The 142570-nt window shown below is 47.3% G+C and overlaps 5 protein-coding genes across 15 annotated transcripts; 2 read left to right on the top strand and 3 right to left on the bottom strand.

The window, feature by feature from the left end:
• Positions 1–79187: 79187 nt before the first annotated feature.
• LOC117741116 (histone demethylase UTY-like) lies at positions 79188–102145 on the bottom strand. 4 transcript variants are annotated; one of them, XM_034547891.1, is made up of 31 exons: positions 101128–102145; positions 100924–100987; positions 97459–97567; positions 97163–97212; positions 96718–96776; positions 95982–96102; positions 95619–95673; positions 94531–94565; positions 93817–93910; positions 93607–93733; positions 93070–93168; positions 92673–92892; positions 91073–91210; positions 88919–89044; positions 88705–88776; positions 88493–88600; positions 87761–88150; positions 86550–87385; positions 85414–85543; positions 85170–85275; positions 84856–85061; positions 84684–84739; positions 84494–84568; positions 84256–84404; positions 84052–84166; positions 83779–83966; positions 83322–83463; positions 83088–83214; positions 82462–82632; positions 79721–79873; positions 79188–79283 (listed from the first exon to the last, which is right to left on the bottom strand). In XM_034547891.1, exons 1-31 carry the CDS (start codon positions 101304–101306, stop codon positions 79242–79244), a joined length of 4542 nt encoding a protein of 1513 aa, XP_034403782.1. In that variant the 5' UTR covers positions 101307–102145; the 3' UTR covers positions 79188–79241. The 4 variants fall into 4 exon arrangements, with proteins under 4 accessions (XP_034403782.1, XP_034403810.1, XP_034403792.1 ...); XM_034547901.1 differs by lacking the exons at positions 79188–79283; positions 79721–79873 and adding an exon at positions 81709–81931 and having other exon boundaries at positions 101119–102145; XM_034547910.1 differs by lacking the exons at positions 79188–79283; positions 79721–79873 and adding an exon at positions 81709–81931.
• Positions 102146–102217: 72 nt separating this feature from the next.
• LOC117741176 (FUN14 domain-containing protein 1) lies at positions 102218–105321 on the top strand. 2 transcript variants are annotated; one of them, XM_034548030.1, is made up of 5 exons: positions 102218–102267; positions 102585–102750; positions 102896–102971; positions 103419–103547; positions 104030–105321. In XM_034548030.1, exons 1-5 carry the CDS (start codon positions 102243–102245, stop codon positions 104105–104107), a joined length of 474 nt encoding a protein of 157 aa, XP_034403921.1. In that variant the 5' UTR covers positions 102218–102242; the 3' UTR covers positions 104108–105321. The 2 variants fall into 2 exon arrangements, with proteins under 2 accessions (XP_034403921.1, XP_034403915.1); XM_034548024.1 differs by having other exon boundaries at positions 103419–103553.
• Positions 105322–105783: 462 nt separating this feature from the next.
• cenpl (centromere protein L) lies at positions 105784–108257 on the bottom strand. 3 transcript variants are annotated; one of them, XM_034547990.1, is made up of 5 exons: positions 108172–108257; positions 107368–107539; positions 107015–107269; positions 106351–106926; positions 105784–106268 (listed from the first exon to the last, which is right to left on the bottom strand). In XM_034547990.1, the coding sequence occupies exons 1-5, from the start codon at positions 108240–108242 to the stop codon at positions 106194–106196; spliced, it is 1149 nt and encodes a 382-aa protein (XP_034403881.1). In that variant the 5' UTR covers positions 108243–108257; the 3' UTR covers positions 105784–106193. The 3 variants fall into 3 exon arrangements, with proteins under 3 accessions (XP_034403881.1, XP_034403891.1, XP_034403901.1); XM_034548000.1 differs by having other exon boundaries at positions 107015–107266; positions 108172–108248; XM_034548010.1 differs by having other exon boundaries at positions 107015–107263; positions 108172–108248.
• Positions 108258–110273: 2016 nt separating this feature from the next.
• LOC117741133 (peripheral plasma membrane protein CASK-like) lies at positions 110274–142033 on the top strand. 5 transcript variants are annotated; one of them, XM_034547929.1, is made up of 27 exons: positions 110274–111708; positions 119057–119169; positions 122395–122500; positions 123323–123400; positions 123528–123600; positions 127965–128067; positions 128294–128469; positions 129254–129394; positions 129642–129725; positions 129961–130060; positions 132847–132968; positions 133177–133254; positions 133780–133860; positions 135100–135288; positions 135607–135685; positions 135852–135937; positions 136135–136203; positions 136282–136350; positions 136760–136795; positions 137275–137313; positions 137814–138010; positions 138093–138208; positions 139213–139293; positions 139724–139804; positions 139918–140120; positions 140218–140301; positions 141200–142033. In XM_034547929.1, exons 1-27 carry the CDS (start codon positions 111644–111646, stop codon positions 141374–141376), a joined length of 2826 nt encoding a protein of 941 aa, XP_034403820.1. In that variant the 5' UTR covers positions 110274–111643; the 3' UTR covers positions 141377–142033. The 5 variants fall into 5 exon arrangements, with proteins under 5 accessions (XP_034403820.1, XP_034403846.1, XP_034403838.1 ...); XM_034547938.1 differs by having other exon boundaries at positions 110275–111708; positions 129272–129394; XM_034547955.1 differs by lacking the exon at positions 137275–137313 and having other exon boundaries at positions 129272–129394.
• On the bottom strand, positions 124204–126929 carry LOC117741162 (probable G-protein coupled receptor 34). Its single transcript, XM_034547976.1, has 3 exons — positions 126710–126929; positions 126497–126615; positions 124204–125996 (listed from the first exon to the last, which is right to left on the bottom strand). Exon 3 carries the CDS (start codon positions 125950–125952, stop codon positions 124651–124653), a length of 1302 nt encoding a protein of 433 aa, XP_034403867.1. The 5' UTR covers positions 125953–125996; positions 126497–126615; positions 126710–126929; the 3' UTR covers positions 124204–124650.
• Positions 142034–142570: the final 537 nt, after the last annotated feature.

The following is a 142570-nucleotide window of genomic DNA, read 5'->3' as shown; positions in this document are numbered from 1 at the left end:
TCACGCGTTTCCCTGAAGCGATAGTACCACCATTGTACGGCGGAGTCTGTTATTAACACCTCCAGCTCGCGCTGATCCGTCTCTTTGCCCCTCGTGCGATGACTGGACAATGGGATATTGTCGTCTTAACGAAAGGCGTTCCTGCGGCGTCGCCGGGGCAGACAAAACAGAGCTAGGTTGGTAGGGAAACAGTAGTCATTACACATGTGTGTCTGTGGTGTTTACACACCTCGGGGCTGTCGAGTGACAGGCTTTCAGGTATTAAAGTCAGACGTGCACGTTCACGCACGCACACCCAGAATGATGCAGTCAGCAGATATGGCATCAGCTGCACTGTCTGTGCATGTGTGTGTGTGTGTGTGTGTGTGTTTTTTGTTGTTCACCTTACTCAGCATGGCTCCGGGCCCTCTTCACCCGAGACACAACACTCCGAGAGAGTGCACACACACACACACACACACACACACAAACACACACACACACACACATTGGACAGGCAGCTTACATGATGTGATGGATGGTGTGCAGACTGACGTTGCTCCAGGCAGCTGAATACAGCAGTAACCACTATTCCTATAGGAGCATACAGCAGGTCTATGGTTATAGTAACCTCATCATACTTGATCTCCCGAGGCAAATGACATAGAACATTATAGTGTTATTCTGGAATGTATTATGTGAGAGCTGCAGCTTTCTTCCTCAGGAAAAAAAAAAAAAAAACGCACAAAATTGCCATTTGGCTCTCGCTGCGCTATTCAATATCAAACGCAGCCACTTTGATATGACTGCGTCGTGATTGACGACGATGCTGCTGGTAAATGAGTCAAAACACTCCGATAAAATAAATAAATAAAATCCAACGTAAGAACACGTTGGATGCAAGAAAAGGACAGCCGACCGCGTGGGGCGCAAATAACCGGAGGGGTTTCTTTCTACGAGGGGAAATGGAAACGGGAAACGATGTTCACATGGCACGTCCTCGCTCATGTTACCTGTCCGGCGTGACGTGTGCACGTGCACCGGTGCGTGCAGGTCTGCATATGTGGATGCATCTAATCCGTTCATCTGCGCTGCGGCCTCTTTCAGGCTCTTAGGCTCCTCTGTCTGTTAGTTTAAGATCCCTTATCTATATGAGAAACCTATACACTCACACACACACACACACACACACACATGGATGGTTTGCTCTTCCATGAATGCGCACACAGCTTTGACTTAAGGTAGGGCGGATACAAGCATGTTAGGTGATAGGCTTCAGGAGGAACGGAGCATAAAGAGAGGGAAGTTAGGACTAAAAGAGGAGGCGGAGCCTCCGTCGGGGCATTGGATAGGCTCAAATGTTCCCTGATGGGGATGGAGATACGGGTTTATACTCGTATGTCTAGACTCACACATCCGAGGTTTGATGGGAAAGTTCTCACTCTGCTAAAGCAGAGATTTCGTCATAGGGCCTCAAGTCATGAGTGTCTCTATACATGGGCTCCTCTTACATTACGCTGTCTCTCTCTCTCTCTCTTTTCAAGGCTTATTTCTGGGCCATTAAGTTGTTCACTTGACCGTTCAACGTGATGAGAGAATAAGCAACTGGTTTCTGCTCTCGACGACATTTCGGCCTTTTGAGATGACCCCCAAGCCATCAGGACATCAGGCAGTCTTCTTCTTCCAGGCTCCTCAGAGGGCTTTACAATCTGCCCTCAAATTTGTAATTTGTGATATTGGGCTATACAAAATAAACTGAATTGAATTGAAATTGTCCCAAAACAGACTTCGGGGATCAGGAATGACAACTGTGGAAGGTCGTAGAGGTCCAAAATGGTGGAGGAGGCCAAGAATATTCTAGTTTTTTTTCAATCAAGGACTTCAATCATCAAGCATTTTTTTTATTCCTCTCTTTTAGGATACTACTGAACATGTGAAACCGCAACAGACACACACACACTCACTCACACACACACACACACAATCTTAACTCTCATCTCACAGCTGCTTGACTGCTTCCTGGATGCAAAAGCTGCAGAACAAAGTGGACCTGCGGTGGTTGCGCTGTGGGAAGAAGATGAGACATGTGGTCGGTGTGTGTGGTGTCGAGGTTTAGAAAGCAGAAGAATACAATTGCATTTGTATTGTCTGTAGAGTGTCTCAGAGACGCTTTAAAAAATGGTTAAAATAGAGAGAAATATGAAGAAGAAAAAACGTACATAATGAAAGTTGAAGTGGAAAAAAAGGTTTTCTTTCCATAGAAAAAAGTAAACCATGAATGAATTGGAACGTGGGAGGAGAGGTATGCGGAAACGTCAGGAGAATTTACTGTCATAATGCTGCCTTTAAGGACATATAACTGCATACCCTAAGCCATGAGATCAGTTAGATGATTGTGTCCTTCTTTGCTCGGAAGTCGGATCTTCCGAGGGGCACTTAAATGCAGCGCACAACCCGACATTTACTACAAATACGCAGCGATTTATTCACGCTGGATGCCCTGAGGTGGGGGTAACGCGGTGCTAAAAGTTGTAGGTTTCCACCGTGCCTATATAAGGACACACGGCGCTCCTGTAAAAGCCGTGCTTGGCAGGTTAATTGCATGTTATGTTGAAGTTTAAAGTGCTTCTTTCGCGGTCGCTTTCTCAGAAATGGAATTCGGCCTGTCCTTTAAGATATTTTTACAAGTTCAAACAATAATACTGGTTTTGTGCTTTAGAATAGCTGTACGGTTCTAATTAGGTCTAATCCAGACTCCGGAAGCAGGTTCTGGTTTGGGCTTTTAGGCAGCGGACCCCCATTTTTTTTTTTAAGAGTCATACTGCCTCGTGCCTGAGTACAAGGTACACGGTGAACCATTGTTTTTTCAGCTTTAACACATCGCAGTGTATCGTATGATTTATGGTCGCGCGGCCTTCAGCGTCGACACACAAACACATGCACACACACTATAAATATATATTCAACCCGTTCGTCGCCTATTCAAATGATCCTGACTCATGTGGAAATGAGGAAAGTCAACATTGCTCTGTAGGTGTATTATATACAAGGCTACATTCCACCTATGCTGTATAATAATAGGATATTTAATTGATCACTGAAGGGAACTCCTCTGTGTGCACTGGAGGAGCAAATGTGCTCCAGCTTTCCTTCTTTTCTTTTTTTTTTTTTTTTTGTAGCTGCCAGATTTGGAAAAGCTTTCGCATGGTTCCAACCTCAGTCCGCTTGAGCCCGCAGAACTGGGGCCAGCTTTGGCGCGCAGTCGAGCCCGTGGACGGGATGCGTCATTCATCACCACTCTGGCATGAGTCGCCCCAATTTAGTCAACTGTTGGACCGGGACGTTTTTTAGATACCAGGACGATGGCTGACTGCGGCGCATTGTCCGTGGTTTCATAAAGTAAAACAATAAATGGGCACAGTGCGGCCTTTTAGATGCCAGGTAACACGCACGGTGCATGAGAAAGTGGGAGTAACACGTGTCATCACTGTGAACGCATGACGCGGCGCTTTCGACGCGGAAAGGATCCAAATCTGAGAGGATTGAAAAAGCGTTTTTCGACTTTTTAAATACCGGTTGGATTTAACAATCCCGACCCGCGGTCCAACGACCATCTTTTTCGACCATGTCACATGGTCTTCAGCCGAGGGTGGAGAGCAGTTTTTGCCATGGAAAGAGCACAAAGCTCGGACGTTGAGTCCAGACGGTCGTCGCTACGACAACGGAGCAAATTCCATCGTGTGTGTGACGGATAAAAGCTCCAGAAAAAGCAAGGAAGAGGGCCCCTGAGTTGGGATCGTTTTTGTGCAGCACGTCTCGCAGTGAAGCACGGCCGCCAGGCTCGCCGATCATTCGTCATAACCATAGAAAACCATAACACAAAACGTCGCTTCGCATGCGTTGACCCTTCGGCGACCTCGTCGTGTAACAGGTGACAAATGCCCCCTCGCAGTCGTGACCGGACGCCCGCCAGTTGTTAGCTTTGGATTCCGTGCTCATTTTGACAAGTCGCTGTGTGCAATGAGCCGCCAAATGCGGCGCCACGTGCGCTGCCAAAAGTCCTGCAGCCGTCACACCCATGCATGTGAAAACAATGCACAATAGAGCCTGTGTGTGTGTGTGTGTGTTTGTGTGTGTGTGTGTGTGTGTGTGTGTGTCGTGCCACGCCCTCTCTCCGCTCAAGATCCACAAAGAGACAGGTACTTAATGGGACTATTGTTTCCCCCCTGAGACGCACACACACACACACACACACACACACACATACAGACATATATGCACACCTTAAAGGATATGTATGTCCCAGAGGTATTTCCTCTATCTAAGCTGTGAGGTGACGAGCTGTCAGAGGCCGTTGATTTAAGCGATGATTATATGGGCAGGTAAGAGGGGGAGGGGGGGGGATTAAAGGAGGGATGCACACGTTTTGCTTCTGCTCTGCAGTCTTGTGTGGTCCAACGCACACCGACGAGAAAAAGGCCCAGCGTCACAATGAGGCTATTGTCTCTCGTGGACAAGCCCGAGACGATGAAACGAGAGGAGAGAAGTGGAGGCGAGGAGGAGAGAAAATGACTCATGCAAAAGGTGGAATAAAAGGGAGCAGGTATGAGGACAGCAGGAGAGCTTAGACGTGCAGAAAGAGGAGGGCTTTTGAGAGGGAGGATGGTTTATTTACCAGCCGCTTCTTAAACGCTTTGTATAGATGGTTCTCGACTGAGTGTACATTTGGCTCGGAGTCAGATAGCACATAATGACGTTCTGTAAATGAGGATTGCGAGTTTGTTTGGTTACCAGACGTGTCCCAACTGCTGTAGGAAATTGTAAATGATTGCAGCGGTTTCACGTGCCAACTTCTGAGTCCTGAGGCGAACATGAAGGGAGAGCCTGCGGTCTTCCGTTCCATCACCCTCATTGTAACCGCTGGCCCCCGAAAAGCCAAAGCATCTGGGGAGATGTTCCCAACAAAAAGACGGGGGCCGCCGCACGCGTCTCCCACTTCAGCGCCGCGCCGCATCGCCACCGCGCCTATAATCAAGCCAAAGAGCGGCCACTCCTTTTAATATAAAAGGGGAAGAAAAAAAAAAAAAGAAGGTTTACGTTGCTTGGCGTCAGCGCAGAACCCACCCCAACAAAGAAGAGTCAATACCCATGAAGTGAGATGGGAGCGCTGTGTAATTAGGACACTTCAAATGCCGAGATGTTCTCCTTTCATATGTCATTCAATGAAGGATTAATAACTCTTAATGACCGGTTCTGGTTGCACCGCTCCCCGGGGGCCTCAAAGACAAACAACGCGATCGCCTTTTAAAATAGGAAGAGATGATGTTGTATTCGCTGATGTGATTACAATTGATAAAAGGAGGGTAATCCCCCGCCAAAGAAATACCTAATTACAAAGCGTTCATCTTTCAGCAGGGATTCATAGAAGGAGGTTGTGTTTCTGTGGCCGCATTCTCACAAATATCGCGGCCTCAGGAATTGCTACCAGACACCATCAACTTTAAGCGTGAGCTTTTTGTTAGAGCTTAAAAGCCTCTATAACACAGACAAATATCGGATGGGTTTGAAAATGCGAAGGGAGGACTTTGACACACAATGACGAAAGAAATACAAAAATTAAACGTATGTTTTTTTTTTTTTTGGGGTATTTTGCAGATAGTTTGAGGCAAATGGAATGTGTGACGATCAAAGCTTTAAGTGTTGGAAGAATATATAAATATCTGGAGTTCAGATCACAAGGGACTGATCACAACATCAGAGACCAGACATGCAGAGCGGTGACATGGTCACACCTGGGAGCGAAACACACACACACACACACACACACACACACAGACCCAGACACAAACACAGACGCAGACATAAATACACACACACACGCACACGCACACGCACACACACACACACACACACACACACACACACACACACATCCATAAACATAGACAGATATTCACAGACAACTATAGCACCGGGCCCCTCCAGGCATTCACTGTTTTTTTTTTTTTTTTCTTCTGCCATATGGTCGCTCCAGAATGTGCTACCTGGGAAATGAAGTAAGCTCGGCATGATGCGGCCACGACTGTCTAGTCACGTTCGCTCATCATGACGGTCAACGACCAGACGGACAGACTGACGGACAGGCGGACAGACAGACAGACAGTGACAGACAGACAGACAGACTGACAGACAGACAGTGACAGAGTGACAGAGTGACAGACTGACAGACAGACAGACAGAGTGACAGACTGTAAGGCAGGCGGACAGACAGACAGTGACAGAGTGACAGACTGACAGACAGACAGAGTGACAGACTGACAGACAGACAGACAGACAGACAGTGACAGACTGACAGACAGGCGGACAGACAGACAGACAGAGACAGAGAGTGACAGAGTGACAGTCTGACAGACAGACAGGCGGACAGACAGACGGAAAGACACACAGACAGACAGACTGACAGACAGACGGACAGACTGACAGACTGACAGAGTGACAGGCAGACAGACAGACAGACAGACAGACAGACAGACAGACAGACAGACTGACAGACTGACAGACAGACTGACAGACAGACAGATTGACAGACAGGCGGACAGACAGACAGACAGAGTGACAGACAGACAGACTGACAGACAGGCGGACAGACAGACAGACAGACAGACTGACAGACTGACAGACTGACAGACAGGCGGACAGACAGACAGACTGACAGACAGACAGACTGACAGACTGACAGAGTGACAGACAGACAGACCCGTTTAGACATGCACCACTCAGGGGCATGAGTCAAGCTTAAGTAAATTTAAAGCGAAGAGAAGGGAATGAGTTAAAGATTTTGGATGGAATTGGGGGGCTGGGGGTCTTTGTGGAATCCAGTGGGACCCCCCAGACTGACCTGACCTCTTTCATACTGTTTCCAATCGGTCGGAAGAAGAATTCAGCTGTGTGACAAGAACCACTCGGTTGAGCCATTTAGGGACTGATTACACGGTTTGTGGCGCAACTCTGCAAAGTGTTAGTTTTCTATTTTGAACAAGCTAAATGTTGGACCCGGTGCGTGTAATAGAAGACATTCTGGGAGTGTGTGTGTGTATGTGGGTGTGGGTGTGGGGGCGGGATGGAGACAACCTCCCGCTCGAATCAATGCAAACTTTCCTGGCCCATTCCCCGTTGCTTTTAGGGCCCGACCGCGCTCACACCGCACGCACGCGGCGCGCCAGGGTTCACTTGGAATGGGATCCACCGGCTCGCCGACGAGTTGGACTGATTTGATGCGAGAAGCAGAAACATGCATGACTAAATATCCGGGATGGAAAGCATACCAGAACATTGAGCAGCGAAAAAGAAAGTGACTCGCGCAAAAGAAATGTAAGGTTTGCTTACGTCAACATATCGCACCTGATAGATGTGACGTCATGCAGCATAAGAAAAGATATTAAATGAAAAACATGATGTGCAAACACAATTGGATGACAATAAACAAAACAAAAAAACAGCTAAACGCCATTATTACCAAGACAGTAATAACTCCCACTGGCAGCACCCGACCTCGCTACCCACATTGAAGAGAGAAAGTCATTTGAAAAACAAATAAATGCAGAAGTACACAATAAAATGACTTTGTTACAGGAAGGAGAGTAAATGCACCCCAGCAATTTGTGTACATTTGACCCTGCAGAATAGTACATGGAAGTCAAAGGGGCATTTGTATTTTTAGAGTTGTGTTATGTACGCGTGTTTTCCTCTTTCCCACGTGTCATGAGCCAAGTGGAATACGTCGGATGTAACCACCTTGAGCCTGACTGAGAGCTTTGAGAAACAAAGATGTACAGAGACGAAGCCGTCTGAAGTTATTCTGCTGACCTGGAGTGACGCTTTACAGTGACGCTTCACCTCTTACTCAGGCCACCTTTGACCTCCTCCGCCACGCTCACACACACAAGAAATCTATACATACACTGAAGGCCATAGCAACCGTTGCTGTTTGGCCTCCTCTTGGTCCACACAGAGCCCACCACCACCACACCCAGCCATCCTTTTACTATAAGCATGACTGGAGATACAATGGCTGTGACAGTCCGGAGCAAAGCATCTTTATCGTTCACATATTTGTTTATTTATTCACTACTTGCACTTTCTCTAAGCACACGTGTGCATACCAAGCATATGTGTGTGTGTGTGTGTGTGTGTGTGTGTGTGTGTGTGTGTGTGTGTGTCAGTGCAAGCAGGCCCCGAACCCTGATGAAATCGCGGTAATCCTTCGGGGGACGATAAAGCCCTGTTGGTGGCAGTCCGGGAGGCCCCCAGGTCGCTCGCCGTCACCGGCCCAGCCGGAGCGGCGAGCGACCTGGAGCTGTAAGCTGCTTTCCTCTGTGTCAGCCGCCACATGCCTGCACCAAGACACAGCCAGCACTGATGCTTGTGGGACAGTAGAGCGCATGTACACATGCAGGAGAGAAAAACAAAATGTTCACGCAATGGAAGGCAATGCGTGGATGCAAGCAGAGAGACACCTGGAACGGCCTCCTAATCTTGTGTTCCTTTAATAACACACACACTGCAGGATCCCTCCATGCTGAGACCGACTCAGCACTGTGGGTTTTCATGCTCAGAATAAGCTTCTCAACCCTAATGAACCTCCTTAAAAACAAGACCCTCCTCTTGGCTCAAGAACGTGCACGGAGGGCACTTTCCCATGGGGCGACGCTGACACCGGCAGGCAAAAAGGAAGAACTGCGTGCGGAAATCTCTTAAGGTGGACTGGTGGTGATGCTTGAAGAAAAAACGAATGCAGTGTGGCTGGCGCTGAAGGGATACCTCGCTTAACCTTGACATTTGTAAATATGGATTTGATTACGGGGCTCTGTGTTTCATCTTCAATCAGTGCACTACTAAAAGAAGCGATGCTGTTTGCCATTTCACCAAGAGGCACACACACACACACACAGAGAGAGAGAGAGAGAGAGAGAGAGAGAGAGAGAGAGAGACAGCCACAGGGATGCCAGCCAAGCCGTATGTGATGGATGCTGTTTGAGATATGCGCCCTCGGCCAAAGTAAAGTGTAAAGCGTGTGCATCAGCACACAGCACAACCCCCATAGTCACCCGTACACACACACACACACACACACACACCACCCCCACAGGGTGAGGTGTGAGAAGCTGCTCAGTGGTTGGTCAATCAGGTGACACACTGTTTTGTGTTTAGGCCAGAAAAATGGACGCTTTTTTTTTTTTCATTGCGAACATGCAGAATCTGAATAAAATGTGCTTGTGTTTTAGCAATTGGCGGTTGCACTGAGAACCCCAAAGAGAGAACATAAACGCGCCTTAAGAAGAGGGATAATGTGCAGAGAAAGAGTTCCCCAAATGTGTCCTTTTCTTGCCGGCCTGTTGCTGCAGAGACAGCCATATATGGCAAAGTGGACAAGGCGAAACATGACAGGAACCAAAACAGAGGATGCATGTTTAGCTTCAGCGTTGCACTTGCTCCCAAGCTAGTTTTTTTTCTAATGGGACCAAAGACCTTCAAGACCAAGCAGACTAATTGCCTGAAGGACTTGTGGGTGAGAGACAAGGTAAAGAGCGTGCGAGAGAGAGAGAATTAGATAAAGGAGAGAAGATTGGCGACACAATAGCCAGATGGGAGAGAGGTGAGATAACAGGACCAGCAAGGGCCGCCGCTTTGACAGGACGGGGGACCTGCAGGGAAGTTTGGGACTCACACACTCACAGATTATCCAATGTCGAAGCACATACAGTCCAAATACCGCAACTTTTTTTAAATTTATTTTTTTATACGTACAAGTTTTGTTCGTAATATCTGTTTCTCGTCATGTCGGATTTTTTCTTCTTCTTCTTTTTCTTTAACCACATCCCCCAGATGTTAGCAGGCCGTGTCGAGAATTAGGGCCGTCACTGAAGCCCGCGAAGGTCCTTGCAAGTCTAGCAACACGGGTCTGTGTCTGCATGTCTGTTGTCCTTTACTGCATATTTTCTAAGTCTTTATACGCGCTTAGTGGATAATTGCATGGCAGTGAATTGTTGTCTTTCGTCTCTCCCTGCTCTCTTTTAAGTGGGATCAAACCAAAACAACTTAATTCAGCGACTCCTCTCGTCCACGCCAGCAACAAAGCGTTGCCTCGGTCTCTCTTTTTCATATTTGACACAGATTAGTGTGCTCTGGCAACGGAGAGGCCGCCGTCTTTTTCCCTTCGGGGAGACGTGAGCTTAATGAAAACAGATCGCACGAGTGGAAATACGGAGCGGCCGCCAAAGACTTTCAGATGTCAGGCGAAAAAAAAGAAGAAGAAGAAAAGAAAAAAAAACTTGTGCAACAAACACTGATTGCAGTGAAATTGTGATTGCAGGGGCTGACTGGGGAAAAGGGTTGTTGTTGCGTTCCTCGTATGAGATGTCGCCGACGACGACGAGTCGTCGCGAAAGGTCGAAAGCGGGGCAGATTTAGACGTAAGAAAAAAAAGTGGGGAAATCTTGCTCCCGTTATTCCGAGCTGTCGACGCCCGGTGGAGGCCAGCTGATGGGCGTCGATTCGGTCGTCACTCCTCCGGAAGAGAGAACTTAACTTCCCTCTTATCGGCGTCTTTTCAGCGTCTTTGCTGACGTCACGACAAATTTGGCTCGTCGAGTGTCTTCTGGACTGAAGGGCCGAGGCCGCGGCCAAGTTACTGCTAAGATAAACAAGACCGAGGGACGGAGTAGACCAGAACTAGAAGCCCCGAGCTTGTTTGCTGTTTAGCTTTGGATGTCTGCCAGCACTTTGGAACCCAGCAGTTTGCTGACTGCCATTATTTGACAAAGCGGCCTTTGGGAGACGAGAGCGAGGTCTAAAAAAATAAAAAATAAAAAAACGACCGCGAACGCCGAACAGGGAGCGTGACTTTTTCACACTTTGTCAGTCGGCCGTCTCACGATTCGATGCTTCATGTCAGTTTCCATCTAATCGTCATGGCGGGTGATCCTTTGTGACGAAGCGGTTGGCCGCAGCACGACTTTCAAAATAAAAGCCCGGCCTGCTGGAGTTGAGAGCACCTTTCGGTGTCTTTATGGCCGCTGCCGGTGCAGGAAGTGGTGTGACCTTTACGCAGCGGGACATGTTTCAGTTTCCAAAAGTTAATGTTTGCTTTGGTTTAATAATTATTTGCTATAACCATTATCTCTTTCTAACCTGAACCCCATACTATTATGTGTAAGTCTTGTGGTACGAAAGGATTTAAAAATGGTATTGAACATATTCCAGGGATTTATGCAGTTGCTGTGTGAATTATGACTCACGGTGGACACCAAAACCGTACTTGAATCCTTTTTCTTCTCCCCCCCCCCCCCCACCCCCTCCCTGTTTCCCTTTCCTTCCCATGGGTTTTAAGTTGTCTCAATCGAACTCAGCCAAAGTCAGATTTAGCTGTACACGTGGACACGGCGCTCCCGTGTTGCCTTCCTCTCCTGCTCATCACAGATGGGGGGATTTGTTTGCCACGGGGGTAAACAACCAGCGCCTGGGTGGCTCCTGGACTCCGTTTTCCCCTTCCCTCCAACATCCTCGCGGTCTTCTGAGGACGACTGGATGAGGCCGCATGTTTCTCTTAACTTATTTCAAGACGCCGGGCCAAAAATGACCATGGCGGGTTGTTATCCGCAACAACAGCCTGGAGTAATTTAGGGAGGGAAGGATGTTCCCAGTTGGTGCAAGAATCCCAAAAACAAGAATCCCAAGAAACCTCAGAGGTTGAAGGCCTGGCTCCCCTTCCTCATGGTAACCATTTATCCTCCATCACATAAAACCGCACACAATTGAAAATATTTACAAAGGCCCACACTTGCTGTACACTCTCTACACTGCGAGGCCATCGCATGGACTCATCAGGGTGTTTTAATGGGACCGGAGCATAACAGTTTATGTTGGCCCGGACTCTTCTTCACCCACTCACTTCCTCCTCGCGTCGCGTTGTGTTTCTCATTCTCTCGGAGTTCTTTGCCCTCACGTTGTGTCCCAGTCTCAACTTTACACTTTTGAGACTCAACATGCAGTCTGTCCTCGAACCCTTTTTGCCCAATGGGCTTCGATGTCTCTTCTCGACCACCCAAGTCCGTCTCTGTCCCGTCAACAAGACCAGCTGGAAGGAAGTCCCCTCTAAAGTGACTCTTAACAATGTCTCTCTCGGATGTAGAGCCCAGGAAGCAACCTCTTCCCTTGAAAAGCCCTCTCAAAGTTCTGCAGCGGAAGAGACAAGAAGGAAGTGAAAGGAAAGAAGTAGTATGGCCGATGACACGAAAACAAGAAAAGTAATTAAAAAAAGGGCCGAAGATAGAGTCTCCACGTGCTGAGTGTGTTCTCTCGTCGTGTCCCCCCCCCGTGTCCATTATGGCGATAAGGCCTCTCCATTGAAGTGCTGCCAGAACCACAGATAAAGAGCCACAGAGAAACTCTCTGTGAACATGCCGCTCCTGCAGAACCCCCGTCCACCGGGCCGGTGCCAGGCTCCCATCAACATCCCCCCCCCCCCTCCCCCGCCGCAGCCCCTCCGAGAAAAAAAAAAAAAAAACCTCCTCGTCCCCTCCAATCCAACGTTACTCGGATACTCTCGTCCCCTCTCTCCCGTCGCTCGTACGAGAATCCTTCCTCATCAAATTAATGCGCCCGAAATAACGAGGGATGCGTGTCAATTCTCGCAGCTGATTTTGTCTGCAAAACCAAAAACAACAAACATACGGGTGTCTTTTAAATGAACTCGTCTCCCCTCTTCTCCGGTGCAACTCACTGTGACACCCTCGTCGGCGCGCCAATTAGCACTGTGTCGCCGTCCACAGGCGAGATCTGAGGTGACCACGCATGGCTAAACCCTCACAAACACTTTACACATCGAGAGGTCTCGCACGCCCACGCTCATACGTGCCGATACTACGCCACTATGCACACACACACACACACACACGGTGACGAATGCATTCACTCAGGCAATGAACATTAGCCGCACAATCACACACTCTCTCTCTCTCTCGTTCTCTCTCTCTCTCTCGATAAGTCAGATGCGTGTGTGTGAGAGAGACAGGAGGTGCTTTGAAGTCCTGCTTTGAGGGCGCAGCAGGGAGGCTGGCGTGCCAGGCCGGTCCTCCTTGTCATGCCCAGTTTTCCTCAAAGGACCCCTCGAGAACCACCAGCATGCCCTCTGGTGCCAACAATAAGCCCCATTAAAGCACTTTAAGGAGGCACGTGGAACGGGACTGGCTGTCACATACGCAGCAGGAGAAGCCCGGTGCTCCTCTCCCCACTGGCACTGAAAGGCAATGGATGATGATGGGCAACGCTCTGCTGCACAGGAACTGATGCATTATCCTGTCCGTCACGTGGAGACGTCCTCACCAGAAAAAGAAGAAGAAAAAAAGAAAAGAAAAAAGACAGCTGGTTAATTACTTAAAAGGGAAATTAAAGTTTCTGTTTGAGTTTCGGGTTCTTCCGCCTCTTTCACTTTTGTTCCACTGATCCATCGGACACGAGATCAGAAAACACTCACACAGCATCTTGACTTTGGTATTTAGATACCATAATTTAAATTTAAATGAAGATAGTTTGGAACTTTTAGACACAACTAATGAAAAGGAATATGCAGGAAGGATTCAGGAAGGAGAGAGCAAAGGAAATCAAGAATCGCAACTAAACATAAGAAACAACAACATCCAGATGCATTTTTGTATTATTCATTAGATGTATTTGTAATGTATTTATATATTCATGATATAAAGGGGCCCTGGTCAAGTTGGCAACATACATCAAAAAAACACATAAAAACACAGATAACCGACTCAAAAAAAATAGAACGTCTCACATAAAAGAAAAGAAGAAACCGGAAAACATATGTCCACAAGTAAACAAAATCAGTAAAGCGTCCATAAATGCCACGGGAATGCATGCTCTGGGCCACCTCCTCATTTTTGTTTCAATATGTCACGTGATGCACATCGAGCCAGGAACGCAGCGCGGCGTCTGCAGGCCGAGCCCCCTCGTTGTCCTCCTCTCTTACTTAGAATTGTGAAAAACAAGCAGAAGAACTGTCGGAATATAAACAGAGAGGCTTCTTTCTCTCATCTAAGTATTTGGAGGAGTTTCATTCCAACCTCCTCCGATCCCTTTCTATACACAGAGTTACTGCTGGCAGCTGGAGACCTTCACAAGCGTCGCGATGCACACCTCGTGGGTCACGAAGGTGTCGACGGTCAGGTGGCGAAACGTTCTACCTGAGCGGGATGAGAATAACAAGACAGACTTCATAGAACCAGAGCCAACACAACGAGTTGGCTCTGGTTCTATTTGTGTGTTCTCCTGCGGACCGACGGTGACAGGAGCAGATTCATGAAAAGGGGGTTTGGGGGGGGGGGGATGTGCTGGTGGAAGAAATGAGAATCCAAATGCTCTGTGTTTGTCAACAAAGTGTCCCCTCCAGCTGTGACGGTGAGCCCGGTTGTGTTTTTTTCCACAGTGGTGCGCCGCAGCGGCTCAAGGATCCAGTAGGTGGTTTGTGAGGCGACTTGAAGTTGGACAAGGAGGAGGAAAACATGTGAAATATGCAGCCCAGTATCTTAGAAGTTGTGATGTGGGTAAGGTTGTACGTAGGCACTGACTCCAGATCTTGATCCATTTATTTTATTTCCATGTAACCTCTTTATCCAGTATAATACCATTTAAATTACGAATCTCTAATGTAAGGGGGCCAATACGGTTGAGTAAAAGTTTCACCACACAAAAACCCAGATAAAAGACCTAAAACAACAATAAAAAGTGTTTTGTTAAAATAAAAAAAATCAAATAATTCACGGTGGCGACAATAACATTCAGTGCTCAAATGACCCTTAATCCTGTCTTTAAATTAATGCGTGACTATAAAATAATCATCAAAAAAAATAAAAAATGTCTCTGGAGCTCACAGTGCTTTAAAAAAATTAATTAATTTAAATAATAATAATAATAATAATGCATTTAATTTATATAGCGCTTTTCATAGTACTCAAAGACACTTGAAAAATAAGCGTTGTGGGTCCCCGGCGATGCCGCACCTCGTTTTTATTTAATCAGTGCTCTTTCTGTCTGATTTCACATCGACGGTCAGCGGTTCTGGGAAAACCCAAGACGGCGAAACAATTCCACCACTTCATCACGAAAGTGTTGAGAGTAACGGACAGATGATGTTAAGAGTGTCTCTGGGTGGGTTTCTTTTTTCTTTTCTTTTTTTCTTCAATAAAGTCGTGTTGTTTAAGACGAGGGGAGACGACCACATGGAGAACGTTTGACTCTTCAAACAGGGGTTTGTCATTTTTGTGGTCTGCGGGCACTCACTTCTATTTCTTCCTTGTTTCAGCTCTTCCTGTAAACTGTAAGGGGCCAGACTTTCTGTCTTGAGGGTGAGGCTGCAGACGAAGATACTGGCAAACTTTGATCAATTTATATCCCAAACAACAACAAAAAAAAAACACAGGAATGGAATCGCTCGGATGGAAAAAAAAAAAAAAAACTCAAAAAGTCTTCCAGTTAATCAAATTAGACAAATGCAAATCACCTCCCTTCTTATTTAGATGAACTAAGTACAGTAAAGCCACCGTGATTGCAGGAAATTTCTTCTCTTTTATTCTTTTTTTTTTTTGGTGAAGGGAGTCATATTTTTCCACGACTGCCGAGCGTCTCCTCTCCAAAAAAGGTGGATTGCGGTGAGACCTGCGCTCCAAAAGCAGAAATATCCTTGTAAATTATATATGATACCCGTGCACTCTGCGACCGGGAAAGGAGCCTGTCGTAATATGTCCTTGGAAGACGCCTGGGTCAAATAATTTTAGTCTCGGCACATGTTTTAACCTGGATGTGGCTCAGGAATGATGGAATTTGCTGTATTCAGACGAGTCAGAATGGAGTCGGGTGGTCAGGCTTTAAATTGGGACGTCGCTTGGCTGTTAATTATGCAACGAAGAACGCGTTGCAGCATGAGGACATGAATAAATCAAGTGAGTAAGGCGGGGAAGCAAAGGTCAGAGTCCACTTGAAGCGAACCATTTCGTACGACGTCGGGTTCAAATGTTTTACGACGCTTTCAAAACGGCCGCGCTCAAAAAGACATCAAAAAAACGCCGACTGCGGCGCACAGTCTTCTCCTCAAGGGCCCCTCCTCATTTGTACACACCAATAGTGCAGGAAGTGGTTGTGTGAAGGGCAAGTTGAGTTTCGAAAAAAAAGATAGTCGCAGCCTCCTGAATTGGTTCCAGTCTGAAGCGTACTGACACACCTCGAGCTACAACAGGGAGCCGGCGCGGTGACATGTGGCGAACACATAAGGAGGTTGAACACCAGACGGATTATTTCGCTCGTGGTCCGCACCTTTCGCTGATTATCTCCGATTTCTGTCAGACGTCTGACTAATTTCCCCATCCATCAGCAGCTCCCCCTCGCTGAGCCCGTGTACATGCGAGGCCACCGATAAGGGTGAGATGGCGTCCGTCAGGTGGGAGCGCACAACCTTTTTTTTTTCCGAAGCCGGTTTTTTGTGGCGATGGAAACGGGGAAAAACGAACGCTGGGGAAGAGAAAAAGAAGGGAGTCTGGGGCGGTTGGACCTAGTCTGGTGCATATGGCAGCTATCTGGCTTAATTGCCAGGGATTTCCATTGCTTCTCCGCAGTTTAATCATCTCTCGCCGATTTTTTTTACATTTTTTTTTGTGGGCCATCTGGAAATGATATGCTCTCAATTAACTCTCCTCTTCCCCGTTGAAGGTTTTAAGACTTTGCTCCACTTTGAAGTCTCTTCCAGGCCTACAAGCGGGCCGAGGCCTCGCTTCAGCTCCACCTAGGATGCTGAAACTCCATCGCGAGGCGTGGGAGCTGCCGCCACTGCGCCGCACATCACTTATCTGCTGCTCTAATTCCCCCCCCCCCCCCAGTCTCACTTTGGTTTCTTTCGGGAACCTGGTCCTCGTTACCCCCTGAAAGTGGAAAATGGTATAAACGACTGAATAACTGCTGGATGAAATTTGGAGAGGGGCATTTTTCATCCGCCACAGGCTGGTAGTGACGGGCCTCTAAAAAAAAAAATTAAAAAAAGACAACAAGGCCCTGTTTCTGTTTCTGCTTCTGCTCTGGGAGTTGCTCCTTTTTGTGTGTGTGTGTGTGTGTGTGTGTGTGTGTGTGTGTGTGTGTGTGTGTGTGTGTGACCTGCAACAGCTTGGGAGCCCCTGCATGGCGGATAACGCTTTAAAAAAACACGTGTAACTCTGCCACATGTGAACGTCTTTGAGGAAGGCCAAAGGGATGCAGCTTTACTCTTTATAAACGAGGTCATCTGGACAAAGCCAGTGTTCCGTGAGTGTAAACAAAGGTGAAAAATGAGCTTTTCTCCGATCTGCCACCCCTCGAATAACAAATGAGAGCGAACAGCAAAACGCTCATAAAAATTAATTAACTTCACTATGGATGGAAAAACTGACTGATGTTTCACTTCGTTGCGTCTCAGTCTGCGGATCCTCGCCAAGGCTATAATTTGCATCCTCGCAGTGCTGTTTATTTAGCAGCAGATGTTTTATTGAAATTTGGGGCGATGCAAAGCTTAACGCTTCATATCAATCGTCCCAACGGCCCACTTTCCCTTATAAATAAATGAGGGGAACGCGTACGATGGCTTTTGTTTTTTTTCGCCATGCCGGTGCGCCCTCGTGTACACGTTTTGGAACACATGTGCGGGATTGGTTGGGAACAGGGAAGAGCAGACTTCTGGGTATGAAGTCACATGGCGAGTAGCTAGCGAGGCGCTGGCACAGGGCCAGCTTTCCACCTTGCGATGAGAGCCATGTATCTGGTTCAACACGTGTCAGAGAATACCAGCGCTGCTGCATCATCCCAGCGGCCGGACGGCCACCTCCGCTGTGCGTGATCCTCTGCCTTTTCTACGAAATGATTACTCCGTCGCCGTTCTCTCTGCCTTCATTCCCCTTTGCATCTCCCGGGCTCCGCCTCCTCGCCACACATTGTCTGGCGGCCTCCATATGTGCGGCCCGAAAAGCAGGTCGGGGGGGGGGGGGGGGGGGGGGGGGGGGGGGGGGGGATCTGGGGAGGCTTTGTTTGTGCACAGAGGTGAGCATGTCACAACAGGATTGAATACTTCCCGTGGTCCTTGACACTCCATAGAGCCCTCTGTTTCCCTCAGCTCTCTGTTTAGATAAGGGGCCTCCCGCCCTCCTTTCCAGGGGCCCCCAAGCACTTACAGCTGAGATGCAGGCGGCAGTGATTATTTGGACGGCGAGCCGTGCACATGCAAAGCCCCCCCCCCCCCCCCCCCAAATCCACAATTCCCCCCGACTTTCATTCTTGCAAACTCACCAGCTCAGCAGTGTGAATCCCCAGTGCTCCCATTGCAACCTCGGGGCCCTTTTCTTGCTGGTTTAGATGCAACAAGCAGCGTATTGTTTGTTTACTGCAGGCATAAAGCATTAATGAAGCTTGTCAACTTGCTGAAGTCTAGCGGGATTACCTGAGTGTGAAAGAAACACTCAATTCTCACCCTTTCATGTTATTTGTAGGATTTACAACCGTTGAAATCACTGGGGGGGGGGGGTATCGTCGCTAACATGTGGCGCTCGGTAACTGGGACCAATAAAATCAATGTTATTAAGTCCAAACAACACTCGACTGTTTGGAAGAAAACGTCTCACAAAAGGAACGTGTTAAAAACATGTCATCTGGGCATGGATTTTATGCATGCGCAACATATTTCAACTGATCCAAAGCTTCTGTTGTCGGATCTGTGAAGACGACTTTTAAAAAGATGTGTGTCTGTAGACCCTCGCACCCACAAAGAACAAGGAGATGCATAGAAATATCGAGAAATAACCAAAGTCTGTATTTGATCAAGTAGGGCATCATATTAATGTGGTGTTTAATATACATGGCTTTTATGAGCTCATCGGATCAATTTGAAATATGGGGGGGGAGGGGGGACATACATCACAGGATTGTAGCCAGGACTCCAGATCAAGAGGAAATCCTTATAATACTCTTAATAAGGTAACAATCCTAATATTATTAAGAGCATGCTCATATCACCGTGTCGGCTGCGATCCTGTCTGAAACTTCTGTGAGAACGTGAGCCTGCTTTGAGCCACAATCTGAAAACCTAAAGGATCTGGATTTGGTGAGCTCATTAACTAGAGCAGGGGATAAAATCCCATTTAGTGTGTCTTGATTATCCATCCTTGTTAAATCGTTTTATGTGTGCACTGAAAACAGGTCAAGAGTGTGACTTTGAAAAGTCCAGAATGAAATAGTTACCATTTGGGGGCACTTATTACATTTCTTGCAGAGAGAGTTGCATGAGAAGAACGATCCCACTCACACGTATGTAGGCCTACATTAAACATGTATGTGCAGCCAGGAAGTTAGCGTAGCTTAGCATAAAGACTAGCAGCAGGGGAGAAAGCTAGCCTGACTACAAAGTGTTGATTAATAACCTTTTGATGCGCTGATAGATTTTCAAGCCGGCAGTTTTTTTTCACCTGCGTTTAGGCCTTATGCTAAGCTAAGCTAACCGGCCCTTGGCTTCCAGCTTCATATTTAATACACGCGCACGTAAGTGGTATCAATCTTCTTATCCAACTCAAAAAATAAAGACGGCACCTTGCAGACAGTATCAAGAGTGCATTAGTTGAAGTTGCTGCTGGAGTCGCCATTGTTTTCGTCGTTAATGGTGTTCCCGCAGGACCTTCTTCTGTTTCTGTTTAGTAAAACCGTGTTTATATAAAGACGATGACATACGTATATTCCAACAATGGGGTTACATTCTGAGATTTATGCATTTGGGCACTTTCCCATTAGACTGAATATTTGTTGTGGGGAAATAGAGGATCCAGCCCCACACCACAAATAGTAAACAGTTGTTGAGGAAGAAAGGGTCTCACAGCCGTCACGCATGTATTGAGTGTTCAGTTCTTTCACTCAGATGGAGAAGCCACTTTGATGAAAACCGTAGCATAATGAGGAATGGCTCGTACGGCCATGACTCACTTTGTTTGTCCTACTTTTTTAGCTGCCTGAACCCCAGGCACCTCCATAATGTATCTAACAGACTGTTACAGCGGATGGACTCTCTTGATCATCAGAGGGGTGATTTATTTTATGGGCGTTGCCATTACAGAGAGGTCAGAGATCAGGGGCAGCAACGCAAACCCGGAGGATCAAATCAACTTTCAAGACAATTTCCATGCAATTAAATACATAAACTACTTTGTGCACCCCTCGCTGCATATCCTGACTTGCAACTGGGTGTCATTAAACCGACACGGCAGAACAGAATATGTCCACCTGTGGAAAGCCAACACACGTTCCACAGATTCCTGCCCTGGCTCGGAAGGAGATGAAAAAAAAGAGAAAGAAAAAGAAGAAAAAAAAACATCATTTGTGGATAATTGCAACCACATTTTCAAGACGCACTCCAGTTCTTGGATGACCAATGAGATGTCTGATCAGACGGAGAAAGAGCGATGGGTGAAACAAAGGTGAAGCACCATTCCATCACGAATAAGAAGCTTCTGCTCGAATGTGTTTGAGGTCGATGTTATAGCTGTCTGTGGAACAATGGCCCATGTCTTATCTCTGTCTCTCTGTCTGTCATATGTTAGGGAGATGAAGGGATGCACCCTTCACAGCCTGTAGAAGTGAGATTACTCTACAAGCCATCTGGCTTCAATGAAACGGTCCAACATGTCGGGAGTCCGATGGGTTTGAAACGTGTTTACCGACTACCGAAAGGGCCAGTCAGCAAAAAAAAATGTCCGCTTCTTGATGTCTCGTTTTTATTCTTTTTTGCTGCATGCATTGCCAACAAAATACGGGACCTCTGTGATTTTTCGAAAGCAGGAATACTTTCTGCAAGTTGGATCGGATTTGTGTCGTTTTTTTTTTTTTTTTGTACACGTAAAGCAGAGGAGATTCGAAAAAAAAAGACCAGAAATGCTTCTTGGCTGCTAAAGTTTCCGGTTCAAAGACGTCTGCCAATCCTTCATTGTTTTTAAGTTTCTAATCAGCGGTGGATGAGATAACTCACGTGCACAAAGACCCGTTTTTTTGCATCCGTTTACAAAACAGACACGTGAGCACACAAACGGAATCCAGGTGCCTTTGGTGTCGTCAACAGAGGTCCTTGAGCAAAACCGACTGCATGCGGATGCAATTCCCGGATACCTAGAGAGGGAAGTCTCCACAGGGCTAATGGAGTAGAAGTCAAAATTAAAACATCCCCCCCCCCCCCCCCCCCCCCGTCCTAATTAGCAGTCCAAAGTCTCTCGTATCTGCCGGTTGACAGCGGATAGTAAACAGAGACGCTCTTTGACGCGTCATCTTGGGTGTGTGGTGTGATACAAATTTGGCCCCTATCGGTGCTTCAAAGAGCGTTTCCATTCATCCCATCTCTCAGTGAAGCGTAAATGGGGTTATATTCAGAGGATCAGACACATCGTTTGGACAAAGGGAGGAGAATAACAACCAATAAAAGGGCTGCGGCCCGTTGTTGTGTCTAGTTGCTGATGAGCTGCACTCACATTGCCCCCTGAACTCCAGAGGACCTCGTTTTGACGCCTGCTCGCCGCGGGCCCGTCACCTGTCTGCGACCTTGAGACCTTTTTTTTTTTCTTCCTCGCGAACGTCCGTTTAGCCGTCAAAGCCCAGTCAATTTCTGCCAATTCACTTAATCTTTACCGGGAGCTCACCCGTGATCCCAAAGTATCCCATTGAAAATACAGGGCGGCTCCGCAGTGTGTTTTCTCGCTTTGTCCCATTTACAAGAAGCCCGAGACAGACGTCCGTCCGTCGGCTCCCGGAACTCAACGCTCAACCCCCGCCTCCCCTTGGCATTGGCTGCCCTGTCCTCGCCTCGGTTTGCATCCTATCCACTCTTTCCTCTCATCTGCACGTTTCTACCTTTCTTAAAAAGGTAACGGTTTTGCCATCCTGGCCCAAATATGGGTCTCCGGGCGGAGCTCGCCACCTTCCTCCTCTCCTTCTGCTTTCCTTCCATCCAGGGAACTCTTTGTGTGTCATTAAAAACGTTGTAACTATTTTCCGCGCTGTAATAAGAAATGAAGCTTTGGACCCGAGTAAATACAGTAAATTGGGACAAATAGTGAGACACATAGAGGGCTTTTTTTTTTCCTCCCAAGATGATGCATTACCAGTGGGTGCCTCCTTCTCATTTGATGTTTGGCTGGAGATAGAGGTACCTGCCATGAATGAATGGCTGCACAGAGCGGTCCTTGTTCCTGTAAGTCTGTGCATCAGCCCCCGCCTCCCCTCCTTTAAACTCATATTCCTGTCAGGGGGCCTCCCATGTGTGCTGCGCAATGTGTGCTTTGTCAAGGAGGAAGGAGACACCGAGAGAAAAGGAGATAGATCTTTAGGGAAGGTGCAAGCTCTCTCTTTTTACTGTCCTGCCTCCCTCAATGCTGAGTTTGCACATTTCCCCCTCCTCCGGACTGTGATGGAAAGTTCTGGGGGAGGATGAAATGGAAGAATAAGCTCAACAAATTTGACACATAAGTCCGGGCGCTAATTGGAAGGAATGCAGTCAAGGCAGAGCGGCGGGCATTGTTTTTGACACTGATTTAAAGCAAAGAGCGGCTACTGTTGCTTCAGCAATTAAGATAACGGAAAGGCTGACGAGTGGGTGAAGTGATTAATCCAAACTACTAGATAATGTTACTCTCGTGTTTAAAGTCCAATGTGTAGAATTGCCCGCTTTGCCTCTGCGTTTAAATGGTGACTCGAGAGGATTGTCTGTTGGATGGGTGGAAGGGCTTCTCTGCCAACCACCGCTCTCCACGTCCAGAAATTCTGCATTCCTGCGTCTCTGCAACCCCGCTGATCTTCCAGCTTCCAGCGCTCAGGCAAAAAAAAAAAAGGGGGAACGAAAAAATGGAGCTCTTTCTATTGATTTTTCTTCGGTTGGGAAAAAGCTCCCTTCCCGGCATCCTTCTCGTGTCAAGACGTTGGCTCTCAGGTTTACGCCGAGGTGCCCAGCTGAGTTGCCCGGCCAAGAGGTACGGGTCAATTTGTCTGTCAGTCAGGATAATAATAACGGCAGAGCGCTGTATATGGAGCGATTCAAGGCTGTGCTGTACATCAGCGCAGCTTTCTGGAAATGCCGAGACGTTTTCAGATGATTTCAGGAAGCTCTCGACTTACTTAAATATGTGACACAAACTTGGGAGAGGTTTCAAAACGAGGGCTTTTTTTTTGGATCGAAGAAAAAGTTTCTGCTCGAGTGGCAGTTCTTCAATTAGTTTCACGAGGTTTATAGTAAAACTATCAGTGTAGAGAATAATAATAACAGGATAAAACACGGCGGAGCAGTCTGAGGACGGGAAAGAGCCCTGATTATTGATCTTTGTCTAACCTCTGACCTCAAATGAAAGGCTCTAGTCAGCGCTCAATTCTCCAAAGGATCACATTTGATATCAGCATCAAGGTTCACAGACTGCAGTCAAACGGAGAACTCTCACTTTATTTGGGCAGTCCAATGCGAAGAGGTGGATTTGTTCACGCAAGAAAATACTTCTGTCCCTTAATATCCTCGTTGCAGTCGACATCTTAAATCCATCCGCGGGTTACTAAATCTTAAAGCAGCCACAACTAAATATTACTTTGCTAGACGCCATGTGAAGCTAACATGCAAGATTAAGCCTGTTAGGATTCATCTTATAAAAAAAAAATATATATATATATAAATATTGGGGCCTCCAGGGTCCTGGTCATCATTTTCTCAGTTGATTTTACCACAGCCCACATTTTTTTTAAACTAATGGTTTTATATTGCAGAGAATGAGATCTAATGGATCTGTGGCCGACACTGAACCTGGTTCCCCTCCCAGCTGTGCTGGAAAAGAAGCAGACGGGCCCATATGACTCCAGTTATCTCGGACTCTCGGTTCGTGAAAGGAGAACTTTTGTTTCACATTCTTAAACATGATGGGTTCATTTCAACCAGAGCTCAAAGAAAAATACACAGAAGGAAGTGTGTTTCGGACTTAATGCCCTGCGCTCTCTCGCAAAGAAGACGCTGGCCAGATTCTCGGGTTTGCGGGCATCTCTGTGTGTGCGTGCGTGTGCGTGCATGTGTGTGTGTGTGTGTGTGTGTGTGTGTCTGCACGTGACTGAATGTTGGAATAACACCAAAAAGACGATTGCTTTTTAGACTCGCGATTGAAGCTCCGGTCAGCAGGAAGCTTTTTATTCTTTATATACATTTATTTCTTTGAACATAACTTTTCAAGGGCATCGCCAACAAGGAGGCCCTGGATTTCAACTCTTTCTTACTGATCCGGAGTCAGGTTTGGAGCCAGAAATTGCAATTTAGAGAAGAAAATCGGTTGACTGGAAAAAAAACGTGTTGCAAGAAGTTTGACTGAACACTCCCTGTAACCACAACATTAACCATTTACAGCACAAAAACAGATGAGTAACGGGAGAATGCACCGTGATGTTTCTCTGCTTGTTTTCAGATGAAGCGTGACGCTGTTTTTTAAAAGTTCAAATTAAGTTGCCCAACTGGACATCATCTGCGGTCGCTAGGACACTGAGGGAGTTTCTCAAGCACTTCCACCTCCGGAAAGTGTGAAACAATGGCTGGAAGAGTGGCACTGCCCTCTGCTATTGACCAGGGAGGATGAATCACGCCGCGCTGCTCGACATTAGTCAGCCCTCATTGCTTCCCCTTTTGTTTCCGGCGTCATTAAACCAGCTTCATAAGAAAAAAAAAGGTTTTAAAAAAAAAAAAAGCCCTTTTCCTGTTCCTCGCTGCGGCCCCCGTCGTCCTCCCTTGGAAACTGAGGGTGGTGTGCAGGTGCGACGCGCTCCGGACTGGCGTCACTGGTGGCGTGGTTTGACAGGCACTTCAGGGAAAAAAGGGAGTATTTCCCTCTTGCTCCAGAGATGATTCTGCGTTAGAAACAAAGTCACTGGGGAAGTTGACACATTGGCCATCCTACGGAGAATTTCCCCATCTCTCTGTTTGGGTCTGTTTCTTGGATATGAATCTGAGAGCAAAAAATGTGGAAAGAGGAATAAGATCACGTTTTAGTCTATTTAAGGCGCTCTCTAAATGAGCTGTTCAAATGTCTTACACTCAGGGTTTTTTTTTTTTGCTCATAAACTCTCTCTGAGCACTGTATATTAAGACTAATGGTAGCTGCAGCTCTTAATTACTTCAAGAAATAGTGGAGTATCCTCTATAAAGCTCCCTCCCTCCTCTTTATCTCTCCCTCTGAGTGGTGGTGTGACTCCATTAGCATTCTGACTTTCCCTGGGAAATGCTCTCATAAACAGCTGGGGGCCACAGCGGGGACCCGTCACACAACATGTGTGTGTGTGTGTGTGTGTGTGTGTACCATGACGAAGTAAAGGCTACGCGCGCACAATTACCCAAGTCACTTTTTATTGAAGCGGGAACTAGTGATGCCCACATTAACGTTGTTAGTGTTTTTCACTGCGAGGCACCCGAGGGTGCACAGCGGGGAGGCCCGCACCGCTAAGCGGGACATGTGACGCAGTTAAGGCGCTGTGGGGCTTGAGTCACAACACTAAAGAACGACTTAAAAAGCGATATGACATTTCCCTCGCTAAGTAACGGGCGCCTCTGGTTAACAGCCGTCATTGTTCTGGTCCACGGCGGGGCGGGATCGGTGGGATTATTTGTGCATTGAAGGGCGTAATTTGTCGGACTGAGGGTTGAGACTTTTCATCCTCGTTGTCGCCGCCATCGGATTTAAACCTCGGCGTGTTTCTGCAGAATATCGTGCAAACCGTTCTTCGAAACAACTGACGCCACTGTGACCGCCTTGCAGATACTTGCGACACAATATTTGGGGGTTAAGTGGAAGCCAAAAGGCATCGAAGCGGGCAGGAGTGGTGACAGCTTGGCCCGGTGCCAGTTATGTACCTGTTATGTAACGGGCTGCTTCCTGTTAGGCCGTGTGGCTCGAGGTCCCCCCAGGTGATAAAGATACGGACGGCGAGCAGGTGGCGAGAACTTTTAAATCGCACGCAAGTACCGAGCGGACCGAAAATTTGCCCATCTGACGTGCGAAGCCTCGGTGGCCTTCCCCCCCCCCTGTGTATCTATCTCGGCAACATATTTACCTTGAAATGGCTTGACCTCTAGTTGATCACCATGAGCGGCGGCAGCGAGTGGCTTTCTTTGATCGGCAAACGGAGCCTCTCGAACAAATATGCGCTACCTTGGTTTTGGAAAAACACTGTTTGTTTCGATGCTTTTTGCTCTCAAGACACGTTTTATTTCATTAATAAAACAAACATAAATGTATCCCTGCACTGCGCAGTGGGATGTTTATTCAGCTTTTCAGCACTCGACGAGACCCGAGCCTGTTGAGGCCTTAACGCAACACTGGTTCAGTTAATCAGGGGCCAGCGGCTCCCACTGACAGTTACACTCAGTTTGGGTTTATTACTTCACACATACCAGGAGGAGGGAAGTGACCTCTGGCAGTATGCTGGGTACCATAGCTCTTGAATACTGTATTGATTTCTGCCCACATTGTCACTTAGCCAGGCAATATTCAGTCTTGGCCTCTTCATTTGAAATATGTGTCCAACCATTCGACAATAAGACATAAAAAGTGGAGCTATCTTTAAAAAAGTAGTTTTTAAAGTATTTGTTTAGTGTAGTGGGGAATCATGAAAACCTGAATGGCTGTGATAGATGTGTTTTGCAGTGCGAGATGCAGCCTCATTCTTTCTCATGCTTCAAATTATGTGAGGTATTTGGAAAAAAGAACTAAATATGTGTCCCCGGTGGATCCAGAGCGCGCAGAGGGTATAAACCCCTCGCTTCGGAAAAACATATGTCATTACGAACGGAGAGGAAGCACCACAGTTATGACGGAGAGGGAGAGTAACCGGACCGGGCTCTCCGCTCTCGTCCCACAATGAATGTCTTTGCGCGAGTAGCGTCGGCGACCGTCCTCTCCCTCCGTCCCCTCTCTCCGTCCCCTCTCTCCATCCTCGGCCCACACCGAGTCTGCATGCTTAGATAATTACCGTGTAAATCATGCCAATCAATTACCCGGGTAAAAGGAGGTAAGGAAAACAGTCAGAGAGAGTTTGATGAGGCCTCTTGGTGGAAAGCAAGTCTGGTGGCACACTAAGAAAAGAATATGCTCTATCCCGACACATGCATGGCTCACAGCAAAGCCCCACGTGCAGCCATGGGACACCATCACTCATCCGCCGCTCCGGGGTGCCAAAGAGGCGCACGAGAGCGTTAAAGTGCCTCATATTGATGGCGTTACGAACGGGGGGGTGGACCTCGCAGACACGGGGGTTAAGCGTTTCAGCGGGTTCGCGCACAGTGCGAGACGTAATTTTGTGTTTGTCAGTGTCCTCAAGAGCGCTCGGATTCGGTCGCGTGACGTCAGCGCGCTTGTTTCGTAAATCCTCGCCCCCCCCCCCCCCCCCCCTGCTGGAAGCCCAGGCGCCCACGTGGAAGCCCAGGCGTGTGTGAGTGTGAACGCAGTTATGTAACCGTACCACACACCGATGACGAATGGGCAGGAGAAGGGCTGGGAATCTAGTGAGAATCCCCAGTGGCGGGGCCCGTCCTCGTAAATCATTGTGTGTGTCTGTGTGTGACAGAGTCAGCGAGAGAGGGGGGGGGGGGGGGAAATGAAAACAGGGCTGAGAGATGGAGCAGCTGCGTGGGCCAATGAGTACAACAAGACATGTAAATCCCAGATTGAGATAGAAGAAGAGTGAACCCGGCCGAGGACGGATGTCTGCGCGGCCATCAGCGGCGAAGAGGCCGACTCGGAGACAGGACTTTCCACCGTCCTCTTTTCCAGGAATACCCCTCCTCTGCTCCAGAGCTCTTTGCCCGCCCGTACATTATGCAAGCACACAATCTCGTAGATGCTTCGCTGGAGCTAACAGATAGTTGGCCCGCGTTCAGGTTGTTGCGCACACTCAGCACATCTCCTCCCCGCTGTCCAAGCCACATCTTTACTCTTGGCAAAAGAGAGGCCTTTCCAAGAAGGAGAACGATTACCTGAGTTATTGTCAGTCTCTCCTGTTCGCACAGGATGACCTTTGCAGCCTTCAACAGTCAATGAATTAGTTGTTAAAACCAAAAAGCGCGGAGGACTTTGTGCCGCAACACGACAGGCCTTTGCTGTCATGAAAGCAGCGTCACAATCGGCTCCCTTCACGATCGCTCCGCCTCAGATCTTTAAATCAAACCGTTCGCCGAATGACTTTTGCGGGGAAAAAGCCACAGAGAGCGCCGGCGAAACCCTCGACACCCAGCCCCAAAAATGTGAGGCGCGCGAGAGCAAGCAATTTCCTTTCTCAACACACCACACACAGAGATCATCATTATGGCTGGAGCACACTGGAGTCCAGGCAGAGCCGGCGCATGTGGAAGGAGAAGGAGGGGAAAGAGACGTCCAGGTAAAGCTGGACAGAATATGGACAAAATAACAGGAAGCAGAAGTATACTACGCTTTGCGACTGATGGTAATTCATAATACCGTATTGTTGTTTGTCCAGGTGCGTAGCAGCGGTCTACGAGGCTTCAGGGGGGGTGGTGCGGCGTAGGAGGGGTTGATGGGGGGGGGGGGGGTCTTGTTTCTAAGATAACACCAAAACACAATTAACCCCCCGTGACACACGAGAAGCACTTCCTGAGCCACAGCTATACCAGCAGTTTCCCTGCCAGCCAGGGCGAGCAGTAAGGGTTTCTATTGTAAAAAGGTGTGTTGACTTTGGCCCGCGCTCACCTTTTTGCCATTACCTCGCCCTCCACCCCTTCCGACCCCCCATTGCACACATGCAGTCCGCCTCAGAGGCTTTGCCGTTGAAATCCAACCCTTACTGCAAATTACCTTTGTCACTGAAAAAAGTAATCTCCTCGCCCCTCCCATCTCCTTTGGCAAAGGAGCCAAATGTTATTTCAAATGTTGAATCTCATTGGCAATTTTTGGTGAGCGCCCCCTTCCCACCCACCCACCCACCCCCCACTTTCCTTCCTTCCCCACGCACATTCCTGGCAAAGTGCTGTAAAATAAACGGCGGGCCACTAGACTTCAACGAGCCGAGATGGAGCGGACGAGAGAGAAAACAAGCACACGCCAAAGCGAAGAAAATGGGCAACCGGTAGAACGCGGGGCTCTGCTGTTTGTTGTCACAGATGGCCGCGCTCTTAGCGGGCCTCAGTCGATGTTCATTGTGGGGGAGCCGAGTGCGAAAAGAGTAAAAGAATCAATTGTGAAATGCGAGAGGGCGGAGTGAGAGATCTGGATTTATTGTGTTTGCGTTGACCATAGAAGCTCGACGTGATGTGGGGTCTGGGCCTGAAGAGAGCTTTGTGTTGGCGTGAATTTCAGCCATTGGATTTACAACGTCCATACCTGAGATGGCTGAGGGTGGAAATCAAATCAGCCTTCGTCGTCATCGCCAACGAACTCAGCAGCTAAGCTGCAGCATTCCAATGTATCTAAAGCTGCTCCAGCCAATATGCTCTTACGTTAGCTAGGGATCCAACAACGTGGGGTATGCGCGATGGGAAACGTGCCACTCGGGAGTTACAAAACCAGGTGAAGCCGAGGCAGAGCTCCCATGAACCTGCATTCTTTCTAACAGCTGGCATCGGGCAACTTTTGCGGTCTTAGGACTTCCTTGTTCACGATTATAGGGATAGCATACGATATTTAGGTGGATATCTAAAAATTAGGGCGCATTTTGTTTACATAGGTATGAGACCAGCCTGCAACAAGTCTGTGAGAAATTGACCCTTCTTCTCTTACCGGGGTAGTTCAAGGTCTCGATCGCAATTTTTTTGTTGGTCTTCTATACTGCATTCATTTAGTAAAGTAGATAAAGGCAGATATTGTTGCGTCAGCGGAGGCGGAAACAGAGCTATTGGAATGCTGTAGGCCGCGCAGGTGTTTATCCCACAGCTGCGTCACACACTCACAAACTGTTGCTTGTTCCTCTCTGGTGGCGTTTGAACCTCCGCGTTACGACCGGCACACATCAAGGCATCGCTGCGGGTTTATAGTGAAGAAAGTGACGAACCGCGGCCATCCATGGACCATTATTAAATGCGGTTTGAACCTCGTCTTTTACTCAGGACCACAGTTTAAACATCGTATTCCGCGGACTACGCTACACTAAACCATCTATTTGTGGTTGTCTCTGCTGTACAATCTGTGCTCAAAGATTTGCTCTGCGGAAGTCATAAATACATGCAAGAGTGTGCAATAAGTGGACGTTACCGTGCGCATGTGCCTCCGTCCGTATTTATGCAAGTGTTTTGCAAGAGGCAACGGAGGAGAGGGGGGGGAGGTAACAGCTGGCCACAGCTTCACACCCTCCGACTCACGCTCCCGTGGATGCTTCGCCGCCACATCCCGGCGGAAACAGCTGGTGTTTCACCGCTCACATGCGCCCCCCTTCAGCACGCGGCCAACTGGAAGGAGGCAAGGAGTGTGGGATGGGGGGGGGGAGGAGGTAGCGGGCCAAGTTTAAGTGAGTCAGATTGAATATCTGTCAAAAGCAATTTTATGTGAAACAAAAAATTCAAAAAACCCACATTTTGGTGGCGTGCTTTCCAGAAAAACAAAAAAAGACATAGAAACTCAATTATGAACCAGATGAAAACAAGGGCGATGGCTGAGGAGAGGGGCGCAAAGAACAAGAGAGAAAGGTTTAACAATAGCAGCGATTGTTTGGGGGCGGCGGTGGGGTCAGAAAAACAGTGGTGGACGGAGCCAACCTTCAAACGGGAAAACTGACGAGAGATTCTCTATGTGGGCGCAAAGGTAGAGCGGCGGAGGAGGAGAAACGGAGCGAGTCCTCCCGGCTGAAGCTCCTCTCAGCTCTGTGGTTTCAATTTCCCCTTCTTTACCGTAACCCCAAACCCGGGCCGCTCGTACCAAAACACTCTATCTCGGGGCTCGGATCGCACTTTGACGTCAGAAGGGTAAGTGCGCCAAAAATCTCTCTCGTCCAATTGCCAAATTGCCCACACACTCGGGGCGTCCCCCTGTGTGTGTGTGTGTGTGTGTGTGTGTGTGTGTGTGTGTGTCTTCCGGGCTGGAGATCTCACCGACGTAGGCCCGTGCGACTGCTACTTCCAAATCAAACATTCAGTAGACGGGACCGTGTTTTGTTACGGGCAGCAGAGAAACACGGAAGATTGAATAATTCCTTTTTTGTTTTTATTAGGGCTTAATGGGGCTTCTCAGAAATCCCTTGTTAGTCAGTGTGACGGTAAGAGGTGCGGTTCCTTCGTCACTTCGTCCTCAAATTAACCGTGGAATATGCAACACAATCGCAACGCTCCTTTTCAAACAATGTTTTGCCCAATTTATTTTGAAGAACGTGAATCATTTTAACTGCATAAATCATCGGCATCGTTTTCATTGCCTGCTGCTAGCACTGTGCTCATAAACACTCTAAACACACGGATTAGTAGTACTTGTATTTATATATATATGTATTTGATTGCAGGACATGTTTTTAGCAACGTCTATTATTAACCAACCTCGATTTTCACAATTGTGCTAATCTACAAGAGAGAGTACAGCATAATTAAATGTTTTTTTCTGAATATATCAGGATTTTTAGGTGAACCACAATATATATATGTGGGCTTTTTTTCCGGTTTCAAAAAGGTGTTAACATGCACGGTTGGTTGTCTTGTTCCTTCAAGAGAATAATTTCACCGATGAAACGCTGCGGGTTCAAGTCCGGCACCCCCCCCCCCACCCCCCGACACATAATCTAATGTCCTGGAACAGCAAAAGCCAATAAAGGTTGTACAAGTAACACCTGCACAGAAAAGGAAACACCGTGAGCACAAAACAACAACAACAAGTGTCGCCCGGCCAACCCGGCCCTCTCATCTCGGCTTCATTCGGCCTCCTTGTAGAGCGTGTCGGCCTCTCCTCTGTAATCATGCCTTCTCCCTCCCAACAGACAGCTGTGTAACCAGGTGAGTTGCGGGGCTTTCATCCTAATGACAACCCCTGGCCGACTGCTGTCAACGGGGCTAAAGGGGCTTAAGGCCAACTGCAGAGGAGGATTAGGAACAGGACTGGGAACAGCAATTGGTTTTTCCAATGCGTCGCTCGGGCTTTCGTTACGTAACAAAAAAAAAAGAGATCTTCTCTTTTGGAAAGCAGGCGGGCGCTGGTGGGATCATTTTTTTTTGGGGGACATTGAACCAGGTGCGCGCTACGAAAAAAACACACAACATGGACGGTGACTGACATTGAAAAACACACATACTTGAATGTCAATACGCGGTCGGAAATCCAGCCACATGTCCGCCGATCAGCACCCCCCCCCCGCGCGTCCACACTGAGCGCCTTCACACACGGATCCCTTACAAAGACAGAGCTAATAAACATGTGTGTGTTCGACGGAGCTTACAGGTGTAGTGCGATGCAGGAAATGGCTGACAGTAAATGTCCCCCCCCCCCCCCCCCCCCCCCCCCCCAGCAGCGTACCACACAAAGCTGAAACACACGCTGCAATGATTCTCCAAAGAGTAATCTGTTGGAATTAGACCCGTACAGGTGTTACGCATGTGTGGCGGAATGAGCATTCGTTTCTGCGCAGTGATGCGTTTGAGTACTTTTTTGTGATCAATCCGATAACACCGCAACCACAACTGAGCTCTACTCAAGCCAGATGGGAAATTATTTTTTGGGGACTTTTTACATTTGCGTTTTCCTGGAAAAAATAAAACATTGTGTGTAACATCAACATTGCGTTCGTCCTACAGCGCCTTCGTTCCTGTGGAATCGGCGTTCAAAAACAGACGCATCTTCTGCACGAACCCCCCCCCCCCAAAAAAAAAAAACTTCTGCGGTAAACTTTACAGCACAACGCATGCGACGCAAAGACAATATTGACATTACCGAGTGGGTGGGATTCATCATCGCACGCACTATCATGTTAGAATGAGCGGCATTAATGCGCAATACACACGTGATTTCGTGACATCGGTTCGGTTGTCAATGGCTTTGAGCGACAACCCCACGGAAACACCGTGATGAGTAACACGGTACCCCCTGACAGAGTCCGGGGAGCAGACGCTGTCGGTTACAGCTTGCATATCTTGACATTGACATTGTCCATGTGTCAGTTTAGCCCTCTCCTACACACACCTCCCTCTTCTCCTCTGTCTATTTCTTGGAAGAGACACTGGGGAGTGGTGGACAGAGCATAGGCCTCTCTTTCTCGGTTAACCTGCCCCCCCGCCCTCTTCCCACACCACCACCATCCAACCTCTCCCTCCCTTTCTGTCACTCCTTCTCTCTCTCCGTGCATTTCAACCATTTCTGGTGTGCAATTCCATTTCGGGAGAGGTTTTTTTTCCCAGAATACCTTTCGCCAGCCTTGAGCGAACCAGCCAGGACGATCTTTTGACCCACAGTTCTCACAGCTTGCACCTCAAACCCAGATACTTTGTAAACGTAATGCATCACTCCCATTACCCAAAATGCACCTTGTCAGTCTTGTGACCACGTTCCATTCTGGTCATTTGAGGCCACCGTGCATATTACATATGCCGCATCCATATATTTCAACATATTTGCCAAGAAAATGCCTCCAATTCACTCCAACTGCTGGATATTTCTGGTGGGTGACCCCGGTCTACTCCGCAAGCCATCAGCCACGTCCACCTGCCAATGGATCATGTGGAGAGAAGTCCAAAGCAGGGAAAAAGTGCCATATTTTAAAATCTGCTCTGGTGAGCGGTCACAAATATGAAATCAGAAACAGCAAAAGGTGGCCAAGTGGTTTAATGTTCCAGGACTTTAAAAGCATCACATTAATGGTGTCTGCGTCAGCCAAACACTCACTTTCTGAAATCAGTGTTTAGTTTAATAGAGGATCTTCATGGATATTTTCAAATATGTGCGCTGTAGTCTCGATGTACGTTGCTTAACTCTGGCGTTTTGGCATAAACAGCAGGGGCCCCCGCTCTCGAAGGAGCTGTGATAGCAAATGCTCAGTGAAGTCAGTAATGTGAGAGCGACTGCAGGCTGCAGACGCCATGGCGGTGGGGATGCAACCACACTGCCCCCTGGAGGCAGAGAGGAGAACTTGGGGACAAAAAGAATATGTATGAACGTTGAAAGATTGTTCTTTTTATAAAGTCGACTTTCTGTCCTGATACGTACACATGAAGACAGGTTGTCCTCAGATTTTATCTGAGGAAGCTCTGTTCTTTTCATGTCAAAATAAGGCTGTTGCAATTCATACATCAATTAAGCAGCGACACATGGATTCTTTCAAACCTGCTGACTTCACTTTTATTGAGATCCTTGCGCTCGTGGATGTTCACCACATCCTCTTGTCGAGCTGAGAAAACCCAACAAAGCATCAAGCTTTGATGGGTTTTCTCAAGATATTGGAGGCTCGGCAGTTCTTTTTTTCTTTCTCAGGCCTCACTATGAATGTCGTTTGTCATTGCACTTCTGCTGGATCCCGTTTGATAATTAACTTATTCCCCCCCCCCCCCCCCTCGACTGCACTGCTGAATTCTATTATTTCACTCGGTTAAGTATTTTTGGGGTCCCCGACCACGGCCGTGACATCTCTGTAAAAAACAGTTCAGACGTCTGATGCAGTCGCTGTTTCAGGGCATAAATAACCCTTTTCCTTGCACAATTACATCTCTGTAAAGGATGTGGCAAAGCAACCACCAGACTGGGGTTTATGATGCATACATTTACTAATTAACTGACTTTGTCGCCTGCTCCGCATCACACCATTCGGCCACGTGTGGATATCGGCTCAGTGGCGCGTCGAGACGAGTGAATTCAGATGCTTGCTCCGGCTGTACATTAAGGACGCATTTTACCTCCACAGCAGTGCATTAAATGTCCTTGTTGAGCTAGTTTGACTGGAGCTTGATCTTCCGTGCTCAAGGAGAAAATAACCTTTTGTTTAAATAACCTTTGGACATATACATGCTCGCTGCTCACCTTGGTTTCCAGCTTTTTGTGCTATGCTAACGTGGGGCTAGCTGTAGCTTCACAACCACCGTGCAGACGTGACAGTGGCAGTCTATTTGTGCAAGAAAGCGAACCGGCATGCTTCCAAATATTCACTTCTACAGAAAAAAGTTAAATTGAGAGTTCCTGGCATCCGCGTCAAACACGCGCAACCAACAGCAACTCCAAAAGCAAAGCCATCATTTTCAGTTGCAGCACATATAACAAACTTCTGTGCAGTCGCTGCCATAAATGATGAAATAAATGAAGTATTTTTTTGACTAGCTGCAGCGTGACACTGTTCACCAGTTAGCACCACCGCAATAACAACCATTTACTACCACGAGAGCGCAAAACATCTTTTATACTCCTAATAAATGCTCATACGTGGCTGCCTAGTTCCGAGCAGCAGTCTGGATTGTTTCGTTCGACACTTAGACAGGCAAAATTAAAAACATGTATGCGTAACAAAAATGTAATAGCTGGCCATTAGCTGTAAATGTGACGGATGTTACGACGCTGCAATAAAGGTTTTATTGCAAATTGATTAAGTGCTCCATTGTTCGCGCAGCCTGTGGCCACTTTCGGCCCCCTTTGATGGACGCACAGGCACATTTTGTTTAAAGGCTGTGACTGATGGGAGGACGTGACCTGAGTGGTGGGTGGTGGCATCAGAGAACCACACAGGCAAAGGAGGCAGTGACCTCGTTACGCCACATGTATCTGGGCAATGAATATCAGGCTTAGAGATTGTTTTCCAGGAGAGTCAGAGCTCTAAGTGACAACATCTTTTAGTGTACCATCCGTTTCTAATTTGTCACGCTCGCTCTCTCGGTAGTCGATCTATCATTCCAAAATCTCCCTCGCTGCTTCTCTGCACGTCTTCCTTATGGGGTGAGTGGGTAGGATGTGACTGTTAGAGTCATAACAAGCCGGTGGAAACGAGTCAGACACGGGAGCCGGCAGAGGAGCCCTGCTGCTTCGCCCACCTTCTGATGAGTTTACAATGTGACAAAACCACTCGTCCTTGATTTACTGAAAAGGGGGGGTGGGGGTGGGGGGGGACGTGCCAACATGCACGACAAAAAACAGATGACAAATAACAACAACGATCTGGCAGGAGGCCGGGAAGGAGAACCGAGTTGTGGCGAGTTAGTGAGTGCATCAACGATCCCCATGCGACGAAACGCATTATCTCCTTGATTCAACTTGTTTTACACGTGTCATAAAAACCTATCCAATTAAAGTCTACGTAGGGAGGTCGGGTGTGTGTGTGTGTGTGTGCGGTCGAACACACACAGGACTTTCACAAAGGAGACTGGTGTTCGTGTCCCGTGAGAATTAACCTAACAAACGTATTCCAAGCCAAACCGGGTTTTTCTTCTTTTTTTTTTGCTAAACCTAGCCAAGTCGTTATGTTGCATTTTATATTTCGTTTTGTTCAAATTTACAACGTTCACCACATGTTCAGATACTGCGAACCGTAGGAAAAATACGCTTCCCCTTCGAAACGTAATTGAGAACGCAGTTTAGTTGTATGGGAATGCAATTTTGTAGGAGACAGGGGTCGCTCCCACACACTGAGGAGCACCAACAGGTCCAGGAAGCCTAATAGCACTTCAAGCCTCCTTCCTCTGGGAAAACCCACGAGCCCACTGATGAGCTCAGCAGGCACCGGGAGCCTCCACATCCACCATCCACATCTCTTTTTTTTTTTTTAAATCGAGATATCTATGACGCCGTCGGTCAGCTTGCTCGAGATTGTCAACTTGTCTTTTTAAACTCTATAAACTACGGACTTAACGCTTAAAGGTTTGACCCGATGGTGGTGCGACGTCACGCTTTGAGGCGTCACCAAATCTTTTTGCCGCTCACCCCTGTGGCCGTATCCAAAAAAGGTCACGACAATCCATCCAATGTTTCCTTTTCGTTCTGCGGCCCGACGATTATTTTCCTTTTCATAAATAAAGCTGTGAGGGCAGACAAAAGGAGAGGCAGACAAAGAAAGCTCGACAAATAAAGAGGTAGACAAGAGCTTGTCTACCTCTTTATTTGTGGAGCTTTCTGGTGGAGTGCAGGCGTGCAGCGGTGTGTGGCAAGAAAATGTTGCCGGATATTAAACAAGAAGAAGAAACGTGTCCTAAAGCCACTCTTCCCACCTCAGCCAAACATAATAATAAAACATTTAGTGATACTAAATCACACATAGGAACTTTCTATGCACGTATATCGCCCCCCAAAAAAAATGTCCGTGAGCTCAGCTGGGTGGAAATCTACTTTGAGTGTATTTAATGCGATGAAAACCTTGAATAAATACAGTGAAATGTGTGCACAGTGCAACAGGAGCCTCTCCGATGAGAGTCTCCTCACACTCGGCCCACTGCAGGGGTCCTGTGGTCAAGCCAATAGCAGGAATGCAGACTGTATCCCAAGGGCAGTGGGTTAAGAGTCTGCTTCTTTTCTTTTTTTACCCTCCACCCCAAAACGAGGGCGAGGGCCTCGAGGGCCTTGGAATGTTAAAACAAAAAGGGCTCTCCCCCCCCCTTGCCCCTCGGTTCACCAAGAGCTCTCCCTGGCTCTATCCAACAAACCGGCTACGGTAAACCCGATCATAACACCCAGGTGATGGAGACGGAGCCCCGGCTAAGCTTGACCCACTTTCCATCGCTGGTTATTTAGACCCTGTTCTCCGTGTTAATAAAACCTCTAGGTGTGTGTGCTAAATCCAGGTCTGTCACCTGGATTTAGATTTAGTGTTGAATGAAATAACACTTTCGAGGCTGTGGCCAGATTGGCGGCTCCCCCCCCCCCCCCCCCCCTTTTTTTCACCGTCGAACTTAACAGATGGTAGGATGTCTGTTGTTATGGTTGCATTTATCCAGACTTTATGAACTCAGTGACCGGTCTTCGGAGTGACAGGAGACATATTGTCAAGTCATCAAAGACACGGACCTCGGCTCCAGCAGCGCGCTGTGCCGACTGATGAAGATTGATGCCCTGTGCGCACCGTGACATGGGCTAAAACGGGCCGGCGATCCGGCCAACTTGCTTTACATCAAGGCTCGGTCCAATAGTGTGTGTCCGTGTGTCTGTCTTTCTCGGTCTCTCACACAGTTGGATGCAGACTCGGACGGCTGGAACTTCCCCCCCACACCCCCAAAGCCAAACTGCCTTTGTGGCTTCTCCATTATACACGCTCACCCACAGGCTTCTGACCTACTGACCGCGAGCCCCCCCCCCCCCACCTCGTCGGGCGCCCCGCCATCCGCCCTCGGGACAGAATGCGGTGGTGACCTTGACAACCAGTCACCCGGATCTTTCCCAGAGCTCCTCTGGGATTCTTGATTCCTCTTGGACTCTCTCTCTCTCTCCTGTTCCATCACACTCCCTATCTGTCTCATCTCCAGCCCGGAGGCCTCTCTCCAGTCCGGAGTACGTGGAAATACACCGGGCGGTGTACTTTTTCCACGTGCACGTGATGTTTAATGCAAGTGGGACCGTGAATCAATCTCCCCGGCATGACCTTGTCTCCCACTCTGGCACAGAACTCTCATATTGCCGAGGCTCATTACAGGCTAAAGTAGAAGGAGCAGATCAAGGGAGCTCCCCGTGCAGGTTAATTTCCTCGACTAACCAAATCTCCTACATCAAATGGATCATCTTTCACTCCACCTAAGCTGCGGAGCTCTGAAGTCTGCGACTGAAACTCGGAGGACCTCCAACTTTCACTTTGAAGTCGAAGAAATCAAAGTAAAATGTCATTTGAGCAACAGCACCTTAAAAAAAAAAAAAGGAGCCATTTATAAGGAAGATAAGCTCATCAAATGGGCTGCAATTTCCTTATGAAAAGATAGACTCCTCTATAATCTTGAAAGCGCAAAAAAAATCAGAATGACCCCCCTTTGTCCCGTTTGAAATTTGCAGCAGTTCTCCAAGCGGGTTTTGCTGAGTCACAGCGCAGTGCCCTTATTTCCTGCAAGCACTTTCAGCTATTGTGATGGACTTCCTCCCCCCCCCCCCCGCGTAGATTCGATGTCCTCCCCTGTAAAGTTTCACTTCCCAAGCTGCTGACACACGCCCATGGCCCCCTTCCACAGCTGGTCACGGTAATGCCGGGAATAATCGAGGTCAGCGCGGCCTCCACCTGACGCCCCGCCATCTGCAAAGCCTTTCACGGGCCCTCGCCGTCACGCCTGGGCGTCCCAGGACAACAACCTTCCTGCATCCCGAGCACAGGAAGGGGTTAGTCATTCACGTGTGGGATGCGGGAGGGAGTCAGGGTGTGTTTCAGGCGAGTATAACATATTACTTCCTCGGACATTTGAGCAAGGTAACATTCTGTTCTCACACGTCGTTTTTAAGTTTTCCTTCCTGGTTGTCCAGAACTGAGTAATGATAAGGCTGATTAATTGACAATAGGACAGGAATATAAAAGAATAGAATACATTTAGAAGCAGAATTAATAGAAAAGAGGTGAAGACGCGCAGGGCAAAAGAGGTAAAGTGGGCCAAATTGAACCCGAACATGGCATTCAGCTATTCCCACTGTGGGTGTTGCACGGCTCTCTGATCTGCAGTCTGGCTCTCAGAAGCAGAAGCAGGCAGAAACCCAGAGTCTCCAAAAAAAAGAGGTCAACCTTCTGCTTGGATAAAAGCTCCCTGCAGCTGATCAATGCTCTTGGAGTGGATGGCTGCAGTCTGGAGATCAAAAGGCTTCCGCTTCAAAAAAAAAAGAAGAAAAAAGTCTGAAATGTGTAACATCTGAGATGTTCCCCCTTCTTTTGAAAACCATAACATAACTTTCAGACTGAAGACTTTTGGCTGGTGTTTTTTAAGAGCTTGGAAGCGATTCCAAAGACACGTGAAGAAGAGTTTTGAAGAGAGGTCCAAGCTGTCGAGTGAAGCCAGAGAATGCCCACAATTTAAAAGTAGATCTGTAGTGCAAATGATTAGTATAAACATGGCCCCCGAGAGGGGGTTTTCATTCGGTAAACCCGAGAGATAAAATAATCATCACGCCGATCCAGGAGTCTGAATCCCAGAGAAGCACAACTTGTTCCCATGTTTCTGTTCATCGCCCACGGGCTACTGTTGGTGCCTCGAACCCACAACTCCTCTAACACTTATGCTACCGGCTGGCCTGTGTGCAGAGAGTCGGAGACGGCCAAAAAGCTGGGCTATTTTCACACCTTCCAAAAAGCAAAGATCTTATGAAGCTGTTTTTCCTTCATTATTAAATAAAGTGGAGATTCTCTGCGTGACGTAAACAACAGGAGGATTTGGTGGTTTTTCGATTTCCCGGCAAATAATCAGAAGAAGGCACAAATTGCGGTTGGCACGGACGCACTTTAAGACTTTTTACAACCCATAACCAAGCAAGACATCAACATGATGATAGCTTACTAAGGCTCTTTATATCCACAGGCCAAGTGCTTAACGGTCTCACGGGACATGTGGTTTTCCACCACCGATGTTCCTCACTCCTGTGTGGCTCTGAAAATGAACAACACCACGCTATGCAAATCTAGATACAGGAACCGGGGCTTTGTCGAAAGGGAGAAATAGCTTCCATGTGTGGCTTATCGGTCGCCGCAGCCCAACAATGGAGCCAATGAAAATTCCCGTAGATTGACTGCCTTCATGACAATGGCCCAAGCTTCAACCCTGGAGATCTGGCACCCCACCAACCGCTCAACGCACCACTTCATCACTCCTCGAGCAGCGTCTAAAGATAATCCTTCGCCGGCAAACATTTGGTTTCTACACTCGGCTCCGGAGAGAGCTCAAAACAGCCGAGGTGCTGAAAGTCCCCCCACCTCACAGGCGTGTACTTCTTGGCAGGGCCCGGCGAGCAGCCCTCAGCTCTTAACATGGGCCTACTGGAACTGTGCGCCCAGTGCGGTAAATGACGTCAGAGAAAGTGGCACCGCCGGGAAACTGACGAAGAGTCACCTGTTACTCAACATTTCTCCACTGAATAATGCACTAATTGCTTGTCACGGTACCAAGTGTCTAATCATATTAAAAGCTGTGAGAGAGACGGCGTTATAGAGCTGCGCCCTCAGCGTTTCTCACATCCCACGGACGTTTTTCGCTTCTGGCACAGCTCTTTTTTTTATATTCAGCAAATTCTTAGCCGGCTGCCAGGTAGCGAAAGGGATCATCGTCCGCGCACACAGGTCGCCTTTTCGATTCACTCAAAGAGCCCTCTCAAGTGGCACCGAATGCAAAACAGGGGAATTACCGCACTTTAAAAGTTTGGAGGGGTGGACTTTGAGGGGTCTCCTGTGTGTTGGAACTCAAAACCTAAAACTGTGACGGGAAATACGGTTATAGCTCCACCATGACAATCAATGGCGCTGTAATTATCCCTGGTGCAGCCCAGGAGTCTAGTAGCCGGGGGAATGATGACGATATAGGATACAGACGTGCACCAGCACACGCAAGCTTCCTGAAAATAAGCTACACACACACACACACACACACACACACTGGAAACTTTCCCCTCCCTCATCAAGGACATCCTCTTCTCAACAGGTCAAGGATCTCGGTTTGATCCACTCTGTTGACACAGAAGAAGAAGAAGAAGAAGAAGAAGAAGAAGAAGCGAGAGATGGAGACGGAACCAGAGAGAAAGTTTGCTTCCCCCCGTTGAAGGCGATGAGAGCAGCTGCTGTCGGGAGCTTCCTTTTTGGCTGCGTGGAAGCACACGCCCCACACACGCACATCTTTAGTTCATTGCTCAGTGACAAGGCCCGAGTTCTCCTGGGTGGGGTGGTGATGCAGGGTAATTATGGTGACACCTCCCCTGACACCCCGCGGCTCACCTAACAATCTGGATCTCCCCTCCCCTTCCTGCTTCCTTCCCCCTTTGCCCATACCACCACCCTGCACTCCGGCACGGTTACCCCAGAGGTGCCCCATCCGTCAACCGGATTCCTGACCCATTTGTCTGTATAGCCGTGGGTGGGTGGGGGGGCGCTGCACAGGGAGGGGGCAACCTGGGTGTGTGGACAGTGGAGTCACGCGGAGAGAAAGAGGTGGAGGGCTGTTGTATTTTGGCATCGGGTACCGAGGCACTGTCTCTTTTTTCTCCTTCCTGTGGTTTTATGGCCTACTTACCGGTAGCAGGCTTTTCATTTGTCTATGAGAGGGGGTTCTCTGGCAGATCTGTTGCAGAAGTTTTCATAGGGGCTCCAGGAGGAAAGGGATCTCCAGCACGGCTCCTGAGCTGGACCGGATGGCCCGGGGGGGGCGAGGGCACGCAGGTTCTGGGGCGATCCAACACCACTGGGTGGCCCATTTAAAGGGGCGAGTGTTACGCGGACCTGGCTGTGTGCAGAACACATTAGCCGGATCGTTCCAGGGCAAACATTAGCAGGAAAACAAAACGTTGTTTCTCTCTCTCGTGCCACTTATCTGTGTACGATTTCCAACTGCAGCTGGAATCTGTTCTCACTGAAGAAGCTCAGAAGAAGAAAAAAAAACACTGTACCACTCTAGCGCACAGCAGGGAGAAGAGGGAGCCCATTTAGCGGCTGGAGAGCCCGATAACAATCCACACACACACACACACACACACACACACTCCCATAAAACCGTTGTCTGAGGAGCTCATAAAGTTGCACAGCACACCTGAAACTAATTAGCCAATTAGAGACGAGTAACGAGTGGCCGCTCCGCCGCTGGAACCACACACGTAGCGCAGCGTCACAGAAGGAGCAAAAAAATCAATAAATCAATAAAAGAAGAAGTCCGTTCCAAACGTATCGCTTCATTAAGTTTGGTTGGATTCACTTTGTCAATTCACTGGACTCCTCGAGACACGGACACATGGACAGCGTTAAGAGCGCCGTTGAATTGAATATGACGCCACGCAAATTTAATTCTCAGTAATGGCATCCATTAGGGAGCCGTGTGCATAGAAACCAGCTGCAAAGTGACTCTCAGTCATCAGGGTGGAGGATGGGTTTTTATTACTGAGCAGGGGCCACCCAGGCTCCAAACTTCAAGTTTGTGGTATTTTGGATAAAACATATGATCTTCAGTGCATTGTATTATAATGTATATGTTGACTTGCTTCCAAAGCGGTTTATGGCAGAAGCTCTATCAAAACCGATGTTCTCCGTTTGCAAATCATAACACCGACTGATGGATGACGAGTGTTGAGAGAAAAGGGGGAAACAAAATCAAGGAATTGTTCTGGAGTTGACGTTCGTTCTTGGGGTTTGCGCGTTCCGTTAATTATTTGTGAAATGAACTCAACATTTTTAAATTATAGGGGAAAGCAAGCAAGAACGATGCCTTTTATGTTTGGGATTTTTTTTTGTAGATAGAATATGCATAAGTTCAAAGCTGTGGGGAGGTTGTGTGGGAAAAACTGCCCTTTCGGAGCCTCGGGGCGAAAAGCAAAGCGTGACACATTAAACACTGTGTTCTGGATCACCTGAGAGAAAATGTGTGTGTGTGTGTGTTAGAGAAAGTCAGGGGAAGAGGGCAAAAGGCCGATCACGCTGGGATTGTTGTCAAAACATCACTGGGTCTCCATGTGTCTCGAAGGCTTTACGCGTGGGAGGGAGAGGGAGGACCGTAGGTGGCATATCTGTGCTTGTAGCTCAGTGTGTGGGTGGGCAACGCTGAAGGGCAACCTGCTATTCTTTCTTTCTTTGTTCTCTTCTCTTTGTATCAGTACAGTGTAAGTAAATGGATAAACTGCGAGACTAACGAAGGAAATGGGGAGCAGGTGAGCAGAGGGGGGGGGGGCAAGGTCAGGTGATGGGAATGGCAGGGAGTCAGGTGACCGGGACGGGCGGAAAAGTGGAGGTGGGGAATGTGGCTGAAAGTCGGGGGCAAAAATCCAACCATGAGATTTGGCAAAAAACATTGAAGGAGACCTGCAGTGATTTGGTATTGCCGACACAAAGATCCTACGTTTCCCATAATGCATCTTGGAGGAGCTTGAAGCTCTCCAACCTGGTAAAAGTCTCCGTCTTCCGACCCCCAGTTTTTTCACATATACTCTCTGTTTCTTACGTTTTTCAAGGTGTCTCGATGTGCCATCGATGCAGAGACGTGTCCTGAATAGAGGATTCAAGGACGTTATGTGTCATTGAAAAAGGACATTTTATCGTTTGCTTTTCCCATTTGACAGGTGTTTGTTTGGGAGCTTGCCTGCAGACATTTAAATATTTTTTTTCTCGAGCCTCTGTGCATCTCTACCGGACCGCTTCAGCATTCCCGCTGGTACACGCTATATAAACACTTCGACTTCAGTGGGTAATTTTCCTGTCAAAGAGAGATTATGTGTCTGATCCACATTTCCCTCCGGTCTTCCCGAGAATGGATTCGAAAACCGAAATCAGATCACTTTTGTTTTTCTCTGCAGTGCAAATATTTTTTGGGAGTGGGCAAGATTGGGTTTCACTCCTTCTTCTCCTTCTTTTTTTTTTTTTTTCTTAACCGCCCATCGCTCCAAATTGTCGTATTGGGAGAAAAAAAAATAAAAAATCCTGCACGTGGAGCCAGGAAAGTGTTCCCCTCCTGTTTTCATGGCGCGCTGAGAGGCTAATTGGCTTTGCAGACGGCGACCCACGCTGCTAACGGGGCCTCCGCGCTCATCCAGCCGGTGGCAGCTTCCTTCTCGGTAGCTACAGGAAAAATGTGCGCGGGTCAAAATAACATAAAGCCTCGGCTGTGTGTGAGTAGCCCGCTGCGAGGAGCCTCCACTGTGAGTCTCTTGTATCCTAAAGATCTGCCTCACGTTTCCACCTGATGAGAGCAGGGTTCAGAGCGATGATTCGCCACACACCTGTACGTCTTCGCCCGTGTCACTTCTGCCCGTCTTTGGCCGTCTGCGCTGATAGCGTGTTTTTAAAAGTCTCGGACAGGTTTTTGGAGCCGAATCATTTCCAGACCTCCTACGCGCGACTGAATCACCCCTCAAGAGAGACCTTCACCGTCAGGGGGAAGGAGAAAGATTCTATTTGTCTCCGACGCCAGACTCCCACTAAGTGTACTGACACGGTGGGTTTCTGCAGTAATCCGCTCGTGGGAGGAAAATATTGGGCCAAATAATATTTTAGCGTCACATTTAAATATTTTCACGGGCAACCACTTGATATGATGAAACACCCCGACACAGAGTGATGGTAGTGGGTGGGGGATGGGGGTGGGGGGGGGGGGGGGGGGTTTGACTCTTTCCAACAAATCAAGAGAGTGGGAAACAAAGATGGCCTCTCTAGACGAGCTGTGACCCGAGGTGGGAGTGTGTGCGTGTGTGTGTGTGTGTGTGTGTGTGTGTGTTGCAAGGCCTTCTATACAGCAAACCGTTACACGCAAGTCATTTATAATAAATCCAGTGCATTTCCTGAACTCCGCCTCATTTAATACAGTTTTCAGGCCTCTGATTATTGACAGCTGCTCCGTCAATAAACATTAATGCCGACACGGTAAAGTCCATATTTTGACAATATTTTGCCCGTAATCTTTTCGCAAGGATTCTCTTTCCCTTCACAGTGAGAACTGGATCCGGATCCTTTCTCCAGCGAACATAACAATGTTCCAGCGAAGAATGTAAACTTATTCCGCGCTTGGCAGAAACCATGTCGCCATGTCGGCTTCAGAACTTTCCTCAAACTCTGGCTGCAATTACACGGACCCGATTCTTCTAATCAATCCCATCATTCACTGTGTTTACACACCCACTAATCATTCAGAGAATGGCAATAAACCAAATTTGATATGGGTCATGCACGTAGCAATATTCCATTTTGAATTATTCTTCTTCTTTTTTCCGATTATCACGTTATAATTATATTATGATCCTATTCTCTGGAATAGAAAGTGTGCACCTCGGGAGTATTCCTCCGCTAGTTCCACAAGCATACACCTGCGGGCCCAAACCGCCCAAAACCCCATACTCGAACCCGAACCCCAAACCAGAGCTGCCCACCACAGTCGGGTCCAGTTCACCTGAGTCCTCGGGGGTCAAGATTCCCCTGCTCCCGTCCCGGCGGCGTGTCCCCGATTGCACTTAGAGGAGACGTTTTTTTTTTCTCGTGGAATCATCAGCAAAACCAGTTTCAAGCAAACACGTTGCGCCATCTTGGCCCAGGTTCAATGAGCTGTCAGCAATTTTGGACAGAACATGGCGTTGCGTTCAAATGCAAATCAGCTGTTGTGTCTATGTGTGTGTGTGTGTGTGAGATCGATGGCGAGAGAGGAAAGCATGTTTATGAGCTGTCGTTCTGACGCTCGACCCTCTGACCCCGGGGAGGCGTCCGCATCCAAAAGAGCCTGCGCGGAAAAAAAAAAAGTCCCCCTGAATCTATCCTGAATTCATGTGATTAACGTTGCCATAGCAGAGCTACACAGCGTCAGGTAACCAGAAGCAGACGGCAGAGCGGCGCTGACTCGGCAGACTTCGTCATCGTGGCAACGGTTTCTACGCGGGGTTATTATTATTTTTTTTAAAGCAGCCGAAAACTGCTCCGAATTATCAGACGACACGATTCATTTAAATCAGTGCAAAATGCAAAAAAAATGAAAAAATTAGCATTTCAACAGCTGCCGCTTTTGCGGTCAAAAAAAATGTAAAAAAAAGTCAGAAAAGGAACAAGAGTTCAAAGACACACTCAAATATCGCCGATGAGTCAAAAGCGGCTCATAATGGTAAAAGATGGATTCATACACGAGACATATTAGATTATCGCTAAGTCAAATCACTGGTTTGGTTCGCCTGCAAAGCACCAGGAGGTCGTGACAACATTACTTCTGTTTTACTGCTCGGTCCAATCAAACCCGAGCACCTAATCGGATGTCACGCATTGCTCAATGTGTGAAACTCCAACAATGCGTACGTTATTATATTTGGCCCCAATTCATATTTCAGTCATAACTCGGAAAATTAGGCCGTGTTAATTTTTTTGGGGAGATTACTTTAAGATTTACTTATTTTTAACTCTGTTGACACTCTGAGCCCGAAACTCTGGACCCCCCCCCCCCCCCCCCCCCCCCGTCGTCGTAAGTCAATCCGACAAAAGCCCAAAACAATGGAAGCGCTTCAGTGCGTCTTCACGTAACGTGCGCGTCGCGTGCGCGAGGACTCCCGAGAACACCCGCCGGGGGGTGCGGTTTCTGTTTGTGCACACGTGCCCCCCCCCCCCCACCACCTCCGAAGGCCCCCAGAAACTGTCCAGCTGCTTCGCGCCGAGTCACATCTGGGACGAGTCTGCCGGCGGTTAGGACGCGAGCACGTGCGCTCGCATGTCGCCTCCCACACACAGTAAATCCACTCACACATCCATACATGCCGGAGACATTTCCACTATGAGGAAAATGCCTACCTCAGCCATGTGAGATTGTTTTCGAAACTGCGGTTGTGTTGTGGCCCGTGACCTGCTTTTTTTTTCTTCTTTAAATTCTGTAAAACGCGAACAGATTTTGGAGGAAGCGGAATGGGGGATGGGGTGGGTGGGGTTAAGGGTGGGGGGGGGGGGGGGGGGGGGGGGGGGGGGGTGAATAAACACAGCAACCTTTCCTCAACTCTTTATTTTCCCCCTCCTGTCCCGGCTCTCTTCTTCCACCTATGCGGCTCCTTCGGTGTTTGTATGCTCCAGTGAGACTGACCCACTTGGCAGAGGATCAGCCGTGTAGTTGGAGCAGGATTAACAGTAACACACACACACACACACACACACACACACACAAACAAACACAGCCATCAGGTACAGTATATAGAAAAACTGTGGCATTGTTTCACCGGCTAATTCATAATTTTGCAACTGCGGGTGCAGAAGTTCATATTTAATCACATTTGTTCTAAACCCCTGTAGAACAAAGCATGTCGACTGGCAACCCCCACATCACGAGTTGAGTCATTTTTTTTCTTGAACGGGGCTCGTATAAAAAAGATTTTTTTTTTTTAAAACAGTCGAAAAACATTTTGAAGTAAATAAAAGTCTTAAAATGTGGACTTTTGGAATCGTCTGAGCAGATTTTCGGTGGCTGACACTCTGAAAACCCCAAATACACTCATTTACCCTCGCACACACACACACACACGCACACATACACACACAGGTTGTTAGTTCAATCAAGAAAAACAACAACATTATGCAAAAAAAGCTTGCTTCGGTATATAGATGCTCAAATGCATGTGCACACACACACACACACACACACACACACACACACACTCTCAAAGCTCAACCGCCACACTCGCTCAGCCTCTCGCCTGGAGCACAGGGAAGCCTTGTCAGTGTGTGAAATGAGCTGAAAAAGAGCAACAACAAGAAGAAGAGGGGAAGCGGTCGAGAGGGATTCGTCGAAATCTCCCAAAAAGAAAAAAAACGGGTCCAAAAATTGTTGTGTGTGTGAGTGTGTGTGTGTGTGTGTGTGTGTGTGTGTGTGTGTTTATAGTTAGCTGCCAGATGGGTGAACGTTTCCCTCGCAGAACAACCCAATGAGTGCAAGCGAGGTTTCAAAGGTCACCTTGGGAAACTTTTCTGTCTAAATTCCCCCCCCCCCCCCCATAATGCGGCAAACGCCACAAATCTGCCGCTGGACTCGGGTCAAGACAGAGTGAAAGCATGTGGCGAGAATAAGTGAATGAAGCCATTATGCTTATGATGCTCTATTCTGTGACATGGTGTGGTCACGCAGGAGTCGCAGACGCCCCCCCCCCCCGCCGGTTCTCCTTTGGTTACACTCACACGGCGGGCCTTGTTGACTTTGGTCGGACTGACGTTGTCGCACAGCGGGGGCGCAGCGCCTCACTAGCGCTCATTTCGGGGTGGAGAGTCACCGCTGTCTTCCTCTCCAGAGAGAGGAGCCAAACAGAAATAGGTGACCCCCCCCACCCACCCCCACCCTCAAAAAAAATTAACTGAGGACACTGTTCTACTGGAAGTCTTCAGCGAGAGAGAGAGAGAGAGAGAGAGAGAAAAAAAAAAAAAACATCCGTGCGCCATGCTCGTATAGTCGAGCCATCCGGTCCTGACTGGAAATTTCCCAACGTGAACTTTCCAAGGAGGGCGTACAGCCAGGCATCGGTGCTTCCTACTACTACTGTGAATCATTGTTGGGAGTCACGGTTTGACAACCATGTTGGACACGACCGCAGTTAATTAAAAGTGCAACATGTCGCACTTTCGAGCGGCGATATATCATCGTCACGTTCGCTGCACAAACTTGGTGAAGTTTCCATAAACGGGGGGGGGGGGGGGGGGGAGGGGGGGGGGGGGATTTGTAGGCTTTTTTCTTTTTTTTTTCATGCCAGCGGCGTCAGCAGTGCCAGCGTTTCCGAAAAAAAAGTAATTTCCCATTACACTCCGGTGACTCTGCATGAGTCGGTCCTTTTCCGGGGAACTGCACTTAATTTGGTCTCTTTGTTTTTTTAAGTCAAGTTGTTTGGATTTACAAAGACCTGATGGGCATGGAAATGCTAATTCAGGCCTATAATTGTTTGTGATTCCATTTCAAAAGGGACAATCTAACAGATTAGCGATACACGAGGCAATTTTACATTTCTTCATGCCTCAGAATGATGCTGAAGTTTGTCCCGAGGGAACCGCTAGTGCAAAGGCCATGAGGCAGCATTAACATACTGATTAGCCGTGTTTCCATTCATGTAGTTTCATGCTCATTTTGTCAGCATTGCACGGGAAACTGCAAAATTAATTAAAAAGAAATTCCTCAATTCACATGGAAGGAATAATGAACAGACGGGCGGAGAGGGGGGGGGGGGGGGGGCGGAGAAGAGTTGGGTATATTGTTCACACCAATTAAACTGATCTGTAACTGTAGACTGCGGTTCAACTGTATCTCTTTCCGCATCACGGGTTCCTCGAAAATGAACAGGACAAGTCGATCTGACCCAGATCGCTGCTTAAGAGAACAGAACATCACATCAGGACTAATTTTTTTTTGTTTTTACCTCAAAGCAAACATTTACTGGTCCTCTCCTCCCTAAAAATAAAAAAAACCCTCATGAGCAAGAGCGGAGAAGGGATCTCTATCTTTGTTTTTGGGGGCCGGGTTGGAGGAGCAGAGTGTTGGACGAACCTCCTTCAATAAGAAAAACAAATCTAACCAGAGATACGCTCACATTCTAGCCAGTAACTATAAAGTGACTCCATCGCCACCCTGTCAGGTTGAGCAATATCGGTTCCTGTAAAAACAACTAAACCCGATGGTGACGTGGCAGTTTATCTGCACGAGATAAGACATATCCCAGCAATTAGACAGGGCCGCAACACGTAAGAGCGGCCCTTAGAGTATTTATCACCGATGGGGCCGAGGCCGTCGTGGACCAAAGAGGTGAGAGTGTGTGCCGTTATATGCGTTCCACTAGGGCACGATTAGGAAGCTAACTATTGTTTTTATTGGTGCTCTGCTGAATGTAGGCCAAGTTCCTGGGTTTATGGGACCCCTCCAATCCACACACACTGTCGGCATCCACCCCCCCCGCGCTCTCCCCTCTCCTCCCATGGCTCTGCTTTAACGCAAGACTGACCATAACAATCCACAGCTGTTTGAGCCCGTGGGCCCAAAACAATGTGATGGGCTCACATGACCCCCTGGCAACACACACACACACACACACACATGGACATGTATAACTGCATGGAAATATACTTTAAAAACACACAAGGCATACAGAAGTAGTTAGTTCGGAGGCTATAATGACAGCGCTGTGCACCTTCATGAATATGATTGGACGTCACTTGTCAGCTGGTAGCCGAGCAGCTGCAGAATGAAACGCAGGTGGCATCAACCCCAAAAAATGTCAAAGTTACCCAAGGAAATCTACCGCTCCACTAGCAATATTCCTTAGTTTTTATTTACCTCAAATGTCAACTTAAATGAGTCTTGGATCGGATTCTGGCGCCTGGTAATATCACTTTATTGAGGCCAAATATTCTTTTGATGACAACCAACACACTTCGTTTCATCTCTGTTTGCGTCCAGTCCCGTCACATTAAATGAGAAGCTGGACTTTTATGATCTCGGGTTTGCAGCGTTCCCCTCTGCAGCAGTCGGTTTAAGGTCGGAGGTCAGAGGTCGGAGGCCTACAGCGCTGCCGCGGTCGCCTGTTTTCATGATTGACTTTTATAGCGGGGCTTACTGGATTGTCCTGACACCGGGACTGGGCCATGTGGTCTCTCCGCCACCAGGCCTGGGTGAAATAGTAACTGGGAGAATACATTCTTTGTGCTTGTTTTAAATCTGCTTGTGAGAAGCAGCTGGGTGGGGTTTGCCACATTCAGACAGTTGTTAAACGAGGCTCGCATACTTTTTTCTCAGCCTATCACAGCTTCCCGGGACGCTTCGATTTTTCCTACATAGCAACACCCAAAAGTACACAGAAAATATAACACCGTCTGGTTCAAAACCTGAGAGACGTTGTAGAAGAAGCTCACCGTGACGTCACCAATTGGTTTCTGGGCGTTTTGAAGCCTCGAATTGGGCTTTTTGGAGTCCGCCATCTTGTACAAAATGGCAACACTTCATTTTTAGGAGCTGGAAACACGGTGAAAGGTTTAAAGTTGCAAGACGAACACCACGGACAGCTCCCGGTAGAGACTTGTCAATCGCAAGGTAGCCCCGCCCTTAAGCACACCCTGCTTTATGGTCTATTTGACTCTAAAAGGGACCATAAATTACCAAATGAACATCAAGCTCTATTGAAGAAAACTTGAATCTAGAGATTGAGACCATAAACTCATGTTTACAATGTGTTACTGAGGGAATAAATCAAGTGAGAAATAGGGCCATTTTCACAGAGACTTCTATACAATCTGATCTCCCCCTGATGGCCATTAGAAAGAATGCATGTAGGCATGAAAAGAAGCATAATTATGACTTTTTCGTGGAGGACTGATTCTGTGTTGCAGTTCCCACATGTCACCAATAGAGGCTGATATGATAATAAGTGACTCATCATATCAGTGTTTTTTATATGTTGTATCCTATTAACTACATATAGTGTGCAACACTGCAGACTCTCTTCTCTCTGGATACATCCGGGTAAAGTGTCAACGCAGCAGTGGCCTTGTGGTCAGAAAGGTGGACTTGTACAAAACACTTGGGTAAAGAGTGCAGTTGCCCTGGGACCAACATCAAACCCCCGGGGGATCTGCTCACTGGTCAACGTTGTAAGACTGTGGTTGTACTGGGTAGCTCCAGTGTGTGTGTGTGTGTGTGTGTGTGTGTGTGTGTGTGACCCTCCCTCCCTCTTCTCCCCCGGGCTGTTCCTGTAATTAGCTCTCAGCCGACCTGTCCGAGTTATATTAATTAAGAAACGTGCTTTCAGCCAAATAAATATATATATATTTATTTTTATTTATTTATATTTTAAGCGTTTGCACTCGTCTGACAAAATCTTCCATTCCAGAACATCCCGTCAGGTCCAGAAATTAAATGTTCTGTACCAAGACGAGGATTATAGCTGTGAGCCCTTTTTTTTTTCTCGCAGTGATAACAATCAGATGCTTTGGTCTTGATTACCATCTCTCGTAAAGATGCCCCTCTGACGTCGGAGGAAGCCAATTAACTGGGAGAAGAGGAACTGAACATCCCAGTACTATCAGTCTCCATTAGCATCAGCGCTGGAGAATGTCTGGGACCGTGTCTGATGTAGCGGAGCTTTCTGCAAATCCCCCTGCCTCCGGTCTGCGTGTGTCTGCTCTCAATTAAAATGACTAAAGTGCATCCTGCCGCTTGACATTTTTATGTAGCCTGGGATCACCACATAACACGTCACCACGACACCTGACCGGAGTGGACCGACGTGCAAGGTGAGGCCGCGGGTGGGTGGAGGCGTGACCCTCAATGCTGGTTTGTATTTGAAAAGTATCTGCTGGGAGGTAGATCCAGAAAGTAGCCAAGTGTGTGTATTTGTGTGTGATAAGAGCAAGGCCTTAATATGATCAACAAAGAGAGATATTCATGAAAGAGTGGCAAGAGAGAGAGAGAGTGAGAAGGAAAGGATGGGGTAGTAAAGATGTCCACTGCCCTCCAGTGGCAGTGGACAGAAATCTCTTTAACACGCAGGAAATCGAACATTTTGCACTAGTTGTCCTTCATCAGAATGTGTCCCCGATATACTCGACGGCGGTTTACATGGGGACTATTTACTCTCTAAAAAAAAAGACTTGGCAGATCTGAAATATGTCTACCGGAGGCAGATATGAATTTAAGTGTTCATGACGATTTATGGAGTGCCTTCAAAAGTGTCCATGGCAATGTTGCTTCTGTTCTGCAAACAAAAAAAATGCAATTTCGTTGAATTGAAGATCAACCAATGTGCTGGAATGGATACAATGTCTTCTTGACCGATCGAATATCATTGAGTTGGCACAACTGGGACCGGTGAGGGGGTCAGAGGGCACGCGGTGGACAGCTAAGGTCATCACAGTCTTTGCGTGTTCATTTACTCCAGTACCTAAATTGGGATGGAAATATATACATATATATATATATATATATATATAAACTGTTCTCCTAGGACACTTACACTTGGTGGGTATCACTAACATTGATGGAAACAGAAGAGGTGATTGGATGAGTTGAACAAAGGTTAGAACATTCAATTAATTATTGAGTTTTCTCTAACCCCTAACCCTATTAAAGGGTCGAGTCACAGATTGCTGTTCCTATTCCGGAGCTGTGAAGAGGGGGTGAGCATCTTGTCTGTCTGTAGCGTGTCCAGGTTAGGATTGTTATTTCTCAGCTCGATACAAAATGAAGAGTAATTGTACACATTATTCGAACCTTCTGCGGATCCTTTTTCACAGTACGTTGAATCACAAGATGCCGTGATGAGATACAAATGACTGGAAACTGGATGCTTCCCCCATATTCTCTGAGACACGATACCGAACTAGTTTGATTAATAAAGAAATGAATCCTTTTCTATTCTAAAGGATTAAGTCGAAGGTGCAGAGCAGACTTTAGAACATGCGTCTGAAGTGACGAGTGAAGGCCGGCGCTTTGATTTACGACCAAATCGCTGCAACATGTAATGACATTCCCATCAGCCACAGCTGTTACTTGTGTTCAGAGCTTGGGGGTCGACGGTTCAATCCCCGACCCCTCCTGTACGCATGTCGAAGTGAGCGAGACGCTGAAGCCAGCCCGCTGCCCCTATAAAAACAAACAAATGCAGGAAGATGTTCACGCATGTATAAATACATATGTGGTCCAACATTGAAGTGAAGCGTAGCAGCAAAAAATCTCATTGCGATGGTCGAAAAAAGCTTCAGCAAGATGGCGATTGGGGGTTTGGCGGATGTCACGACCCCCGTCGAGGATAGAGGCCACACCTCCTGAAGCCAGCCACCACCACTCTCTGATCCTTCACCCTCTGGTAGGGGTCTCTTAGGGCCCTTGAAAAACTCCTTCCTAGAAACCAGGAAGGAGAGGCTCACTGCCCGCAGGTCTCCTGTAACACCTGCGATACATCAGAGCTCCACTTTCCCCTCTGTCTGGCAGCAGCAGAGGGAAATATTCAAATCGCAGTCAATGTGCTGTTCATAAGTGTCCATAGAAGCCATACCATATAGCATCTGGTGGTATGTTCTGTATTATAAGAGGTTAAATGCATATTATTCATGCAGAAGGTTCCTCATCATTGGGCCTCACATGAATAACATCTGCGTTTGTAACATTACAGTTTTTTGGCCTTCGAAAAGGGTTCACAGAGGAGGTGTATAATATGGTATATTCATTATAATGCATTTGGACTAGTCTATGTATTATGGAGATGAAATGAAAACAAAAATATCTTGACTGAACCTGGAAATATTCTGGTGTACGGACGATTTTAAACAGGTTTGCAGACAGGAGGAAAGATGTACTGAATCATGGTTTCTCCAGTAACGTAGACGTAAACTTTTGTCAGATTTATGGATTTTGTTGTAGACAATGAAGGTCTATTTCTTGACTTTTTTTTTTATTAAAATGTACACACAGCGCTGTGGTTGTGATTTATATGAATGTATGCTGCCTTGTGGTAGTTGCACTCCAAGCGCGACACAATATTACACACATTTATCAGTTACCCATTTCATAACAGGTGATCATAATAAACATATCTCGTACCCGGTGAAAGCGGGCTCTAACGTCATTAATAAGCATACATTCAAGCAAGAAAATACTTGTGTGCAATTCTTCCACTTGCTCTCTTGCCACTAGAGTGAAGCAGACCCGTGATGCGTTCAAGTGTCTTCACAGCTCGGGTCTCACATGACACCTGTTTGAGGCCTGGATTCAAACCCTGTTTTCAGGCGTTGGGGTTCAACTTAATCTGACCTTGAATCAGGAGCTCGGGACTAGTCGCGCAACGTGCCTCGCGTATGAATATCTGACGTTTTCCTCACTCGACTTTCCTCCCTTTGACAAAAACTCCTGCACGTGCACGGAAAAGCAAGCGCGCGTGTACGTGCGCGCGTTGCGTTCTCCCTCTCAGGTAAACTGCACGGTAACAAAACCTGGAGGAGGTACACGAAAAACAAGCTGCTGTAATCAGCTCCGCTCTCCACTAGGGGGGAGGAGAGAACAGAGGAACAAGTTATCCCCCCCCCCCCACCCCCTACACCTCCATCCCTCAGGAAAAAAATAAAATAGTATTCATAATACATGATAATAAATCTCATTTATCCATTGGAGCATTTCTTCAACTCTTCCCATCACACTCGCTTCATAAATCCCACCACCCCCCCCCCCCCAAAAAAAACCTTTAAAACCTTTTTTTTTAACGCCATTTTTTTGCATTAATGTGTTGAGCAGTTTCGTCTCTGCTGCAGTCGGATTTGTAATTGGTATGCGGCATGCCTTTTCATATGCACACACACACACACACACACACACACACAGATGTGAGAGTTCTTTACATGCGCACTCCTAAGGCCACACTAGTCGTCCTGTGTGCAACATGTGACAGGAAGGAAAGGGGATGAATTGGGCCTTCCCCAACCATCGTGGAAAATGGCCTCGAACTTTATTTTTGGGGTGGGGAAGAGTGTTGACGTTGTGTCGGTGCAACCCTCCTTTCGATCCCTTCCGGCTCCCTTTTTTTTCGGTGTTTATTTGCGGTGTTTATTCTGTCTGCCACTCGGAGCTTCATCCTATTTCTGGGTGTTTGCACTACGCTTCCCGGAGATCGCCTGTCAATCAAACCGTTGGGTTGTTTTTTTTTCCGGCGGTGACGCGTCCGACACCTGTGGACCTGGCTCTCCGGAGACATGTTCACCGAGGAGAACTTAAACCTCTCCTCTATTCCACCCTGTCGAACCTGCCTGTGTGTGTCCAAACTGAGACACGTTAAATGCAAACATTTAAAGCACCTATTGGTTCAGTGTGACTAACTCCCCGCTGATGAGTCCTCTTCTGACTCCCCCGTGGGCAGTACAATGGGCTCTGATTGCATCCACTGCACGTAATCATCCACCTGGCGCTCACACTTGAAGTTAGTCATGTACATTCGACATGCTTTGCTTGTCACTACATCAGAGTGCTGCTGGGGACAGCGTCTGTTTGCCCCCCTCCCCCCATGTAGTTAATGTAACTATTAGATTTAGCATTTCAGGTCACACACAAAAAAAAAAAAAAAGCCTTTCACCAAGCGAATGCAGCAATTTCATCGGTGGTTATCTTTTCTTCTCGAGCTCGCTGGCCACCCACACACCAGCTTTAGTTTCCCCTGGTCACTGCAGCTCTATAGGACAAGAATGGGCTCCTGGTGATTGTGTTGGCTGCAGTGGGCTCGCAAAGGCCACGGCAACAGCTGACTTCAATGGCTTGAAGTTCTCTCGTCCTGAGGAACAAATCAGTGTAGGAGGGAGGAATCAACTCTTCCAACGAGGCAGCCTGGCATACAGCTTCAAATCTAAACTGTAAGTATGTGTTTTATAGATACGGACATCCAGTCACCAGAATATCATCGTCTCTGATGTTCAGAAGTTCAGAACACCTGAAGCGGAACATTGCAACCCATTTAAGGATCTGATTTGTCTTTTTTTTGTTTGGCTCTCAGAGGAAAAAGACACCAGGCGTTGGGGGGGGGGGAGGAGCCGCAGACTGGATGTACCTGGAGAAACACTTCCTCCCCATCCTGGAGACACATGACATGATGTTCTTTAAATGAATGATTGTGTGTCTGTGATGGTTTCCTTTTGTGCGTTTCCGTTCTCCAGAAAACGCTGGAGAACCACAGGGAGCGAGACGAGATCCATGCTGGACAAAGTCACAGAGGAAGGGAAGACCAGCAGAGCATCATATTCTCTTGATACTTTGATTTTGGTTTCAGATTGTCTGGGTTTAAAATGTATCTGGCATTTTAACCTTTTTTTCTGTGGATGGAAGAAGGTGATGAATGCAACAAGGGGAATTGTAGCCTGTGTCCGACTACCTGGACATGAATGTTTTTATTCATCTTTGATTTGTATTTTATTTTAGTAGTTTGCTACATTTCTTACTAAATGATTGGATTGGTAGACAGTGACGGTCTCCATGTTGTTAGTTTGTGACTTAAAGGACCTTAGACGTAATTACATGTAAGTCATGTTTGACTCCTTGTCATCATTCCACAAATGTATATATCTTCCGTTAAAAAGGGTTTGAAAGGTGTTCCATCAGGGTTACTTATTGCAGCAGGAGAGATTTCATATGTTCTGTAAATGTTTCTATTTGATGTCCAGACTGCTGAATGAACAAATGGACTGTTGTTGTTGTTTAATAGCTGTTGAAGTAACATTTTTAGTAATAGTTATCGTACACATATTACCCAGGTGGCAACCTCCGGTTCTGAAAATGCGTCTTAAACCTGCTTTCTCTCTCATGGCCATCAGGGGGCGACTCATCTGCAGCCTAATGCTTCATTCACTTATTCTGAATACAAAATGGTGTTGTGAATATCAGACCAGATCCGGCGTGAATTTAATTCATTTTTCACAATTGTCTGCGGTCAGAAATGTTACATTGTTCTGTTCAGTTTACCTGTCTCATTGGTGACTGTGTGCTCAGAGGTTAGACAGACCCAATGGTATTTCCTAAACAGAACCGCTACCCGTCCCACCATAAGCCCAATCAATGCCCTTTGGTTAATATTGGTTCATTGGAAAACCGCTTACGGTGTCGGATTTATGAAGATGGACCGTCAGTTTCTTTGACGTTAATGAAGATTGATGTTGCTAATTTGATCCGGGTTGCTCGCTTCGTTAAGGACTTCTCATGCAAAACAGACCGCGACCCTCATTAGAAGCCTCTGAAGTCTCGGCGTGTCTCAGAAGTTGTGAGATGCACATGTCTGATGAGAAAGGTGGAAAGACTTTTTGAACATTTGCCTTATTAATAATGTGTAGGTTGAAGATAAGGAGGTCATTAATGCTGAAAAAAATGTAATTTAAGAGAACCAGAAAGTGAACTGAGAGAGCATTGGAGGAGAAGCTCATTGGAAAAAGAAAATAAATTGAAAGTTTAATGAGTGATGCTGGCAATCTGCAAAAAGTGCAAAGGTTAATGCATAAGGATTTCAACACTCGGTGGACAAGTAGCCGATCTTCTGCCTGAAGAAGAAAAAGACGTAGATGATAATAACTTGTTAGAGCCGAAGATGATGACTCTGAGACGGTGATCAAGATGAAGAAGATGTGGATCCTGATGATGGTGCTTCACAAGCGACGAGTTCATCCGTCTTAAGACGATTACAAGTGAAGGAGGAGGAGCCAAGACTTGTCCCACCCACTAACATGGCTGTACATGGAGGTACAGATCTGATTGCAGGGTTCAAGGAAACGGCTGCTTAAGAAGAACTATGGAGTGGAGCTGATAGCAAGCGCTTGCTTCCATTGACAAGGTGTCCACAAATCAAGTCTGAAGATAAGAAAGCACTGAATGCTTATGCTATTTTTTTCTGACTGGATGTCGTAATACAATGGAAGATGTGGAGTTCACGGAGGATATGGATAACCCCGCAAATATGAGAATTGTGGTATCCAAATTGCCAATATAAAATGATGTAGCATTTGACCTCAAGGAAAGTAGAAGACGCAGGGCAAGATGGGCTGATCTTCTTATTGACCGTCAAAGGTTGCTATGGAGACACTGTTTGGAGACTTCCAAGACGGACGCACATCTACAGTCAGCATAAGCAAGGAAAAGGAGAAACTCTTCAAAAGTGGAATGAAAGAAAGCGGCTTCGCAAACCAACGTGTTGGTGGAGAGTAAAAGGCCGGATACAACACCACGGCAGAACAACACAGTTAAAGCAGCTAACGCCTTCCAACCCCCTTTCCTTCTTTTCGGTCAAAAGAATCACACATCGGAGTCTTGCATCTAAATTAAAGGGCTAGCACACAAGGATCGTGTATAATTACTGAAAGCCAAGGGAATATGCTTTGGATGTTTTAACACGAGGGCATCTTAGCAAAACATGCAAGAAGAGGATGCTTTGCATACAGTGCTCACAGAAACACCCAGACATTACGAAAAAAGACAATAATGATATTTCATAGTGGCGAGTGAGGTCTCAGGAGCTCAGAACTTTGTTAAACAGGAAATAGTTGGCTGTGCTGGGACAGGGAACACAGAGTGCCTGCTATTGATTGTGCCAGTGAAAGTAAGATCACATAAAGGTGGAAGGTCTATAGAGACATGTGCTTTAATGGATCCTGGAAGTACAGCCACGTTCTGTACAGACGAGCTTAACAAAGAGACATTGAACATTAAAGGAAAACCGACTCAGATCTCATTGAGCACTATGGCTCAAGATAAACCACGGTGAGCAGAAGCTCATCAACAGTCGCACGCTCTCAGAAGTGGATGTGTGCGGCCATGAAGACCCAAGGTGTGTCCAGCTACCCAAAGCCTTCTCACACACACACACACACGCACACACACACACACACACACACACACATGCAGCGGTATCCCGGTTCAAAAGGAAAACATTCCAATTCAACAACATCTGCAAAAGTGGCCGTATCTGCATGAAGTAACCTTACCACACATTGACGCTGATGTAGGCCTGTAACTTCTGTTGAAACATGCAGCAGCTAACATGCCAAGTAACCAGCTGCTAGCTGGAAGAGAAAAACTGAAAAAGAATGATGTCTTTCTTGAAGACTACAAAGACTTCATGTAAAGCATAATGGATAAAGGCTACGCCGTTGAAGTTCCTGAGGAGCATCTTGACCGTGATGACCACAGGGTCTGGTACCTCATCATGGGGTGTACCACCCGGAGAAAAATAAAATGTGGGTCGTCTTTGACTGCACTGCTTCTTTTCAGGATGTGTTGCGTTGAATGGACAATTATTGCAGGGACCTGACCTGTTCTATCAGGTCAGAGTTCCAGAGACAGATACAGACCTATTAGTGAATGGCCACCGAGACCAGATAATGAGAAGCAAGACATGCAAGAAGATCCAGAGGTCAGGAACATCACTGTGCATGCAATCCGAGCTGAGGAGAGCGCTGACCCTGTGAACAAACTGCCTCAGTATTACTCAAGTTGGGACTGACTGAAGAGAGCTGTTGCATGGATTTTGAGAGCCAAGGAAACTTCAATCCACCTGACAGACAACTGAAAAGAATTACAGCGCTCCATCAGTCAGGTCAACCAGGATCCAGAAAGATGGAGATTCCACATGAAGCATCAAATCTGACATAGAAAAGAAAACCCTGAGCTGGGAACAGCTGTAATAAAAAAACAATGATTTCCTGATGATGTGAAGGCCCTCTACGGTGGTCAAGAGAAACAGTCCGCTATACTAGCTTAATCCCACTTGGAGGACGGCGGGATACATCCACTATGACAGATAGTGCCACACACCCAGCAACGAGTTTTCAAGGCCATTTCAAGGCTTCCAACCAGTGGAGAGTCAGTCCTTCAAACTTTCCACACATGAGGAGACCTGCTCAGAATAAGAGCGCCACCTACCGTACTGGAGTATGTAGCGTACCTTATTCTGACATCCACTCACTAGGATCATTTCTAGCTTTGAATATATATTGTGCCGCATAATAGAAAACTTGAAACACATTTTCAATTCAGTAGCCTCTTTAGCTTCTTCATGGACTTCATTATCTTATAGTAGCTCACATCTCAAAGTGGGAGTCTTCTTAAATGTTGCTTTGTACGTATATGCACGTTTTTTCTTTTTTTTAAACACAAGGAATTCCTCTAAAAATAGGCGATGGCCTCTTTTCCCCATTTTCAGTAAACAAGTCACCTGCGGATTTGATCCCTAACGAATGCAGGTTGTAACCTTTCCCACTGAAGACAATAGCCAAATGTTGGTGTGTGTTAGCGGTTTCTTTTCTTCTCCACACTGAACCACTGTAAGCGAATGAAGGAGAATTGACCCCGGCCCTGCATGGTACCGCTGTTATCTTGTGATAAGCCCCGATACCAACAGTGCGCTTCCCCTCCTCGGCCTGCGTCGAGGTGTGAGAGAGGGGGCCGTTAAACCCCTCTCTATTTGCTTTCCCCCTCATAGAGACTATGCGAGGAATGCCGGGAATTCAATTGATCCCGGAGTGTCCCGGTATGGCTCCCAGCGCTCCTGCCCGCTCACGTTCTGGGAACAGCCAGAGCTACCTGAAACTGGACACCGGGGGCGACCACCCCGCCGTGGGAAACCAGGCAGAACGAGAAAAAAAAAAACAGGCGCTCAGAAGAAAAATGTCTCGCACAGATCCCGAGCCTTAGTGCTGGAGCTCACGGAGCATTCGTTGCGACTCGGCAGCGCAAATATCACCTGGATCCCCCCCCTCGGAATTCACCCGGGGACGCTATGTTGAGAAATATGGAATTTGTTTGCTGGCGTCTTCCCTTTAGAAAAACAATATGCAGGTGCAGCACAATAAGCTAAAGCATGTGTTTCTCAGAGATTTTTTTTTTTTAGGAAACCTGATGAATTCCCCTCGATTGGCCACATAATATATGAAAAACAACAAGTTTAAACATATGGCGGACGAGTTGTATTGGCATGTCATGGACAGATAGTTTCACATTGTAATGTTCAACTGTATCGATACCTAAAGCTTCTCAAAAAAATAAGCAGAAAAATAAGCAGTACAAGAATGACGGCGGACCTGGAGATGAAGTCGAGTGCCAGGGTCGTGGTGGTCCACCCTCCGGAGACCATGAATGTCTGGTCCAAATATCAGGCGATGGCAAATCAGCTTTGTTGTGTGGCATCGGTTTATGATACTTACCACCACCGACCGACGGCTGACATGACTAAATAGCAATAAAAAAACACACATATATTTATATATTTGTTTTAACAATGTGATTTTGACGCATGAGGTTGTGAAATGTTGAGAGTTTTAGTTAAAATGATCATATTTTGACGTAACTTTGACGTAACGTCACGTTTCACACTGGAAAAGGAACGCCGGTCCCCTAAGTGAAAGTCCTGTGTTTGTTTGTCCTGTACATAACAAGACATTCACCCCGTGGAAATCCAAACACACTCTGACAAAAGGTTTCGCTCACATACTTATTTACGATACGATTAAGCTTTCTTTCTTTTGGGAGTTCTGGTGCTGCGAGTTTGTAATCCTCGTTCTCTGGTTCCACAGCTGGTGTTCTCCGCCTGTTTACTTCCACTCGCATGCTTGAAACCTGCTTTTTGTTTTTTCTTCCTCTGCGTCACACAATTATCACTTCCTGCTACAGTAGCTTTCCTTTACAAAAGCTGCTCTACACCTGTCTCATCCTGTCACACTAATCAATTAATACCTCACGTAAAATGACATTATCGCACTAAGTCAGCTTATGAATTTAACAAAAGAAATATTGTCAAATCCTACACGCACACACACACACACACACACGCGCCTCCACCTCCTCTTTGACCTCCTCGACGGGTCACATTCAGAGTGGGATCTGTAAGCAACGCCGCAAAGGATTGTGGGAAACCGTGGAGAGGCCAATGAGAGCCCTCCAGACGGATCGCTGCCGGGCATCGCCGCCCACCTATGACTGCTCTATAGCCGTTGCCGTGGCAACAGCAGCGTTTGATGGGAGATGATCCTTCTTTCTGAGAGAGGAGTGTGCGAGCGAGTGTGTTTATTTAAATCTTGAAAGCTGAAACTCCTCACTGTTGACCTTGATACTTGATAAAAAGGGAAGAAGCGCATGTCATGACCCTCCCCGAGTTAGAATAAAGTTTGAGGAGGCCAAAAAAAATAAATCAATAGTGGCATGAACGCTGTATTGATTATTTTCTCCGGCATAAAATGTTTTGAATAATCTTGGAAGCGGGATGGATTTTGGATTTCAGCATTCAACAGTATAATGTTTAAAACATTTAGCACATTCGCATTTGTGTACAAAACGTATGAAAATCCACTGCTTGAGAACATGTTTGCACTTTCAGATTTTCTCTTTTGCACCGTATGAAATGTGTGAGAAAAAAAAAAAGCGTACGCAGCGATGTGTTTATGTGTATTCAAGAAAGGTACCAAACAAACAAAAAAAGAAAGACAGATCGGTGTGGGCTGAGTGGTTCATGTATATTCATAGCAGTGCTGATCCCTTCGCAGGTTTGGCTATCATTTGCTCTTCTTCTCTCCATCCTTCCCCAGTCCCCCCCCCCCCCCCCCCCCCCCCCCTCTCCCCCCTCTCCATCTCCATCATCACCACCGCATCCTTTTCTTTTTCTCTCTCTTGCTAAGTCAAAGCTCTCACTCTCTCCATCCGTCTCCTCAAACACACATGCAGGTGTATAGCGCAATAAGGGGGGGATGGGGGGGGGGGGGGGGGCATCACACACATTTAGACGTGAGTCGTGACTGCTTTCAACACACAGCTCCAAGTTTTTTAGAGCGTGATTTAATAATGGGAAAAATAAAATGTTAAAAAAAAACACATCCAGTGCCAGAGGAAAGGAATATGAATATCGATGTCAACATTAGCTACTAATTAGCTCCTATTTGTCGATGCTAATGATGTGTAACACGGGTCGGCTGGTGATATCACGTTCCACACCAGAGTGGCACATGTTGCGTCTTCTTTTGGTCTTCAAGTGCAAATAAGAAGCTGAACCTTTACGCCCCCCCCCCCTCGTAGTTTAACTGTGTTTTCCCAACGGGTAGCCAAAGGGCAGCAGAGAGTCTTCAGACCCCCCGTCGCTGCCCTTCTCCAAAAGAGTTTGATTTGCCAGGTGGCCCCCAATCAAGGTGCAGAGAACATCTTGAAGAGGATCAAGGGGGACGGGAGCCACCTGGGATCAATTTCAAGTGGAGAAAAAAAAAAAAAAAAGAGTCTGAATGATATTTCAGTTTTTTTTTTTTTTCTTCCCCTGTTCCTGTTTGAACCCCAATTTGTCCACACTTGACTTGAGGAAGACACAAGTGACATGGCAGTACACAATGTAAACTCTACTCTACTAATTTGTACCTCTTTCCTCAACTAATTATTCATATTTTTTACAAAAAATGATCCGACGCAATGAGAACAAATGCTAAATAAAAAGATATTTACAGTTGCATGCGATTCGTTCTTCAACAGAGACAACGTTCTTGGCTTCTTCATCGCCGATCATTGACGTGACAAAGTCCGCCATTCATTCATCCATCCATCCATTCATCCATCCATTCATCCATCCATTCATCCATTCATTCATCCATTCATTCATCCGTCCGATCCCGCAGACTCTCCCCGATCGTCGGGTGATGAGGGGCCCCCCGGCATCGACCCCCCGGCATCAATCAGACCTGATCTGAAAAACAGCCTTTCTTCCTCATCACCTGCCTCCTCCTTCCTCCTCCACCCACTTCTCTTCCCTCCTCTTCGACCACTTCCAACCCACGCTCAGCCTTTTGTTGACTCTTATCCAACGTGAGCGTGTCGCTCGTGTGTGTGTGTGTGTGTGTGTGTGTGTGTCAGTGAGCCATTTTAACCATATTTCCCTCTATACTTTACTTTGTCATATTGTTTTCTGCCCTGTACGGCCTTGGGGAGCTGCCCAGGTACAGAGGGGGGGGGGGGGGGGGGGGGGGGGGGGGGGGGGGGGGGGGGGGGGTTGCCATGTTGCGTTTTGGCTGGCGGGAGAGAAACAAGACAAATACGTCTTGATCACCATCACCCTTAAAGACGCACACATTATAGCTGCTTCCCGTTTGGTTCCCCCCAGGATTCTAAATATATGTGATTTAAGATGCAAATATGCACCGGGAGTGGGCGTATCTCTCACTCACTCGGTTTTCGGAGAACAAATGAGGTGTTGGCAGGGTTTGAAAGTTGAAATTGCGATCCGTCAACGTGCTGCTGATTGGCAAACGCGCGCGAATGGCATGAGCGGAATGTCGCAGTTCGCGTAATCTTTCGGTTGCTTTTGGTTTGCGCGGCAGAATCGTTAGCATCGGTAATTATTAGAATTAACGTATTTTTCTTTTTTCTTCTTCCCATCTCTCTCTCTCTCTCTCTCTCATCGCGAAATTCTCCGTTCACGCCAACAACGGATTGCTTTTTTTTCCTTCTTTCTTCTCCTTTTATTATTGGAATTGAATTCTCTATCTGCGTTGGCAGCTTCTTCCATTCCCCCCCCCCCCCCCCCCCCCCCCCCTTCTTAACAGACTCCACGGAAGGAATTAACTAACCAATTTCTGCAAAGCACAAACACACTCTTCTCATCAGAGGGATTCACACTTGACTGTTGCCATGGCTCTGCAGATCTGCCGATGTCTATCTGTCAAGGCCAGAGTGTTTGACAAAGATATTGTCTGGAACGATGATTCACTCAATAGCCAGTGTGTGTGTGTGTGTGTGTGTGTGTGTGTGTGTGTGTGTGTGTGTGTGTGTGTGTGTGTGTCAGAAGGCAGTTAGTGTTTGTCCACCCTGTCGGGGGAAACAAGCATATGAAAGTTGAACACAATGTCTTTCTTGGCAATAAAAGAGGATTAGCTTGAGGATTTGGCCTTCAAAATCCTGAGATTGTCTCCGGCTCTATACGCATCGATACGCGGCGCGACTCGCGAGAAACACCTTTCGCGAACAATACGGGGCCCGCACTCTTCGTTCCCCCCCGACTCCTTTTTCCCTCGCGACGTGTTAATAGTCGAAAAAAAACCGACATTCTCGGATTCCTGTTGAGAATCTCGCTGGCAGATCAGAGATGTAGCGTTTTTCTCGTCTTTGTTGTAAAAAAAAAAAAAGAAAAATGTAAAAAAAAAAATTAAAAAAAAGGAGGCAATGTGGCGGTTCCGCTCTGTGCCAGAGGACGCCCACGCGCCCCATGTGTTCCCGTTCGCTTCTGTTGTGCACAAGATGAGCACGCACGCACACACACACGCACACACACACACACGCGCACACACGCACGCACGCACACACGCTTTCAGCATGCATGAAATTCCTACTCTGCATAGAGATGAATCTGTCTCCATAGTGGGAGTTGATACAGAGAATACTTAAGGTATCCATTTATTTATCTGACCGGCTACTTTTCTTTTCAAAGTGAGATTTATCGTCTTTTTTAAATAATAATTTTGAAAAAAAGAAAGAAAAAAATGATTTATTAAACTGCATATCGCCCTGCGTTTTGTATGTAATAAAGGATGAAAAACAAATAGAAATATTTCAAATGTGGAAAACGAGGAATGGCACACACAAGAAAATACATGATTTTATTAAACGCTTGACCCTTCTTATTCTCTTCTTATTTTTAATGCACAGAAGTCAGGTCATTATCTTTTGTGGTTCTGAAATAAATTCTTCTCTTAGTTCGAAGTTATTTATTTTTTATTAATTTATTATATTTTAAGAGCAGTTCAGACTGGTTTTTTTTTTGCACAGGCTATCGTAACGGCAAATCTAAATTGTTTGCCTCTTTTTGATTAACTAATTTATGCACTTCAGCACTTTTTTTGGGGTGATTTTATTCTCTATTTTTAGGCACTTCCAATCCAATTAAAAGCAGAATGTACCTCCCTAAACCTCAGCACACTCCATTCTCGCCCGAGGTGGATGACGGAGAAAAAGAATTCCAATATATTTGTGCACATGCAGTCGATTGTATTCCAATTTTGGTTTAACTAAATTTGTTCACGTGTCACTCAGCTCTCACGCCCCGGTTTGTTTCTTTACACAGCTGCTCCTTCAATTTTAATATGATACCAACGTTAAAAACATCACACCCTGTGCTTTGAGAGACCCACTCCCGTCTTATATGATTAACCCATGAGCACACATGATACACCCTTCATAATCATACAGATCGATGACGCACGGCAGAAGACGATCCTGCTGCGCGAGCATGTTATGAAGAATAACTGAAACTCCTTAATTGTTAGGTTTTTAATGAAACCCTGAAAGACGGTGCATCTTTTTTGCTCAAACAGATGGCATACTGGAAATTCTCTCAAAGTGGTGCCCACTGGATGACGATCCATCCCCTACAAACAAAACATAAAATTATGGAAGTGCTGCAAAGTGACAACTACGCACAGCTATGGGTTGTCGAATTATTAAAAAGGGAAAACTCAACCATCTGTTGCTGACATGCAGCTGGAAATCCAGCCGAAAAGCCAACAGTGCCTTACAAGATCCAAACAAAGAGTGTATTATTATTAATACTGCCGTCCATTGTCATGTACTGGAGGCCCCACCCCCCAAACTCCACCGTCAAGAATTTCACCAAATTGTCCGTCAAAAAGCGTGTTTTCTGAACCATAAAACACAGAAACAGAACTATTTATTTATTTTAGAGGGTAAATGAGTGGCGTGGGCCTGGGGGAGAACATGTATCCTGCTGTTGTTTACCTTTCTGAGTAACGCCACAGCGAGCCAGTTCAAGGTCGTCGACCTTAACGGTTCAATCTGGGTAAGCGCAGGTGATGGCGCACAGCTGGACGCAGAGGAAACATGCGCCAAAGCTCTCGGGCATAATCAAACACCCCCCCCCCCCTCACAGATTTGATTGATCTCATCCAGAGCGCATGTTCTCCAAAGCGGCCCCCTTTTCGAGGTCAGGTATCATTTATTCAGCGTGACTCATTTGCCCGAAAGCGCAAATTCCTTGAAAGTATGAACTCGTGTCAGAATGGATGTTGCTGCGCTCACACTCGCACCCCCACAATCCTGCTGCTGGTTAGCCCACACACACACACACACACACACACACACACCCACACACACACACATGTGCAGACTGTGTGTGGAAGCGAACGTTGTTCATGCATGTCTAGTATGAGCTGGGCTGTGTGGAGAGGATCTTTGATCTCAGCCAACCAGCTTCTCCACTATTTGCATTGTGTCTCCTGGGTCTGTTGGCTCCTTGGCCCCTCACCAGCTACAGATGCAGGTTACAGAGGTAGCCAGAGGGAGATTCCCACACATACCTGTTTGTGTGTGTGTGTGTGTGTGTGTGAGAGACAGAGAGAGAGAGAGGGAATGAAGGAGGCCAAGCAAGGGTACCTAGCACATCAAAGTACGGCAGCCCGACAGAGAGGAATAGTGAGTGAGAGACGGAGAGAAAGCGAGACGAGCGAAGAGGGAAAACAAGTTTTGGATGGATAGAGAGAGAGAGAGAGAGAGAGAGAGAGACGGATTGAGGGAGTGGAGAGGAGCAGGCAGTGGGAGAAAGAGAGAGTGAGGCCTCTCCAGGAGGTCACTGGGTTTCTGGATCTCTCCGCTCCTTTTGTCCCAGAAGCACATTCCATAGCAACAATCTGACCAGTCAGCCAGGGAGCCGCGAAAAAATGAAAAGAAATATCGTGGGGTACACAGAGAAAGCAGAGCAGCACCACGGCCTTATTGGATCAGATCATTTAGATTTCCATTGCTTTGGATTCATTATTTGTTGTTGCATGTTAACTGCTCATCACATTTTCTCGTGCAGCGCCCTCATATACTTACCTAAAAGAAATAAAACACAATACAAGTCACATGAATCCTTGTGATAGTGAACCAACAAACAGTAGCTCAACTTAATTGATATCATTTTGGATATTGTTTGATTGGCCGCCTCCACTGTGAGGAAGGTAGACTTTGTTGATACATTATTGACACCATAGAAAGAAATGCAGGTGTGTACCCGCAAAGACAAAGGAGATAGAGGAAGAGCGCTTGTTCCACAATGAAGTAAACAGCTGATGTAACGTTTACCAACTTTGAAAGGAAATTGCAAATGTTTCCCTCATAAAAAAGAAAGATGCGCTCTGACCCCCCCTCCCCCCCCCCCTGATATTTTCAGCCATGCAAAATGAGTGCCGCCTAAACACAAGAATTCTATAAATTACATATTGCCCGGCCCGATTTCCGGCGCCCCTTAATGCATTTCCCTTCGCGGACCAAAGTCAGGGAGTTTGCTCTTGTTCACGTCGGTAATTACCCGTCATTTTAGAGTGCTTCAGGAGCCTGACACCTCCATCCCCCCCCCCCCCCCCCCCCCCCCCCCGCCCCCTCCCCTTGTCTTTCTTCCCCCCCTCTCTGGCTGTTTTTGTATGCTGGTGGAGGATTGTGTATTTTCCACCCCCACACATTTTTTAGCACTACCCCTGCCATTACCTATGTAAATGAATTGGGCTCAGACCTAAATGAGTGGTTTTTTTCTTCTTTTTTTTTTTTTTTTTTGACATGCAGGATGCCAGATCGTGAAACAGGCAGTTGTGGAAAAAGGTACTCTGATCTTTTACTACGGTAAAAGTACAGCGATACTTACAGTGTGGAAAAACTCAACGTCCTGCATTCACGTATCAAAAGTACACATTTTGCAGAGTGTGGCCCCACCCTTTCAGAATCATGTCTACTATATGACTGGATTATAATTAGTAATGTGTAAAATGATTTTAATGTGGCGTCTGGTCAACGTGGAGCTCGTTTGAATTGCTTTCTAGCTTAATTTACAATAAGTCATCATCATTTATGTGTTTGTATTAGTAATCATTTTGTGTCGTAAAAAAGTACAACATGTGAATAGAAGTATAAAGTAGCGTCACGTGGAAATAGTACAAGTACCTCGAAATTGTCCCTATTTGTTTTTTATTTGTTTTACCTGTAATTGTAGTTATTCTTATTTTTTTAGCTTTTAGGATGCTATAATTATGTTATGTAAAGTGTCTTTACGTATCACGAAAAGCGCTATATAAATGAAATGCATTATTTTTATTATTTAAATGTATTTATTATCAGGTTGTTTAGAGAAAATGTCAAAATACATACAACTAATTTCTTTTGAAAATACACTAGTTACATTACTCTATTGGGGACAAAGTGATACCAGAGGAGACCCGGGACAACCTGTCGCACCTAAAATTAATTTTACTTTTTAATTTTTTTTTATTCTGTCCGTCACATTTTTTTCCTGGTTGCAAAACAACCCCTCAACCTCACAAGCCCAGTGTTTCAAGATGAGCTATATTAGTTTGGAAGTCCACGGAGTATTACATATTATTTATGAATAAAGCCGGGTCCAGGGTCCAGGGCCTCCGAAGACGGAGCAGGTGGAGCGGAGGCCATCGTTATTGCACATGTCACGAGTGAACCACACACACACACACACACACACACACACACGCGTTACAAGAGCCCGGCTGTGACCTTTCCCCCCGTGGCAAGATTAAATATCAACTTCCAGCGAGCAATCATTTTTCTGAACCTCCTCGCTCGTCCGTGCGCCGCCGCCGACACGTGAACACTTCTTCTCTTTGTTGTTCCCGTTCATCAGGCCGACACCTGGCGACACACGACGGGCACACGAGCCACGGGAGTGCTTCTTCTTTTCTTTTTCCATTTTTTTATTATCCGCTATCTCCAGCGGTTTGACAATTGTTTTCAGCTTGCAAAAAAAAGAAGAAAAAAGAAGCCACCCACGCACCGCCGCCGGCTGCCAACGGGCCACAAGAGCGCCCTTGCTTTTGTGTACACGTATTTACATTCACCTGCCTGGCGGACTGTAATAAACCCCAAACCCCCCCCCCCCCCCAGAGCTGCTCCCTCTCTCCGGGTCAATGGTGCCTGTTAGCCTGACGGGATGGACAACAACTGACGTGCGTGTGATCTCTTGACAGTGACATTAATCAATTACAATTCATCAGCTGCTTCTGATTCTGAAAAAAGCGATGTCATCGTCGCCGAAACATCGCCCCCTTTCTTGCGAGCGTTGTGCGTGCAGCAACACAAAAAAAAAAACGTGTTCCCTGGCGCTCGTTAGCAAAATTCCGGCTAACGAGTATAAAAAGTCTAAAAAAGAGATCTAAAAGGTCCTACGATAGATTAAGAGGGCAACGAACAGAGATCTTTTATCCGCATCTGCAGAATAAAGACCAACAATAAAGTCTTAAGTTATAGCATTCGGGTCGGGGAAAGATGGAGGCCCCTAGCTGGTTCAATGTTACACCAGGACCACCTCCGTGGTGGCAACGCTCATTACGAAACGCCAGACATGGCGCCACGTTTGCTCAGATGGATGCTGGTAGAACCGCAGCTGTATTAAAAGCAGCTCATTTCCCCCCTCTTAACGCTGCCTCCGTCTCTGCTGCTAAGCTCCCGTAATTATGCTGTATTTTTATTTTGCCCAGCGTCTGTCACCTGTCAATCCGCCCTCATCGCCTGTTCAGCCGTGGTGCCAATCACCGCCTCTTCTTATATATAAATAAATATATATATATATATATATATATATATATATATATATATATATGTCCCATTTCAAAGCTCTGAAATGCGGTTTCTCTCAGCCCGCTGACATTCGGCCCTCAAACCCGGTAATTTCTCCGCTGTTATTAGATCCAATATTAGATCCAACCCCCCGTGGTCAGGGCCACCGTGGACTCGTCCGCATTTATTCCCATCCGATGGCTTCTCGGCAGGGATGTGCAGGATGACTTTATTGTATTCATAACCCTGCATGCGTTGCCGTTTGCAGATTCTCTTCCTTTTGAAATTAGCTTCAGCAGAAGTGACGTCTCTTTCCTCGTCCGGTTTTCTACCGTCTTCTTTGGACAATGTGTCATGCAAAAGAATCGGCATGAAATCCAGTCATTTTGTTCTTGTTGTTGTTACCAATGCTTTGTTACACCGATGGCATCGCAACAAGATGAGCCCCCCGTCCCCGTCCCCCGTCCCCCCACCCCGAAGTTGCCGCATGGCCTGGAGCTGCCCCTGTTCAACCGCTCAGCCACCTGGTTGTGCACTTAACGGATAGAACTAGCGCCATTACGAGCCACTCCGAGAGAAGCCACATGAGTCACAGGTGCTTTTTTTCCTGAGGATGCTTCGCTACCCTTCTTAAGACGCCGCCCCCCCCCCCAAAAAAAAGAAAAATCTACTTCAATTGACAGGGAAATGTGGGCTCAGCTTTAATGGCCCTATACTGTGTGTAGGTGTGCACACAATTGATGCGTAGGGGTGTGGAGTGGTCAACTGATGAGGCACTGTGGAGGCTGAGAGCTCTGGAGAGTGGTGTGTGTGTGGGTTGGAAGCCTCCTCTCCCTCACAGCGAAACACACACACACGCACACACACACACACACACACACACACAAAGCTGGGGGAGGCGGAGGCAGCAGCGCTCGCTTCGCTGGCTGTCCATTGATCAGTGGAGGGGTTGGTAGACTTAAAAGATCAGTGTGGAGACTGGTGGAGAGCAGAGGGAGGGATGGAGAGGAGGATACTGGGGGGGATGAGAGGGGAGGGGGGGTCCTGTAGGATGCAGCAGCAGCAGCAGCACAGATAAGAGACGAAGAAGAGGTGGGGAAAAAAAAGGTGGAGAAAGAAAGACAGACACAAGTGTGTGAAGAGACAGATGAGGGAGCATTAGAGAGGCAGATCACGGCGTCTGGGGTTGCCCCCCCTCCCCCCGTTTTCTTTTTCTTTTTTAACAGTCTGGAGGAAGCCCGCTGGTAAGCACTTGATGTTTCTGTTTACGTGCCATGTTTACATGTGTGTGTGTGTGTGTGCCTATTTGCATGCATGTCTGCGTCCCGTGGTGCCCATGCTTCGGTGTTGAACCACTGCAGAGAGAGAGAGACAGAGAGAGAGAGAGAGAGAGAGAGAGAGACAGAGGGAGACAGAGAGAGAGAGAGACAGAGAGAGAGAGACAGAGGGAGACAGAGAGAGAGAGAGAGAGGGAGACAGAGGGAGACAGAGGGAGAGAGAGAGAGAGAGAGAGAGAGAGAGAGAGAGACAGAGGGAGAGATGCCGGGCGTTTGTCTCCTCGGTGCAGCAGCAGATCTCAAAAAGCTTCCCTTTGCACTGCAGACAAAACCATTCAGTCCGTTATCTGTTCAATTAAAAACGGTCGGAGCGCTCCTGCTACTGCAGGATTCATTCAGACTGTGTGTGTGTGTGTGTGTGTGTGTGTGTGTGTGTGTGTGTGTGTGTGTGTGTGTGTGTGTGTGTTTAAGAAGGTGTCAGGGTGGAGAAATCTCACACACAGGCGTGCGTGCACTTTCAAGTTCGCGAGGAGAGAAAAGAGGAGTGATATTCCCCAGGTGCAGCTTGTGCGTGTGTGTATGTGTGTGTGCGTGTGTGTTGGATATAATAGCTGCAGTCGGCAGTGATCAGTGGGTCTATTAGCAAGGAGGTGAAGCACTGAACCATCAGATGACCCCCACAGACCACAGATGAGAATTATCTCTTAAATATGATTTGTGATATTGTCTCTGATTGGCTGTAAAAAAAAAAAAAAATGTTTAAAACACTAAATGCGCATGTGCAAAAAAAGTAATGTACACATCAGGTTTAAAAAGGCTATTCATCTTCATATTCGCGACAATAATACCAACGAGAAACGAGGATTCTATGAGTTGAGATTTTTAATTCAGAGACCATACAGCTCGCGCACAAAACTGCAATTGTACCCAATATCAAACTTATCTCATTTGCATGTGTAATTTCCAATGGGAGCTTTGCCCCCACGGGGATTAGCTGATGTTCTAATGAACTGACACCGCCTGTGAGCTCTGTCCCTCACCTTTTACTCTCCTCACTCGGCTAGGAGGGGGGTGGGGGGTGGGGGGGAAGGCTCGGAGGTCCCCCGGACCCCGGTTTGTGCACCGCTGGGCCAGGCGGCATGCTGAAGAATCCCCCTTTATCATATGGAGGCAACACGCGTTGACGCTTCCGACCACAAGCATCTGCGTCTCCAGCGCACACACACACACACACACACACACACACTCACTCTCTCTCTCTCTCACACACACACACGCGCTCGCTCAGAACACTCTCATGGGGACATGCGGCCAGCGAGACGCAGCCACGGTAAGTGGAGCCACTTTTCGGCACTTTATCTCCCGTCGGAGCTTTGAGAACTTCCCCTGATAGCCCCGGTCTGCCGTTGTTGGATAATTTAACGGACTTTTTGTTGGGTTATTATTTTCGTATTTATTTTCTCTCTCTCTCTCTCGTTCCATTCCGCCGCTCGCGCTCGATCCACATTGCAGATTGCGCAACGCGGCGTGTGATCGGACTGGAAAGCGTGAATTAAATCAATCCGCTGTTATTGTTTTGTGCATATTCATCCGCGGTGTCGTCGCTGACCGCTCACTTTGTACCGAAGTCCACCTCATCACCTCAGCTTTCCTCCGGCCATGCGGGGAGCACATCGGAGGCTCTCCACATGCTTCACACAAAAAAAAGGGACCAAACTGTCTTTTTTATTTTTATTTATTTTTTTAAACCCAAAGCCACATCTACAGTGTTGGCGAACAGTTACTTTTATTTTATCTTGAAGTTAGATGTTTTGCTACTTTGAGGACCAAGTGTGCTGCTCGTTCCCGTGTGTGTGTGTGTGTGTGTGTGTGTGTGTGTGTGTGTGTGTGTGTGTGTGTGTGTGTGTGGGGGGGGGGGGGGGGGGTAATGCGCAAAGTGTGTGGTCTCCAAGCTCTCCACCCCCGCAGAGACGCACGGTTTGCGCGCACACACGGGCACTCTTGCGCGCGCGCACGCGCTCCCGTCTGCCTGTCACGGTCGGGGCATGGGTGTCTCTGGGTATCAGGAATGCGCCCCCCCCCCCCCTCCCTTGTATGGCTTCACATTATGGGGCAGTTCGGGAACCGCTCTCCGAACCGCTGCCACGAGCGTCAAGACAGCCGCGATCAAAGCCAGACTTCCGGTTACATATTTCAAAATAAGGGTCAAGTGCATTTTGTCACGGGCATATTGAACGTTTTGGTCAGTCTGTTGGTGAAATGACAATGATCAGTATACTATAACACAAGGGAACGGACAACAATAGATGTATCACATTCTCCATCAGTTATCTAATACTTCATCTCTGATACAGTATGGTGTGTTACTGATATCTCATTTCACTTTCATTGTTGTCTTAATTTTCCAGAAGTAAAAATGCGAAGGCTAATATTGCAGGTATGACATTGAATGTCAATCACTTTTTTTTCTCGTCTTACTTTCAAGCGCATTTTATTTGTATAATTTCGTTTTCACAAGAAAGGCTTTTAGTTTGAATGCAAAAACACACGTAGTTTCCGGTTTGCTCCCGGTGAACTCCAGCCAGCTTGACAGCTGGAGAGGGTGGGGGTAGAAGTGTGTGTGTGTGTGTGTGTGTGTGGGGGGGGGCGGGGGGTGTCTCTGCCTGGGGAGGAGAGAGGGGGACATTCTTGTGTTTTGTGGTATGCGATCACCCAGTGGAGAACCCATGACTGGGGAGGAGGAGGAGGAGGAGGAGGAGGAGGACTGGGGTTGAGTTTAGGATGCATTCCTCGCCTTCCTCTTTAAATTAACCACATTATTGGAGCTGCTGACATGTTGCCTCCTCACATGACACCCAGTAAGCTCCCAGCTGATGCATTGCAACTGGACAAAGTGGTCAGATGACCTGAGCGCTGACTGGTCTGACGCCACGGGAAGAAGACTCAAAGTCCCAATGATAAAAAAACAAACGAAGAAGAAGAACAATTCAACTGATCGCACTTTTATTGGAACCATAACACCGATCTAATGCGAAAGAGGGGGGGGGGGGGACTGGACCTTACGTTTGACTTAAAAAAAAGAAGCTATGTAACACTCATGGGAACTCAAACTCAAATATGTGTATAAATGTATCAATCTGAAAGACATTTCCCTGCTTTACCAAATATTACCACCCACCCCCTACCTCCAGCACAAAAACATCCCTCCATACCCCCCCCCCCCCTCCCTTTCTGACCCCGCCTCCTCCCCAAAACCATTTGTCCACAGTCCCTTAAAAACCTGAAATTCATTCAATGTATAATTATTACTTTTTTACTGTTAACAGCTCCTGTCTGTTAAACCCACAGGTGATCACTAACACACACACGCACACAGAGACATTACATCTGACATCATAAACGGAGGCCTTGCAGACATTTGCATAAAACCTGCCGGCGCTCTCCGGGTTCCTCGGCCTCTCCGCGTAAGCTGCAATCGCCCACTCGCTAATGACAATTACTATAATGGACCGATTGTTGGATTATAACCGTCAAAGTGGTTTATAGCGCACGATCTGCATAATTGTTCTTAGCACAGCGTAGATATATCCGCGCCTCCGGGCTGCCCCATTAGCTGCTGCAGAAAAGGGACACAAAATGAGAGAGGGAGAGAGAGAAAAGAGGGATTGAGGGATGAGGAGTCGCTCGATGCTCGAAGAACGGCGTGTGTGTGGGTGGTTTGGAGTGTGTACAAAACGCAGCGAGCGTCGACGTATTAAACATTGTTTTTAAGATTTGATTTGTTGTTTGACTGGTGAGGGGGGGGGGGGCAAGAGCAGCTGTACAGAAGAGAGAGAGAGGGGTGGGTGTGGGGGGGGGGGGCGGACGGAAGTTTACTTTCAGGGGGCCCTTGAGCATATAAAGGCGTCCAACCCAGAACTTCCAGCTGCTCCACCGTGCAAACTGAGGAGACGGCGTGTGAATTTGAAAGCAGTGCTGAGTCACTTTTAATTTATTTTTTATGAATAAAACGTTTTGGAAATGAAGATTGCAGAAGTAAAAAAAATAAATAAATACTAATTGTACCTGTGAGTCTTTCCAAACTGTCCAAACCACTTCACTTTAAAATCAGCCTTGATATATATTATATGATGCCATATAAAAGTTACTTTATTCACAAAAAAAAAACTCTATTGGTGACATCATCAAATATCAGTTGCTTTTCACTCCCATATCCCATGATGCTTCCTTTCTGTACGCCCCCCATCCACCCCTTCCTGCTTACATGCATCTAATTTATGAAGGCGGCATAACCTTTAAAAAAAAAAAAAGCCTCTCTCTCGTCTTTGTTTTCCGATGCTCGGGAACACAATGGGAAGATGTGTCTTTCTTCGTCAATAAATACCGATCACATGACCACCAGATGGACGGACACATCCGTAGATGGGGGGGGGGGTTATAGCAGCGTGAGCCAGATCAACAGCTGAACCAGCAGCAGAGCAGAAGCAGCGCTGAGGAATTCAGACTCTCTCCTCCAGCAACATTTTTTAAATGTTCTTAAAATCTAATTCACAGGAAGTTGTTCGTCGACACCTGAAAACCTGCAACAGCCACGGCTCCCTCTCCCCCTCTCCTCCTGGTCTCATCCCCTTGAAAGCAGGCCAACATCCCACCCCCAAAAAAATATGACAAATTCCAAAAAAAAATCACGCTCCCTCTCTCACTCTGCGCTTCTCTCTGAACAGCACTCTGTGCTAATTACTCTCCGTTTCCATAGCGACGGGTAGCACCTCTCTTCTTTCTTTTTTTTGTTATCTCGGACAGCCTTTCGTCGCGCGATTGAGTTTTTAATTGTTGTAGCGGATGGATTGCATCCCGTGGCTATGAGCAATCGGCATCCAAGCCCAAATTACAGAGGACTTATTATGCAGAGCAATATGTGCTGGCATTTTTGCCTTATACATGTGTTTTTTACCAAGTTATATTCTTCATTTGACACAGTCACACGTTTCCATATAGTAACGTGGAACTTGAGGGAGGAAGGGGGGGGGGGGGGGGGGGTAGGTTAGGGTAGGAAGAGGGGGGGGGGGGGGGGTAGGTTAGGGTAGGAAGAGGGGGGGGGGCAGTTAAAACTGAAAACGGTCAGAAAACTAACAGGGGTCGTAATTGCAGGGGGGATGAAACAACACTGGAATGGTTTCAAGTTGTGTGTGTGTGTGTGTGTGTGTGTGTGTGTGTGTGTGTGTGTGTGCGCGCGCCTTTGAGTCAGAACGGAGATGGAGGGACAGAGTGAGAGCGATAGCCTGAGAAAACAAAAAAAAGGGGAAATTATCCCGGGGCCTGAGGGGCCCTCGGCTCATTACTCATTAAACACACAGGAATGTCGGGTGGGGTGGGGGGTTGGGAAGGGGGGGGCTTTCAAGGACACGTTCAAAACCTTTCATTTTAAGGATTCAATTTCACCTGAAATCCCACTCATTTAGATTTGAAATGTACTCCAATTTAGATTTTGAAACGGCAAAATGCACAAACAGGAATGTGCTCTGTGCAATAATAAACTCATAAAGGGACAATAAACAGATTCACAGATTACACCACCGGTTGATTATTTTTCTTCAATCCATTTTTACGTGACAGGAACTCACATGTCAAACTAATTTGTAACTTAAAGAGGCAAAAATAAAAAATTGATTTCACCCTCCTCTTTTCTTTTTTTTTTTTTTTGCACGTGCCTTAATACATTATCCTCAATGACCCAGGGGTTTTATGAATGGGCAGCAGGAAGCCCTGCCATTGGCTGAGAGTGACAGCCAATCGGGCGGAGGATCGTTTGCAACAGAGGTGGGAGTGCATGAATGGACAGGACAGACATTTTTAGAGGTCAGGGTCCAGTGTGTGTGTGTGTGTGTGTGTGTGTGTGTGTGTGTGACCCACTTGCTTTACTGCAGGCCTCTATACATAGCTGTGGGAAACGCAGGCACGAGACAATCGGACCGGTTTAAATTAGCAGTCATGGCCACCTGTCTGTTTCTCACAAAGGCTGAAACGCCAGAGCAGGGACGGAGGGAACAGGAAGGAAGGAGAGGTGGGGGGACGAAGGGTGGGGGTGGGGGTTGGGGACATAGGGCATTGATCACACACTGCTGGTTTAACTCCTTCTCTCTCTCTCCCCCACCCCCCCCCACACTGCGACACAGGGAGACATTGTTAGGAGGTCTGGATTTAAAGGGGGGGGGGGGGGGTTGGGGTCTGGGCCAAGCAAAGTTCACATACCTCTCTGCTGGATCACTGCCAGACCTCACAGAGGATATAGGTGGGAGACAAACAGGGAGGAGTCAGACTGGGTCGACTCTTTGGGAACGGCCCCCATTGAACACCTAGTGCGATGACAGAGCTTTAGCGTGAGATAGGGCGCCCCCCCCCCCCCCTTCCCCCGTCTCTCTTAAACACACGGCACTATTGTCACTGTATGGCAGAACTCAAGTTTCCTGTCTTTGTCGTTTCAGACAGCCAACAGGAAGTCTTAATCTTCTTAACTGATGAACACTTCCTGTTCTAAAACTGGCATCTCGTTTCCTAGAATCACGATATAGCTTCTTTTTTTCCTTCTTTTTTATAGCCCGCACTTGTTGTGTAAAAGAAAAGACAAGTACACACTTTAAACCCACATTATGACCACGTTCAGCTGTGGAATATAAAATGTTGGATTCTTAAATTTCCCAACTTTGGTCGTTTACATTTTTAAAAAAAATATGTTGTTATCATATGGGCAGTTTGACAGTCAAACGTCTCTTATAATAAAACTGATTCTCACCTCCGGTGTCTTTTTTTCTTCTTCTTCAGGACAAACAGCAGATGGGACACTCCAGGAAAAGGACGGTGGAAGCGTCCATCTGCGGCAGGCAAAATGGTCGCCGCAACAGACGGCCATCTTGGTTCCGGCGGGGGAGCGGAGGCACCGTAAACTCTAAAAAAAAAAAAAAAAAAAAGGGCAAAGAAAAGGAGAGGAGGGGAAAAAACGACTGTTGAGCTTCTTAAACGCATGCACCTCCAGCCTGTAATCTTTTTTTTTCTTGTTGTTGTTGTAAATGTCTCTATTATTTGGTTATCGATTTACTGTACGAGCCCTTCTGAAACGTTGCAGCCGTGTGGCCATTTTGGCTCCCGAACCAGGAGCTGCAGAGCCACAGGGCGCCCAGCGGTTGCTCAGTAGTCAGTGTAGATCCTGTGGGGCTGGCAGCAGCTACATCTGGCTACTGGGTCTCTGCTGGCAGGGCACGCCATTTCCACAGCAGCTCTCTTTTTCACGTTTTCAGATGCGCCGTAGGACACATTTGGAGTCCCTTCTCAATGGCGGTTTTCCACTTGTATCACACACACACACACATTTTTTTCTTCTACCACACGGCGTTTGAAATTTCAAAAGAAAAGTCTTGAACACTGCGAGGAGAAAAAAAGCCTCCGAAGGAGCAAATGCTCGACTGTATGGGTGAACTTTATTATCAATAAATAAAAAAAAACATTTTGAGACACGGGGTAAGTTCTGGACCTGGCATTCAGTGTAGGATTCTGTGTGTCAGTGTACAGCTACATTGTCTGCTGGGTTTCAGGCCTTCACTCACATCAATGTCCATGTTCTACAAGCCTGTTTTCCCCCTATTGTTTTGTATCGTCTCTATATGATGCCAAAGGATTATGAATTATTGTGGTACGTTTGAGGAGCCGAAGAAAAGCATGGATAATTTGACAACGTTGTGTTTATTGACTCATAAAACATTCTTCAAACAATAAAACAATTTTTAAATGTCCGTTTCTGTACAATGCTTGCTAAGCAATTTTTATTTATATATAGAAAATGTAAGAGGAGTCGTGTTAAAATGACAAAACTCCTTCAATTTAAATGGCAGGTACTCTGGAAAAAAATAACAGCATTCCATCAACAAATATTTTCAAGCAATAAATATGTATTTATAAATAGTGTAAATTTACATCAAGATTAGAAACATAACAAAATCACAAATTAAACTTTATTCCATAAGTCTATGTGCAACCCATTCTCTTTGTGACTTGGCTAGTAAGTTGTTTTTTTTTTCTACATTTTTTTCCTTTTTTTTTTAACCTAGAAACAAACAAAACGTCATAGTTTTGAAAAGAACAAGACAAAATGTAAAACATAAAAGCTGTAAAAAAAAACAAAACAAAGAAAAACAAAAAAGGAAATCACCGTAACTCTTCACATTACAAATTTTTTGGGAGATTTTGCTGTCCAAAGAGTCTTAAAATGACTATCTACCATAGAAAAAGACCAGTTAGGCTAGTGCTCCTTAGAAGGGTAAACTGAACATAATTTTTGGGGAAATTCTATAAATCAAAGCCAACATTTCCTCCTGTTACCAGAATAGAAAACATAAAGATGAGGGAGGGAGGGATGGAGAGAAAGAGAGAACGCTTGTCAAGTCAGTAGTCTTTTACGGGTGGTGTGGCCAGTCGTGACAATTAACAAGTATCTACAAAACAATTTTTTTTATTTAAATCACGCATCAAGAATCCCACTCCTCCCCCGGTTCCCAACCGTTTTTTGATTAAGTCCTCCATTAAAACAGGGCTGAACCATTGTCACTAGAGGGGCTGGGAGGGGAAGGGAGAAACGAGTCCCCGACAGCGAGCTCGGTGGCGCCCCCCTCTGGAAGGGCCAGGCCCCAGCACTTCAAAAAAAAAAAAAACAGGTTGCATAGACAGACGCACTCGGGCCGCCTCAGCCTCCGGCCGTCGCTATGGAGACCAGCCATAATGGGTGGGGGGTGGGGGAGGGGGGCGGGGTGGAGAGACGGCCTTGGCTTTCCTGAATATCAGAAATGGTCCGCGCATGTAGATGTTCGTTCGTTCCGTTTCATTTTTATTCTTAATACGAGTTCCTGTGAATGGGTTCCACGGCAGAAGACGAAGAAGAAGAAGAAGAAGAAGAAAGAGGGAGGGGGGGGGGGGTCACCTAATGTCAAGATGAAGATGAGTGAAGAGGAGGGGCCTGCGGAGGAAGAGGAAATACGAGGGGGAATTAATAAAGGACTGGAATTCGTCAGCCCGGAAGCCTCCGTCAACACCACAGTCTGTATTCCTTTCACCAAGACGTCTACGTTTCTATACGTTCACTTGAATTATGTGGCAGGAAACAGGGAAACACAACTTCCACATGCGTACAAAGTGCATGCTCAGCAGGAAAACTTTCAAGAGGAAAAACACCCGTCACCTTTTTTCTTATATAACACCCCTGTCTCCTTGTTTGTTGTATCTGTTAAAAGGCAAGTTAAAAGCAGTCACAGGAAACCTGGTGTCAAGTGGAAACATTAGTACTGTTTTTTCTTTTTTTTAAATTATCTCTCAAATCAAAAAAAAATTAAAAACACACGTCGAGTAAACTGGTTTATTGGCCAATTGAATATTTTTGATTCAGATAAACTAATACATGTACTGGAATTTCCCTTCGGTTTTGAAGGAAGAAACGAGCGCCTCTAGTCCCGCCCTCCCCCCCGCCCTCCCTCGGTCTGGGGGACTTACTAATGTGAACTGGTCGTAGACCTGCATCAGGTCCTCCATCCTGTGCTGCTCCAGCGCCACGAAGTTGTCCAGCGTGGCGCTGCCTTTCCTGGCGCAGTCCTGGCAGTGGACCACGTGCTGCTTCTTGGTCAGGAGCTCGCGGCGCACAAACAGCAGGTTGAACACCTCCACCTGCAGAGCGCACACACACACACACACAAACACACACACACACACACGCACACACGCACGCACGTGAGGGGGCGGCGCCAACCGAGCGGTGCCACTCCTATTATATTGTGACGGCGCTTTGATCTATTAATCCGAGCAGCGATGATGTCATCCGGGAGACAAACGCCTGGAGCTGCTCCACAGTCGGTGAATAACAGAACAATTTCCAGGACGCAATGACGGGCCGACATTTAAATTGGACGTGGCCACAATTACAGCGAAACAGCCGACGGCCCTGCCTTCAAATTAAACCCATTAGTGTGGCCTTTAATTAGCGCAAAATTTAAAAAAAAGGGAGTCGGTTCTTTTCCTCCTACGTCGTCCCAAAAAAAACAAAAAAACAAAATGTCAAGAACTCGGCGACGCATTTTTAATTCCACACCAGAAATAAGTGGGAGCCGCGTGCGCCTACTGACCTCACAGATGGTGCAGTAGTGGGCCGGCTCGTCCCTGGTCCTCGGCCTCAGCACCGTTTCCTTGCCGGCTGTCGCCAGGGCCTCCTTCACCCACTGGCACTGCTTCAGCGTCCGCAGCAGGCAGTACCTACGACACATCGGGGCACGTTTAAACCAAAAAAATGAAAATAATAACATTTAAAAAAAAAAAAGACTAATGCAAACAAACTGCCGAGCGGGGGGGGGGGGACTCACTTGATCATCTCGAACAGCTTGTGGTCGGACACTTTGATGTTGCGGGCCATGTTCCAGGAGAGGTGCACCATGGGAACCATGGACTTGACACTCTGGAGCTTGTTCCACTCGTAGCGCTCAACAGCCAGCTTGTACTGGTGGGCTGAAAAAAAAAAAAAGAAAAAAAAAAGAACTTGACATTACTTGACATAATTATGCGGGCAGCTTAAAAACAGGTGCACCGGTTATTATGGAAGTGTGTTCGTGCCGGCATTAAAATAAATTTAAAAAAATGCATAGACAGGGAATCAAACTGCGGGTAATCAACTAAAAAGGGCACCGATCGGCAGAGAAGAACTCCAAATATCACAGTAAAAAGGTCACCGTATCAGACATCATTTCTCTAATACAAGACAAATGACGTTTCTTGACATGAGCGTCGTAAAAAACGGTGTGTGTGTGTGTGTGTGGGGCGTACCGGTGAGCGGGCCGACGTTCCAGGCGATGTTGTTGCACCAGCCGATGGCCTGCACCCAGTGGACGGTGCCGGTGTTGAGCCACACCAGGTCGCCGGGGCGCTGGATGAACCGGTAGACGGGCACGTCGGCCTCGTACAGGTCCTCCAGGTTGGGCCACCACGAGCCCATCAGGAAGTTGATGTTGTTTCTGGGGTTGAATACAGGAATCGAGGGGATGAGGGTTTGGTTTTACCGTGCGGCACCTCTTTATCTTTTAAACCTGTCCGGCTTACTTTTCACAGAAGTTGCTCATTACTCCCCAGTAGGGCTCCGGCACCGCAAACCACTCGCAGTCTCCCGGTCCGATGTTGATGTTGACGGCACAGAAGTTATTGTGCTCCTGGTGACCTGGTGCGGGGGACAAGACCTCTTTGAAACAGGGGAGGCACAAAACGGTGGCGCTCATTTGTCACCTGGAAGGAGGTTTGCGTGCAGACCTGCTATCCGGCTCCCGGGGACCTTCATGTAGAGCTGGACGGTGTTCATGCCCAGGATGGTGTGGCCCACGTGGCTCAGCAGGTTGCCGGCTGATACGACGCGAGCGAAGGCCGGCAGTTTGCTGAGCTCCTGGAGCTGCTGCTTCCACCTGGAGGGGAAGGGGGAGGGAACGAGTTGTCATAAAAAGTGTTTCCAAAGCGTCCTAAAAAAAGGCAACGAATCCAGATCCGTACTCACTTTCTCTCGTCCGACACGTCGATGTTGGTTCCGAACTTGATGTGCTTCAGGGGTCCCCTTCTTTTGCGTGCGACACTGAAGACACACAAATTAATCTACAATGAGACACGTTCAATGCCCCCAGTACATTTCAAATGATGCCAACTCAACTCGTGCACCCAACTTTTAAAAAAAGGAAACCATTTGGTACCTCTCTGCTGGCTCTGTGTCCGAGGGCTCCTTTAGGGCCTTCTTCTCATTCTCCTCCTGAAAACAACAAGGGAAAAAACAACAACACATGAAGCCAGCTGCACGCTACCGGTAGCCATAGACGGCAAAACAAGGTTTGGTTTCATTGGAAGGCCAGAGGAAGCACAACTGACCCGTAGGGACTCCTGGAAGGAAGCAGCCTGATACTGGGCGTATTTGGCGATGGTGGTGTGGGCGCGGGCGCTTTCGCAGCGCCACATTTTCTTGGTGCCGGCCGGGTCCCAGTTCTCGTCAGCGGGCTGCGAGAGCTGCGTCCAGACCTCCACCAGGTGCTCCGGGTTCGCGTCCACCAGCGTCTTCGTGGAGAACAGGCCCAAGTCTGCGTGGGGAGAACATACACCCAGGAGAATATATTAAAAAAAGAGAACACGGAGGGTCTTTTGCGATGGATATACATTTCTACCACGCTGTCGAAGAAAGCATTTACCCAGTTTGAGTGCTCCCGCCAGTCCTCTGATGACAGTGACGGGGTTGGAGGGGTTTGTGCAGAACTGGTGCAGTGGGGGGAAGAAAGCGTCCCTCTTGTTCTCCAGCTGGTCCACAGACAGGAAACAGGAAGTTAAAGGATATCAAATAGCACTACGACCACCTGCTTTAATGAACAAGACTAATCAGGTCAACACGAACGGGACGTTCAAAAACGCTTGCAGGCGTCTTCGGGTGATACTCACATAGATGCTGGGCGTGGGGGGGTTGAGCTTGTCTTTGGGCAGGGCTGGTGAGGGTGGAGGGGGCAGCCGGGGCGGGGGGCACTTGTCGAGGAGGATGCTGCTGTTGGAGAGGCCGTTCCTCCCCAGGTTTCTGCGCACGCACACACACACACATACACACACACACACACACACACACACACACAATGCAGAACAATGTCTTTACGGTGGGAGCAACACAGATGAGCCAGAAGGCAACCGACAAGAGGAACGACACCTTTGATCGGAAGAAGCATCCATAACTAAATCCATTCTCAGCGGTCCATTTTCCTGGATAATAAACGACATGCAGGGCGACGCGCCACATTTGACAAATTATGTGTAGAAGGAGGGGTGGGGGTTCCTTGGCAGACTCTAAGGAATATGCCACTGAATAATCTGTGCTAAATAATATCTGCATGGCAACAAGACTGCCCAATAGCCTTCGGTGTTGTTTACGGTTACATAATTGTTTGCCTTTGGTGGTGTAGTTGCTCGGGAATTCCACTGGGGGGAGGCAATCTTCAACACAAACAACACCGCTCAACTGATCCCTCCCCCCCCCCCTCCCCTCTCTGAACACAGTGCGAAAGCCTTAACGACACAACGACACAGCTCACAAACCAAAAGGTACCAAACTTCAGGCCCACAACATTAAAACAAACATGCTAGAAATATATTAAAAACAGTAGTCATCTTTTCTATCCAGGATAACAAAATAAAAACTCTGTACAGTTGCGGAACACAGCAGTCTTCAAATGTTGCATGCAACGTGACATTACTGCATTTCTTAGCAAATGCACACATTATCAGGCCTCATGTACAAGCTGAGGCAGCCGCCCATTTCCACTAATCAAGACTAACACTCAACGCAGTTTTAGATCTGGAAACCCCCGCTCGACACTAAACTGTAGGATGTTAAAAAAAAAAAAAGAAAAGAGAATTTGCCACACTGGTGGAGCTCCTAAAGCCCCGCTACAGCTGGACTCGGCGTTATCTTGCTTTTGTCAGCGCCGCGGCTTCCTTCCCAAGACCGTCATTCCTGCCAACAGAGGAATTAAACAGGGCCGATGCATCCGCAGGGCGCGGCACACGGGGCGGGGGGATTTCAGTCTCACCTGCAGGCCTTCAGCACGTCCGTGGAGCTGGGGTAGATGGATATCGAGGATGACGAGGAGGAGGAGGAGGAGGAGGAGCCGTGTCCGTGTGGAGGCGTAGCTTTGAGACTGGTGCCGGTGGGCGGCTCGGCCTTCAGCGGGCTTTGCGAGTCCTCTGAGATGCCCCCCTTGCCGTTGCCGTTGACGGCCGGCGCAGTGGACGTGGCGGCGGAGGTGGCGGGGCTGTGGGCGCCGGTCTGGGTGTGTTCCGAGGACTTGGGCGAGGGCGTGGCGGTGGATATGGCAGAGATGGGCGAGGAGGCAGCCGAGCTGCCCTGTGCGTGGGGGGTGGAGGGCAAGACGGCCGGGTGGATGTTGTTGACTTTCTTGTGGGACTCCACCGCCTCGCCCTCCGCGGGGCCCTTCCCCCCTGCCAGCAGGGCAGATAGTCTAGGATTGTCTGCGCTAAGGCTCGGCTTCTCGCCACCCTCTGCCCCTTTGTCGCCCCCCGAGTGTACGTGATTGGCCAGGCCGTCGACGGGCGTCCTCGGCGACGGCGCCTTGCCCTTGGCGGCCCCGTTGCCGAGGGACGCGGCGGCGAGGGCTGCCGCGCCGTTGCTATCTTTGGTAGCGGACGCACCGGGTGCTGCTCCACCTGAGGTAGAGGGGTGGGGGAGGGAGGGCGGGGACGGGAGGTGGTTGTGGGCCTGCTGTCGCGGCGACGGGGCGATCGTGGAATGTCCAACCTGATTGTTGGGGTGCACGGGGGCGATGGAGGAGTTGGGGGTCTGGGGGTGAGAGAGGGTCCCCTCACTACTGGAGCCTGTCGCGTGTGGAACACAACCCTTCTGAAGCCCCTGGGAGGAAGAACAGAGCAAGTGTTACACGGGAAGCAGGAAGCAATTTATGTAATTAGTAAGGAAGTTACTGGGCTCACAACATTTTATTTGCCAGGTAAAGTACCTGAGGATCCTCGTGTGGATCAAGGTCAATAATAGTTGGGAGCCCAACCCATTTCTATTCTTACATGTGGGCGTGAATATCTTGGCTCGGCACGAGGCAAGTGTGTAAGAATCATTGCATGCATTCATTTAGAGCCCCGTGGGAGGGATTTCACAGATGACACTTGATGGAGTCAAGTAGGTCAGTAGGATGAAGCAAAATTATATTTCCATTTCTAATCTGAGCAGCAGACAAAGAGAAAAGATGAAACGGGGGAGCGAGGGCCCAACCTGAGAGGAGTTTAGGTGCAGGGCCTGGCGCGGCGCGGCGTCCTGTGTTTGTGCGCTTGTGCAGGTGTGAGGTAGCAGTGCTGCGTCGCCGCCGCCGCCGGCGGGATGCAGGTAAGGCACGTCTCCGTTGGGTCCCGTGGCCGCGGGCCCCGGCTGATTATTACTACTGTTACTACTGTCGCCCGCGGGGAGGGCGTCCGAGTGTCCGTGTGGCCCAGGCCCCACGGGCCCGTTGGCCAGCGGCTGCGGCGGGCAGAGGGGCCGGTGGGGTCCCAGGTGGGGCCGGGTGGGGTGGAGGCTGGGGTTGGGGGAGGGGAGGGAGTTGCCGGCGGTGGTGGGGCCGTTGGGGAGCGAGGGGCGCGCCGGGGCTCCTGAGGCATTCTGTCTCATCTAGAAAACGGAGAGGGCGACAGCCACAAGACAACACAGCTTAAACGCCATCACGGACGGAAAATGAGCGTCCTCGCGTTTGTTAAACCTGGAGTCCGTTTCAGGAACAATAACCGACATTCACATGAATACTCATCATCATCATCATTTACAAATGCCGGATTAGCCGGTTAATTGTTTGAACAATTATAATTTAAGCCTTTATCTTCCCAGCTGTGGGAAAATGTAACAAAATGGCACAATGGTTGCTCTTCACGCGTACACGTGCTCAAGAGAACATGTTGTGCACGGGTATGCATTTGAATGTAAAATAGTTTTTTTAGGAAGGTTTTTTTTTTTTACCTGGTGCTGGTGCTGCTGCATCATGGCGAACTGAGCCTCCAGTTGCCCCAGCATCTGAAGCTGTGGGGGCTTCAGGCTGGCCCGGTTACTCCGCAACTGTTCCAGCGCCTTGAAGACGGACAGCAGATAAAAAGAGTTTGCAAAAAAAATAATAATAAAAAAAGTGGAGATTTGTGCATGAAGTCAAATAGGAGACAAAAGATAGGACTGACCTGTAATTTCTGCGGGGAGAGGTACCAGTTGGGAACTGGCTGCTGTGGTGGGTTACTGACCCATGAATCACCCTGAAAAACAAGTGAAATCATGCACGACATGTAAGGTGCAGAAGATCTAACTAAAAGGACCCAGTCCAGATCTACCGGCACGCCTGTCGCCATTACAAGAGGAAGGCTGCAGCTCAATAATGGCGTCTCTGTGGTCATTTACCTTGGTGGGGCTGGAGGCTCGCCTCCTCTTGGCAGGGCAGGTCTGGTCCTCAGCCTGGCCCAGCGGGCCCACGTGAGGGGGCAGAGACTGACCCCCGCCCTCTGCATTGTGATTGGGCTTACAAGCCTGGAGGGGAGGGGATGGCGGGAGCGCGTGCAGACCGAAGCGAGGAGGAAAAGAACGTGAATGGAAGGGACATAAAGGCCACGGAGGACGGGGCGGGGGTGGAGGTAAAAAAGCAAAAAAAAAAAAAAAAACAACGTTTATTAAGACACGGCAGGTGTAAAGAGGTCAAAGTGCAAAAGCAAAAGCAAGGGATGGATAATCAGAAGAGGAGAGAGAGAAAACAAAAAAAGAGAGCAATTCTGTGATTCTGCACGTAAACAATCAAGCAGGACACGTAGAGCAATAACAACATCTGTGTATCTGAAGGTGCTGCATCGCCACTGCGTTACCCAATGACGCCAGCAGCCCTCCAAGTGGTCCTAATGATTTTTAATACAGCAATTCCATGTTGTCTTTTTGCAGCTGTGTGTGTGTGTGTGTGTGTGTGTGTGTGTGTGTGTGTGTGTGTGTGTGTGTGGGCACGACAGCATGATTCGACCTTTGAAAGCGAAAGGTCACAACACATTGCGCACGGCGGCAGCCTTACCGTTACCTTCCGAGGGAGCCTATGAGCCAGATGTGACCCCCGGGAATTTAGCTCAACAAAACCTCCCCGTTGCTCTAAAAACAGCGGACACCGGAACTTAAGATTGGAAGAAAAAAAAGAAAAAATATCCCCAGCAAAACCCATCTTAATATCTCGAGCTAATATTGCATTACAAAAATGTCCCCATCTGACCCATTGAAGGCCACCCCCTCACTCCAAAACGCATTCACACTGGAATAGGTCTCACAGGGATTTGACTCTCACCAAGTCAAAGCCGATAAACCAACGTATTCCAATGCAAGTCGGTGACACAACAGCGGTCGCACACACACACACACACACACACACACACACAACAGAGCTACTCGCGTCGGACCGTTGTGATGAGCATGAGTGAGTGAGTGGTGATGAAAAACTAGGGGGCGTCGCTGGGGGGGGAAGGGGGGAGCAGCTCTGTGAGCAGCTGCAGGACATCTACGGTCAACTACTGAAAAAGGGGGAGGAAGAGTGGACAGAGCCAATGGGAAGCTGAAAGGGGGGGGGGGGGGGGTTACTCTACGACAGCACGACCTCACCGATCACACTATGGGAAGAGGGGGGGGGGGGGGGGGGGAAAGGGTCAAAAGCCCCCAAAAAAAGGCCCAATGTTAGAGTGTGAGAATTTGTTAGAAACACTTTAATCTGTTCAGAAAGGCAATCTCTCTCAGTCTAAACCAAAGCAGATTAGGATCAAACAGCAGTGCGGTGCAGGTTGGATTTGTAAATGAACTGCAGGGGGTTGGTGGGGCAGGATGGGGGTGGGGGGGGGGGGGGGAATCCTGAATACCACATTTGATTAATAAAAAAAAAAAACAGGATTAATAGGAGAAATCAAATGAGGAAAGATTGAACAAAAGCCTGCACAAGAGCTTTGTTGAATTTATTTACATTTTTTTTTGAGAGAGGGGGGTCGTGGGGGTTAGGCTTTACTTGACGTGAGCGGTGAAGCCGAGTGGCTACTGTGCGGTGGAGAAGAAAAAAGAAAAAGAAGGGGGAGGGGGGGTTGCAGGACTGGGTAACACTTGGCCGGACCCCTCCTCGTTCCAAATAAGCAGATGCCATAAAGCAGCCATGACGCTGGACTTATCCGCTCAATTCAACCCATGAAGCAGAAGCAGCGTGTTTACAAGTCAAAAAGGCCTCCAATGGGAGTGCAAGATAAATAAAACGCTGTTTTTTTGTTTGTCGTTTAGTTTTTTGTTGTTGTTGGCTTCTTTAGACATCTGCATTCACACACACACACACAGTGTGGAAGGCGGAGTTTAGCTCAAGCGTTACCCATCAGTGTGGACAACGGCGCATGCGCATGTGCTGACCCACAGGTGTGTCTGTGCGTACGCTGCGACTGCGTGGCTACGTGTCTGAGTGTGCACTCAGTCAAAAGGGGTGGGGGGGGGAGGAGGGGGGAGAGGAGAAAGTAGGAGAGCGGTGGGGTGGGGTAGTTGCTCTATCTGGTCTCTCACCTGCTGTGGTGGACTGCTCAGGCCTCCCTGCCTGGAGGTTAGCTCAGCTGGGATTGGCAGACTCCATGCCTCCTCAATAAGAGGGAGCATTTTACTTTTACCCTGGGGGCTACTGAGCTGGGGGTTACTCAACTGAGCCTAGGGGAATGGAAAACGACGTGAAAAAACAAAAAAAAATTGAAATAAAAAATAAAAAACACAAGGCTTTTTTTTTTTTTTGGAAGGAGAAAAATAAACGATGACCTCAAAACAAGGAAATGATCAGCAATGGATAAATAGATACGGTTATAAAACACAAGTGACACTAGGCGGGATACGATATGCAAACGTGTGCCATCGACCACGCGAGGAGGCACTTGGATGACATTCAGTAACGGTAATCCCAGACAGTCAACAATTCCATTAAAACAAAGCGCTGAGCTCGTCTTAATGCCGTGGATTTAGGCCAACGTAACGGGGTGGAAATGCCACATTCCTTCATGCATATGTAAAGGACAATGACATCGCCTGGACGAAAAATTATAGATGGACAGATCAACACATGAGACATGGGGATGGTCAGCACCCCCGGTCAATAAATCTGTTGTGTGGACTGGCTATCATGGGCTTCCCCACGTATCAATCTAAAAAGACAAATTATCCTTATAATAAAAAAATTTAAAAAAAAGGAATTATTCCTTACGGGTGATCAAGTGTATTTTTCCTCTTTCCATTATTTTACGCTGCACAAAACAACTATTCTGGATATTGGATTCAGTTTCAGGTTCCCCCCTCCCCACCCTTCAGGGTTTCAGGTCTGTGGCTGCATAGGGATGCTTGCAAAGAGCAGCAAAAGGAAGGAGAGGAGACAGTGACAAGGCCCATTCTTAGCTCCCTCAGAAAAAGAGGCGGCGGCTGCTGCTGCTGCTCAGGGAGGCAACCATCGGCTTGCACCGGAGAAGATCTTTGAGTAGTTCCCAGCATGCGTTTTTAGGTTGCATTTGGAGTCTCAGAGTTGTGTTAGTGGGTTTTGTTCCTCCTTTCTCTGTCTACATGTTGTGGCACTAATTGCACACAACATCTCAGACACACAAACACACATACATACATACACGAGGCAGCTTTTTGGTTAAATTAGCGATCCGGGCACCATTTTTATAATGGATCTGTATCTGCTTCCATATCAATCTCCGTTTGTACGACAAGTTGAGCAAAACACGGGAAAGCAACAGCGCTGGGGAACGAGTGACCCGCGGAGAACGTGAAGGAAATAAAAACGGCTGCGCTTTCAATTAAAGACAATTAGACAGCGAGGGACTTGCTTTCATACCAGCGGCACTACAAACAATTTAGTGGGAACGCTGTGACGCAGCGGAAAAATTGGCCATAATGAAAAACTTACTGGCCTCAAGGGGACATCCCTACTTTTAGAAAATGATATACACGCTGGCAGCGTGTGTGTGTGTGTGTGTGTGTGTGTGTGTGAGCGTGCGCCGGTGCGCCGCACATCCTTCTTCAAATCGCCCTCGTCACACAAAGGGTTATCGAACCGGCGCTGCATCCAAACGGCGATCGCACGGGCGCCTCCTCGCTTTGCCCGCCCTCCCCCCTCCCCACCCACCTGCAGGCATTTGATGCGGTGCGTCAGCGCGGTGGTGTTGGTGCAGCCCTTGCTGCGCGTGGCGTTGATGTAGCACTTGATGGCGTCGTGCGGCTGGTTGCAGGACTCGTACAGCGTGCCCAAGTCCATCCAAGCGGCGGCGTGGCTGTGGTCCAGCTGCACGGCGCAGATGTAGGCCTGCAGGGCGTCCATGGGCTGGTTCTGCTGCTGGTACAACACCCTGGGGGGGGAGGGAGAGAGAGCGACGAGGAGGAATTGATGATGAAGATGGAGAGGAGAGATGAGCAACAACAGTGGCTTGCATTCATGCACCCACACACACACACACACACACACACACACACACACACATATTCTTAGGCATCGATAGCACCACGCTGAACAAGTGGACCCTTACCCTATAGAGCACCAGGTATCTGCACTGGCCTCCGATTTGTCTATGGATTGCCGATAGGAGATGAAAGCGTCCTGGACCTTCCCAATACTAGAGTAGCACCTGCAAGAGACACAGAGGCTGTGAGCGTCGCGCCACAACACACAGAAAACATTCATGTAACAGGACGCGAGTCAAGCAACTCACACATGCAGCACTTTATTCTCATTTTGAACTTTCCCCTCCCAGACAACCGCACGCGACAGAGCGTTTTAAATCTCAATGGGAGTCTGGCTAACGCTGAACATTAGCACTGGGAGTTCCAATTATTTTAGGAAAGGCGTCGTATCTTTACGGTCACGGTGTTTCAGCGCCTGGAGGTAATTCAGAACAAGCTTTCTAAAGTCCGGAGCGAGACCAAGCAAACGCAATTACGCCATGACACAGTGGGGATTCAGTACCAAAAACATCCGAGTCATCGTCTTCACCAGTTACACACTTCACAATCAGGTTTTCATCATCCCGACTGCTGGAGTCGTGAATGTGTGTGCGGTGACGTACCTGCCAAGGAAGTACCAGGTCTGTCCAGAGTTGGGGTCGGCCTCCAGAGATTTCTGCAAACACTGGATGGCATAGCTGTCCCTGCTGGCTCTGTCCCCGAGCTGCTCCACCGTGTGATGCATCCAGCCTGTAGAGTTGACTCGTATTAAATCAACTACCAAATACTCGTACGGCGAAAGAAAGAATACGTGGTTCTGTGCACGTGCTTACCTAGCTGCTGCAGGGTAGTGGCCTTCACCTGTGCAGGAAGTTCCTCCGTCTGCAGAAGGCTCTCGTAAGCCTCCTTGGCAGCCCGGTATCTCTTCTGGATCAGAGGAGGGGAGGGGTTAGGAATAACAGTCAAAATAGGAGGAAAAACAGGACAGGGGGGGAATAACAACACGCAAATTACAAAACGGTGACAACATCAAGGATTGAAACTGAAAATCTGTGACTTTCCCCCAAGGCACCCCCCTCCAACCAGCCTACAGTAAGCCCCTCCCACCGGAGCGCTGGGTTCTGACACAGCACAAGTAACCCAACGCGTTTCAGTCGCGCTACTGTACTTCTCCACTGAAACCAGCAGAACCAGAGAGGGGAGACCACCAGCATACAAAAGAGGGGGGGGGGGGGGGGGGACTTTCTTGTTTCCGTGGCAACCCCGACAGATCGGCTGAGAGTAATCTCCCATCCCCTCCCTCATGCCACCCACTCATGCGCCCTGCTCCCTCCTCAAACTGTGTCAGCACCTGGTTAAAAAAAAAAGGGCTTTCCCTCTGCATTCAGGCACCCTGTGGTTTCACAGTGCTGCCAGAGAGTTATGAGCCGTTACATTCAATCAACACAGATTTGCTCAGTTATAAATGACAGAAAACCAAACGGAATGTCTCGTGTCCTTGGGAGAATCAATACATTAAATTAAATTTTAAAAAAGCAAGCACTCACCTGAATCTCATACAAATGAGCGATGTGGAACTGAACTGTAAAAGGAAAAGAAGAGGAAACATGATGACAGGTAGAGGTTATTTAAGAGGAGAGATAGTCCTCGTCTTGCCCCCCCTGCCCTACTCCCAAGTCTTTGAAGTGTCACGTTGTCAATAAATAGGCGTCAGAAAGCCAAGGTTGCCCGTCTACGTTGAGTGTAACGGACCAGATAGGTGGCTGTGCTCCTGGCGGCACCTTCCTTTGTCTGGAGCGCTGCAGTGTCTGATCTAAACTGCCTGAGTGACTCTCAGCAGATGGAGGGAGAGAGAAAGAGAGAGAGAGAGAAAGCAAGGGGAAGAAAGACGGGGGCTGCCCTTGCTACGTCTGTGTGTGTAAGTGAGTGAGTGTGGGGGAAGTGTACAGAGAGGAAAAGGCAAACGCTGGTGCAAAAAAATATTCAAATGTAGATGTTGTCATGGTAACAGGTACCGGGGGGGGGGGGATGACAGCGGTATATCAAATGATTCTAGTGCTGAACCCCTCCAACAGCTGAACATAATCCAACAGTGAACACAACGAGATGTTTGAGTTCCCTTGCTGCTGGTCTCCAGGTCGGCGGGCATCTTCCCATCCCATTGATGTTGTGAGCTGTGCATCACATGATAAACATCCAAACTGCTGGACAGCCCCCGAGCTACTGTACAGTCATCTAAATCGGGTTTCCTTTTGCCGATGCTCTGAGGGAATTTGAGTTCCTTCCCGGCAAAACAGTAAGATATGCAAGGCTCTTATTGTGAAAGGGTGAGGAGTTTGCAGAGGTTGAAAGAACTAATAAAGTTTGCCATCTTTGCTTTCCATGTATGTCAGATTTTGTCTGATGCCTATTTAAAAAGGTGTAACGATGAAACTGTGCGGAATACATATACGGAAATACATTGATGTTCAAAATAAATATGAAATAAAATAAAAGCACGAAAGATAATACAAATTAAAAAATGCCCTGGCGTGTGTAGGCCTATTTTCGCGACTTCTTGTTGTTTCTTATTAATAAGTCAATAAATAAATAAATAAACATGTGAGATAAATACATTTTTAAAAAAGGTGCTTACTTTCAGCTTTGGACAAAGTGCAGGGGTTGGAGTCAATCAAAGCCAGCTGAAAATGCTGAGAGAGAGAACACGGATAGAAATCAGTACACACACACACACACACTCACTCTAATCTTGATGCATAAAAATGCGCTTGATAATAACTCTTAACACTTCCCGCATGTGCCTCATAATGAATTAATTACATAGTTGTAATGTGAAGCCACCTCGCAAACTGGGTTAAACGTTTCTCTATTTAATTATCTTCACAAACGGTTCTTAAGCATTCTTCTTTTTTGCTGCTTCGTGGAAATTAAAATCGAATGGCTTCACAAGTCTCGAGATTAACGGAACGTGCATCATTAAAGCTTTTTTTTCACCGACCTTTAGGCTTGACTCATAGTCGGTGTTGACCTTGAACATGAGACCCAGGCGTAGGTGGATCTCCTTGGCCCGGGAGAAACCTGGGTCAATGTACAGCACCTCCTGGAATGCTTTGATCGCCCTGCGGGGACCCAACGGAGAACACGGTGAGGAGGAGGAGGAGAAAGGGCAGTACATTAAAATGTACAGACGGGGGGGGGGGGGGGGGGGAAACGCATATGAAATGTCCTTTTGTCCGTCGGTCTGCGGGTGAAGGTGCTTGCTATAAGGAAAATAGTCGAATAAAAAATTAAAAAGGAGCAGGCGAGCAGGAAGTCCTCGGGGTTCTTTCAAAATACTGAATTTGCATGTTGCCCGCAGCCGTCGAGAACAATAGCTGCATTTGCTGACTCTTGTGTCTTCTTGACGCTCTTTTTTTTCTTCTTCTCATCGGTTCAGAGATTTACACTCGCGGATTCCTCTGTGGTTGTGGTCACCATGGAAACAACATAGGACAGCTTCACACACACGGGTTTTTTTTCTCCCCAGCTTGCAACAAACACATGAACACGTCACACAGGCTACAACCCTGTGATCGCGTGCAGGGTTTTTGCCCCCATTAAAATAAAAAAATAAAAAATAAGCCTTTGCAGTTCCACTTCAAAGTGGTGTTATTCAAGAGAGAGAGTCGTCGCTGCGCTTCCAGGAGAAGAGGTCTGTGTTTATGCAAATATATAAAAAGACAGTTGGTACTCACCACTGAAAGGCATTATAGTGGAAGTAGACCATTCCCAGGCCATACAGAAAGGCAGCATTCTGGGTGGGATGGAGAGAGGCGCAAGGTCGTTATGACAAATAGCTACAATACAACAAAAAAACACTGATCATACAGATTTACAAATCCCAATGTATTCAAAAAAAGGTCTCTGAAAAAAAACAAAAAACATATTGACATAACCGTGCAGCTGCAGGGTTCAGTGATTGGAAGGAAAACAACAACAACAACTACTACTACTAGCTGTCAATCGCTCCGCAAAGTGTCGACCAAACAGAAAAGGAGTCGCAAAATGACTCAGACGCAAAACCTGAAACCGCATTTTACGCCAACGTGCAACCAAACAGAGACCATGTGGAGTGGAAAAGAAGTGAATGAGAAAGCGTGTGTGTGTGTGTGTGTGTGTGTGTGTGTGTACATCGCTTACTTTCCAGTAGTCCGACTGTAAACTGTAGTACCTCTGGTATGCCGACAATGCTGCAAATTTTTTTTAAAGAAAAAAAGGAAAAAGGGAAGCTTGAGAATTTATCAATGTCACCACAACACCACAGAGAAAAGAGTGGACAGTCAGCATTTATGTCCGCCTGGAACTGAGCCGTCTCCGGAGGCTCATACTCTCCGGACGACAACAACAACAACAACAACAACAAAACGTGCGAGCAGAGCATGACTCGCCGAACCGCTTGAGCGGGATGGCGTGTGTGAGGAGGAGAGCTTACTCACCTTTCGGGTAATCCTCCAGGAGGAGGTTGAAGTGGCCGAGCTGGCAGAATAACTCCGGCTCCACTTTGCCCTCGGCCTTAAGGATGAGCGAATCATAGCAGCGAACGGCCTTTTGGGGAGAACGCAATAAATAAATGAAATTAAATGTCTCTCGTGTGAGTGTCAGAACATGCACACTAGAGAGATAAAATTCACATTCACAACTTTTGAAAGTCACAGCATGGCCGACGTCAGCTCCCTTAATTCTGGCCAAGTGTGGACTCGCATTCTTTTCTGCAGATAAATATCAGCCCTAACTAACTGGAATGAGGTTTGCTGCAGATAAGGACTTATGCTTCAGGCGTTTCTTTTGCTTTTTACAAAACTTCCATTATAGATCTTTCTGGCCTGATAAAAAAAAAAAAAGCGATAAAATAAAATATATTTTCAACACAAAAAAAAAGAAGAAAAAAAAGAGTAGCTGCTGCCTCGGAGCTGGATTCACACGCAGATCTTAGGTAAGTTAAAGGGCCATTTTGCCCGTTGACAGGAAAAACAGGGAATCATCGTTGATTCAATAAATTAGCCCAGCTGTCATAAAGAACAGCAGCTACACTCACGGACAAGAAGGTGCTGGACGAAGCACAGTAGATAGAGTACAGTACAGGGGGGAGAGATCAGGAGTTGAACAGCTGTATTTCCGACTATACCGGACCATTACGTAAACACATCATGGAGTCAACTCTGCAGGGGGGCAACGTGTTTATGCTTAAATTGTTTACCAGCGCTCTCTCGAAAGATTCTAAGTTACACTTTAATATTCCCAGCGGAAAGAAGAAAAGAAACCCTCTGCAAATGAACTCTCTTAACTAGTGAGCCGAGGTCAGCCGAGGTCAGCCACAGCGCAGCGCCTTAGTCAAGGGCAAACGCAAGAGCGTTCAAAATACCCGACAGGCGTGTCTTTTGGAAACCCCGGCACACACGCAAACTTCAACCAAAAGAAGAAAAAAAAAACGGCACCAGTCGTCGTCCCCATCCCCGACCATGAAACTCAAACTCTCCTCGCTGCAGACGAGCGCCACAGTGCCAATCTAGTCGGCTCCAATTTGTGCAATTGCCACCTAGTTACCGGAGGCGGAAAAACGGCAGCCTAGTTCTGTCAGAAACGTCGTAAACCCACGGTCGTCGGCGCGCAGATGACGCGACAGCGTGGCGACGCAACTCGGAAAAGCACCAGCCGATGTTGAGGTTGATCGTTCGTGAGGGCCCCGTTCTGATTAATTTGCCATGTTTGTTTTGAGGGGGTGCACAAGAAAACCATGCATGGCACCAACAACTGATGGCTTCTTAGCCGATAGGGGGAATAGAAAGCATCCGTATCATTTGATGGTCTATTTTCTCTGGGTCTGCTGTCCACAATGGGTGCAACACATTTCTCTCTCCCTCTCAAAACCCAAACTCATTAGCATACAATATGGGCTCTCGCCTTCCTTTCCCCATGTGAACTCTGCACGTGGAAGTTGACCTGGAGCTCTGCACGTGGAAGTTGACCTGGAGCTCTGCACAAGACACGACTTGGCAACCGGTTTCCCCTTGCAGCTGCATTGGAGGTGGAGATCGAGCGCATTTTCGCAGACATTTAAATTAACAATCCCCCCCCTGTTAACAAAAGTTCAAATGTCAGGCGACATGACACGTCTGACCGGGGGTCACCTTCGACGCGCAAAAAAAGTATGGAGGGGCATCTGTCTTAAGACAGAGTCCAACATTACTGAGACCAGAACCACCACCGTCACCAACTAACTGCATTGAGGAGGACACAAAATAACCCTGCAAAAAAAAACATGCACTTCTTCCGACACCACAGCAGTTCTACAGGGTGGCACGCTTCACGGGGGCAACAAAGTGTGTGTTAAACCATTGCAGCGCTTCTAAAAAATTCGACTCGGAAATAAATAAATGACGAGCTTCTTCTACTTTGAACACGGGGACTGAACAGTTCAATTCCAGCCCGATGCCCCGATTGCGTTGCACACTGTCAAATATCCCCCAGCAAGTGGGGGCCAACCAGAGGCTTCTGTGCAGCAGCTAACGCTGGATGAGTACAGTCACACTTCCTAGATATCCCACACCACCTAGCGAGCAGATCCGCGGTCCCCCCCCCCCCCCCCTCCCCTCTCAAACAACGAGCTGTCAACACCATCTTCTCTATACATCATCCACCGTTCAAGATTACATTCACAAGATAGAGAAGGAAGGAGGGGCAGAGGTTGCTCTTGGTAAGCCCAGCAGTGTGTTCCCTACAAGTAGACGGAGTCTTGTTTAACGTGTAGCTTGCCAGCCCGAGAGCACATGCAGAGCCGAACATGGTGGTGGTGGTGGTGGTGGTGGGGGGGGGAATGAAAACTGTAAACAAAAGGACGCCGACACCACCTGGGTCGGCGAGGGGGACACGTCTCTCCAGAGGAGCAGAGACCCGGGAGGACACTTGAGACGCACTCCGGCTACACGCAAACGACCCGGAGCTGTACGTTCAAATCAAATGGCTTATATAGCTATCGGTGTCACTCCGCCGTGTCCCGCCATCTTGGACAGGCGGCCAGCCATTAACGTTTACTTGTAACGTTTGTCAACTCGGACTCCTAACGATTAAAAATATGTTTTCTTTTTAAAAAAAAAAAGGGGGTGGGGGGGGGGGGGGGGGGGAATACGTCCTGGAGTACATGTCGTGGAGCGGTGCAATGTCACAAAACAAACCGAACCCTCACATAACGTGGCTAAAGACACACGCTACGGGCACAACGTGAAGGGGGCGAGCTGTTATTTGGTGCACCCCGAAGGAGGCTACACGCCGTTACTTCCACCAACAGTATAACAGTTGCAGCCAGACTTCGGAGTTTATAGCGGCGTTATAACGTTTCCAATAAAACAAAAGCTTCTAGCGACCACCCTTTTCCCCCCGCGCGACAACTTTGAGTGCAACGTTTCAAGTCACCAATGTGCTACACACACACACACGCACGCACACACACACACACACACACACAAAACGTGACGACGGTGTGGTGTATGCTGGTGGTGGTACAATTACACAAGTGCACAGGGATACGCGGCAGGGAATAACGTTAGCTGTGCAGCTAACAGGGGAAAGGGCGGTTGCACAACAAACACCGACATATGTTGACGTTAATGGGGGGCCGGTACACCAAGAGAGGCACACTTGGCTATCAGTGTATCGTGGCCGAGCAGCCGCAGGTGCAGGGTGAGAGCAGCTAACTAGCGAGCTAGCCGAGTGGCTAATAGAGGGCCCTTGGTCTCCTCAGCGAGTGGGCCACTCCGCGTCCACACTGGCTCCCCTACTTTGAGGGCAAATGCGTCCCCGTGCACGCTAGCTTGCAAGGTTGGGAGTAAATCCACGGGTGGGTGGGGGGATACGGGTGCCAAGCTCGGCTGTAAAAAAAAGACATCCAGGTTAGATTCGACTACCTTCATCAACAGGGCCTTCGTTCTGGCGCCATCTTCATGAAGCTTCTGAAATCCAAACAGTGAGCTGCAAAGCGAGAAGACAACATAGGCGGCTCAGAATCACTCGCAGAGCGGCTCGGGACACACTGTCGACATGCAAAGGGGATAAAACAATTATTTTTCAGAGTGTGCGTCTGCGTGAGTGCACGGGGCTACCGTTCCGACCTGTCGATCGCGGCCAAACTGTCCCTCTCCGGGGCTGTCAGTGTCGGAAAGTCCTCCTCTGTTTCACTCGCTTTTCCCGACGCCATTTTCTTTCCCTCATCACCACCAGAAGAAGCCGAGCCGAGACTCCGAGCAGCAGCGCAGGCAGCGACGGCGACAGACACGCCGCACGATTGCATGGAAAATCGTGACGCGGGGACGAACGGCTCGCTCCGCCGAATCAAAGAAGAAAAACCAAAGGAAACAAAATGATCAAAAACTTTTTCCCAGGATGAAAAGATGCGATTCGATATAGTAAATCCTTTCGGGGGGGACAGGCGCGCGCTCCGGGTAGCTCCTCAAACGTCACATTTTTCATCACAAAGTGATATTGTGGCGCTATTTGAAATGCGAACAACGGAGTACAGTATCCAGGATGTGAGAATTTGACAATAAAAATGCGTTTCGGCCGCGAAGATAAAGTTGTTATAATTGTGTCACCCAAGCGATCCCACGCGCCGCTCAAGCCACGCCCTCTCTCCCCTCCTCCGCCAATAGGAGCGTCCCCATCCCACCATATGACTTCCCTGCTATATCGTTCTTTAATCTTAAATATTCGTTTTTTCCCCCCCTCCTCAAACCCTTCGTATTTAATACCACGGTTATTCAACACATTTAAAACAGTGTGTTCTTTGAACTCGTGTTTAATATGTGTGCAATAAAATATGTAAATATCTTACTTTTCCTGAGTAATGCAATCATTTCCACCTGATAAAATATCATCTCCCATTCAGTAATATGTATGAACACTTGGCTGTCAGTGGACCGTTTTCCCTTTTACAGGCTGGTTAAACGAGGACTGCAATGCATCACTCCTTCAGAGTCCTTCCACACCATTTGGCCCCAGTTTGCACTTTCCAAATTGTCCATCACAATTTTTTCACCATCTTTCTCGGTCGAATAAAAAAAGTTGCAGCAAAAAAACTAAACATTTTAATAAGCAATAACGCTGCTAAATTGCTGTGCCCGATCGGGCGAGATCAAAAGCATTTAACTGACGTGGCGCGAGCATCACGGTGTAGGCGTGGTTTAGGATTGTCAACATCCTGGTGACATAACCCGTTTTTTTTTCCAAAATGGCGACGGCGGATCACGGAGAAGGTTGGTGGTTCTGTTTGATACACTTATGGTCTCATTGCCCCAATAAACAATTGCATTTACAGCCTTTTTTCCACCGGAAGTCATTTGTGATTCTTCTTTGACCTCGGTGCTGATAAGAATCCGAAAATTAAACTTATAACAGTTAATTGTGCATCATATCGAATATGTAGCAATTTAACGCTAGCCAGCTAATTATGGCTTCTCACGTCATTCACATTGAATAAACTAGCAGCCTGTGGTCGCTGAGCTTCCCGTAATGCATTTTGAAGGGCTCGCTTACTTTAATGGGGTCACTTTGTACGTTTTGTTCGCGGCAGGGCAGGACGACCCGGAGAGCGAAGAGGAGGTGTACGAGGTCGTGGACCTGACAGAGTATGCCCGGAGGCACCAGTGGTGGAGCCGGGTGTTCGGGAGCAACTCCGGCCCGATTGCCGAGAAGTACTCCGTGGCCACCCAGATCGCGATGGGAGGGGTGACTGGATGGTAAGGCCGAGATTGAAAAAATAATGTCCAAAATGACACGCATCCTTTCTGAATTTACTCAATAAGGCTTGAGTATCTATTATTGATAGGGAATATGTGTCTGGGGACACTGGGGTAATGTTGGTGTTCCTCTCAACACATGCAGGTGTGCTGGTTACCTCTTCCAGAGAGTTGGGAAGATCGCTGCGACCGCTGTCGGAGGAGGATTCCTCCTTTTGCAGGCAAGAGCACCATAACATTTGTTGTTGTTGTTGTAAGATTCACATTTTATCAAATGCCAGCTGCACAGCACGACACTCGGCTAGTCTCCTCTCTGCGGCAGAAGGGATATCTGGATGCCAATTGGTTCCCAATCGGTGTATTGTTTTGTATTTTTAAAACCCAAGGCGACTGGTTGACAGGAACCCATAACGTTGCTGTTAAGATGTTTGTGGGTTATAAATGTGCCTTGAACATTGGCTATTTTTATCCGTTTAGAGTTCACTCGTTGTCATTTTGATGGGAATTTATTTTTGGTTTGGTCTCCAAAATGAGTGTTTTAAAAAAAAATCCAGGCTAGGAAACACGTCTTCACGGACGAGACGTCCCACCAGTCGTTATTAATACATTGTGACTTTGGCTGCTGTTCATACTCCTATTTAAATAATAAAATATGATTTTCCCTGCAGATTGCCAATCATAGTGGCTACGTGCAGGTGGACTGGAAGAAGGTGGAGAAGGATGTGAACAAAGCGAAGAAGCACCTGAAGAAGAAAGCCAACAAAGCAGCCCCTGAAATAAACACATTCATTGAGGAGGTAAAGGTACCTGTAACAAAGCTTGCTCTTTTCTTCACTCTTTCTTTTAATTTGACCGTCGTTAAAACCAGAATCTAACGCTTCCAAATTGTATTGTTTACTTTTGTTATATTTGTGTTATATTGAAAAATAAGTCCCACACCCGACATACCCATGACATGTAATTATTTACAACTAAACGCATGTTTGTTTTGAATGCTTGTGGTGTGGAGGTTTATTTCTTTATCTGCAAGCCAGCAGTGCCCTCTAGTGTCCAGTTAACCACACTACACCCACTAGCTGCTACACGGTGGATAAATACATTTGAATACCCGTATGTATGTTTTTATGATGTATCCATTCTAAGTAAATATAAACTGGTCTTAACATGGAGTATTGCACTAGATTAATAAAACAAACTAAATTCTAATCAGTATGCTGCCTTTAAGCTCTTGTGGACTCACGCTCTGTCTGACCCCCCCCCCCCCCCCCCCCCCCTGCAGGCCACAGACTTTATAAAAAGGAACATCGTCTTGTCCAGCGGGTTCGTCGGCGGCTTCTTTCTGGGTCTGGCCTCCTAATGGAGCTGCACGAGCTGCAGCCTCCACATACTGTGGATCACATCACTACATGGGTCACTTTCCTCCCCATTGTTTACCTCTCGGCCCCCAAGTGGGGCATCGATTCACCTTTTAACAAACTGAACAGGGGGGGGTTTATATTGAAAGTGAAAGCATGATCTGTCGTATTACCGGTGTAACGTTGTGCTACTCCCCCTGTTATACATCAATCATAGCTAATGGTTTCCCTGTCTGGCGGACCGGACCCTCTGAAGCGCGTGGTGTTCGAGTGGAGAATTGGAGTTGATCATACTGTGACTATTCTACCGTGGGACCCTGTCGCGGATCTTTGCTCAGACTGCTGAATACTGTGAGCGGCCACAAGCGAGCACGGAGTCCTCGCTGCTTTTTCCAACACTGATCAGTTTGTTTGTTTTTTTGCCTGGCGGCACTGGATCTAAGATAGTTGGCATGCGTGGGCACCCTTGTAATTATATAGCCAACCCCCTTTTTCAGAGGTGTAAAGACCCACACAAGGGTAAATATTATATAAACATGGAAGGCAGCAGAGTGGGAGGTTAACACCACCCCCCCTAGTCTAGTGCTTTTTAAAAAAAAATATAGCTGTGAAGTTTATCTGTCGATTGAAGCGTGCAAGTGAACACAATTCAGTTTTTAAAGTTGGCTGGGGGGATTTAAACAAGTTATTTTTCCACCGAGCAGGAGCTGCTAGTAATATGCATATGAGTATAAATCTCAACTAAATGCTACATCTGTGACCGTTCTCTCTCTTTTAGTGTTAAGTACAGATCCTTTTATTCCCATAATCCTCAGCTCAACGATGCCTTTTTAATGACAGGACGAGCATCTGCTGCACCCTCATTACCACCAGTCCTGTCATTAAGGAGCACAATGGAGCAGCGGTCTGCTACCGTCGTCGTGCGTTCAGCGGGGCAGCAACGCAACAGAGTCGTGCGTATTCACATCATCTAGATGGGACGGCCCCACCTTAGAGTCCACTTAATTTGATCACGAGTTGCTGATTTTGTTTCTTTATGTTTTGCCTTTTTCTACCAGTGCAATATATAGTGTTACATTCAGATGTGTGTTGTTGTTTTTTTAAGTTTGTGTGCTCATAACCCCCTCGTTGTTTCTATTTGATGTTATTTTGTTACCTGAGCTGTATGGATTTGGGTGTGTCTTTAAAAAAAATAAAGTTGCCTGATTTGTTTTCATCGAGAAAAAGTGTTTGTTTTTGGGGGGCGAGCGAGCGCTTCAAGTTCTGTATTTGTATCCTATGCGGTTTGGATTGTGAGGGGGCGGGCGGGGGGCAATGCACCATCTGGCAAATTTCAAAAGCGGTTGAATTTGATAAACATGTCAAGTTTGATGGTGTACGAGCAGTAAAATTGATTAATGTTTATTTCCAACATTATGGGGATATGTGTCGATTTAAAATAAATAAATAAATTAAACGGCTCTGCCGAAAAACGAAACTGAATACCTTTTTGATTTTGATCCGTTGGTATTTAATGATTAATAATGAGAATAATCACTAATGGCGAGCTGACGTGAATGAAAACCCACGGCGCACGGCCATAACCCAAGTGAGCCGGATGAGAATTTAAATAATACACGTGTATGCGCAACTGTCTAAATTTCATCCAGTGAATATTATACCATTATTTTGACAATTATTTTATCATGCATAAGTCAAACCTTTTTTTCTCCTTTAATTTACAACTATAAATGACACAAATATATAAACAGCTGGACAAGTATATATTTACAAGAGGTGGAACATGTGGATGTTTGCCAGCACAGCAGATATAATTATGGCCACAGGACTTCCCGTATTTTCTTGCATTCAAGTTAAAATACGAGGAGGATAAAAACATTAAAAAAGGCCAGGATATGACTTTCATCAGGAGAGAACATTATGGAAAAGTAACTCTCCATTTCATGTTTTGGAAAGAGTACGAAAAAGAAGTTTGGCTTTGTTTATAATTAAAAAAATAAGCAATTTGCAGGAAGTAATTGTTTTGTCAAATGAAGGCTGCTTTCGGAATATCGTTCCTGGTGGCATAAAAAGTCTGTGTCCGGTCACTCAGATGGGCATTTTGAGGAGGGCGGACTCCGTCAATAGAGTCAGGGTGGTGGTCATGTATCTACTGTTGGAGATCTGAGAGGAAAAAAAAAGAAACCAATATTAGCACATCAAATACATTTAGTCTGTCCGTACGTGTTGAAAGACTGATGGGTACCTTCATCCTGCCGCTGTGCTTGGCTGAGCCCAGAGCGGTTGAGACCTGGTTCAGGCTGCCCGCCGACAGATCCAGCCTGAAGTGTCTGTAGAAGTGGCTCTTCAGGCCCTGCACGAAATCCGCCACCTCCTCAATGTCGATACAGTTCTCCTCCTCTTCCCCTCCTCCTCCTCTATTCTCCTTCTGCTTTCTCACGCTGCGCCACAGCTCCCAGGCGTCCTCTGGGTTAACCGTGTAGGTGACCTCCAGCGGTGGCACAGCGGGAAGTGTCCAAATCATCTTGAGGTGCTGGATGCTGGCCTCTGTGTGGCAGTTGGTCCACAGCGCCATCAGCCACTGGAGGCTTGTGTGGCTCACCTCCAGGGGGCCGAAGCAGCAGTCGAAGGACTGCTGGAACCAGGACTTGACCAGAGCGCCGAGGCCCTCGGCCCCGCTGCTGCCGAAGAGCGGCAGACAGGTGAAGTCCTTCGGGAGGGAGCGCAGGTAGTCGGGGTTGCCGTTGACGCAGGTCAACCAGCCGCTCCACGCCGGCCTCTGCGGCTCGTCCTGCCCGGCGAACGACGGTCTCGCGTGGATCTGCGATGCGCAAGGGAACAGTGAGTAAAGGGCGCCCATCAGCCTGAAAAGCGTATACATCTCTGCCTATACGGAGGCCCACGCCCACCTGTATGAGGACCGTCTCAGCATCATCGGCCGACTCAGTCATCCCCTCCACCAAGGAGAAGGAGACCCTGAACGTCGTCTGCGGGTTCTCCACCGCCACCGCCAAACCCTGTTGCTTCCCCGCGGCGATAAACGCCGCGAGCCGCCTGGAGTAGCTCTTCAGCTGGGTGTGCCGGAACTGATGGAGGGGCGTGACGTACGACAGCTGCCACTCGGTTTTCACCAGCAAGGCCAGCTGCTCCGGGTCCACCTTCTCCTTTGACAAAGGGGCGGGAGAGGAGAGGATGGGAGACGATGAGCACGCGCGCGTTAAATGGAACGTAAACAGCCGAGGTAAACAACCCTCTGACTCACAGCGACGCCGTGCGGCTTTAAGGCCCTCCTGCTGGTGTTGAGCCGCCGTGCCGTCAACGCCGGGGTCAGGCCGAGGCGCGACGCTGCGGTGCCCAAGCAGCTGCGGTACGACAGCCGGTAGCTCTTGCTCCTCCTCTGGACGCCAACATTGTTGAGGGGGGTCCTCGTAGCACTGGAAGTCACACACACACACACACACACACACACACACACACCTACCTTTATAGAGGAGACTGTGTTGAAATTTATACAACGATATGGAGTGAATATTTGACAAGCAAAAGATAGATGTTGGGTGCAGTAGTACTTAGTGCTTGGTCCCACTTAATGAATATATATATATACACATACTTCTATATGTGCACTTACGTGATCAGGAACGGTGCAATTTAAAACGAAACATTAGATACATGCAATACGTTTGTGAGTAGGTTTGAAAACAGGACTCGTATCAGGGAGAACCAATCACAAAGTTGCATTGCGTTGACGTGCAGTGCTAACTTGGGCACAAGGGGTGTGAGCCGAATTGAAGAGTGGAAGCCAACGATTCCCAAAACGTCGTGTTTATCATCGAAAACCGAGTTGTGCCTTTTCGTGAAAACAAAGGCAAACAACTCGGTTTCTGAACGATATTTGGCCTGAAGCTCTCTTCAGACGGGCGAGAACGGCTAGCATCGATGCTAGAAATGCCGTAAAGCGAATACGCTGTTGACACAAGTATGCAGTTTTTTGTTGTTTTTTATGACGTAAAACACACTTTATGAAAATAATATTACGCAGTACGCAATAAGACAAGAGTTCTACCTGTTGTGATGTCGCTCCATGTCTTGCGGACTCGGCCCAAGCAGACAGAAACCGGAAACAGATTTAAACATCGCGCTTTCCCAGGAGTCTGCGCGGTTGGAATCAGCCAATCACGGCGTTCCAAACAGGAAGTGGTCAAACAGATTTTTCAAAATAAATTAAATATTAAATCGATGAAGTAATATATACAAAATAAACAAGCGCGAGTGAAAGCACAACAATGAGAACATAAATGATCAAATAAAACGAAAAAACGGAAAGGGCAAACGGAAATTCTGAAATGTCATTAAAGTAACGGATTATTCAAGAAAACAAATTGTATTTGCTCTGCTGCATTTCATACCTCATTAACCTTGCATCATACCTTTTTTGGTGTGAAACTGCACAATCAGTAAATCCAAGTTGAACAGTGATCTAATAAAGTGAAGAAGAAAAATACATATGGTTAACGAGAGAATTTTAAATGGTTGGAATACAAAACCCCATCAGTATTTCAGATCGGTCTAACTAAGGCACTTACCAAAGCACTAAACGCATTCCCACCTGAGTAGCTGCCAAGGCTTTTTTACTTTGTGTGGCTGTAATCGTGCACACATTGAGCAGAAAATATCTCATTCATCTGCATTTAATTGCCCCTCTCCTTTTTATTTGTCTTCTTGTGATTTTGGCAGTTGTCACCTCCCTCAAATAACATCAGAGAACAGAGAAAGAGTGAATTCATTGTACAGTAAACATTATGTTATTATACAGCAGGAAAATCAAAAAGGTCTCCTTGGAATGAATGTAAGTCAATGCAACATCTTCCTATAAGTGCAGTGTGTATTTGTATTGGTGTGTGTGCGCACACGTTTCACTGCATGGCTGTAAGTTTCACATGCAAACACCAAAACCATTCCCCTCCCTGTTACCATGGAAACTGTGCCCTTTTCTCCTCCTCCCCATGTATGTTGCTTCCCCATTCGTCTTTTCTTGCTCCCACTTTTAGCATTCACTTTCCTCCACGTTTATTTATTTATAATCTTACATGTACCCTTACTCTAAATTTCGCCAGAGCCTGTGTTTGTGTGTTTGTATTTATGTGTTTTTAATGTTTCCAAGCATTTGTGTATTGAATGAAGGGCTGCTCAATAGCACACACGCTGCCATGATACAGTAAGATGACCACATCGACAGCCAATCGGGTTGTCGGTAGCTTCGACCAATGAGGATGAGGTTCGCAGATGTTGTGTGAGCGAGATCACAGCGCCCTCTAGTGGCACCATACATCTTTGTTTATTCCGGTCTGCATGGATGATATCACCTTTCTGCTTCAGAGACCCTCTGTTGTGGGGTGCTGGTTTACGTGGATCCCAGCTCAGCTCAGATGCTTGTTTGTTTGTTGTTGTCTCTGGTGGGAAAGGCTTGGCTGACTTTTCCTCAGTGATCGATTTTAGTTTATTAAATCGTCAGTTTGCTTTAATCTTCATCTACAGCTAAATCAAATTATTCTAAATGTTTTATTTAATCATAACATTAAAACTTCAACCACTCCTTATGAAGCCTTTTTTCTTTTCTTTTTTTTTAGAAAAAAACACATACAGAATATGTTTGTTGCTCGTGGAAATTGTTGTCTTACATGAAAACGGAATCATATTTCATAATAATTGTAATAAGGTGAACATCTGAATTATGTGGAGCTTTGCATGCAGATAATTCAACATAATACCTCGTAACATAACATTCACGACAGAGAGGGTAAAACTATTGCTGTATTAAAAAGTGGTAGTCCGCACATTGATTTCTTTCTCTTTTTTTCTCTCTCAAGTCATGCTGAAAAACGCACTGCACTTTATGAGAGGATGTCCAAAATGGAGCAGTGGGAGGTGTGCGATTCCTTTCATCACCTCTAGGGGGCATCACCGACGCATCTCAGGGCCGGTTCGCCCACACCTGAGGTAATTCCACCTGCGTCCCTGCACCTGCGCCCGCACCTGCAGAACGATTACGGTGAAACTCAGTAAATCGACTTAATCCTCACGCGATTGCACTAATCGCCTTTTACGGGCTTCTCCGGGGGACCTTTTGCAAATTCACATTTCACAAGAGTAGAGGCTTAAGATTGGCTGAACATCACATCATTTCCAGTGGGTCGAGTTTGAAGATCATGATACCTGAATCACTATCTCATTGCTGTTGTCAACTTAGGAAATAATAGACTGGGCAGACAGAGCCTCTTGGGAATATGACATCTTTCTTCCACCCCCATGTGGAGAAATGCATCCGTTTTTTATCGTGCAGCTGACAGTCAATGTGTGGGAAACACGCTGTACAGCCAGGAGACAACACGGGGACCAACTGCATCAGACGGGGAAAGGCTGACGTAAGGTGATGGGGCCTGGACGCTCGACGCTTGCGCGCGATACACTGGATGCAACCGTTGGATGGGGATTAGGAAACTGCGCCTAAATCGGAACCCCCACCGTACGCCATCTTGGCTCGAGCGACGCTTTAGCGCGAGTCTGGTCTGGGCCCCGCACCCCCGGACCATTTCGGCTCTGGCCGGACCAGTTTCACGGACGACAGAGGGAGGAGCCTGGTGCTTCTGGAAGTCGGGAGGAGCAGCAGACAGTCAAAGCCAGCCAGCCAGCATCCGAGCCAGCGTAAAGGGAACCCGGAGCGACGGCGGACGACGGGGTCGGTCGCGTTGGAATACGATATCATCTTAATATTCACAAGCGCCGGCGGTGTGTGTGTGTTTCTCGCTGGGTGTGTGGGGGTGTGTGTGCGCGCGCGTGCAAGCAGAGTAGTCGTCGACATGCACGGGAGGGTCTACCGCTTGGGCTCGGGAAGCTGAAGCGTAAATTGCAGCCGGGACCCGTTACGTCGTCGGTGGTGGGGATAAACCATCTGCGATACGAGGGTGCGCACGAGCGCAATAACGGGCGCGAGCCGACCATCGACGGCGATAGCTCGCGTTGACCCCCAGCGAGCCAACCGGTTATCGAGCGCTCTCCCGTTAGCTTGCGGCGAAGGGAGCACCTCGGTCGGCGCGCGGAAGAGCGAGCCTCCTGCGGATGCTACTGTGTGGGGGGTGTTGGGGGGAAGAGAGCCCTGTGTCCGGCGGTGCCCGACGGTGAGATACAAGCCCGCGGCATGCGACGAGGGGTGCTTTGCTGCGAACGAGCGAGGAAATCTCCACACCCCGGGGTCCCTATTTAGCTAGCTCGCTGGCTAAACCGGGAGGGGAGCTCGAGAGAAGGTGGGGCCGCGGAGCGACAGCCTCGGACGCCAGCTAATGTGGCTAAGCCGGCTAACTTGGACTCTTTAGCCTCCACTGGATTTTTTTTCTTTTTTCTCGTCACTGACATTTTTGGTAGTGGTGGTTTAAATAAGCACGAGTCGGGACTATAGGGGGGTGGGGGGGGGGGGGGGGACATCCAAAAATTCCGTGTGGGTGGGATACATCTCGAGGAGAGCATCCTCGTTTACCTGAATGACCATGGCGGACGACGACGTGCTGTTCGAGGATGTCTACGAGCTGTGCGAGGTGATTGGCAAGTAAGTACCGACACTCATCACTGCCATTGTTTGCCTGTCTCCAGTTATACCTAATGTTCTCTGTTGTGTACACTGCTGGAGGGAGGGGAGGGGGGGGGGGGGGGGGGCTGGCCTACAGCTTTATTTTGGTTCTCTTCTCAAGGGGAACGTTCACTGGCTGGGTGAGGCGAGGTGGCTCCTCCAAAGTGCAGTGCCTTTTTTTTGGGAGGGTACTTTTGGTTCAATAAGCAAGCACACAATTACCTCATTTATATTGGGAATTGCAGATTTGTGCCTGCCATCCATAACCCCCATGCATGAAAGTGACTGTTTTGTAGGAATGTGCACCATGCATTAACTTCTTTGCCTGCAGGTAGAGTGGCACACACAGGCCGTGGTGTTCTTCTACCGTGTACAGTTGGGAAAACTCTCCAAGTCCTCGCTGTGTGTCTACGTTGATGTCGTTTATTTACATTTGGTGAAAGTTACCCTCCTTTTTCTGGCTGACATGCCAGCAGGACAGGGTTTGAGACATGTGGAAGAATCATCATCATCTGGCTGCACATCTAAAAGGATTTCCCCCCCCCCCCCCCCCTCCCCATCCCCCTGTGTAGCGGCAGACAAACCTGCATATGCACACTCTTAAAATGTGTCAGAGGAGGCCTAACTTTTTTTTTCGATACACTAGTGATGTTTTCATAGAAACCGTGAGACGAACCAAAGCACGTTTAAACCACGAGAGGCAAAGGTTCAAGGTGTCGTAAATATAAAAGAATTGGACACGGTGCACGCTACATTACGTGTGGTCAGGGATGGCTCAACTCCTGCTGGAAGGGAGACGGGAAGGCTGACAGCCCCATCACAGTCCTGGGATACCAGTAAGTCCCCCACTCCCCCACCCCCGCTGAGGGTCCATTAAGTTATTTCTAGGGGAAAGAGGCACACTCTCTCCAGGTCCTCAGGCCCTGTTCTATATCCTGGGACTTCCTGCTGCCTTGGTTACTAATGGCTGGTTGTTCCAGGACCACTACCGTGGACTGCCGGTACCTCATTACCCGGCACGTGGAGCCACTCGGGAGAGTCAGTGGGGAAATGGTGCAAACCGTCTTCACGTTTGCATGGTTTTAATTTTGTCAATACAAATCAACTGAGGCGGTAACTACAGGAAAGCTGAATCTACAGGCCGCAGAAAATGATGGATGGAAACATATTTACTTGGCTCGACCCGAGCCGTGCATCATACAATATTTATATTCTTTTGATGGTTTGCTTTATCCACCTCAGCTGTCTGATGAGCAGAGTTCTCCAATGGTGTTCTATCGATGCCAGCTTCTATATCATTGACAATGCCTGTTTATCCTGCACGTAGAGGTGGATACGACCAGGCTGTGTTTTAGAGTCGACGTGTAGTAACCTCGTAAGTTTGGTGTTCCCTGCAGATGTAAACAAACACTGTGAAATGCAGTGTTTGCCAATACTTATTGAGCGTTTGAGCCGTTGTGTATGGTCCCACAGTCCAGACGGGTCAGTAGAAGAGTTGCACATGAGCTGAACAGCTTCAGCAAAGACGACACATGCCACAAATATGTCACAAAAGACCAGAACATCCCTCTTATCCTGCCAGTTCTTTTTGTCAAACTTCAGTTAATGGATCATGTGTGTTGAGTCCTGGTGTCTTGGGATGTGTTGCAGGAAAAAAGGGCTGTGGGGAATCATTTTTCCTCAGCCCGGAGGTGGGAGGGGAGGTGAAGGGAGGCTGAGGCAGATCAATGGAGACTAGTAGAGTTGGGAATGGGATGGCCCGGAGGCTAAGGATATAAATAATGCCAGCAGGCATTGACTGCAGCACTCTGCCGCCTCCCACTTTGTTTTTAACCACATGTTGTAATGGTAGCACTGCTGTTGGTAGTCGACAACACGGCAGACAGCTGAGACCTGAGGGATGTTAATTAATTAACATTTGAAATGGAAATGCTTTGTAGCCACAGGAAACCTCCATTAAAAAGCTGACTCTGTTACCTTTTCTGGCTGGAGAATATTCCTGCGTCTGCATTTTAGCCAAAGTACATTTTGTAACCGCAGCCGGGCCATTTAGGCATACAAGGGGATGGCAATAATAATAATATGCATTGACAGCAGGATGATGTTCTGGCCCGTCACTGGATCAAATGCATTGAGAATATCATGTCAATGAAGACGTCCTCCAGGCCTTCATAATTCTTTTTTTCCTAATGTTCATCCACCTTTAGTAAAACATGTTTTGAAGGTGATTTAAAAAAAATAAATAATAATAATAATCTGGCATTGATCACAGGCCACGCTCGTTTAAAAAACACTAATTTAGACTGACAGTGTGTAAAATACAGTAATCCCCTTTGTTTGTAACAACTATTTAGTCCTTCAATTCCTGGCCTATAATGTAAGTGTTGTCAAAGTAATTTGTCTCACATTATTGGGTGTTCTAAGTGCTGTTCTCTTTAACCTTTGACCTAAGCTCCTTTCAAACTTGTAAATAAACCCTATTATCCCACCCGTCCCTCCTATTGTCTAATTGTCCCTGATCGGCTTGTGTCGGAGAGGAGCAGCTGGGTGGGTGGGATTGAGAGCATTGAGGACGCCATCGCTGCTCCGTAATCATCTCCTTCTGAACTCTGATTTCATGATTTCAGAGGGAGACATGTTTTAGGGTGGCTTCTACCGAAAGACGGTTAGTAATTTCTGTTGGAGGAACTTTTTTTAATTTTTTTTTATGCGTCAAGCAGTGTTGACATTTTCTGTTTTGATCGTATTCCCCTGATGGCGTCGTCTTGATTCAGTGATAGTCTAGAACTCTAAACTAGAGTCCAGTGGGATCCTCTCCTCCCCAGTGCCGCCTTCCTCTTCTCATTATTTTCAACAGATAGAGAAGAACAAAAAGTAAAAGCATTTTTTTTAAACTTCTACCAAGTCGGACCCCTGACTCATCAGGGCTCAGTTGCATGGCAACAGCAGGAGCTGCATATGTCTGTGTAGCATGGCTATAAAGACACACGGGGCCCCCCGACTGATTTTACAGCTCATGCATGTAAATGTTCATTCGGCTCCCTTGTGGTCAAACTAGACTCATTTCATCAGAGGGAGATCAAACGGGTCAGGTGTCAATTCATCTTCTAATTGGATTAACTCTGGTGAAAGATGACACGCACTATAGGACGGGTGCAGGCCCCGCCCGTATGTTCACTGTTTTGTAGTTTACAGAGTAAATGTGTGATAACGATGTGATGGGAACATAATGCGCTAACCACAGGCTTGTGTTGGATTTCAGCTCTAGTTGAAGCGTTTGCAAAGCGCTGAAGCAATTTAATCCATTTCTATCTAGAATGATTCCGTCTGAATAGGTCTTGGGTTGTTGAGAAGCACTATTGGAGTCGCAGTGCCTCCTTTATTTCAGCCCTGGAGTGCTCATTACAGCCTAGGATATCGGGACGTGAGACTCAGTCTAAACCAATGAAGTTCTCAGCCTTCTGGCTTCGTCTGATTTGGATAATGAAATTGCTTGGACGACACTTTTACATCTGAAATCCTCTTTCGCCGATTGATAGCTTTTGGTGGCGTAATGAAAGTCCCCCCCCCCCCCCAAACACGGATGCAACCTTGCAGTTTATCTCTTACCTTTTACGTAAAATAACACCGTAGGTGTCACTTATCGGATGTTTTTGTCGCTTCAAGCTAGTTTTGGGTTTTCTCGTATATGTAAATATGCCGGGGAAGCTCGGTGGGTTCAAGCCCTCGGCTCGGCAAGCATCTACCCAGCTGTCCCGACACCGAATTCCTGCTGGGATCAATACAAGAATGTGTCATCCCATCTGTTTTACTGAGGGAGATATCATTGAATTAAATGTATATTTTCAGGTTGCCTTTTGACTTTGAAAATATGGTTATTTTGATATGTTAGTGTGATTTCCGTGCCAGGTGTAGGGCTGTGTGGACTGCCTAGCCGATGCAGTGTAGTATTAACTGTTGCGCTAAAACTCTCTCTCTTGTACTTTTCTTTCCATGTGCAGTGTTAAGCTCCCGTGAGCTGCCCATACACGGCAGATCAATAGTTGTGAATGGACGGTGTAAAGTTTAATCTTTCTCGGAATACAAGGCCAGAGAGTCTAAATGGTGGTTCAAACAAAACCTGGATCCTTTTCTGGTTTATTTATGTAGAGGAAAGGGTTTTTTCTGCCAAAGCTTCAGAACCTCCTGAGGGCATCTCTGCTCTAAATTTCAATTTGCAACCGGAATACTAATTCCCACCACTAATATTCAAAGGGGTCTCTAATTTGCATAAGTAAGCACTGTGGATTATTGTTGCTGCTCAGACATTCAGTGCTACCGTTGAACGCCACTGAACTGTGTTTAACTTGTGAAATTAAGAACTTGGCACTCTGGCTCATTTTGGGCAGGAGGGCAAACTGCACTTATCTAAGAATCCCTTTTGATGTTGTTTTTAAAGCACGTGCCTCCGTACGAATTTAGTAACGGACTATTTGTCAGCTCTGTGTATCCATGGGCGTCACCACTAACTTCTGTTTTGGAAGTGCTATGAGATCATGCGCACATTTTATTACATTTTCTTTTACGCGGTAAAAACAATCTAGGTGGAATCCTATTTCTGTACCTATTGCTGTTAATTTAACTGTGTGAATCCTATATTGCATGTTGGTTTCAGTAAAATGTATAAAATGGGCAACGTGGCGGACCAGATAAGATGCACTTTTCTTGGCTTGGGATGAGAACGGGGAACGGCACCAATGACCGACCTGAGAAACCATAATTATGTTTCCCTTTCTCACAGCTGGACAAAACATATATTTCTTTAGGTCCGACTAACCAAGTGAATTCTGCGAGCTGCTGGCCTCCGCCGAACAGCAAAGTGCTGCTTTAAGCAAAGATGGTTTCTCTCAGGAGTGCAGGACTGGTGATGTTGAGTCTGCAGCTACAGATGTGTGCTGTCCCCTGTTTAGGAGAGGGAGAAAACACACAAAAAAGACCTGAGAGGAAATGTGGCTCATGGCCAGCGTTGGATGTTTTAAAAAAAACAAACAAATGCACCCAATATCCAGTCTTTGATTTACATAGAGGCAGAGACTTGAAATGAGCCTCGGAGCACTCTGTAAAGATTGCCACTTTGGGCTAATGTTTGATGACTGCCGCTGTCGGATGCGAGCCATGTGTAGGCGTTTTGTATGAGCCCACTCGGCACAGCTGCGGTGATGTCAGTATGGCATGCGGCCTCTCTGCTTCCTCACGCTCGCTTTCTTTCACACTGACTTGCTTTCTTAAAATGCCTTCTTTTAAAAAAAAAATAATGGCTACTGTACATGGCTGGTCATTTAAATATTTTGTTAAATTCCAGATGAGATTAATTACATCTTCATTTATTAAATGAAATGCCCCCCCCCCCCCCCCCCCCCCCCCCCCCCCTCCTCCCTCCAGCTGTTGTAGAAAACGTCTCCGTTCGGGGGAATTGATTCTCCACGCAGCTCCCTTGAATTGACAGCCAAGATTACGAATGGGGTTGATGCATAAAATCTGGCAGGTTCACCCAACTCCACCTCATTGCAATGAGTTTTATTGACACACATTAGAGATTCTCCAGCTTAGTATATACACATTATGTAACTAAAAATGAATACCAACTTTCTTATGACGGTCATCGTTTTTGTTTGTCTTGACCCAGCACGGATCCTAGACTATCGTAGGGTTGGAATGGGGGCGTCAGGAGCTCCAACATGCACCTAAGAAGCATCCCACACATCTAATGCCCTCCTTTTTTTATTTTTTATTATGTGAAACGCAGCTGCTACGGCACATCTACCCCAGAGGGGGGAGGTCATTGGGGTGGTCGGATAATTTGCAGGATTCCTGTGAACTCTGAAGGGTAGAGCGTTGTGTTTTATGGCTGTCTTGGCCCAGGCTGTGCACATGCTGCCTGCGTTTGTTTGTATGGGTTAATCATTACAGCAGATGTGAAAGACAAACGTGAGAGCAAATCAGCTGCAGCCCCCACGCTCCCAACACTGAAACCCGATAGCTTTTACTGTTTTGTTTGACACGGACGTTGTCGCACATGTTCATTTGCTAATGTGAAACCAACTTGTGTGTTTGTTTTCTTTTGTGTGTGCGTTTCATCTGTTTGTGTGCGTCTCCAGCGGCATTAGGTTCCGCCTCCTGAGATGTAGAGACAGCTGTAACACGGCAGGGGTGTGTGTGTGTGTTAGTGTGTTAGTGTGTGACTCTGGGCTGGGAGACACACGATGTGCAAATGTCTCTGCTTTCACTGCCTGTTACTGGTGCTTGGGCATTATGCAAAATGAAGGTCCAGGGTTGTGCAAATGTTTGGGTGTTGTAAATCTGTTTTGAGTGGCCCACCCAAAAATAATTCTAAATGAAATGCCCGATAAGAGCATACAATAGCTAATAATTAGCAACATTTTCAACTGATACTATTGGTGTTGACCGTACTTAACGGATATCAGTAGTTTTTTTTTCTTTCGCAAGCTCCTATCCACAGAAATTGAAATGGCATTTCTGGCACTTTGCCATAGTCTTCATCCTAGCAGCATTTTAAAGGGCAAGCAAAGTAGTTAAGAGCAGGTATCCAACTGAAACATCAATAAAGAGGTAATGCGTCACGATGCGTTGTGTTTTCAGAAAGGACCACGTAACGAGTTCAAACATTAACATTTCTGTGACTACACCGCACATTATGTTATGGGGTTACAATATGGGGAAAAAAGGTTTTCTTTTCTGTGAATTGTCTCATTGAATGAAATATGTCCATGTAAGTGTCCCTGTGCTACAGAGCTATGAAAACACACACACACACACACACACACCAAAAAAAAAATCCTACTACGAAATCTCATCTGCCCCACCAAACATGAGCGGGGCGATCTCTTTTAATTCAAAATCTGGACGGGAAAACATGCGTTCTGGCTTCCACATGTCGGCCCCATTTGCTTTTTAGAACAAGAAACGCAACTTCACAATATCTGCCACCCCATTCGTCCAGAAATAAACCCAGTTGGGTAGGTCTCCCTTGCTCAGGTCTCTATAATAATAATACAGCTTTTTTTATTTAGCTTTTACAGCTGCGCTGCACACCACTGCTCTATAATTCCCACTGGCACGACTACGATGCCTAGCTAACCACCCACTGTGAATCCAGAGTGTATTTTCAGAAATGGCACCGCGTCAGCCCGTTGCACTCGGCGTGTGTGTATGTATGCGTTTGTGCTAAGTGCTAACTGAACTTATTAATGCGGTTTGAATCCAATGCACAGAGGTTTGTTGTGTTTTTGTTTGTGTCCGTCGCTAACCCGGCACATCTGTGTTGCAGGGGTCCCTTCAGCGTGGTGAGGCGCTGCATCAACAGGGACACGGGCCAGCAGTTCGCTGTAAAGATCGTGGACGTGGCCAGCTTCACCTCCAGCCCCGGCCTCAGCACGGAAGGTGAGAAACGCAGCAGACCGGACTGCAATTTAAATCTGAGGGCGATTTTGTCGCCGTGCACTTGGAGGAGCACCGGATGGATGGGAGTTTGGACCCCGAGTCGGGACAGGAGACGATGGTTGCCCATCACAGAGACTGACCCGACAAGTGGGACAGAACTTTGCCATCGTTACTGTTTGAATCAGATGGCACGCAGAGTGTATAATGGCATAATCAAACACACACACACACACTGCACCCAGATGAATAATACGCTGTAACTGCATTTGTTGGCCCGCGTGTGTGTGAGTGTGTGTGTGTGAGATATTGAAGCACGCCACGTCTCACCATGTGGTTTTGTTCTCCGTCATGCTGAGGTGTGTATGTGTGTGTGAGAGATGGATAGAGACAAATATCTTAGGTGTGTGTGTGTGTGTGTGTGTGTGTGTGTGTGTGTGTGTGTGTGTGTGTGTGTTGGGGCTCATGCTGGCGTTCACTATGTGCCATCTGTGATGCCCCAGTCAGAGATTAGTCTTGTAGCCAATAACAGCAAACCGTAGATGTGGAGGTCTACGCTCGCGTTTCCCTCGAATATTTTTTGGACATTCATATGTCCTCCTCATACTGAGATGAAATGTATTCACTTGAAAATACAACTCATCAACCGAATATGGTTTACCTGTCCAGCAGGATGTAGAAGTCCTAAAATAGAAACTAGTTATTGCTTCTCATTGTTATGGAGGCACTCCTGACATTGACATCGATACATGGAATAAGAACAATGCATGATTTATATGCTGCTTTATATCGCTGAAAGGAATGTTTGGGCTCTTTTTTTTTTCTGACTTTCTCAAGAGAGCAATTAATTAATTAAAGTATAAAAAACATGTCAACAGTCGGTATCAAAAATCATTTAAAAAAAAAAGATATAATGAGGTGCCGCCCGTTAAGATGAGGCTATGTGGCATACGCAACTTAAATAAGGCACATTTATGGACTAGTAAATGCAATATCTGACGTTGTTTAACTCTCGTCAGCTGAGGTTAGAGGAAACTACCCTTTTGACACCCTCATTTCTGACAAAAAAAGGCACAGAATAAGAAATAAGCAAGTGGACACTCGATGTGGCGAGGTAGGGAGCTGGAGTGCAGCCAGACCTGGAGAGTGGTTTCCTGGGACTGTTAGAAAGAATCTGCGTCAGCATAAATGTGAGTGATAAGGAAAAAGAGGCGTAACTGCTAGAAGCTAACAAACATTCACATTTATGTGTGAATATTACTGCGTCTGTGTGTGAGAGCATGTGATGGAGGTGGATGAGCAAAATGATAAATGCAGTAATTAAGAGTTTGGGTGTTGAACAAAGAAACGAGGGAGAGATTTGTGGCATTTAATAAAGATGATTATAAAGAGTGAACTAGTCGGCTCTCTCAATCTACATTAGAGCTCCATTAGTGCAATTTGCAGTATTATTAGTTTGATGTGTACTCTTGGTATGATTGGAAATGAAATTCATCGGTATCTCCAGACAACCAAAACATTTTTTTTGGTCTTATCCATGAGATCGGCATAAGCCATTTAAAAATTTTTAAAAAAGCATTTTAATCACATCAAGATGCAAGTGAAATAATTTGGAAAAGGCCCAGTGGCTGGCGTTGCTTTCATTCGGACGCTTCCAGGCCCCTCTGGCTCCCTCGCTCTGTTGGAGTGCTTTCCTCGTTGCCGTGGCGGACACTGGGCCGCATTGTTGCGCTCAAGGATGGACACTCCAATGAGACGGGCCCGAAGACGAGCGTAAAAGAGGAGAGAGAGAGAGAGAGAGAGAGATAATGAAAGGAAAGGAAAGGAACAGTAGAATGGGGGCTCTGTAGTTGGGGACACAGCGTCCCCGCGTTGCATAATGATACTGGTCTGTCACGACACAATGGGCGCGCACACACACACACACACTAAACTTGCAGATGGGGGAAGTAGAGTGTGTAAATTAGTTTTTTATGGAGTGAGGAACTCAACAACATCACATTGTGTCTGTCAACCTTCCTCTTTTTTTGCCGTTAAATGTTTCACCCGCTCGTCTCTCCAGTTGTTGGTCGTTTCTATTTTCATAAAGAGAAGAGGGAAAGACGACTGGTCCACCCCTCTTAGCAGTGTTTCTCCCCCCCCCCCCCCCTCGAGGAATGCTACCACCGTAATTGTATTTGCAGTGCGATCTGAGATGATGATGTTGAGGGGGGGGGATGGTGTTAATGAGCGCGAGCCAGATGTGCGAACCCACGTCTGGCGTCACTCGCCTGTCTGCTCGACACCAGCTTGTCAGCTCGCTCGTCTTTCGGCCTCGGCATGTGAACGCTCACCTCTTCGCCTGCCATCGCCACAGAATGGGATCTCCTCCCTGTGTGGAAATGAAATGTACCTCCCTCTGGTGGCGGAGTTGAGTCGTGGCAGGTCTGTCGAGGTGTGAGAGGAGGAGGAGGAGGAGGAGGAGGGGGAGGGGGGCGGGGGGCATGTCCTCTCTGCTTTTCCTCTCCTTAACTCGTCCTCTAGGGACGGGGAAAGGGTTTAGCGAAGCACCAACCGACCGCAAATGAGCGGCAGAGGGGCCGTCTTTCTTTTCCTCAAATGAACAACGTTCTCACCCTAAGGACTCGTGTTCTCCAAATGATTAGTTTAAATTGGCTCGTTGCGTTCTCCTCGTAGCCCTTTCCACCTTTCAACAAAGGCACTCATTTCAAATGCAGAGTCCATTTTGATTCAACCACTCTGAACAAAGCAGGTGCTAAAGCCCCCGAAGCTCATTCAGCGTGTACTGTATAGTTATGAGTGTTTTTAGTGCCACAGCATCACCTCCATGAACGCTGTCTGAGCTTCATCTAATATCTCTTAATATTTATTTGAGGGGGTGGCACTAAAGCGTCTCGACATTTAGTAGCGCAAAATAGAAAATGTCAAATCTTCCTACAAGGAGTTTCAGACGTCAACACTGGCAGCTGCCGATGCTACGAGGAACACATCGGTAGAGGAAGTTCAATGTGAAATTTGACCTTTGGCAAATTCAAAAGATGATTCAGAGAAATCGCGATTTACAGTAAGTTTGTTTGTGTGATTCTTCAGCCTGTCGGCTTCGGATTGAACGTTTTTTTTTTTTTTTTACTGACGTCATTAAATGTCGCCTCCTACTTTTGAGGCTGTTCAAACAGATAATTGTTGGACGCGAACAATGTCTCATCATCCTTGATTTCTCCCTGCCAGATCTGAAGCGGGAGGCCAGTATCTGCCACATGCTGAAGCACCCCCACATCGTGGAGCTGCTGGAGACCTACAGCTCCGATGGCATGCTCTACATGGTCTTTGAGTTGTAAGTCTCTCGACCAGGAAACACATTTTTTTTTCTCTCCGCCACCACAGCTGCCGATCAGCTCTGCCTGCATGACACCGTTTCTGCTCAGCTGCTGAATGCTTTTGATTAAGTCGACCGATCTAACAGCCACAGACTACATTTAAACCGCAGTTTGCAGATGGTTGAGCCTTGTAATTTCACACCTTATCACCAACGCTACCAGCCCCCTCATTTCTGTGGTGTGTGTGAAGATCTTTGCCTGGTTAGAAATTCAAGTATTAATTGAATATTATTATATTATATGAATTATTCATTTATAATACCCCAACTCCCGGCTCTATACTGCTTGTAACTGTAGTGGTATTTTTATTTTATTTTTTCAGTCTGAGATTGAAACCTTATTAGTTTTATTATAAATTATAAGTGCTGAAACGATAAAAACCTGTTTTATGGCAGCTAGCAACACAATCCTACAGAATCTTAACGTATTTAAATCCACGGGAGACATTAGAGAATCAGCTCTCCGCTTCTCCTTAAAGGCATGTGTTGTAGATATAATTTTCTTAATCAACTTGCCTGGTTAATGGTTTCCTCCCATGCGTTTTATGTCTCGAATCTGTATCTCATATCACCCTGAAAGCGGCCTTGGGGATTGTTGCTGGCTGAACAGCGCGATAATGAAGATATAGTGCCTATATGTTAAAGCCAGTGACAGCGGGTCATAAAATGGCTCCCTGACGGATGTAGATTTATGCACCTTTTTTTTCTAACACTATTCTTGAGTAAACTCATATTTATAATCGGTAGAATCCTCTAATTTCTCCCTCTCTCTCTTCTCAGTATGGATGGAGCAGACCTGTGCTTCGAAATTGTGAAGAGAGCCGATGCCGGGTTTGTGTACAGCGAAGCGGTGGCCAGGTAGGACGCACCGTCTGGGAACTGTGGGCAGGAACATATTAAATATTAATTGAGCCTGAAATGAACCACAATTTGTGAATGCCCCCCCCCCCCCCCCCTCGTCTGTTTCTGCTTCCTGCGCATCAAGTCACTACATGAGGCAGATCCTGGAGGCTCTCCGGTACTGCCACGACAACAACGTGATCCATCGCGACGTAAAGGTGAGGTCTCTCTCGTGCGCACGCGACTCCTGAAGCTTCTGAACCCCACCGACCATGTCTCGTAAATCTCGGTTAACTGACACCGTTTTGTTGTTGATGTAACGAGTGGTGATGAACACACGCCACACCACAACACTCTCCCCACGCTCTCCGGTTACCAAAGAACACAGCCTCGCGCACGACATCCACTCTGTACGTTGACTCGCTAGTTCCTGTGTGGCTGCACACACACCTGGAAGCCCCTCTGATTCTTGAGAAGTCACACTGGGTTGTGTCGCATGCCAGGTCGGTCCTTTTTTTTTTTTAAGGGTTCTTATAGTCAGATTAGCATCATCATGGTGAGTCCAGCGGGATTAGCCTCCACACACACACACACACCACCCGACCAGATGGAGCGGTCCCGAATCGTTACCACTTGGTGACAGAGTCCCCAAAGGGATCAGCGCAGCCTTGTTTCAGTGTGTGTGTGTGTGTATGTGTGCTGGTGGGTCAAACCTGGGTGAAACAGCACATTACCGCCGGGCTTGTTTTAACTTTGGGAGGGCCAGATGGTTTTAATTTAGAAAGAGTGCAGTTTAGTTTTCAGTGAAATAAATGAATACATTTGACAGATCAAAGCACTCGTTTTATTCAACATACATGACGTGTAAGCACACACTCTCGTGTGTGTGTGTGTGTGTGAGGAAGGGAAGATATTTATAAGTCTATGCATCTTGTTTCTTCTGTAAAGACAAGATTATTATTTCACACTCAATCCATTAATACCACAACACATTTTTACTTTCTCTCTGATGCACACACACACACACCATGCATTCTTAGAAAAAGCTGCGGTCACTGAAGTGCATCTCCTTGCACGCAACCGTGTCTTCAATCTGTCACTCGGGCGTTAAACAACGATTCCCACACAGCACAGGTGTTCAGAAGCCGACACAGTAAGAATATCTCGGTAATAAGAGGTACGTGTAGCAATGCTTTGCTCAGTTTGACAGAATTAGCCAACCCGTCCGGCTTTTGTCACATGTTTATCCCGCCAGTGTCATCCGGGCATCACTGTTGACCAGTAGGTGGGAGCGCGGTCAGCCCTGTGCAGTAGAGGGTGGAGTTGAAGACGGAGATGCTCGTTCGCGGGGTGGCTAAGGGGGTGTTGACTCCAGAGTTGGGCAAAGTCGTCGCCGCAGATGGTCGTCTGACCTCCGCCGTCGAGCTGTTTGACGTTGCGTCGTTCAGGAAGACGAGCCGGTTGCCGAGTCGGTGCCCGAGTGCCCGGAGGGCGGTTTTGCGCACCGAGCCGGATAACAGGAAGTACATGACGGGATCCAAGCAGCTGTTGAAGGCGGAGAACAACAGCATCACCTCGTTGGTGCGGTCCACCAGTTGCATGTAGTCGCAGGATCCCGCTTCGCTGAGCTGGGAGAGGATGTAGACGGGGCGGAAGGCGTGGTAGGGCCCGAAGCACACGGTGAACAGGAAGAGGACGAAGAAGGACTTCTTGGCGGTTCGCACGTACCGGTGCGCGTTGGGAAGGTCCGGCTTGTCCCGGGACGCCCTCAGCAGCCGAGACGCGATCTTCGCGTAGGACACCACCAGCATGACGAAGACGAGCCAGAACAGCAGCACCAGCACCGCGTTGAAGTAGGCCTTCCCTTTGGCTTTGCTGCTGCGCGGCTTGTACTGGAAACATTTGCCGCTGTTCTCTCTGTCCTCCGACGTGGCGATCATGGGCACCAGCGCCGCCAGCGACAGACCCCACAGGGCCCCGCACGCCACCCAGCTCCACGGCCGGCTGCAGCCCCACAGCGTCATCCTGGCGCCTCTCCGCGCTCTGCCTTTCCCCTTCAGCCTCACGTATCTGTCCAGGCTGATGAGGCCCAGTAAAGTGATGCTGATGTACATGTTCATGTAGAACAGGTTCCCCACCATGCTGCAGACCACCGATCCCAGGACCCACTGGTTCCCGTGGACGTGGTAGAAGACCCTGAAGGGCAGACACGCCAGGAGGACCAGGTCCGCCACGGCACAGTTGATGAGGAACACCCGCACAGAATTGCGGCTTGAGTGTAGGAACAAGAAGACCCACAGGGCGAAGAGGTTACCCACGAGGCCGAAGACGAAGAACAGGGAGTAGAGGACGGCCAGCGGCAGGCGGAGGGCGGCGTCGTCAAACGAACACCCGGTCTGGTTCGGGGAGGCGGGGGAGACGGAGAACGGGGAGGAAGAGGGGAGAAGAGAGGTGGCAGAGAATAACGGTGACATGGGAAGTGGGAGGGAGGAAGTAGAGGTAGGAAGAGAGGAGTTAGTCGGGGCAGAGGCTGCGAGAGTGAAGGGGAAGGAAAAGGAGAATGTGGTCATTGTGGCGGAGAAGTGTCTACTTCAGGGTTGTCGATCATTCGCCTCTGAGGAGGAAGAAGAAGAAGCAGTCGTTGGTTCACTGAACAAGCTGATTTATTTTAACAGCTGACATTAAAGACAAGAAAAGCTCTCGCTGTGAAACTTGCATTTAAGTATTTCATGAGTAATGCACAGACGAGTGAGTAATACGTGGGTTGTAGTTTTAAAGGTCACGCCATGTAATACTCTGTGTGAAATGGAAATTATAGCTATTGATGTCGGGCCTTGTTAAAGATGCCGACATAAAAGAGGAGCCCCAGAAGCCGGTTATTGAATGTTCTTGAAAAGCTGATAATGTCCTTCTGAACAACAGTTCTGTTCCCTGTAGGTTATTAAATTGTTCACGGCTGGAAGCCGGGACTCGTAACTCTACTGACGGTTTCATGCCTATTTCACCCATAAGTTCCAGGGTATTAAAACAACGGTGAGGACAGTGAGGGCCGATACACACACACACATACACACACACACACACACAGGTCTTTGAAATAAGGCGAACACTCACCGTCAAATATTCCTGCCGTGGAGACTTCAGCGCAGCCTCTGGTTTAAATGTTCGGGAGAGTGCAGAGCGGTGTGGGAGCACAGCAATGCAGAGTGCTTTCAGTTTTGTCCTCCATCAAACTGTAATTTGTGAGAAGAAAAAACGCACTTGTGTGATACAATATTATGCAAAAAGAGTCCCTTGTCCTTAACACTTTTTGATTGCGACGTTCACCTTCAGTCTCTGAATGCGTCGTAAATCCTGAGCACACTTTTCTTTTCTCTTTTTTTCTTTTTTTTTACATCCTCTCGACCGGGTCTGCTCCTCCCCGTCGTCCTCGCCGCTCTCGTCCTCTCGTTGCTTTATGAATTGAAAAGACTCCCAGCTTGCTCTCTCGCCGATGTGTTTGGATCTCCTTCCTCTTACTGAGTCTCTCTGATCTCGCACCGCCTCAGTCCACATCTACCACGCCCATCAACCCCCGCCCTCCCTCACACACGCACACACACACACACACACACACACACACACACACACACACAACCTGTGTGAAAAATGTGAAGACGGGAAGTGAGCCCATCACACACTTCCTGAGCTTCATCTATCACTCCAACTATAAGAGTCCAATGAGGGAATAAGAAGAAGAAAAAAACATGTGGAGACAAAGACCCTGTAAGTGTTTTATTAACGGCCTCCGCCTGCAATATTAGTTCCATACAAATAAGGGTTTGGTGTGAAAACAATATTGCAGGCATAATGCCCCAACTTGAAAATACATACTGACTTTTATAAAAAGGAATAACCGAGACGTGTATTACCATATAGTTCAGTGGGGGTCTCCTACCTATCTGCTGCTCATCCAACATTTCAATTAATTCTGCCTTATTGGCATGAATTAACAATGCAATGTGTAACTCTTTAGCCTGTCTGGGCCGTGGCCTTCATTTATTTCCATTCCATCCTGCCCAAAGAAAGATGAACTCAAAAGAGTTTTACAGCACCGCCACGAATACAATGAATTTTAATTTGCAGAACAAAAACAAATCTCTTCTCCAGTTGCCAGTTCACATCACCGGTTGAGTCAAAATGACAATTCATCATTTGGCGGAATGTGACGCAACAGAGAGCCCACGTCCCTTTGATCTTTAAACATTCACGCGTGCCTCACTTGCTGCGATACCTTATCTACAGACTTCATCCTGGGGAAAGAAACTGCATCGTGACTGAATTGTGGTTCTTAAACGTGTCATTGTGAAAGATCCCATCTTGCACACACAGAGCAATGCTCTGCACAGTTGCAGTAAACTGCAGGGTTTTTTTTCTTTGATTGTCTAAAAAGAATAAGTCACGTCACATTGTGTGCATTGCATTGGCTCTTCCAGTTTAAAGAGTAAATGGAGTTTAAGTCCCACTAGGATGAAATGTATGGATATAATAATAATTGAACTCTTCCATCCGGTGTTTGAACCTCTCTTTTATCTCTCTGCAGCCTCACTGTGTGCTGTTGGCCTCAAAGGAGAACTCTGCTCCAGTCAAGCTGGGGGGCTTTGGAGTGGCAATCCAGCTGGGAGAGTCTGGTTTAGTAGCTGGAGGTACAGTAGGACCTCCTTTTTCTACCTCAAAAGACTGAGACAACTCTTCCTGCTATATAGTTGCATACACACATACCAGGCTTTCTATCAGTGGATGGAGGGATGGTCTCGAGGACTAAACAATTAACACATTAATCCCAAAGACTCTGTCGGTTTCCCTTTTCCCCATGAACTCTTCAAACCCCCTCGTAGCCGGTCACCCTTAAAACATGCCCTCTCTCCTCAGGCCGAGTGGGCACACCCCACTTCATGGCCCCCGAGGTAGTCAAGAGGGAGCCGTACGGCAAGCCGGTGGATGTCTGGGGCTGCGGAGTCATCCTCTTCATCCTCCTCTCCGGCTGCCTCCCCTTCTACGGCACCAAGGAGCGCTTGTTCGAGGCCATCATTAAGGGGAAATACAAGGTAGGAGCTGATTTACGAGATGCCGCCGTTGTCTGTTGGTGTGCGCAACCGCAGCTGTGCCCCCTTTAACCGCAGTCGAGCACAGTCCGGAGTGTCGTCACGGTTACAGACAACCGAACTGAGCGTGTGTTCATCTCTTCACAGTTTTAGTGGCGTTGTGTGATCATGTTGGTCTCCTGCATGCCGCTGGTCAAAGCGCAGCATCAGTAAAAAATAAATGTACCATGTCTTTCCTTTCCTGTCGTCGTGCCAACAAGACTTGTTTCAACCCAGCCCTGATTATGTAATTGATGTTCTGAGCTACTATCACGTGTATATATATTCCTCATTGGATGTTCGAGTGAGTGGCAGTTGTTCCATGCGTCTCCCTCTTTACAATAAACAATCTGATCGGTCTGTTTAACGTTCCCTGTTTTCAACCGAGTGTGAATTTCCTGCTTGGTGCACTAATCCCTGGCAGATGCATTCACTGCAGGCAGCTTGATGGACGACCGTGTGGTATCTTCCGCCAAGCTGCTGCTAAACAGCTGCTGCTGAATTGACGGATTTTATTCTAAAAAAATAAGCTCTACCAACACTGCGACTTGGTTTTAGATATTGATAGTCTAAACAGGGATTCATCTCAGATTTTAAATGAGTAGTAGGGGAGCATGCACACACACACACACACACACACACACACACACACACACACACACACCTCTTTATCCTCCCCAGTTACATGGGCTGCCTTTTGCAATACATGCGTCTCAAAGTGTCCTCTTGTGTGTGTCTGCGTGTTTGGGTGTGTGTGCTCGTCCAGATGAACCCCCGCCAGTGGGCCCACATCTCGGAGAGCGCCAAGGACCTGGTGAGGCGCATGCTGATGCTGGACCCGGCCGAGAGGATCACCGTCTACGAGGCCCTCAACCACCCCTGGCTCAAGGCAAGATCTCACACACACACACACACACACACACACACACCGCTGCTAGGGATGGTTTCACTACAGCCGTCTCACTGCAGATGCTGCTGCCGACTTTCCTTTTACATTTGACTCAAGAACACTTCCTTCTGCTCGGAAACCGCAGCTCCGCTTTCACGTCTGTTGCGCGACCCCTCTAATGTGCGTGTGCTTCTGTCCCCGCCATTGTGATTAATGTGGATCTCTCTGTGTGTGTATGTGTGTGTAGGAGAGGGACAGGTATGCCTACAAGATCCACCTGCCTGAAACGGTGGAGCAGCTGAGGAAGTTCAACGGCAGGAGGAAGCTGAAGGTCAGCGCCGCATTAGTAAACTCTAGAGTTGAAAGATTCACCACAATTTGAATTTGAGTCGAGAGGAAGTGTCTCTCTTTCTCCACAGCTGCTTCTGATGACGCAGATTAATTTGTTGTCAAATGTTTTTGACAGGCACACAAACACATAAACAGCGTGTACTTACACCCCAAAAACATGGGGCTCTGTTGAGGCAGTCGTGTAACAGTCGTGTTATCCGTACTCTGCATCCCAGGGTGCAGTGCTGGCAGCTGTTTCCAGCCATAAGTTTAACTCGTACTATGGCGACCCCCCAGAGGAGCTCCATGACTTCTCAGATGACCCCACCTCCTCAGGTAAATCACACAGCAGACCACTATCCGGGTGTGGGGAAACGTGTTTATACCGAGAGGGATTGAGCTGGATTGTGCAGGAAGGAGCAGCGTCAATGAGTTAAAGATAATGCAACCAAAAGGACAATACAAAGAAAGAGTTTGGTCTCCCGACATATTTACATCCACTGTCTCATGTAAGGTCAAAGATGAAACATGAATTTGCACCACGGAACAAATTAACTTTTCTAGCCCAGTTTCTGTTCTCGTGGTTTCTCTTCCAGCTGTAATGTGGTCTCCAGCTGTCTGTGTAGAACTTCCTCTGTTCAAATGGAGACAGATGTTTCCCAACGGCCCCACTTCCCTGTCTCAGTCGCGGACTCTCACTTCCCCCCCACCACCCCCCATGATGAGAAGACTGCAGCAGTTATCAGCATACATAAACCACTTGTGTCGCCGTCAGAAACTATCGCATACGAGCGGCGTAATGCATCATCGGCCCCTGAATCAATGCAATGAGCTAAACTCTTCACATGTGCAGCCAGATCTACCTTTTTTTTTTTTTGTTGATATGTCCTTTCTTACTGAGGCTGGCAGTCTGCAGCAGTCATGCGTCCTGGTGTCTGGTTTATTCTTTTGCCATTGCAGACCTCCAGACATGCTGCCGTTCATATAGACGTTGTGTAGATGCTTGCAGCAGTTTGGCAGATTATTCCTAGATTTGGCTGCATTTTGCAGGAATAATCCCCCCCCCCCCCCCTCTTTCCTCTCTTTCCCCTCTGCCTCCCTTTTTATGACCGACCTGCCCTCACCCATCCTCACTCCGCCCGCTGACTCTTTTGTCTGCCTTTTTGTCTTCCTTCTTCTTTTTCTGTCATTGTGTGCGGTTTAAACTCTGCGTCCGCAGTTGCAGAACACCTCCTCTAATCTCACCCTCTCTGTCTTTGGTGTTGTTTTTCTGCTGTGCTGTCTCTAGGACTGCTAGCTGCTGAAAGTACGTATCCCCCGCCCCACCCATAGACCGTGTGCTACCATGACATCATCACTCGCTTTCTTTCTTCTTTTGTTTTGCTGCATCTTTTGTCTAGTGTTAATTGTTGTGGGGTCCTAATCCTCAAATGGTTTCCCCCATGTCTCCTATTGTCTTTTAGAAAACCCAATATAGTTTGAGTGTGCTGTTAATCCAAAATTCTTTGTGTAAAGATGACCCTCTGTTTACATGCGTATTTATTATTTAAATTATGCTATTATAAATGCATCTTGACGACAAATTGGAGGCACAAAGCCAAATGCAAAGGTTTCCATCATAATCCGGTTTCCTGTGTATCTGCAAGAGGGACGCTGAGGGGTTAACTGATGATTGAAGGCTGTTGTCAGGGCAGCGCGTCGTACGTCTCCTCGACGTTTGAAGGCTGCAGCCTTTTCAGTGAATTGTCTGAAAGTTCTGTTTTGGCCATTTGCTGAGTAATAGCCATAGAGCGTGGGAGCGGGTGTCGGTATGTTTCAAGGTTTTCAAGATGTATAATGTGGGAACACGGAACTCAAAGGGGAAGAAGACAACACACCTTCCCTGCCTTCTGCTCAGTGCGTATTATATGAGAATAAAGGTTGCGATGGGGAAATAATAATAACCAAAAGGTGAAAAGTAATAAAAGCCAGCCGACCACACGGGGAATGTTCACTATTGGGTGTTTCTTACGCGGTCAGATCTTATTGAATTATGACTCAATTCTTCAGAGAGAACTCTTTTTTTTCAGAGGGGAAGTCATTTAAGTACACTATTTGTGTCTTCCAATGAGTCTAATGTGTATTTAATAAGCCTCTAGTGATACACCAGCAGTGATTGATCTGTACAAGGCTGAAAAAAGCAATTATAGGAAATTAGTTTCCTGAATTGGAGTAATATGTTGCATGTAAACAGACCTATAACAAGGTTTTCCCAAAGCTAGTAACGAGTTAAATTGGGTTTTCTCCTCTGCCGGTTCACTTTCTTCCCCTCATCATTAGCCCGGCGTCGTACATGTTTGTAAATGTGATTTAATGTTCATTTTTCATCCGTGATGTCGCTCTGGAGTTCTCTAAATGACACATACTCTTGAGTGCTCAGAAAGTTTGCGGGATGCACTAACGTAAAAATATGATTAACTCATTTGGTCATTCTTATGCGGTGTAAAATCATCTTTCATGCCACTCATCAAATGCATCGAAACATGTCCCCTCTTCTCTCTTTATCACAGAGGAGCTTATTTAATATGTAGGCCGCGCATTTATTTGAAGATTCATACAGTTTAATTTGTGTGGGAAAGAAATCGTATTCTAATTCTTTTTCTACATTTTCCTCCGCATACCTTTTGCACTTTTTACACATTAATATTCTGCATTTTTCTTGGGCGTACCGCTCCTAACCCATCACCCACACTGACTTTTTGAAGTGACTTTCCTCTGATGCTGTATTGATGCCGTGTACCGCTGTTTCTCTGGTTTTGCTGCATGTGTGGGCGTTGCAGCAGGTACTTTGGGGTTAAACCGTTCGGAGTGTCTGTTTGTGTTTCACGTGTTTTCTTGTTGTGTTTTATCTATTGCTTGTCGTCTTATTTTGTTTTTGTTTTTGTTGTTTCTCTTGTTTTTTTTGTGTTTTTTTTTGTTGCCTGTTTGTGGATGAGTGTGTGTGTCGTGTTTGCATTTTGCGTAGTGTTGAATGTTTGTAGGGATTGCTTGGTGTTCCGGAATATTCGCTTTATATTTGTGTGTGTGTGTGTGTATAACTTATCTGCGTGTGTGTGTGTGTGTGTGTGTGTGTGTGTGCGCAGGGGCAGTTTCACAGGTTTTGGACAGTCTAGAGGAGATTCACGCATTGACGGACTGCAGCGAGAAAGACATGGACTTTCTTCACAGTGTCTTCCAGGACCAGCACCTCCACACCCTGTTAGATGTGAGTAAGCCACACCATCAGGACCTCTTCCTCTGCGATACCAAAAGCACCCAGTAGGTGTCACCGCAAGTCAAGAGGCGGCTGCACACAGTGTTTGTCCAACATGTACCCTCCTACTTACTCTCAAGGGAACTTGGTATTGTTTTTTTTTGTGTTTTTATCTTTTGAGGTCAAATTGTTTTTACATGTTTTGTTATTGTCTTTTCAGCTTTATGACAAAATCAACACCAGGTCGTCCCCTCAGATCAGAAACCCTCCGAGTGACGGAGTGCAGAGAGCCAAAGAGGTGAGGGACTCTGCTCTGTTCACTGATTTAAAGGACCATTGTGTGGCACTTTGTGGGACGGAATAAGATATTCATACCTATGTTTTCATCACCTGAGACTTAAGAATCAACTGAAGCTTATAATGATCCCCTCGTATCTACGTACGGAGCGGGTCCTCTTGATGGAGTCTGCCATGTTGCACCACCATGCTTTCCGCAGGAGGCCATGACAGACGAGCCAAAGACTGCCACCGTAGTTGTGGGACACCTTGATGTGAAATCAGTTGGTTGTAATCTGCAGCTACGCCTCTAGATGGCGACAGATCCCGACACCATGTCGCTTTTCAAGATGAAAACAAACACTCACAAACGCTTGTTCTAGTATTGAACAATTAACAGGTTAAGATGCTTGTACAAAATATTAAGGAAAGCTTTCTAGGCAAAGCAAATAATCTACACGATGACCATAATTAGATCCTGTCTTGTACATTTTGAGCATTCTTAATATTCACACACCTTTCTCCTCATCTTCATTTCCTCCACCAGGTACTGGAAACCCTCTCCTGTTACCCGGAGAACATGGAGGCCAAGGAGCTCAGGAGGATCCTCACACAGCCACACTTCATGGTGGGATATTACACACACACAGCAACTTACACATTGTCATTGCTTTGACAGGTTTTTATTTATTTATTTTTTGGCCCGTGCACCATAGTGCATGCTTATTTGGTGAGTGAGATTATAACCTACTGTGTCTGAAGAAGAAGAGTTCCATCCACAATCCACATAACTCCCTCGGCCCCAAAGCTGCTTAGCACCTGAGCTTGGCGAGGGACCGACACATGGAGGGGGGAACAGAGGGGGAAGCATTAGAGTGGCGGGGAGCACCAAGGAGCTTCGGCGTGGATCTACAGAAGGTTCTGCGCTGAAGGCGACGTCAGATCGGTCTCTTCGCTGAAACAATTTGGGAGGATATTATTGTTCGTACATGGAAAGTAAAAAAAAAAAAAAAAACAGAGGCAGAAGAAAATCAGTGGTGGATTTCGTGTAAAAGGTACAACTTTTGTCTCGTCTGTCATCGCCATCCCGGAAGGAGCGTAGCTTGTTTTAGTGGCTGCAGTTTATGATTTATAATTTCAGTGGAAAGTTGTGTTCTTTTGACGACACGTCACTTCCGAAAAAACTACTCTGCAGCTAAAAGTAGGAGGGCCTCGCCGTTTGTTTAGCCCAGTTAGAAGCAAGAGGCGTCACCCTCTGCTGATTCAGTCTGTGACACTTACTGGAGCTGTCACAGTCGCGCCTTTAGGTTTGGTTCAATCCAATTAGCCTGTCTTGCTCTCCGGCCTGCCACAGACATTTAACAGTGGTGATGGCTGAACGGGCTGAAGGGCTTTAGCATGGCAGCACATGGGAGGAACCGATGCATTCTTTCCAAACCTTTTCCTGTCAAGTGTCCGTGCTTTGTTTCTTGTTGTCAACTTAGTATGCATTCAATGTCAAACACTTGTTGGTAATCCACTGTTGATGCAGCTTTTAAACAATTGTCCTTCTCAGCCACACTAATGTTCACCATAAGTCAAAAGCCTTTAGCGCCAGCTGTTTGGTCTCTCCATGAGAACACGAGCAGATGTGATCATTTGGCCGCGCAGCGAGTAAAATGTGTTTAGCCAAAAACACATTGTCAGTAACATGATTCGTGGCCAAAGAGCATAAGTGGAAGCCACACTCTTTCCACTCAAATACATATTAATGATGCTGTGTGTACAACCACATGTACCTTCTTCTGGCTCTGTGTTTTCTGCCACCGACAACAGCTATGTACACACACACACTGTCCATATTCATGGCCGTCCGTGCTCCCTCCAGGCTCTGCTGCAGACCCACGACGTGGTGGCCCACGAGGTCTACAGCGACGACGCGCTGAGGGTGACCCCCCCGCCCACTTCCCCTTACCTGAACGGAGAGTCCCCGGACAGCACTAACGGAGACATGGACCTGGAGAACGTCACCAGGGTTCGCCTGGTCCAGTTTCAGAAGAACACGGATGAGCCCATGGTGTGTAGACGCACACGTTGCACACGGCACTGAATTTCACACGTGGATGAATTTAAACTGAGTTACCATTGGGTCGACACATGTCACACAGTCAAGGAACTAAATGCATACAAAATGTGAGCATAGCGTTTCTCAAGTGGATTTCTGTCTTGTCACATATAGACTAATTGCTGGTTTATCATGGCAACACATCTTGAGTAATTACCATAACGATGCATTAGGGTGCAGTTGACACCCCGGCTCAGCAGGCTACAATCTGACTATACTGTAGATGTTATGATCTGTGATCGCTTACACCTCTGACCCTGTGTGTTCTAGGGCATTACTCTGAAAATGAACGAACTGAACCACTGCATTGTGGCTCGCATCATGCACGGTGGAATGATTCACCGACAAGGTATTGAAATGACAATGAAATGCAAGTTGTTCTCCCCCGGAGGCGTCTCCACAACCCCTCAGGGGTTTTTTTTCCCTCTGGCTTCTGCTCTGTGAAGCGCTGCCGTTTCAACACCACAGAGCCTCATTTGTCGCCTTTTTATTAAATCCTTATTTCTCCGCTTCAGGTACTCTGCATGTAGGAGATGAGATCCGGGAGATTAATGGCATCAGCGTTGCCAATCAGACGGTAGAACAGCTCCAACGGATGCTGGTGAGTCGCGCGGATCGGATTTTATACACACATCTGGACTTTGCAGGCAGCGTTTAACAAAAGCGCGTTCTCCGCGTGTGTTTCTGTTCAGCGTCTGACGTGCGTTTGTGTCACGTGACGTCCGATTTGCATTTGCACCAAGAGATGTTGCCGTGTGGACCAATGTGGTAACGGTGTTTGTCCCCTTGTCCGCACAGAGGGAGATGAGGGGCAGCATCACCTTCAAGATTGTGCCCAGTTACCGGTCCCAGTCCATGTCTTGTGAGGTAGGGAACCCTGAAACACACACACTTGCATATTCTAAAGGGATATGTGATTTTTAATTTAGTGGTTTTCTGTTGCAGAAAGAGTCACCAGATGTGTCCCGACAGTCGCCTGCAAACGGCCACGCCAGCGTCACCAGCTCCATCCTGGTACGTCTCTGCTTCTCCTCTACACGCACACACTCACACACACACACACACACACACACACACTCACACTCACATAACTAGCAGCAGGCTCATGAAAAGAAAATACCAGAGAGAATACATTAAATATGGTCTGTTTTCATTTGTTATTTTGATTTAAGTTCTAACACAGTGACGACACACACAAAACTCAAGTAATTTAATGGTTTTATAGTGTGTGTGTGTGTGTGTGTGTGTGTGAGGTGTCAAGTTCAGACCATCAAAGCACCGCATGTTGGATTTAAATCTGGGCTAGGATCAGTGTTGTTTGCTTGCTAACTGGTAACTAGCTGATTTTGTCTTAATTGTTTGTATGATGTTTCCTTTAGTGTAAAATCCAACACTGACACATAACTTCTATGTTGTTAACCAGGACCTGCCAGCGACGATCCAGCCCAAAGGCCGCCAGGTGAGATTGGCTCATCCTGTACACGAGGGCGCTCCCCTCTTTGCTTTACAACCCGCTACAGATACGACAAACTAACACATCTCGACGAGTCCGAATCGGCATGTATGCACTGAAAGCCATCGCATCTGTTTTCAAGACCTTTATTGAGTTTTGCTCTCCAGTGTCGGGCCTCTACTCTGCTTTGGCCTCGCTCGAACATTGGAAAGGTTTCCTCCACAGTTGATTAGAAGATTGATTATTTCACTCTTTTTTTTCTTTTTAAAAAAAAATGCATTTCTCATTTGATTTCTGCCATTTTTGTTTTTCATACCTTTTATTAGGCTCAGACATGTATGTATGTGTGTGTGTGTGTGTATATATATATACAAGATACTGCATCCAGTTGTGGGTCCCTCATCACACCTCCTTTGTTTATGCCCCTCAACATTTTCTACTGCATGATATATGTGTGTGTGTGTGTGATGCTCTCAACCCCTTAGATCTCAAGACCCGCCATCAAGGACAAATTGTCCATCAAGGTAAGACGTCTCTAAGTGGACTCTTCGTAGAAGTAGATCCCAGCTCCTCCCACCCCCCCACCCCCATCGCAAAGCTCGGTTCCTCATCATAGTGGTGTCTAGACCCCATGCAAGCCGTCAAGGCTCAGTCTTCATATCATGTTCGTGAGTGGACATGAAGGGCAACAGAACATGTGGATGTATGTGCGTTGAAGAATCCGTAGGCCGTTGGATCATTCTCGTCTTGCTTTTCATTTATCTAAATGTTTGTGCCCTTTCCTGCTTCGGCTGACAAGCTCTTGATCTTTCCTCTTCCTGTCTTTTGTTAAAAAATCCTTTTTAATGGCGAGCGTCGGCGCAGCATTTCTAACAACCCTCGCAGCCGGTCTCCTCCTCCTCGTATGGGCAGCTTGGCCAATCATATTCTCTCCCATCTGTCCACCTGTGATCGCCACGCTGCCGTCCGTCGCCACTTTGCCGACGACGCCTGACGCGTGTAGTTTTGTCCCGCCCCCTTCCAGATCTACGTCCGCGCTCAGTTCGAGTACGACCCGACGAAGGACGACCTCATCCCGTGTAAGGAGGCCGGCATTGGCTTCCAGGTGGGCGACATCATTCAGATCATCTCCAAGGACGACCACAACTGGTGGCAGGGCAAGCTGGAGAACACCAAGAACGGCACGGCGGGCCTCATCCCCTCCCCCGAGCTGCAGGAGTGGTGAGTGGAACCCCCCGCAGCTTCCTCCGTCCTCTTCCTCCGCTCGTGTAAAGTCACGCAGGCATCCTTGTGCTCTGTCCAGGCGCGTGGCGTGTATCGCGATGGAGAAGACCAAACAGGAGCAGCAGGCCAGCTGTACCTGGTTTGGCAAGAAGAAGAAACAGTACAAAGACAAGTACCTGGCCAAGCACAACGCAGGTAAGCCGTGCAGCTAAACATTTTGTTTTAGAGCAATACGTTAAAGTACACTTGTGGGGTCCAGTATGTGTAACTGATGTCCGTAGCGTTTCCCCTCTGACCGACCTCTCCTGCTGCCGTCTCGATTTTACCAAACGTTTCAGTAACTAACAGCGTTGCAATTAACAGCATTTTGATGTTTACGAGTTTTGTTATGGTGTTTTTTTTTGTTGTTGTTCAATTTGTCTTTTATGGTGTCTTTTTGTATTAACCCTTTCCGCTCCAACCCTCTGTCCATATTTCATGCTGTCTCTTACCCAATGACATGGCTGCATGTAAGTAACTCCAGACAGCCGGCGTCCGGCCTCTGTGTCTTTCTTCCTCCTCCTTTTCTGCCTCGTCCTCCTCCAAACGTCTCTGTGACTTTTGAATGACGGCTGCTTTGTTCGGGTAGCTTTTAGCAAAGAGGACATGAGACTTTTAAAACTCTCTCGAGGTATTTGACCCTCATCAGGTCTGCTCGGTGCACATTATGGCATAACTACCCTAAATATGAAAATAAAAAAAAACATCTTGTTCCACGTTTGATTTAAACCACGGCGACAAAACATTGGAATTGATGTTAATCTTATTAGCATTGCTTGTGTCCTCTTATGACTCGCCATTAGATTTGATTGTTATATATTTATTTTATACTGATGTTTGTATTCACACATGTACAGTCGCCAGTTTATGAGGTACATCCAGACTGCATTAGTGCAGTAGAAGAGTATTCTGTTATACTGAGAGGTGTTTCTAATATTTTGTCCACCCTATTTATACCAATAATTGGAAAAATGCCTCCAAACAAAAAATAAGTTGAAGCAACACTTTAGCCTTCATGTAGGAAGATCCGTTGTATTGGACCGGTTTACCTACATCTACCTAATAAACTGGTGCCTGAATGTATTTTAGCCACTTCTCAGTTCACCTACAGAGTTATTGATTATTGTTCATGTTGCTAAAGTAACGTTTCTGCTCTGCAGTGTTCGACCAACTAGACCTGGTGACGTATGAGGAGGTGGTCCGAGTGCCATCGTTCAAAAGGAAAACACTGGTGTTGCTCGGTAAGTCAACAATTTGTATTTGTGTAGAGAAAGAAAGAAGCTTAATTATAGGCAGTTCATGCAATATATCATAATAACATTTTTTTTTTTTTTTTAAAGTAATGAAATGAAAATGCCATAAAAGTCATAATGTAGAAAAATCCATAAAAATGATTATGGAATAGTATGACATTGAAATGTCATCAAAAAGTATGCAATAAGTCATAAAAAGCCATACTATAGTATGTCGTAAAATTACAAATAATTCCATTAAAAAGTCAAAGAATCGCCTAAAAAGGTCATTAAAAAGTAATGCTATATAAATGTCATGAGCATGCAATTAAAAAAATCTCGCACAGTCATAGTGCGCCATAGAAATGTCATAGAAAGTCGTCTCTCATGGCAACCCTGTATTTGAATTCAGTGCTTTCTGCGGCTTCCTTTCATTCAGGTGCACATGGAGTCGGACGGAGGCACATCAAGAACACGCTTATTACCAAACACCCTGACCTCTTCGCCTACCCCATCCCTCGTAAGGAGACACACACACACACACTTACAAGTGGTCAGACATGATTTTTATTTTTTAGGTGAACAGCAAACCCAAACTTTTATCCTCTCGCTCTCTCTCTCTCTCTCTCTCAGACACGACTCGGCCTCCGAAGAAGGACGAGGAGAACGGAAAGAACTACTACTTTGTGTCTCACGACCAGATGATGCAGGACATCAGCAACAACGACTACCTGGAGTACGGCAGCCACGAGGACGCCATGTACGGAACCAGGCTGGAGACCATCAGGCAGATCCACATACAGGGCATGGTGTCCATCCTGGACGTGGAACCGCAGGTGACACCAGGACCTGGTCTCGGGGCCTGCAGCTGCACACAGCCGATCAATGCGTGCAAAGAATCTAAAAACTGTCTCTCTCTCTCTCTCTCATCAGGCGCTAAAGATCCTCAGGACAGCGGACTTTGCCCCCTTCGTTGTCTTCGTCGCAGCTCCCACTGTCACCCCAGGCATGACTGAGGTACTTCCCAAATACTCGCCAACTTCCTCTCCCACTCTTGTTCACGTTTACTTCATTACGTACTCTCTAACATTCAGTGCACCTTAATTCTGAGTTATTTAACCTTCCAAACCTGCACACTGCGTGTCAATCGCCTGGATTTCCGTTCCTGTCATCCCTTTATTTATTTTGTTTGCCTTTTTGCTATAAGCATGTTTTGTATTCTCTTTGTTGTGCCGATTTTTTCGTTTGCACTCGAGATACCAAAGTGGTGCAAGAAACTGCCTGTGAGTACTGGTTCAGTGGTGTGACTTCCTGTAGAAAGGTGTGTTTGTGTAGCTCCAGTCTGTACACTTTTATTCCTCTAAATCCTCTAATAATCCTCTTAATTATGTGTATTTCCTCACTGGTGCATCTTTGTATCCTCCGGACCAACCCGACCTCTCAATTTCCATTTTTCCTCTCCTCCCTGTATCATGTACGATTTTGCCAAATAATTGTATTTATTTTTATAAATTGTTGTCTGATCAATGTCATTTAGAGTGCAGTTGTTTTTCCATAAACTTCAGGCGTGCGCTGGTGTATTAAACAAGATCCGCTCCATCACCAGTAATAGAGGGATGAATTTAATTATTTTTAATTAAATTTCATGTTATTAATTTTTCAATATGTATTAATGTAACTTGTGTGTCAAGCATTTAGTTTATATTGTAGACTCCAAAATGACATTACAATCAGCAGCAGCCGATTAACTTAAAATAAAATGTTGACCTTGACAAGTTATTTAAACTCCGCCCCCACGATGTAAAAACACTCGACCAGAAATCTTATTAATTCTTGTGAATTCATGTTTGAACTAGACCACAAATGGAGCACAGTCACTAACCCCCCCCCCCCTCCCTTCTCATCACACCCTCAGGATGACTCTCTCCAGCGGCTCCAAAAGGAATCCGAGATGCTGCAGGGGACCTACGCCCACTACTTTGACCAGACCATCATCAACAACGAGATCGACGACACCATCCGGCTGCTGGAGGAGGCCGTAGACCTGGTGTCCACCACCTCCCAGTGGGTCCCCGTCTCCTGGGTCTACTGACGCGCCACCCGGCTCATCGCCACCCGTCTCATCGCCCCCGAACGATGCTAAACTTGGGTCAAGTCCCCCACACGCCCCCACCCCCCCTCGAGTCACTTCCCCCCCTCCGAATCACACATTTCTGTAGATATGAGGGAAAATGGAGAAACTAATGACTCACGACAGACCTCATCCTGCCCCCGCCCCCCTTTATCTCAACAGCCTCAAAGGCATATGGTTGTGTACATATATACATATATATAAATATATATATATAAATGATTAAAAAAAACAACTAAGTGAATACGGTTCTGTCCTAGTTGAAGGGTGGGGAGCAGAGGGGCAGTGTGGTAGATATTTTGTACTTTTTCTTTTGTAATCGACGGATGGGTGGTAATATTGGAAAGGCAATAGCGAGCATGACCATTAAGCAGTCTTACGTGGGTGCCTGTGTGTCTCGACCCTTTTTTATTTTTTAAAAAGGCACTCCTTGTGGTAATCTTGTGTCCTTCTCTCCCGACACCCCCTAGTCTCCTCGGCCCCTGTGACGCGACATGCCGAAACTTTAAAGCACATTAGAAGCTGCTACAGTGGCGACAAGCAACTCCCTCAGCTAGGAAGTTTGAGTGAACCAGAAAGCACAGGTAACTGGGCAGTTTCTTCCCCCCCCCCCCCCCCCCTCCCTTTTTAATTTATTTCACTGGCCCTCTGTGCCTGTCAGTCTGTTGAAGGAGTGGCCCCGCCTCCTCCACGCTGTCTCTCCGTGTGTTGCCGTAGCCGATCACCACGCTTCCCCCCCTCCACGCCTCCGACGGTCTCTGTTTACACCTCCGTTGGCACAAAAAATGGGACGTTCTGCATCTGTGGCCACTTCCCGGCTTCTATTTCATCTCCCCCCCCCCCCCCCCCACATGAAACTCTTAATCTGTGGTCGGTGGCGATGGAGAAGCGTTCCCCAACGAACCGTGGGTTCTCAACTGGACGAGAGACCAAAATAAAAGGGTGACCTGCCTTATCAGAGCCTCGGGGAAGAAGTCGGTAACACCTATGCACACCCCTGGTGTCTGCCGGGCACGACCGCCACCATTTTATCTTCTTCGCCCCCCCCCCCCCCCCCCCCCACTCAAATAGTGAGCCATGCTTGTTTAAAAATGTAGTGTTCATAGGAATATCTGTGGAAAGGGGAGTGGCCTCGTGTCGGAATCCGGAGCCGCC

The sequence above is a fragment of the Cyclopterus lumpus genome, chromosome 2, assembly GCF_009769545.1.
Source record: "Cyclopterus lumpus isolate fCycLum1 chromosome 2, fCycLum1.pri, whole genome shotgun sequence".
Classification (NCBI taxonomy): Eukaryota; Metazoa; Chordata; class Actinopteri; order Perciformes; family Cyclopteridae; genus Cyclopterus; species Cyclopterus lumpus.
The sequence above is the reverse complement of the archived record's forward strand: the minus strand, read 5'-3'. Positions and strand labels throughout refer to the sequence as shown.

Excerpts from the sequence above, each read along its gene's own strand:
- LOC117741176 (XM_034548024.1), top strand. The coding sequence starts at position 102,243 with ATGGCGACGGCGGATCACGGAGAAG. Across the intron at positions 102,268-102,584 it reads GACGGCGGATCACGGAGAAG|GGCAGGACGACCCGGAGAGC; the intron begins GTTGGTGGTTCT and ends TGTTCGCGGCAG. Across the intron at positions 103,554-104,029 it reads CATTCATTGAGGAGGTAAAG|GCCACAGACTTTATAAAAAG; the intron begins GTACCTGTAACA and ends CCCCCCCTGCAG.
- LOC117741133 (XM_034547929.1), top strand. The coding sequence starts at position 111,644 with ATGACCATGGCGGACGACGACGTGCTGTTCGAGGATGTCTACGAGCTG. Across the intron at positions 128,068-128,293 it reads GTCTGGTTTAGTAGCTGGAG|GCCGAGTGGGCACACCCCAC; the intron begins GTACAGTAGGAC and ends CTCTCTCCTCAG. Across the intron at positions 138,011-138,092 it reads TCCCCCGAGCTGCAGGAGTG|GCGCGTGGCGTGTATCGCGA; the intron begins GTGAGTGGAACC and ends TGCTCTGTCCAG.
- LOC117741162 (XM_034547976.1), bottom strand. The coding sequence starts at position 125,952 with ATGACCACATTCTCCTTTTCCTTCCCCTTCACTCTCGCAGCCTCTGCC.
- LOC117741116 (XM_034547891.1), bottom strand. The coding sequence starts at position 101,306 with ATGCAATCGTGCGGCGTGTCTGTCGCCGTCGCTGCCTGCGCTGCTGCT. Across the intron at positions 95,674-95,981 it reads ACTATGAGTCAAGCCTAAAG|CATTTTCAGCTGGCTTTGAT; the intron begins GTCGGTGAAAAA and ends TCTCTCTCTCAG. Across the intron at positions 93,911-94,530 it reads CTCATTTGTATGAGATTCAG|AAGAGATACCGGGCTGCCAA; the intron begins GTGAGTGCTTGC and ends CCTCTGATCCAG.
- cenpl (XM_034547990.1), bottom strand. The coding sequence starts at position 108,242 with ATGTTTAAATCTGTTTCCGGTTTCTGTCTGCTTGGGCCGAGTCCGCAA. Across the intron at positions 107,540-108,171 it reads ATGGAGCGACATCACAACAG|TGCTACGAGGACCCCCCTCA; the intron begins GTAGAACTCTTG and ends TGTGACTTCCAG. Across the intron at positions 106,269-106,350 it reads AGCACAGCGGCAGGATGAAG|ATCTCCAACAGTAGATACAT; the intron begins GTACCCATCAGT and ends TTTTCCTCTCAG.